At 41.8% G+C, this 114867-nt stretch overlaps 1 protein-coding gene across 1 annotated transcript; it reads right to left on the reverse strand.

The window, feature by feature from the left end:
* Positions 1–20134: 20134 nt before the first annotated feature.
* On the reverse strand, positions 20135–114556 carry MED27 (mediator complex subunit 27). The gene is made up of 8 exons (XM_032200591.1): positions 114335–114556; positions 111635–111779; positions 80129–80259; positions 50485–50578; positions 38876–38983; positions 31846–31887; positions 23196–23273; positions 20135–20640 (listed from the first exon to the last, which is right to left on the reverse strand). The coding sequence occupies exons 1-8, from the start codon at positions 114538–114540 to the stop codon at positions 20506–20508; spliced, it is 939 nt and encodes a 312-aa protein (XP_032056482.1). The 5' UTR covers positions 114541–114556; the 3' UTR covers positions 20135–20505.
* Between the last annotated feature and the right edge of the window lie 311 nt (positions 114557–114867).

Consider the following 114867-nt stretch of genomic DNA (forward strand, 5'->3'; position numbering starts at 1 on the left):
ACCAGTGCAGACCAGTGAGAGAGACGTGATGCAAACACGGTCCTGTTGCCTTGGGGCCAGACGTCTTGGGGTCCCCGAGACCCCTCTGCAGTGCTGGGGAGGGGATGCTGGGTCCCAAATCCCCGCAATCACAGCAGGGCTCTGCGTGCTGTGCTGGTGGCACTGGAGGTGGCAGGGCAGTGAGTCGGGAAGGACAACGAAACGCATGGGGACAGCACCCAAATGGGGCTCCTGAGCGTGCCACGCTCCCCGTTAATGAGGTTGGTGCATGTGAGAGGGTGAGAGCAGAAAACCCGTGGCATGCTCATCAAGCCCCGTGCCTCCGCTGACTGGAGGCGCCTGAGCTAATGAAGTCACCAGAGAGTTGGGATTCCTTCGGCAGGTTTGACATTGCTCTGCATAGCCCTTATTTTAATGCCGTCTGAGGAAAAAACAATAGGAACACAAAAGCGGCGCGCTGGTGCAAGCTGCCCCGGCGGCAGCTGATTTCCCCGCTCTGCCCAGTGGCTACAGCACTGGGAGGGTCAGGAAATGGGGGCGAAAAGGGGTCTGGATGCTTGGTTCAGCTTCAGAGACAGCCGGTCCCAGAGGAACGCCGTGCCCAGGGCTGGCAGGGGAGGGAGAGCAAAGGCACGGCGGGGACAGGGACAGGCAGACGGACACTGCCACCTCTGAGTCCAAAGCGCCCCAAAAACCCCATGTGCAGGCTCCATGAGGCTGGCAGAAAGCTGCCCTCGGAGGAAAGAGCTGGTGGTGACTTCACAGGCTGATGGCTGTTTGTGAACCCAATGGCTTTACATGTGTGGATCTATCGATACACACCCTAAACATGCTCATTTATTAATATAAATATCAACTAAAATAATACAAGTACACTATATACTATACTAATGCATACTGATGCACTAATACACCAGTTAACAGCCCTAAATGCACCCACCCCGCTGTGTTTAGCCCCCCACAAACCCCAGAAGCACAGAGATGTGTCTCTCCCCAAAAAGCTCCAGCACCAAGAGCGCTGCCACCAGCAGAGGCTGTGTTTGGAGGCCTCACCATTGCCACCAGGCACCCCTCACTCGCTCTCAGAGCCACGGTGCTCACACCATGTGTGCTCACCGACGGGGCCGGCTGGTCTCGTGGCCACCTCTGCAGACAGCATGCCTCGGGGGCGCGTGGTGCTGCTTCTTAATTAGAGCCTCTTCATTAAGTCTTATGTGCCCTTCTGCAGTCCCCCGTTTAATCCAGGGAGATTATTTTCTGGTGTCTTTAAAAAATAAAAAATAAAAGCCAACCCCCCCAGACCCTCCAGTCTTCTTTCAATTCTTTTCATTTCACCTCATTTAATTCCTCACCGGCTTAATGACTCTGTAGTAAAGAATAAGATGAAAATTAGGGCTTAATAAGTGTTAAGGAAAGACAGTTCTCACTGATGAAGGGAGCGCGCTGGTGGGAAAGCTGCACCTGGGGTGAGCACAGAGATAAGGCAGAGCTCAGCCCTTAGAGGGGTGATGCCATCTCCAGGCTGGAATCAGAGCAGTGCCGGGGCACAGCCGGGACTGGGGACACTCCAGTCCCAGGAGAAGGGTGCTGGGGGGAGAAGGATGGGATGGACACAAGCAGGGGCCGATATTGGTGCCCAGGGGTGTCCCCAAATGCTGGGGTGCACCCTCTGCCACAGAGCGTGGCTGCAATGGGATGGTCCCATCCATGGGTGTTACCTGCCAGGTCTAGGGACATCACAGCCATAAATCCAGCATGATTTGGGGATCAAAAACATTACAGCATCGCAGCACAAGGAAATGACCTGCTATCAGCCATCCTGCTGGACCTAATTTCTGCCTCCGTGCTGGCTTTGCACCAGGAATCAGCGTCCTTCCGCGGGTGACATCAAACTTCTGGGGCTGGAGCCTGCCCCCGCTGGCTCCTTGGTCAGCAGGGCCGGGGGCGAGGACATCAGGACCCGTAATCACATCAGCCCCGGCCTCTGCTGCTAATGACAGGCCAGCGGGGCACTCACATCGCATTAGCTGAACCTGGATGTGCGCTGCAATTAACAACAATATTGGGGCTGACAGGTAGATGGGGAAGGCGCTTAGGAATAACTGACCTGCCAGGAACAGCAGCCGGTGCCTCGACCCCACACACATCCAAATCTTTACTGCCTCTGGTACCACCCCGTGGCCTTGCCCAGCACCCAGCCTTGCCCAGGTGCAGGGGAGGCTTCGTGTGGCACATGGGGATGAGGAGGAGAGGATTTTGTGGTGCAAGGACTTGAGGTTGCTCAAGGGTTTTCCCCATGCAGGGGTGAGCCGAGCTGCCGAAATCCTCGCACAAGGGAGATGGAGGTGGAAAAAAAACACCTCACGTAGGTGCAAGAGGAGAGTGGGTGAGAAGCTGAAAGAGAGATGGGCGAACCACATCAAGCTCAGGAAATTCCCGGAGCCAAAAATAATCGACACTGAAATACAATCATAGGGCTGAGATAGAAAATATCAGAGGGGATCAAAGCCCCTGCCCTTTTCCCAGTGTTTCTTGTGCATCTGCTTACAGCTGCTAGAGAAGATGGGAGAAGAAAACCCCCCAAAAGTCACCGTTTTGTGGCAGGCACCTGAGCCAGCAGGGAGGAGAGTGGGAAGCCCAGGCTGGAGGAGCAGGAGGAGCAGGCACCACGCCGTGCCGTGCCATACTGTGCCGTGCCATGCCGTGCCATGCCGTGCCATGAGCTGCACTGTGCTGACAGGCGCCTGCTGCTGTGCTGGGCTGGGCAATGAAGGGGTGGGTGCATCTATTGCAAGGGGAGCGCGTCGTGCTGGGAAAATAACTTATTTAGATGGGGAAATTTATTCCCGCTGGCACTGTGTACTATAGATCCATAAATAATCAGCCCTTAAAAGCAATTGCCTCAACTAAATCAGAGAGGCATGTAAACATCCCAGAGCTGCATGACTAACGGGGGGAACTCGTACCGTAGGAGAGCTTCGCTGCCGCCTCCACGTCTGCGCCGCGGAGCCTCAACCATCGCTGCCGACGCAGCGGCGCGGGTGGCCGTGGTGTGAAAGCTCCCAAAAGGAGCTGCCGAAGGTGCCCGTGGCTCTGCTGGTGCAGGATGAGCCACGTCCCAGTGACCCTGGTGGTGACGTGACCCATGGCAGAGGATTTGGGATGTCTCCTGCCAGGGAGGTGCTGGGTGAGAAGCAGGAGCGGCTGGGGCAGATGCGAGGACGCCCAAGGGCACAGCACCAGCCCTGCAGGACCTCGCTGGTGGCACGAAACTGAGCAGGGGAAGCGGAGGGGAGAGAGATGCTGATGGGGTCTGGGGGTGCAGCATCCCCATCCCCTCCACCTGGCCCATGTGCCCCAAACCCCTGCTGCCAACGCGCTTTGACTCATTACCAGGCCAGAGAGCAGCACTTGGATTCAAAAGGATGCTCCAGTCACACACAAAAAGATAAATTAAATTTCTTTAATTATTATTTTTTAAATTATAAACCCTAATAAGTCTGGCCCCACCATCACAAGCCAGTTCAGAGACTCCCTCACTGTCAAAGGGGATGGATGCTCCCGCGCAGCCCGAAACCAGGAACACCGACAGTGGGGATTGATCACCTGGTTAAGGGGGCATTGATTGGCCCGGCCTCATTAACATATCGTTAGTGTCAAACCCTTGGCTGGCCCCACTCAAGCGGGCCATGACCTGGATGGATTGAAAAGCTCCGTGCATCGGGGAGGGATGGGAAATCAGTAACCAGGAGCCCCAGTCGATCGCATCCCCTCCTCAACCTGCCACGGCTCTCACTGGGAGCGGTCCCCACCCGGAGCATCCCCCAGGGGACCAGGGCCCGCGGGGAGGGTTTCTCTGGGAGCTGCCACCCCCTTTACCATCGCCTCCCGGGTTGTTTTTAGTGCAGTGAGTCAGTAGCCCCATATAGGATTTCCATCTGCGCTGCGTGAGGCCTCGCCAGACTGTGTTTTGGGCCTCCGTCCAACTGAAGCTGAGGAACTAGTTGGGTTTGGTTTGTTGGGTTTTGTTGTTTTTTGTCTTTTTTTTTTTTTTTCATAACTTTTGCACACACAAAAGAAGAGGGAGAGGAGCCAGGGCTCCTCCTGGGCCCCTTCCAGCCTGACACATCCCATGCCCCACCTCGTGAGCGATTTACCTGCGGGGTACAAGCAGCGTGCAGCGATGACCTGGACCCTGCTGGTCCCAAACCGGTGGTGGGTCACAACCTGGGGCTGGAGATCCCGGCTCCTGACTCTGCAGGAAAACCCACGTTTGTCCTGAAGGTGTGAGCTGCAGGGTGGAGAAGGGATCGTGGAAACGATGGGAGCTTGACCAGAGCCAAGCGCGAGTCTTGGGGAGGGCTGGAAGGAGCAGCTTCATCCAGCACCACGGGGCAGCTGCTGCCCAGCACCATGGGTGGTGTTTGCCCTGAGCTGTGCTCCTGGAGGCATCTCAGCCCCCTGGGGGCTTCCCGGCTGTTCTCGGGGCCGGTGCACGCAGGAGCCTCTCCGCATCCTCCGCGTTCAGGTGGAGAAGCGATTCCCAGCTCCCGGCCCCCGGGGGCGGCAGCAGCATTAGAAATGTAATCAAACATGCAGCACAAGCCCTAATATTTGATTGCAAGCTAATGAAATCCTGGCGTTGAGCAAGAGCAGACCGGGCGTCTTTCCAAGGCCACGTAAAGCGCTCGGGGCTGTTCACGAGCCAGCAGCAAGCCGGAGGCGCCCAGGCAGGACCAGAGCCCCAGAGAGGCCACAGCAACACGTGCAGGAACGGGGCTGTGGGCAAGGTCCCGTCTCAGGAGCCCTTTGAGCATCCAGCATCACTTCTCTACTGCTTTTTTTGTACTAAAAGTCAGATTCGTGGTGAGAGCTACAAAGAACAGGGGTGCTGGGGGACACAGCGGGCAGTGGGGGTGGCATCACACAGGGCAGGTGGCCCTGGGAGGTGGCACCGAGACCTGCACCCATCTTGGGCGACCATTTTGGGAGCCCTGAGCTGGGGAGGATGTGGGGATGCCCCCTTCACCACCACGCTGCAGGCGTCATTCACATTTATGATGGGTTTTCTAAGCAAAAACTGCTAAGGGCAAAGAAATTGTGGTTTCCCAAACCACCAGCACGGATTCAGAAAAAAAAAAAAAAAAAGTTAAAAAGTTTCTTTCTTGCCTTTTTGCTGGTGTTTCCTCCACGCTGACGCTGCCCATCCGCTCTCATCATGGTTCATTTCTGCATGGGGCAGGTTGGTGCGGGGCCTCCTCGGTGGCAGCCAGCGCTCAGCCCTTCGCTAGCACAGTTAGATGCTCTAACACGGCAAATTAATTAGCAGCGATGTGTTAAGTGCCCGGGAATCTCATAACTGTAATTGCAGCACGATGCTCCTGCGAGGAGCATTTGATCTCCCATCGATTAACGAAGCGGGTTTCCCCCTTTCACGAGATGTCTCGCTTCCCACTGGCTTTTCGTGCCAGTGGTTTTGCAGAGGGACGATGCCACCAGCAGAGCTGGGGGTGTGAAAATCGTGGCATCGCACGGCAACACCCACAGCACCTCTCGGCTCCTAGGGGTACCCCAGAAGACACGGGGCAGATGCTGTATGTCCCCAATCCTTGGTGGACGACCTCCCAAATTGCAGTACAACCCTGCTCCCTCCCTCGTGGTGGTTGGGGAGTCCCGAGGGGTCACCCCCTTGGTGTCCCAAGCAGATTTTTTGGAGCCTCGCCTTGCCAGGCTCGGCTGCATGGCTCCAGCCCTGGGAGAGGCACTCACTGCTGCCCTGCCTCCGACCCCACCACCTGGCTGAGGGGAAATTGGGATGGGTAAGAGGGATTCATCTGCATTGCAGCGACCCTGCCAACCCCAACACTTTACAGGAACGACTACACATTATTTTACGAATAAATTACGCCTCGCCACAGATTTCCACCTGTTCTGAGCATCTCCGTGTGATCTCTGCGGCTCTCAGAAAGGGAGCGGGAAACAGGACTCTGTTCTGCAGGCAGTGGAGATGTTTGAAGCCTCCTTCATTTCTCGTTTCAAGTGTTTATCCCGCTCTCCCCTCACAGCTGTGCCTCCGCTGTGGCAGGCGGCTGCGGCTGAGCGCGGCGAACCCTTGAAGGAAAGCTTCCACTGCCCAGCGTGGAGGAAGCGCTGTCACGAACATTATTCAGCCACCGAAGGGAGAAACAAAGCCCAGCTACACCGAGCTGGCATCTGGATGCTGGGACTGATTGCTGCCTTTTAATTAGGGGCCGAGCTGGCTGCCTGCTTGGGGCAGCAGCTGCTGCGTGGTGGTGAGCGGGGCAGGAGGGCTCCAAGGGTTTCTGCCATGGTGCTGGAGGCAGAGGGGTGCTCGTGCACACAGCAAGGTGCAGGTGAACTTTGTTCTCCCAGTCCCTCCCTCCTCCACATAACGGGCAAAGAATTGAATAGCAAGAATTGCTCTGCTGTCCCCTGCCTCCAGACCCCAGGTGTGTCCTGGAAGGAGCCTCACCAGACACTGCCAGGCCCCTATGAAATGTTTCTTGTGCAAGGAGTGTCCGTAGTTCCTCTCCGGAGCTGTGTGAGTGGGTGGCTCTTCACATTACTTGACCACCTAGCAAAAGAAAGGCAATTGTAAAGCCTGCCCCAGCCTTCTGAAAACCAAACCAAAACAAGAATCCCCCCCTCCAGCTTCCTGCAGGCATCCTCTCCCTCCTCTCCAGCTGGAGCCCACTGGCCCCAGGGTGCAGGGACCTGCAGGATGCGATGGGAAGGGTCCCAAAGCCCCTGCTCTGGGAGGAACGAGCAGAAGGCTTCACCCCATCTATGGACGGGATGGAAAAATAAGAAACTGTACAAGCCAGGTAAAGTGATACAAAAAATCCCAGGACACCGTCATCCCCTGTTACCCGGAAATATTCCAATTAATGTTTTGTGTTGGCTTTGCTGTTCTGGCACACAAGAACTTTTTGGAGTGATGGAGCCAAGCTCAGCCTGTGGAAGAAGCCACAAAACAAAGGCACAGGAGCCCCGGCTGGTGGCAGAGCTGTTTTCAGAGGAGGGGGAACCAGTCACAGCCCTGTCACGGTGCTGAGCAAGGGGCAGATCCCCTTCTGCCCCCACATTGCCAAGATGAACCCACCTGCAAACCAATGCAGAACCCAGAGCTACAGCTCTGGGCTGACTTACAGCAGGGTAGTTTTGCTGTTGGTTTTCCCTTACGATGCTTTTTGAACCATGTTTCCCTTCCTGGTGGGCTGTGGGCTCCCCGGGATCACCTGGAGTTGCTGCATGGGATTTCGGCGCAGTTTTACAGCACTGGGCTTCACAGGGCATTCAGCAGCCACATTGGGCCAGGAGCTCTTCTCACGTTGTTTGCAGCTTTGGACACTTGATTTTAAGGAGCTGGTGAAGCCATGGGTCCCAGCTAACCAACATCATGAGATAACCTGCTAAAAACACGTCATTTAAAGCATCTGAACATCGCTGCAGCAGCATTCAGTTACACCAGGGGCAGTTTTCTGGGGGACCCCATGGTTTCCATCCTTGTCCCAGCCCAGGACAAGCAGATATCCCTGCAGGGCCTGCAGCCAGCTCTTCTCCCAGCACAGCCCCCTACCCCAAGCCCAAAAGCACAGCAAAGGTCACAAAAATCGCAGCCCCCACGGAGCCTCCCCAGAACCCATCACCTCTCCCACCCACTTCACCACGCAGACAGATGCCCTGGCGCTTGTTTCCCAAAGCAGAAGCCGTGCTGTGTCCCTCCGGGGGTGCATCTTTTTGGGCAGGGGGGTTCCTGCACCCCGTGCCCAGCACCGTGTGGGCACCAGGGCTGGGGTGCTTCGGCACAGCCATGTGCGGGGGCCAGATGAGCCGAACGGGCCTCGGGAGGGGAAAAAACAGGGAAGGTGACAAAGAGAAAGGAGATTAAAGATTATAAACGGCAACAGACAACAACAACAACAAAAATATACAGCTTTCTCCTCAAACTGTTCCTTTAGTCCCAACAGCGTCTGCTCTGCAGAGCTCGCGCTTCAAAATTCACAGCTGCTCAAGGAAAAAAAAAAAAAAAAAGAAAGAAAAAAAAAAAAGGGAAGGCTCATGAATTATGTATCCCTGCTCAGATCAATCCTTCAGCGCGCTGTCAGCGAGGAATCAAAGCCCGAGCGAGGCAGCGGCGCTCAGCCCCCCGCGTGCTGCCCCCCGCGCGCCGGCCCCGGCCCCGCTCTGCCAGCGGCTGATGGACGCGATCCCGCTCCCCGGCTCCTTCCAAGATCCTGTGTGTTAATAATTGATGCCAAAAGCTTATTTTAAGGCAAGTCACCTTGTTCCCAGAGAGGTCCCTCTCCCTTTTCACCCCCCAGATCCAGACTATGATGGCACTAATGTGTGGGGTGTGCTCGGCCCCGGCTGTGACCCCTCTCTAATGGGGGCCCTGCAGCCCCTCAGCCAGGCCCGCAGCCTCTGCCCTCTGCGAAGTGATGGGGAAGTTGGGAAAGAGCAATAAAGGAAGGAAAGGGCCCTCTCCCACCTCTCGGTGGTGCTCTGCAGGCGTCTTTCGCAGAGCTGCAGATGCAGAAGAGAGCGGGGCACGAAGGGGGACTGGCACAATTCCACTTTCACCCCCTGCCCCACAGAAATAGGGTCAGAGGTAGATTGGAGTGAGAGGAAGCACTAAAATGTCTTTTCTCCTTGCTTTTTGGAGAAGTCTGTCCCTGCAGGGCACGACGTGCTGCCCCTGCACACAAGGGACCCTCTGGGCTTTGACTGCCACAGGTGGCAGCCGGGAGCCAGCACCGGGCCGGGCTCTCCCCCAGCACACCCTGGCAGGGGACACGGGGAGAGGCACCCGGTGACACCGCTGGGGGGCACGTTGGCAGAGCCACCCACCAAGACCACAGCCCAAAGTGTCCCACAAGGTCCCCAAAACAGCCCTATTTCACCCGGGAGCCCCCGAGACCCTCCTAATCCCAAGGCGGGTGCTGTCACCAGGAGCCTCCATCACCTCCATGCCGTGTCAGGCCTCAGAGGGCCTCCCGGGGCAGTCACAGCACTGCTCAGCACCTCACTGCAGGCCCTACGGGGCCAGTCTGGAGCCTGCTTCACGATGCCCCCACACCTCCACTTCCAGAAAGCTGCTGGCATCCCCCAGCCCTGCCCGTACCCACCATTGAGGGGCAGCGGGTGCTGAGGAGAGCCGGGCTCTGCCCCAAAACTCTCCAGCAGAGCACCCAGCGCCGCACTGAGCCCTCACAGCCTGTGGCCAGGCCATTTATCACCGCACACAAACAGCTCCCTCGCTAAAGGCCACGCCGTGACACAACGCCGATGGGTGTATTTACATTCAATACGTCCCGCTAATCTGGCCTTCGGAAAGCGTCTGCTGAACATGTCCTTTCGTTCCCGGGTATCACCTCTTTAATCAGCCTCTCGTTACCGATCACAGATTGATTTCGTTTCCAGTAGCCAATAGGTTTTCCTTTTAATTTTCGGCATCACGTTTAATTAAAGCAAGGTGGGTCCGACCCCATCAAATCATATCAAAGCCTGCCTGAGCCCCAGGTGAGTGAAAACACCAGAATAAATTATTGATTAATCTTTGCTCAGATTAATCTATCACTGCCTCCCTGGGCAGCACGGGGCTGGAGCTCCCAAGGCATTTCTCTCGTGGCAGCCGTGCCGTGGGTGCCGGGGACAGCTCTGTGCTTTCAGCCGGGGGTGCTGGGCTGGAAAACAGCTCTGGAGGAGCCCCAAATCCCCCTGAGTCCCTCACTCCCTCGTGCCAACGAGCCCCAGCCCAGCAGCTGCTCGCTGCACCTGGGGAGATGCTGCTAAACATGCAGAGCTCGTGAGCCTGTGGAGCAGGATGCAAGCTGCAGTGAGAAGTGAGATTTTATTTTATTTATTTTTACAAAAATTCCCATGACCGGCAAGTGGTGGCCACAACGGGGAGGGAAAATGGGGCAGGCAGACAAAGAGGTGCCTGCTGCCACACAAGCTGGTACCTCTGAGGTTTGCCCTGGGAAAGGACTGCGGGCTCAGGAGGGTTATTGTGGGCTGGGTGAGAGGCTGAGCACAGAAAATGACCCCAAATGCCAAAAATCGTCAGGGCCTGAAAGCAATGGGAAGGGCCCCTGCGGCTCAGCCAGAGCTGGCTCTGGCAGCACTGCAGCAGCCAGGCTGTGAAGAGCAAACACTGCTCCGGATTATGAATAAAGATCGAGTGCCCGTCTTCCTCCCGCTGCCGCCGGCAGTGGCTGGCCCGCCGGAATACTAATGTCTGCTCAAAGCCGAGGCCACTTAGAAGGAGATCAGGGGCCAGGCTCTGGAAGAGGCGATGATGGATTTGCACCGTTCGGGGAAAACAGGTGGCTTCGCTGGATCCAGAAAACTTCTGTTCTTGGAATAAACTTTGGATGCTGCCAAAAGCTGAGCGGGGTGAAGGGCTGGGTGGAAGTAGATGGAGGCTGGGGAGGGATTGCCAGCAGCATCAGATCAGCCCGTGAGTCAGCAGCATTAGCTCTCACCTCAACAAGCAATCTGCAAATTGTGCAAATCTGCTTTTCACAGTTCACCTAACCCGCTAAATTGCCTCAGATTTACAGCTTGGGTGTTCACGCTCAAAAACGACTGAGTTAATGAAGAAAGGGAAGAGAGGGGGGAATTAAAACAAACACACAATAGTTTGGATTTTGTTCAGGAGATTGCTGCAGGGGCCCCGTGCGATGCCTGACCGAGCTCATTTGGTGATCCCACCCCAGAAACACCCGAGGCACTTCCCCACCACGGGGGGACCTGCAGGGAGCGGGCACCCCTCCTGCTTCCCCATTTTTCCACCCGCCTGCTCCTGCTGCAGCTCCCGGCTGAAGCCCTCGCTGGGCAGGAGGAGGCTTTGATCAGGTAAAGATTTCCGATCCTGCCGGATTAAAATCCTCCAGTCATCAAACACAAAACCAACACCGGGATCACTCCACCAGAGGGGAAGATGAAAGGTGCCGTGTGTTTCCCCTCCCTTCACAAAGTGGCGAGATCAATACCAAGTTTCCTCTGGGAGAAAAGGGCTCTTCTGTGGGGGAAATTGCCTGGGCAGGAGGAGAAGGCACCGGTGAAGAGAGCCACTCCAGGGCTTACCTTCAAAGTATTTTTAGCACCGAGCTTGGGAGAAAACGCTGCAACCGAACGGTTCAAAGCAGGACACGCAGAGGACATCCACGTGTCGCTTGTGCAAAGGTCCTCAAAAGCAGAGCTCGGAAACAAGGGGGGAGCTAAGGAGGAGAGAGAAGGTTGCAGCGAGCTTGGCTTTTGCTGGCATTGCTCTTCCTGAAAGCGCGTGAAGGAAGGATGGTGGCTTTAAAGTGTCCCCTGGGGTCTCACCCCTTGGCTTTTAGATCTTTAAAAGAAAATCTATCAGCTCTTCACACAGGGCTGTGTGCGAAGGCGCCTGTGAGTCCCACGTCTGTGCAGTCTCCTGGTCCACAAACCCTTGGGTGATGGGCTTGAGTCTTCAGCATTTCATGGGGCTGTGTCACACGTGGCCCCTCGATGCCATCCCTCCCAAAGCAGGGCACAAACCCTGGCACTTTGCTGCATTTAACACCCACCTGAGCTCAGGCTGGAGGCAGGAGCTCTCCCACAAGCAGCCACCTTCTCCCACCGAACCTAGGAACGTCGATCCCATTACAATCCCCAATTCAAACAGCATTTGCTCTTTTTTGAGATAATGTCATCTTAATGCTCTTGAAGCAGCTACTATTAATCTCACGCCAAAGACGGACAGATCATTACAAATGGGGGGAGCGGGGGGATCCGTAGCACAGATTGATCAAGCGCATTACCAAAAGGCAAAGTGATTTATGTCTACATTACACCGCATATTAGGATATTTCTTTAAGATGGTCCCTGAGCAAATACCAATACATGCAACACGCACAACAGCATTTTCGTTTGCACAGCTAGTTAAAGAAATGACATGGAGAAATTTAATGGGACATAATTCGATCCTGTTGGGAGAAGCACGCCTCGAACAGAGGGCTGAATGGAGGGAGAGAAGAGAGCCTGGGACAGCCCCACGCTCCTCCAGCCTGTGCTGGGGGCCTGGTACCCTCCCTGCCTTGGTGCTGTGCATGGATCGAACCCCGACCCCTTCTCTTAAGGCCTGAACCTGACTCTATTTTTTCTCCCTCAGCATCACCAGGCTTCAACCCCTGCTCTGGCACGGTGAGGCCGTGAAATGAGCCTCCAGTGTTCAGCACTGCTTGCCCGGTGCTCCCAGCCCACACGGACGCCCCTCGGAGCACATCACCGCCTTTCCCCATGGGCCTGTGTCACACCAAAAGTCCTGGGCACACACACACACAGAGCCTTGGCTCTCCTGCACATCCCACCTTCACACAGAGGACGTGGCTGACATCCTTGGAGGCGTTATTAGAAGCGACAGTGGGATCCAGGCTCTTTGCCCAGAGCCGTCTCCGACCTCGTACTGTTTCGGGGGTTCACAGATGCCTACCTCTATTTTATTCAGGCTGATAAAGCGTCTCCTCTTGTCCAAGAGCATCACCTCACGAGGCTTAGCAGCTGCTGCGTTCCCTCCCAGGGATCGTTGCATTGCTGCACCCTGGGACCTGGCCAAGATCTATTGAAGCCGATGGAAAACTCCCATTGACATCAATCAATCCAAGATTAAAACGGGTTTGTAAAACCTGCGAGACCTCGGGGATGAATGATAAAATATAACCATTCTCAAAATTTACATTTTAAAGAAATTCAATTTTCCATGGCCAATAAAACCCAGCGCTGTTATGAAATACACCTCCCCTGTCCTCTGCTCGCTGCAGGGCAGGGCCCTGCGTCAGGAAATCCTCCTCGTCCTACAAGCACCAAGCACAGGGGGGGAGCTGCTGAAACCTAAGCACAAACCTGGAGGACAGACGGGAGCACAGGTGCCAAAACCCACCTCTGAACTGACATCGGAGCATGCTGCAAGCCAGGGGACTTCACCTTCAGGCACAATAGGAAAGGTTAGGAAATAAAGCCCAATTTTTGCAGCTTCTTCAAAAGGAAGAGGCCAAAATGCCAGGCATCTATCTAAATGCGTGGAGTTACTTTTTTTGAATCGCAATCTAAGGATGAACAGCTTTTACTTAAAGCTGGTAAAACAACAGAATGGAAACGGCAATAAAACAGACCAGGATGTTTTTCTTTGTTAACAGTCTTTCAAGGGAAAGCTTTGGTTGGCAGCACCAACTTAAAATGCAGCCTACAAATCAGGGTCTCTGAGTTTTTTTCTATTTATTTTTTAATACTTTGCCTTCTGAATGCTCTGTAGAAGCTTTCCTTTCTCCTCGCTGTGTCTCCATCAAACAGAACTTCACACCCTACTCGCACCGAGCTCTTCAGGCACTGCACTTGGAAAAAAAAAATGAAGCAAATACACTTTTAATCTCAATGGCTGAAGGTGTTACTTTTTGTTTACATCACCACTATTTAATGATGAATATTTTCAGTACTTCTGATAACTTGGGTAAGGGTGTATTGATTTTTCTTCCATGGGCTATAAGTTGGGTTGTATTAAAAAAGAGAGAGCTCAGCTCTTTCCTAGTTCAGATCGTGCAAGGAAAAGGCACGTATTTGCTTTTCAAATGGTGGTGAATCATGTCCTTTCCCCCCCAACCCCAAGAAAACCCTTTACAAATGTGCTTAGATTAAAAATAAATATTAATCTTTTCACTGAATTTTGTAACAGTCCATTAACAGAGGACAGCCGAGAAGGGGATTATTAACAGCCCAAGCAAATTGGTTCAGAAACAGAGATGTCAAATGTGGGCACACCATAGGATTATACCCAAGGATTAGAGCTAAACACAATCAGAGTTACAGTTTTATAACCTCTGGAACAAGCATGGAAGAGTTTTGCAGAAGGCAACACCCCCTGGACACTTGCAGACCCTAATATCAGCCCCAGTAATGAAAGGGAGCACGCCTCCAATTTCCCAATGCGATTGACACAAGTGAATTTTGAACATGAACATTTTTTAGCGATCACCGCCTGCTCCTTTAAGAATGTAAAAATATAATATCACAGTATTCTGTTTCAATTTCATGGATGTCTAATTATGTGAGGTGAACAGTAAAAACAAAAAAAAATCTGAAGTGCTTAGCAGCTTTGCTTCTTGGCATGTCTCGTTAGATACTCTTGGTTTAACTTCCATATGTTTTTCAGTAGGAGAAAAAATATTTAATATAAGAATCTAATTTTACTGTAATCTTTCATGGCTGTTGCCTCACAGCGTGTGCAGTGGTGGCAGTGGGACTGTGTGGGAGGGAGGAGCGCGAGCACATCGCACACCAGCACCAGCCCTTTCCCCTCTGCAGCAACAAACGGGGGATTGGCGTTCAAAACTCAGGGAACTCACCCCGTGCGTGAGCAGAACAGATCTTTAAGTGACGTGCTGGTAAGTTTTCTCTCCCTCCCTTTACCTGGCTGCAATCTGAGTCAGAAAACCAAACAGATTTGGGAAATTTAGGAGCAAGTGTTTTGGGAGCGCGTCAGCATTGTGCAGGAACAGTCACCTCTTGGCTCAGGAGGAACGCAGCACAAGAATGGGGTTTATAAAAGAGTGAGCTAGCTTGGATAGAAACTCAGTGAGAGAACAAAACGTAACCCAGCCTCCTGGACACGAAGGTCCTGCTTCAGCAGTTCTTGCCCAAGCCCAGCATCCCGGGACCTGACCTGGCTGCAGCCCCCAGACACTGGCAGAGCCTTTTGCTGTGAGTGAAGCCCGCTCCTCCAGCAGGACTCACACAATTCTCAGCCCCAGACCAGAGGCTGCAGGGTTTGCCTTCCTCCGCTGACATTTCACTCACCTTCAGGTCCCCCCTGTGGGCTCTGGCCTCTGCAGCTGTAAGCAGAGCTGACTGCCCGGCTGCTTTGTCTCGAGGAAAAGGAATGGGGCCTGCAGGTTGCCTCTTCCCGGAGCTGCTGCTGGATTGTTTGGAGCTCAGGGGAGGCTGCCGTTCATTGTCATCCTCAAGCCCCGGCCGATGGGATGCCAGCTCCTTTAAAAAGAGAAGCCTCTTGCTTTCTTCTCAGCATTTTAAAGGGGATTGTCAATGGTAGACAGGCTGTAAGGAAAGAAAAAGAGCTAAAAATACCTTAACAAAACCCAAACGCACGCAGGATGTGCAGATGGCGAGAGGCAAGGGCATGGCAGCACCGTACAAGCACAGGCTTCTTCTCCCCGCTATCAATTTTATTTTTATACCGAGGCCATGGTGATATTTCCTGCTAATAATTCTTCACCTGTGGATTCCAAATGAGCAGCTTGTTGTGAGAACTCGAGAGCTGAAACGTGGGTGCCAGAGGTTAATTGTACCCGAATACACAGCTCCCAGCCTGCGCCACTGCTTCACGAGTGCAACTGTTACAATCATGTTCCCGATGCAGATATTTGTTCTCATGAATTTGAAATTATCTTGCTAATAATAATTTCACTTTTTTGTTGTTTTACGGGAAATATTCCTAAGTTCACTTGCAGGAACTCATCTTAGACGCTGAACAAAGGCAGACCCAAGCACGGTGCAAGCAGCCACGTTTAAAACCCAACACAAGCAACCCCAGAATCTGAGTAACAAACCCTCCTCATCCTTGATCCCAGCCCTCTGCTTTTCAGAGCAACTTTTTGATCAGCACAAAACCCTCTAGTGCCAACTACAAGGACTCTCAGTTTGAATTAGTCTCCTTATTGACATAAACAAGTAAATAAAATGAGGAATGCTCAGCTGTCCCTGCCTTCTTACAACTCAGCGCATAACAAAAGACCGTTTATACTCCCATGCCGTACCTCAGTTTTTTCTCTCCTTTCATTTTTACCATATAAAACTGATAATCAGGTATTAGTACCACCGTTGAGCTTTACAGATGACAAATGCCAAATTAAAAAACAAACAAAAAATGCTGGTTCTGGAGCAGGAACACGCCACTGACCTTCCAGTGGGTTCGCTGCTCTCCTTGTGTTAACAAGACGCCTTTTGTTTTTATCACTTGATTTCAAAAGGGAAGGGAAAAGACAACCTCAGAAATTCTAACAAGTTCACAACACACGTTTTTGCAGGAACTATCTGATACTCAAACCAGATTCAGAGCTCCTCAGAACAAGAGGTGACACAGCCCCAGTACCCCCAAGTCGTGTTCCTGCTGCCCCAGGGCTACCACCGCAGAGCAGCGTGCTTCTGGTGCAACCAAATCCCCCCAGGCAGTCGCTTTCCCCATTTACTTGCAGAAAATCTCCTCTTCTGAAGGACACCCGGTGAGGTTAAAGAACAAAAGCCCTGCCTCATAGCACATTAGTGATAAAGCAGGGGAATGAGAGGCTTCCGTGTGGCCTGGTTGGTCTGAGCCCGACTCAGGAGCCAGGCCCTACGCTGAGCTCAGGGAAGGAGCCCAGGAAGCAGATTAAGGTGCTAAATTCACGGATAAAACCTGCATTAGGAGGCAGCTTTGAGGCTGATCTGTCGCCCTGTTGCATGTACTTGAACTAAATCTATGACACGCACCTCCAATAAGGTCACACACAGCAACAGGGAGCCAGTACCTGCCCTGCGGCCTCCACAAAATTTACCACCAGGCTACTAGGAAAGACCAAAGAGAAGAGGCCAGCACCACAAACATCCTTTTAGTCCTTCCCCAAGCGCTTGGAGAAATGATTCTGGCTTTGAATCAGTACCTCGCGCTTCCCGTTCTCTCTTTTTACACTTTTTGGGTTAGTATTTTAATGGGGATTGCTATTGGTAGTGCGCAGCTCCCAATTAACCCAGGGACTAATTTAAAAAACGCATTTGTTTCCAAGGAGGCATTTAAAACTTCATAAGAAGGTAACAAATATACAAGAAAGGGAAGAGAACTAAAAGGCTTTGGTTCGAAAATTAAAGTTGTTTGCCACGGCTTGATGGCTTAATCAGTCGATCAATATTGTTCACAGGGCAGGCAGGGAGGGAGCCACGAGCTGTGATGAAAAATGCATGAGGGGACAAGGGAGACCTGGGAGTAGAAAATTAAAAAGTCAGCCTGTTACATTTGTCCAATATTGGCAGAGAAATTAAAGTGGTTTGGGGAGGGGTGCTGGGAGGGAAGCGGGGAGCTGGCTGCAATACACACTGCATAGCTGCCGAGGGTTCCCTTCATGGGAGAAACACTTTCACATTAATTAAGTTGCTTTCTTAGAGAAAAGATGGATTTTGTAACCTTTAGCACTTGCAAGCTCTACAAAGAACAGTAGGCGGGGTTTACACATGGAAAAATAAAAAGGGATTTCTTCCCATCAGGGTGCAATAGAAGTGCATGCTCTGATTAGGGCAGGGCACGCCAAGCTGACACTGGGCAGGGTGAGGCGATGCATTTTTCTAGGAATTGGCTGACTTTAATGTATCATTGCCCTATAAAAAATGTCGGAACAATGCAGCTCGATAGAATACAACCCATTACCCGAGCCACTAAAAGCAGCAAAGTTGTTTCAGCACATGACTTAATTTCATTTTCTCTGTTAGATTCGGCTGCTGCTGGCTGTGCAATGCCCTAAGAAATGCAGGTCTAGAACATGCAGAAGTGAGAGCCAACTGCTCTTTAGGGATCATGGTCTTTGCTGTTTGCCTTAAGATGTGAGTGATTTTAAAAGCTGCAACAAACTCCAATGAAAAAAATAAAGCGTAAGTTGCTCATCATGTAACTCAACTGCTTTTTGCCTCCCGTCCCTTTTACCCAAGGGTGGGAAATATTAAGTGTCCAGTACCCACGCTGCAGAGCTGGGGAAGAACAGCAATGTGCTGTACTGTGAGAAGGGCTTTTCAGTTCAAACCCATCTCCCAGCTTCTATTCCTTGCATTCAAAACTCGAAGAGAGCTTTTGCTTGGCTTGGAAACTGGCATCTCAATCAGGCACTCACCACCAAGCATTCCAAGTTCCAGGACAATGAGCAGAGACAAGCACGTACCGCATCCAAACTGCTGAAATTTAGAAGCTTATATTAATTTAGATGGTTAAATTCCACTCCCTGAAACGGAAATATTCCAACCTGTTGCACTTCAAAAGATTACAGGGATAGGAAGTGCTGTTCCTTCTCAAGGCGTGCGATGGGAGCAGACTCCCTCCAACTGCAGTTTCTGAGGGGAAGAAACACAAACAGGTTTGAGTCGCGTTTCTGTAAGACAATTATCTTTGTACTTGGGTACCTACAGTGATTTTTATGACTCTCCATCAGACTTGCCAATTACAGGTTTAAAATTTCAGGCTCAATTAACACGGTCTGCCTGATGCTGTTTTCTAAAACTAATTATCTCCAAGTGCCAATAGCCGATTCCATATATAATACTTCTGTGAACTTTGGAATTTGCTTTCTACACCATTATTTAAGTATAAACAAAATGGAGCAGACAGCAGTGCCTAAAGCAGGTTGGATACCACATTATGACCTTTTTATTAACGAAAGAAATGCTTACACCGTCAGAAACCCAGGCCTTCTAATTAGTACAGTAGCGGGACACAGGGCTGCTTATTTACAAGGCTCTCTCTCATCCAAGATGCACACGTTATTCTGTCTTGGGTGATCTTTGTACCCAGAAGGCTGCTTGGGTCAAATAGCAGCACAAGTTTTCATTAGGTAGTTCAGCTGCAGCTGGATTTAAAAAGCCATTATCTCCCTCCTGGGGCAACTTCTCTTTGGTGCCTGGAGGGGGGAGTTTAAAAAAAAGAATCGAATGTCACCTACCAACATCCTCAAACAAATATACGCTCATTGTTCATACACAGTGTTGTGCCTCCACAGGAAGTCATAAACATGTATTCTCTTTCAAGTACCTCTGTCTTTAATAACAGCCAGTCTCGCCCGAGTCCTGCAGCTAGGAAGCTGAAACTCCTGCACCACTCAGTCCGCACGACAAGAAGCTGTCTGTGGAAGCTCGGTCCTTTGTGTTAGCAGCAAACACAGCTCAGCCAGCACCATACAGGTACAGGGTGATGCTCAATTTTCTTCACTTTTCAGGTTCCACAGCTATTAAATGCATTGTCTCGTGAATGCTGTTGGTTCAAATAAAATGAGATGAGTGCTTTGAGGTCTCTGAACACCCGATTTCACTCCACTACAAACAAAGGGATGCCTCCCCTTCCTGTTCTTTCCCCTCAGCCCCCTTTCAGACAATGTGGTTAACTTTAAGCAACATTCATTGCTAAAATGAAATCAAACCTTGCCACCACTAAAGCCTCTGATAGGGATATCTGTTCTTTCTGCACCAGAAGCTTTTCACACAAGCAGAAGGCACCTGAAAATCCTCCTGCAGCACAATACTTCATTGTCAACTTATTTTAAAAATCAGCCAGGTGACAATGCGTCACCTCTTTACTGGCTCCCCAAAGCAAGCTTAACACTAAAACCTTCGTGGCTTGTAAAGGAAAGGAGGGTGCACCAGCAGGAAGGACAGGTGGCACAGCCAAATTAGCTATCAAGAGGTGACAGATGAAACAGAGTTCTCAAGAAAATACCAAAGAAGACACTGAAACCACAACAGTCCCAGGCCAGCAAACGTTCAGCCAGGACAGGACCAGAGACTTCCTGGTCTATGGGTGATGGAAAATTGGCTGGGGTTCGTAGCAGATGAACACTTCCACCCATTCCAAGTGGAACGATGGCTGGGTGGGCTCTTACCCTTCAGTGGCACGTTGCATGCAAGTTTTAAATCATTTAGGAAACATGTCATACATATCTGTGCTGAAGGGCTGAGTTATTTTCCTACTTTCAGTTCTAAAACAGGACAAATGAATTATACACAGTGTCACTGCTCATCACACATTTCTAACCACTTAATACATGCAAATTTTGTTAACATTTTTCCTTACAATTTTAGTAAAGGGAAACATCTGTTTCCCCCCGCCTCAGAAAGTACATTGCATCTTCCAAGCTGCCACATGCCTTTGAAATTCCATGTTTAATCAACACCATCATCTCATCCAGAAAAAGACCAGCACAGATAAGCAGCCTTGCAACAACAACAAAACCCTATCATATCAGCATTCATGTTTTAATGTTTCCAGTTTGTCTTCAGCTTTAAAAACTTCACACCAGACCCAAGGATTCTGCTAATCAAATAATGAAATAAATAGCACAAGTTCTGGAATACAAAATTTATTTCAAGCTTACAAAAGATTTCAACATCGTAAATTCTGTTTCAAAACACGAACTGTACATGGATATTTTCCTTAACATTTAGGATAAAGATCATTACTATCAGATCACAGATTCATTTCAGCTGAGAAGCATCAAGAAATCACATATAGATCTTTACCATCTTCTCCAAAATACATCAGACTCACATCTGCCTTGCCGTGCGAGGACTTTTAAATAGTAAAATGTATTAGTGCAACCCCAGTATTTAGTACAGGATGAAAGGGCCAGAAATAGAACCAGCAATTAAACCAGCAGCTCTCTTTCCAGCCATGACATAGTTCTCTCCCCACATGCCAACTGCTGGGCTGTGCTACTATTGCCTGCAAGTGTCATGAAAGGCTTCAAGTGTTCGGAAATCCCTCCACGTGGGCGGCAGGCCATCCTGCAGAAACTTCCCGCAGCGCTGGCATGGAGCCTGGAACAGCTTTATGTAACTTCTTAACCAGGTCTAAAAGGAAAAAGGGAGAGAAATTAAGAAAACTGGATGTGGACATTCCCCTATGTCATCATTCTTGTCAAGCAGTGATCCCAAGGACAGAGAAAGTGCTTTGGCAAGGCCCCAGTGAGGTACACAGTGATTTTATAAACAGAAATATGCAGAAGAGTACAAGGTCACCATATAGCTGAATTCTCACTTATTAAATATTTTGCCTTTTTAGTCACTTAAGCAAATTTGCTAACAGCAATTCACACACTCTGAGCAGGAGGTTTTTGCAGCTAGAGTATCTTTGCAGAAGGCAAATGTTCTCCTGCTCCTCATATTTCTACTGGAATTTAATTGTTCTTGATGGGTACCTTCTTCAACTGAATATTGGTTTGTCTCTTCCTATGAGCATCTATCACACCCCCACTGCAAACGTTCTGCAACAGTCTGAACTCTTAATAGCTGAAGATACAAGCACTTTCACAGCAAGCTAACTAACTTCCTCCCTAATGCAATTTTAAGATCAATACTCACTGGTCATAAAAATACTCAATGATTTTAAATCTGATTATGCTGATATATATATATATATATATATATTCAGTGATATAAATATATACACAGAAAAAGGCAACTGCTGAACTACAAACAGCAAGTACAGGTGTTCTAGGTAAAGCTCTTGCCTCTCAAGTGTTTTTTCCCATTGTCATACATAACAATAAGCATTACATAACTCAATTCCAAACTCAAGGAGATACGCAACTAAAAAATACCTAGACCAGCAGATTTATACTGTGAAGGATGCACATGAATCTTGTCATTTAAAGTCCTATTGAATTACATCGATAAGAGAAAATTGTTCCCTGAAGAAGAGGTCAGCTGAGTTTATTGAAACAAATCCTTCCATCTTCATCAGAGCCTTCTCTATAGCAACCAAACCTTTGGCCGTCAATAACTCTCCTCCAGAAGAACTGGGTCTTCCATGGGTTTAGCAGTAAATATGGGGACAAGGGCAACAGAACACTACAAGTAAATTGCTGTTATTTACTTCAGCTTGGATGGACTCTGCTTGCACAACAGAGATATTGAATTTTCTGAACTGCGACACAAAAATAGGTAAATGAAGTTGAATTGTGCGCTTAAGACATCTGTTGAAAGAAAAAAAAAAATTCTTCTCCATTGCCATTGGAAAATCAGGGCTTCACTACATCCTGTCATGTGGATTGCTCAACTGACAGCTGAAAGGACTAATTTATTGACACTTTGGTTGTACATCTGGTTTTGCTTTGTTAAAATTTTTAGTACTGTTTTATCAAATCAATAAGGCAGGCTCATGGCTTAAACAAACGTGCTACCCATTCTATTAAACATTAATTTTCAGACACATGTTGGAACATGAATTTGACCAGTAAGAGTTGTTTTCACCTTTCAAAACCCATTTTAAGATGCACTCTAAGAGAAAAGACTTTCGTGATCTCTCATCTTCGTGGCCTTTTTATTAAATAAACAAAGAAACAAGCACAGCAGGTAAGCGAATCTGACCTGAAATCACACATTGGAAATGAAAGACATAAAAGAACCGATGCTATCTTACACACCTACAGATTGTGAATGGCAAAATTAGATGTTTGTTTTTACAAAGTCTCAATTACATTGCTCCAAGTGAAGGGGTAATGCAATAGCTGAACTAAAAAGTCTGAAGAGCAGAAAAAGTCTCTCCTCAAAGCCTCCTTTGCAGTGGAGACTGCAGTGGAGAGAACAGCAACAGCGTTCATTGCCAAAATTCTGAAGGAATTCCAAATCATAAACCCTTGTTCTCACCCTCTAACAGGACTGCTTGTACACAAGTTTATTTCACAAATAAAAACCTAAATACAAGCAGAATTAAAGTGATAAACTTAAAACTGCATGTGAAAGTAGAGTAGTTTTCATTAATTTTATTCAGTAAGGAAAGAGCGGAGTACCTCAGTGAGCATTTCCTCAATTCCAAAAACCACCTGCTGCAGCACCGAGCAAGTCCCTCGCAATTCCTTATGAAACTAGGTTTGGGCTGAAGGTGGATGCAGCAAAATGGTCTCTTCCTGATGACATTCCTGCCCCTGCCTCCCCACAAGCCATACTGGCACACTGACAAGCAGGCTGGCTCAGCTGGAGTACACTAAACGGGAGTTTGCTCTTATTGAGGAGCTTGCATTGAAGCTGACTTCTCACATCCAGAAATCGACTCCTCGCACAGAAAGAGCAGTGTGAAAGAGCTGGTCCATAACAAAGAGTTTGGCTGAGAAGGATTTTTTCTGCTATCTTTAGAGATGACCCAGAGTAGCTTTGTAAATAGGAACCACTTAGCAAATACTGAGAGCTATGATAAGAATATCTGTATAAAGCTCAACCTTCACAATTACCCCATGGTATTGAGATTTTCCATCCTTGTCCAGGTATGAGATAAAGAATTACAGTCAATCTCTACTGTCTAGCTTACTTAAACAGGTGAAATTATAAATGCATCACAACTGCCTCGTGCCATTCACTGCCAGCAAGCTGCAGCCTGTTTGGCAGTATGTTTCTTCAACCACACTTACCATGAAAGACCTGACTACCACGTCGGGCATCTGAGGCAGCTGGTAGTGCAGCAGAGCAGTGGTCGCGTGATCCGTCACCTGTACCAGACAAAAGGAGAAGAGGCCTTATTTATTCTGCATTGCTGACAAATTAAGTGCTAATGTGAAGAAAAAGCAGCATAAATTCCATGGGGAGGCAGCAAACCAGGGACTGACTACGTGACTGTGAAGACATTCTTAGAGTAATTTTGGATAGCTTTCTCCAGCTAGCTTCCATTCCTGCAGCCAACTTCATACAAGAATCAGCTAAAGCAATCTAGATAACTAACTTCATATGCACACAGCAAGATCAGAACACCTGTGGAAATTCAAAAACATGACAAAACCTAATAGTGTCTCTATTGCTGTTAAAAGGACAGACTTGTCAAGAAGAGAACCTGTTCCATGTTAAAAGCATCTATTCATCTAACTTACAAATGCCTATAGCATAAGAGCAGAACCTATACCTTTGTGATTGAAATCCCACGTATTCTGTGAAATCATAAACAAGCAAAGTCACTAAACACACAGTATCAGTGGAAAGCACTTTGCTTTTCTATGTTCTCATTTTTCACTTCAACAATATTGCTTCAACATATGTTGAACTGCTCAACAAAACAACAACAAAAAAATGACAATAATGAAGCTAAATTAGATAGTTCTGGCAGAGGTCAAGACTTCCGAAAAAAAAAAAAAAAGTTTTGGGGTTGGACTTCTTTATTGGAGGGGAAAAAAAAAAGGAAAAGAGAAGAGAAAAAAAGAAAAGGATGAGGAAAACAAAGTAAAATAACCTCACTTGAAACTGCATTTTAATGAAAGAGTGAGGATACTCCTCTTCAATTTCATGAGAACACTTGAAAGATTTAAATCTTGTAGTTCTATTTCAGGTTGCTTACGCTGAACAAATAGGAATCGAGCTCTCATTTCCTCTGAAAACAGGAATCAATTAATATGATTATGGCTCATAACTACTTGCATTAGTAAAAGATTCCTGATAGAAAGCTTTTTAATCTACCAGACAGAGCCGTAACAAGATCTTACATCTGGGAATTACAGCTAGACAGAATACAAATAAAATGTAAATTTGTAACTACAACAATAATTAAAAAAAAAAAAAACAAAAACAGTAGAACTAACCAATTGTTCAATAGTTTGGTTTTTCCTTTTTTTTTTTTTTTTTTTTTTTTTTTTTTAAATCACTACCATTTACTAATGATTCTGAAGGGGGGCAGTTTCTGAACAGCTCTGATATAAATTCACCAGCAGTGCCCCGCCTGCCAGCTGTACTTTTAGAGCTTCCCAAAATATTATCACACTCAACAGCTTGCTTCTTCACAGAAGTTACCAGCTTCAGGCAGAAATTATTGGCAAAATTCTTTGGGCTGCACCTACAAAGATCTCAGACAACACGACCCCAGTAGCTCTTTCTCATGTCGTAACTTGTAAATCTATTTATGGTCCTCATCAGTAATTAATAAAGAGACGAGGTGTTCTTCTCAGGTGTTGTCGTTCTATTTTCCAGGGCACATCTGCATAGTACAGTAAATTCTGAGTAAGAAAGTGTGAATTGAAATTACATTTGCTGTTCCCAAGTAACTCCACTTGTTCCTAATTTGTATTTAGTCTAATTCAGCAAAGCGAATTGTGCTGAAGCGCTGAAAATTTCATTGTAGAGAGGCTCACGCATGAATCTATTCAGGGAGGTGAATCTGTAAAAGATATATTCCTGAAAATCCCCATACAGACAGGCTCTAACCATACAAACTTCCTCCGCGGAACACGAGATGAACATAGTCTATCCTGCAGTTTTAAGTTACACTGCAATTTTAGAAACAGATTCTGCTCCCCAGCATTCACACACACGCCTCACTCCTAAGGCAGCTCCAGCAAGTGCAAGGACAGCTGATTCTGGCATTTGCAAGGTAAAACTTCTGGGAAAACGTTCACAAAATGGACCTCAACCTGCTGAAGCTCTTTATATGCCAAACACACACACACACACAAACCCAGAAATAACACGATTAACTACATTAATAGTACAGCGTAACACAAACCAGTCATTTCTTTCAAACATCTCAAGTCCTACTAGTTATGTGATTTTTTTTTTCTTTTAAGATGCTGTTTTTATAGGATAACACCAGACATGTCAAAGAATAGAAAGTTCTGAGGATATTTATGAGCAGCCGCTCTCCTTCTGCTCTATTTCTACTTCTAACAAACTGTATTTTTTTTCCCCTGAACAACAAAGTTGTTTTCTCTTGGCATTGAAGATGTGGAAAGTTGCTAAAAAAAAATACTGTTATTAACAAATTTAAACGGAATGGCCACTTTGGCAATGTTGCACATATGCTGTTCCCATTGTAATGTAAAGCTAATGAGATTCCACAGGGAGATAAAAGCCACACCAGCATTGCTAGAACACTAATCATGTTTTCTGAACAAAAAGGAGGGATTTCTACCATAAGCAACTGCTTATACAGTGCTTCTGAAACGGATCAAAGTGGGTGTCAAATCTGAGGAAGAGGAGTAGGGAAACGAACCCCCCCCCCCAGTGAAAGCAGCACACAACGTGATGGCAAAGAGAAGAGAAAAGAGAAATGACAAAACTGGACAGTGCTTGGCAGGGAAGGAAGAATTAAAACCTCTGTCCCCCAAGATTACAGAGATGATGAGAGAAAGCATAAATCGTCCAACATTTTTTTTTAAAATAATAAAATAATTCTTAAAAAAAAAAAAAAAATCGATCCTGAGTTCTAGTAATGAGAATATGATTTCACACCAAAGCAAAGCAAAACAAACTGCATACGCGCCAGCTCAGTTAAGGGACACATTTTTTCTTCCAGCCAAGCTGGAATCACAAACGAATTTATTCTGGGTGTAGGATGACATCTTGTGCATTTCAGGACTTTATTTTATTAACCTCACTTTCATTGCTATATCCTACCTACTGCTATCTAAACTATCAGTCACTTTTTAATTCTACCTCTCTCTATAGAGGAGTATATTCAGAAAAGTACAAATTGATTAGGATAGCTGTTGCTCTGGACCTTGAAATAGATTTTCAAGTGATGCTGCAGAAAAACTCAATATCTCACAATTCATATATTGAAAAGCACCTGACATTTTTGCTAAAAGAAAAAAAAAAAGAAAAAAGGCAATCTACTGAAGCCACAATTTTGCTAAATAAAATAGCTGTTGCTTAACTAAGCACGCTCCCGCTCTCAGATAGAGGAAAAAACTTCATTTACAAGAAAAAAAAAATTCGGTCTTCACCTCTAAACAAACCTAAGCTGTTTTGGGCTGTATGAAGTGGTTCTGCTTTAGCGAGGCACAGTCTTGCTTTCAGTTGGAACAAGGAATTGTTCTTTCCTAATAGTCAGGAGATATTTTTCTCATTTTTGTTTCCAAGCCGATTAGAATCGTGCATTCCTTAAGCCCATCTCTACTCCCTCATCTAGAGGGAATACAAAGCAGGCTGATACCCAATCTTATTGTGACTTTGTTCAAACGCCATCTCCCCTGCTCGCCCCCCCTGCACTTGCTGCGAGATGCTCCCCGTGGAGGTGGCGGTGGTGAAGCCGCGTGCTCCTGCCCTGCTCGTGCAGCCGGCTGCTGGGCTTGCTCGCTCCCCAGGTTATAAATAGCTCGGGAGAGCAGCACACAGCAGTGGGCAGCAAGCGAAATCCCCATTATTTGTCTCAACCGAGCCCACGCCAGACGTTTCTATAGCATTTCCCTGCCCGCTTGCTAGCGGAGCTGTGCTGCAACGAGCTGTCCAAAAATGGCATTATTGGGCCTTGACAAATGCTGTTAGTCATACATCTCCAACGGGGAAAATTCATTCAAGAATATCCTACAATTCACAGGCTGGGAAAGCTGAACAAGTGCTTCCTCTAATTGCCTTAAGAGGCACAAAATCAAGGACCTGGGGTACGGCATTTCTCCTCCGTAGATTAGGCGAGTTCCACAGACGTATGAAGCTAGAGCTGGCCGAAAAACTAAAACAGAAAAGTAAGAATCACATCATCACATGGCTAAACTAAAGAAGCTGTCTCTGTTCTAATACTTTCTCATTGCTATTGGCTCTGCTTTTGCAAGAGGAGGTGCAAAACTTCCTCTAAGAGGCACAACTTTCCTCGCAACTTACTTATTGGTTTATTTCCTCCAGTACCGCACTGAGGACTCAATCTAATATAAAGGGATTCTCTAAATCCCCAGAAAGTTTTTTTTAAATTTTTTTTGTAAACCCTGCTAGGTTCATGACCTTAACGTCAGCCTATGGCAATGAGTTCTAGGGGATAATCAGAGCACTAAAAGAATAAAAAACCATACTATTTTATTACTGTTTAGACCTTTTATACTGTGGAAAACTGCACAAGTGCCTTTGTTCATTTCCAAGGATTCCCATTATTCAATCTTCTCTCCAGGAACACGTTTTAGTCTCTCTGGAGGGAATCAGGAGAGCACAAAACCCACTCAGTGCCTCGGAGGCACTCTGGAAGGATGATAAATGGTCCCTCCACAAACGAGCACTGACGAACGCCACAAAAATCCTTTACACACCTTTCCCCGCTCCTAATTCAGTAAAACACTACCAGGCTTTTCTGAAGCAATGGATTTCTTAGCTGTTTTCAGAGCTCCCAGTGTTTAAGTTTTTATTTTGCTTGTTCTGCTTATTTGGACTGGAGCAGAGATGATTTTTTTCCACCTAAGCAGGTCTTTGAACAGAGCCAAACTGCGATCATGCGAAGGAGCAGTCCCGCAGGTGACCCTGGACCAGCCCATCTCCTCTCCTTGAGCAGACGTATCAATAGCCCGATAGCTGTCTCATGCATGCATTCATCCCGCATGTGATTTTATTCTGAGATTATTGACAAGAATACATCTTCATACATTACAATACTTATATGCCCTTGCAGTGGTGGAAATTGTGCTCTGAGTTTGGGATTGCACGTCTCACAAAGAGCTGGGGAGGCACAAAACTGCTCAAAGTTTAGGTTAAAATGTGACTTGGGAAGAGGAGTGTCAGTCCCAACAGAGAGCAGTCGGTGGCACGCTAAAATGAGAAACCACTTAGGTGAAATTAAGAAAGGGACTCGAGATCAGCAAGAAACAGACGTATGTATATGACTCAAGCAGCCCAACTGATTGTACTGCATAGCAAGAAACACTGTGCTGCTCTTCCTGAGCAGCTTGACAAACAGAACAATTAATGCTTGACTCCGTTTCCCCAGTTACACAGCTTTGATCCATTCAGAGCAGTTCCACTATTCTACATTTATTTTTTTTTGAATGCAAATTCACAAGTAGTGCACCTTTCTCCACACTCCATATATATATATATTTAAGCTTTCTGCACAATGACTGGAATCGTGCAGTCCTCACAAACATTTTTCCTCCCACTAAGATTTAAGCCCCCAAATACTTCCCAATTTCCTATTTGTTCCTCCTCTTGTGCCAGTGGACCAAGACATGCAAGGTGCTAAAATAAGGAGGTTTAAGATGAAAACAGTTGCTATTCCTGCAGAGTTTAAATGTCAGACAAACATGGCAGTCTGAAAACCTTTTCATTGCTCCTTGTGCTTTTGCCCTTTCAGCCTCCCCTCTCTTATTTCTCAGCTCCATTCTCTGAATCTAACCCTGCTGGTGGATTCAATAGCTACGAAGCTTACTCACCCCGCGACCAGACTCAAGAAGACTCCAGGGAACGCGGAAAATGACCGTACGCTAACAGTAATGGGCCCTCTGGGAGCTGTCCCCCATCAAATTATACACACCCGGGTATCCTGACTAATAAGGAGCGAGAGAAAAGGCTTGCTGACACAGCCAACGTTTGCAAACAAAAGTCAGGACAAATTTAGCATCGTTTGACAGGGTTGGATTGAAGATCAGAGGTCTCTAGTCCTTAACCTAGAAAGTCATCCTGCAGCCCTGGGAGATTTTGACAGGCTCGCAGCTACCACAGACAGGTATCTTGTGAGCTCCAGATGTTGTTGCATTATCATTGAAGACAGAGTTTGAGAACTTGGTGTGGCTTTTAAAGAGAAACGTCCCTGCCCTTCAGAGTGATGATTGATTTTGCAGCATTTAAAGGCGGCGGAGCTGAAAGGGCTGCCCGGGCTGCTCGGTGGCAAGAGCAACTCATCCATATCCTTCCTTCTGGGCACAGTGCTCCCACGTAGCGTTATCCACAAAGCCGTACTGCTGACTGGCACCAGAAAAACAGCTCAGGAATGTTCAGCTATACTCTGATACAGCTACTGATGATTTTTAGTGGCATGAAAACATTTGTTCTGAAGATCCGTCAGTACTACAATGCTAACAGAATATAAGATTTTCTCTGTTTTAACCATTTCCTCTATTTTGCTACCACTAAACTGCTACTCCAGGGCTGTATAAACGGACACAAGTGCCGCTTCAGAGGATAAAGAGAAAATCAAACGAAACCCAACACCACAGAGAGGAACTTACTATGCTGGACCACGGCGTTTTCTGTTTGAAAACTTGTCTTCAGCCCTAGCTTTAACTTATTTAACTATCAGCTCAATAGTGCCGAATCTATTGATTAGAAAGTACCATCACCTTGCATTTTTATCCCATTTTTCATGCGAGGATCTGAGAGCACAGTGCAACTAATTCAGCACTAGCTCCTGTGAAGTCAGCAAGTATTACCCCAACTGAAGGGATGCAGAAATCCGATCCGAAGAGAGGTGAAGTTGCCCAAGGTAACACAATGACAGAGCCGGGAACACAAGCTGTAAAAGCACAGGCAGCTCCTGCACCTGTTAAAGGCAACCTTTTCTCCTGCAGTTTCTTTTCTTTTTTTTCAGGGGGGTGATGGAAATATTAATGTATTTGGTATTATTTAGCAAGAGAGAACTGGAAAACAGGAACTTATACTCAGGTCACCTTATTTTAGAGAATTAGGAACAGAACAGCCACTTATTTTATATACTTAGAGATGTGTACACAGACCATAATTAAAATGCATCTTCGCTTGATATATTTTTAAGTTGCCATCCAAAGCATTTTATTGAAATTAGTGTTTTAAATACAACTAGAGAATAAATTCATATGTATCCAAAAAGCAGCCATACAGGCAGCAGTAACAGAAGCATTTCACATTTTCTCATTGACCTCTCTCAGTTTTGATCTGAAGACCCTTGCCTGAAGCCGAAGAAGAAATTACTCTATGTACTTATGCTCCCTGAGTCCTTAACTTGGGCTCATAAGCAAACCTGTACATTTACGCTACACTTATTTTTTGTATGGACAAAGTTATGCAATCAAAACCTTCAAGATTTATTATCACTTATCTCAAATCCAAGTTATTCAAAACTAAAACATCCAGGAAGACAATCTTAAACCCAAATGAAACTATAACCTAAAACACACATGGGGAAATTGAGATGATGCACTTAATTACAGAGTCTTAAATTTATTCTATTGCAAAAATTACTTAAAAGCATACTGATAAACAATTTACTAAGATTTACGCTGTTTTACTTCCCTCTGGATTACCCTACTTGACAAAATATTTTTGAGGAAAAAAAAAAAAAAAAAAAGAATATTTAATCCACTAATCTCTGGAGTAAAGAATCAACTACAGCAAAATTCTGCTTTAATGCTAGGCAGAGAGGAAGAGCAACCACCTTCCCCAAAAGCTGTCCTTTGATCTCTAGCACGCTAATACCATAGGTCAAACATCTTCACTTCTGACTGAATCTGAAGTCTTGGGAGAAAGATGCACAAATGCAGTCAATATACCATACTTTTGACCCCTGCTTTTATGCCCTTTAGAGTCCCTGACCCATATTTGTTACATAAACTACAAAAGTAGATGAAAGGAAGCCAGCGTGCTGACTGGAGACTCAGGAGCCTTGAACTGTGGCTTGAAGGTAAGGAAATTGGAATTTAACCCCGGATCAATCTGAACTTACAGCATTCTGACAAGAGGCCTTCAAAGAGAAATCTTCTCCTACCTGCCTGGAAAATAGCAAGATACAGATCTATCCAAAAAACATCTTTGCCTTCTTAGTAGTTTCATATTTATTGCTCCTACTCTCAGTCTTTCCTTACTAAAGAGAATGCTGTTCCATAAAGTAAGTCATTCCTTTTGCTTAAACCATCATGAGAAGAGAAATAGTCAAAACAGCACAGTGTAAAAAATTTACAAACTTGTTTTGGAATGTGAGTTTACAAATTTATTAAAATCAAGTCCCCAGGAGAGAAGGGTAACTACAGAGAATGAAAGCAAAAAAATAAAATTCAAAACAACCCGATCCTCCCACTCCACAGAAGATTTAAACTGAAAAGGAGTACTTGAAAAATTCACCTGAAATTTTCAAGTTACAGAAGGAAAGTCTCCAACTTCCTATTCCAAGCCACGGGCTGAATTGTGATGGGAAATAAATCCAAACGAAACAACAGCAGAAGTGGTCTCCTTGTTTCCTGCTTGCCGTTTTCCATGATTACCGATTACAGTCTCTTATTTGCAAGTTATGATAAGAGTTATAGAACAAACGACAACGGAATAAATTCTGAATTCTTTTCCATAAGGCCCTAGATATTTAAAATAAACTCCACCTGCCTTCTATATGCATTATATAGAGAGAGGTGACGAGGGACTTACCTTCTGAAAAACCTGATAGTTGGATTTGGACCATATGTCAAGCTATAATAGGAGAAAAAGAAAAAGAGTTACATATTACCACATGCAATTACTGAGGAAAAAATATTTAAGTAGCTGTTCAAATTCAAAGAGAGGGCAAGGAGAGTTATGGAGCCTTATTTCTCGGTTCACTAGTTTGACCCATCATCTTTACCTGTTGCAATCTGAGAAATAATTACAAGATTTCATTTGTTTTGCAACAAAAAAAATGAACACAGTTCACCACAGTTTCATTAAAAAAAAAATCTCTATATACACAAGACCTGATGAATTACTGTGCTCTCTTTAAAAACAGCAAAATCTTCATCTGTCTGGGGCCGTGGCTAATCTATGCAAATAATCATCAGTTTCAGTTTGTTTCTAAAATGAGGGCATTTTTATCAAGTTGATGCTTGTCTTGTGTCTGAATAAGTGATTCAGTTACAAATGACACAAAGAACATTTAGCTGCATTAAACCAAAGCACCGGTCTACTGGGACTAAATAAAACATCCCTTAGGAAACCGCATTTACATTTGCAGACAAAAATCACACTAACAGAGATTTAAGACTGCAAATAACTGCACACATCCATGGCTTAAATGCGTGCTCAACTGCATATGAACTCAAAGAACAAAATTGTAATAAATGTTATTGACCCCAGAAACCAGAAGGTAAGGCTGCTCTTGTTAAACAACCAAAGGGATCACACTTTACAAAAATTCAGCTGATGTGCTAGTGCTCTTTTAGCCCAGCCTTGTGGAGGATCTTGTACGCTGTCAAAGAAAAGCAGGGGGAGGAAACAAGAATTTCCTTCAATCCCTGACTTGCAAATCACTTTTGTCTGCAGATTCCACTATACTCAACATTTTCGCGTGCACAAAACTTCCCCCAGGAAAGGTGTTTGCTACAGCATTAACCTTAGGAACCTTAACCTAGATGAAAGAAAAATTGAGTTCATTTATGAAGCAGGTACAGCTCCTCTAGTACTGGATTATGCTGTTTGACACATGCTTTCCCACAAGGGGAACATTCGTATCTCCCTCTCATGGTCAGCCACTTGGAAGAATATAAACCAGAAATAATAAATTTGTATGAAGATGCACAAGAGGTCCAAATATTACGTGCAAAAAGTACAACCGCATAAACCTGACAAAGCTGACGAAAAATTAATTTGTTCTTTTACCATTCATGATTGGGAAATACATCTTTGTAGTGTGGCGATCTAAAACACCCATCTTTAAAAAAATAAAAATAAAGTCCAAGAACAGTACCACTAAGAGAGAGGCATGGAAAATGACAGGCTTCATTCATGGCTGCTGGGTTACTTCCAAAGCACAGAAAACCCCCTCTGGACCACACGACATGTTCCCAGTTGCAAATTCATCTTTAATCATTGAGAAATACACACATGTAGTGGTTCTAGCTTTCTTGGAGAAACACACTTAAATAGATATGTAAAACCTGCATTTACAATTAATGGAATGACAGAATAACATATTACATTTCCATCAGCTGTATTTAAATTTTTGTATTTAAATTTGTATTAAATATAAATAAGAGAAATCAAGCTAACTGTAAAACTCTGAGAATAAATAGGGTACGGTATGTTCCGCTAAGTTTATACCTTAAAAGAAATTGATTTAAAAGAAGAGACACTTTGTTGGACTCATCTCCTTTACAATAAAGTGCAGCTAATTATTTTAATTCCAATTTTTGACAGTGAGCATAAGTGCTAGCTGAAATTACAACTCTTCTAAAAGGCACAAAGGTTAGAGCCTGAAATGAAAGAAATGAGTGAAATACACTAGAGGGAGAAGGATGGTGAACCCAAGTAATTAATTCACACAGCTAAAAAGGTTGAGAACGCTAGAAGATCCCACTCCTTTAAGAGTACCAGTGTTACGTGGCTCCCTTCTGAATACTGGTACAGAAGTGACTCTCGAGTCCCCAGACCTCAGTCTGGACAGGAGGTAATGTTAAAGACTTTAAACATCACTTCGGTGTAGATGTTTCATGGCTTAGTACCACTGACCTTGCCGTGAGACAAAAGGCAGCTGATGTCTCGATGCCTTTTCCAGGCTAGCTGAAGACAAAAGTACCCTAAGGCATGTACCTTCAGCACTCTGCATTTACTTTACATTTACTGCCTCTTAAGGTGGGTTCAAGAACCTGCCTGAATACCAACACCACTCATACTCTGGGTCCCACAGCCAGGACTTGGACCCGAGCTTGATTTACAGTTGTAATGCACCTGTGCCTATAGGGAAGGCAGCATCTCGTTTCCCTATTACAAAAATCTACATTTGCAAACAAAAAAAAATAACGCAGATATTTTTTAAACTGTTTTCATGTAATTTCAGGCTTGCTTTAACTGCAGACAGAGTTGCTATAATTGGAATGTATATATGGTTTTGCTAATCTCTAGTAATCAAACCAAGTGTGTGATCCTCTCCAGTTAGACTCAAGACCAAAAAAAAAGGAAAAAAAAAGAAAAAGGCCACTTCAGATGCTGCATTAAGATGAGCCCAACAGGTTCTGAATGTTCATTAGTTGACAAGGAGATTGAAAAGCTGAGAAAGTAATGAATAGGCATGAGTAATGAATAGTTCTTATAGGCATGATGTTATCCAAGTTTAAAGAAAGAAAAAAAAGAGCCACAAGCCCTCTCCCCAAACCACATGCAGACATCCTAAATGACTGCCCACCTTTTCCCCTGAAACAGAGGATTAAGGCAGAGGCGGATTAAAGAATGCATCGTTACAGGTCTATTATTCTTCAACTTTTCACTTTCAATCAAGACACACATTTGTAACTAAAAAACTGCTGAAAGCACAATTTCAGGGCATCCTCTGCATGTGAATTAAACTGGGGCTTTCTTTCCCAGCGCCCCACTCTCCCCACCCACCCCCAGCATAAGTAACAAGAGGCCATTTTCTGAAGGTCGTCTGAACGATTTCAAAGGCGATAACAAATCAGAATGTTCCCTGCATCTAATATCAAACAGGTCCGGTGCCAACACTTATTAGAGAAATCGGATTCAGCCCCCCCTTCACCCAAACACACACACATCCAGCTTTGAAGTGGAAAGAATGTGGGGATCAGAAATTACCCGAGAGACAGCTCTGGCTGTCTTTGAAGCTTTCCTTTGATACTACTATTTCTTTTCCTCTCTTACGCTAGGAGGCTAAAAGCTGCCTTTTCTTATTGATATGGGGTAATTAATGAAGCCATAGCATTAACATAACCCAAGTTCCTTAACGTGATAATTCAACAGAGGCACTTCTGTTTCTTCAATCTAACGGATGCAAAAATAGGAATTTGGCTAGACAGTGAAGTTAGGTACTCACTCCGAATACACCCCGTCACGGTGGTTCTTGGGATAGGGATCCAAAGAAAAGCAGGGAATTATCATGCAAAAAAAAATCCCAATGCATTTTTCTTTTTATTGGCAGATGAGGGATACTAACAGATCAGCTGACGATCTGCCTGCTGTGCAAGAGTGAGCCGCATAGCTTCATTTATTCAGGAATCAGGACTTCAGTAATTAATTACTATCCACGGTTAAATTCCATGGCACAATGAGTATGTCAAAGTTTGAAATTAAGGGTGGCACAGTGCCACTGCTGAAGCTACAGGGCTAATTAAAATGCATCAGTATGTGGTGGATGCAACGGGTTAGTAGGGTAAGCAAGGAAGCCTGCAGAACAGTCAGCGTGCAGAGCCGACTACATGACAGAGGCTGCCAGATCTCACCTATTGTTTTTGCAAAGTGTCACCAAAATTGTCTAAGTTATGCAGCTGGCAACCTGGCAAAGACATATTCTGCAGGGTTTGTGAATAATTCACGAGAGAAGTATATGAAGCACTTAAGAAACACCCTGATGCTTTGTCTGTATAAGCAGAGCTTGAAAATAAAATACCAGAATACAGTATCTTGTTTTACTCGTTGCAAGCTTAACACTGCCTTTTATTTTTTCACCTTTGTTTTAAAAATTATGTAAATCTGAAAGAGAGAGTAACCAATTTAACTAGACTTCAGTACTGCAGAAACCGTGTGAAGCCTCCACATAAGTACCTGTCAGCACAGACAGCACAACGCACGAGCACAGCACAACCTAAAGCACCCTGGATAATGCAACGTCAGCTTCCTGCGCAGCCGCTAGCTGTGCCTCAGGATGCCACCATGAACAGTTCCCCAACTACCAGAAGCTCCCACGTTTTAATTCAATTTGCCTACCTAATGCACCAGAGGCCATCAATATCTCTGCTATTTGGACTCCTCTTTCCCCTTCTCTTCCCAGTAAAGCGAAATTAGCTAAAATGGCTGTATTTTCAGAGATAAATGATGACCTCCCTAGCTCACAAGCACACAGATGGCCTCTTCTGTGCTTTGCAGTGCTTTTCTCACTTATTGTTTGTGATCATTGCGTCTCCCAGTGATGGCCATTTCTTCTTTGGTTGAATATTGCTGAACATACAGCACTGCCCCAAGCCCCGCTTCACTCTTGAGAAATCCTCCCAGTGAATTTCACCCTTCTTACCCAATGGACCTTTGGACTTGTGGACTTAGGGGGATTACTCAAAAGACCATCATTAAGTTAAGTGTAGAGAAGTACAATGATGCTAGGACTTACTCCAGCGTCCCTTCTTCAACGTGGCTTACAGGAAAGACTGGAGATTCAGAATTGCCATATTGTACGATGCCTCCTAGTTAATCTCATTTCTGCTGTTTACAACTATTAAATGCTCCCTAGAAATACATAAGCAAACCCCCAAATCAGCAATTAGTGTATAACTGCTCCCAGGAAAAACAATCCTCTCCTATTGTGATGCTGACAGCTCTCTGTATTTTTATTATTTAAAGCAGATACTTGCTGATCTCCTTTTTCATATCCTTCTGTCTCTCTCTCTCAATGCTACTGCTTCCTCCCCAACATCAGGCTGGGAACAGAGAAGCTAGAGTAGTGTGGTGAAGCCTCACAGGAGTACTTTCCCAGCAGCATCTGTTGTGACAGAGAAGGAATTGGAATGGACTATGTTTGCAATTGACTGTAATCGCTCATTCCCAGCAGGCACAATAAAGTAAAGCGAATCATTGCAAGAGCACAATCTTATTCTTATACTCCAATTACCAGTGTAGTTAATTAGCGGAAAAAAGGGAGCCCACTGTTTGTCAATATGTGTTCCAGTTGGCAAAACTAGCAAGCTACGCATTTATTCACTCTTCCAAGCCAAATTTACTCATGATTTAAGTGGCTGCAGCTCCAGATCTACTTAAGTCAGAAGAAATGTTCCTATTTATACCTAAAATGCAGACCTTCAGGTTTGCTAAAGCCTTGAGACGGCCCAGTGGAATAGCAAACTGCCACTGAACAGACACAGCTTCACTCAGCCTCTGGGGAGCAGTCACGTAGCCTAGCGTTGGACACTGAAAGCTGAATCGGTAGAAAACAGCCTCTCTGCAGCCTGGCTTAAAGCAAGAAAACAAGCCAGATGTTAGCACGGATGCTCAGGAGAAGCTAACTGCTCCCCGGTGACAACAGACAAAGGTTAGTGCCCTGTGCCCAAAGTTAGCCTTGGTGAGCACTGCTCTCGAATGACGGCAGAGAAAAGGTGTACAGCTCTCCTGAGAGTTAACCTTGAGCTGAACAGAAGCCTAACGCCAGATGCTGAGTTTTGCAAAGGAACTCTTTTACTCAGCTTTTCAGCATATATAGCATTATTATATTTCAAGAGAGCTTCGAAGGAAACTGGATTCATCAGAGAAAAGGAGCACATCCAAATGAAATGTGACACGGGAATCCATCAAGCACTGTCAGTGCTTTTTAGGCAGACTATCATTTCACTTCTGAACAGAACTTTGGGTAGAGGGGCTGGTGCTGTAACTCTGCATTTCTATGCTAATGCACAGGGAGTGTGCTGCAACTGCTGCTGCAAAACGGTATTTAAACCTGTATATTTGAATAATGCAAATCAAAACCAGGCAATTTTTATTTTACTACTTCCTAGGTCAATCCCCTGCCCTTCGAGTGAGGATCTCTCATCTGGGAAACACAGCTGTGCTATATTCTTCAGTAGATCAGCTCCTGGCCTTTTCTGGGGAACAGAGATTCAGACTCAGAGCTGCTGAACTCTGGGTCAGTACATAACGTGCGTCTGTGTGCTAAAACACAGTTATCACTTCTGAAAGGAAAAAAAGTCTCACCTCATTATAACATGGCCTATGGGTGCCAAGTACTCATCTTGATATAATGAACTTTGTATTTTAATAGGCTTCATAATCAGAAAAGAAAGCTCCAGAGAGAAAATGTGCAACATGGAGGCGTTTAGTACTGTTACTGGCAAAGAAGCGTCCTGGCGGATGTCTCCGTAAGAGACTATTCCACCCTGAAAAGAGAAACAAACTGAGCTGAAGGCCGTCAGGTCCCATTAACATCTTCTGATGCGCTAAAGAGAGCCATATGGAGCGTGTGCAGTCGGAAGAAATTTGTGGGTTCAAGCAGGGCGAATTGTTCATGAAACAAAACACTTGTGGAAACAGGCAACGCTTGCTTTTAACAGCTGCTGCTCAAGATGAGCTATTACTGACAAGCAAACTGAGGACTACCTACCAATGATTCTCATAGCTGAGCTTATCAACTTGAACATAAAGCTAGCCCAAGATTTCCCAATGGCTCTCAAAAGAGGATTCTGAACCTTGGGCTATTGATGTGTTGGTACACTGGAAAAATGTTTTCTCAGTAGACACTATTAATGAGGCAACTGGGGTCTAAGGTGATATATTAGAAATTCAAGCAAGGGCATCAGAGCTTAGAAAAAAGTCAGACATTTGGGTATGAAAAAATCCAAGCAGAGCATGATAAATTTAAACCTGAGCACTTTGCAAAACATCCGCAAAGTCTTTTGACAGTTTTATGTTTCTAGCACACTTGTGATGGGTTTCCTTTTCTCTGTCATTTAAATACCAAGTAAAAATAAAATTTAACGTTGCTGGACGTACAATAACCTACCTTGCCATCTTCGGTGTAGACGTTTTCATTGTAGCCTTTTACTATTGTCCGGTCAATGAAGAGGCTCCGCATCACCACTATCACTTTTAGCACTTTTCCTAAGGTAACCTGTCAAGAACAAGAGAAGGACAAAAACAAGCTGAAGGAGAGCTAATGGTGTCTGACTTCACAAGACCATCAAGTTAACAGCTTAAGTTGATGCAATTTCGGTTTTCAATATTTTATAGACAGAACAAAATAAAAGATCTAAAAACACTGTGCACATTATGAGGAAGAGAGACGATAAAGTGCAGAACAAACATTCATTTGCAACCAAAAATGTATGAATTCACAGAATTCCCTTGTGTAGACATGACACTGCCAAGAAACTCTCTCCATTTTATTAACAACACAACTCAATAACTTGTCAAAAACAATGAGAAAATGTGATTAGTTTCAATGTATTTTATATTCTCCAATGTAAGTCCATTTAGAAAAAAACAAGTTTGAAAGAAGAATCAGACTCTCCTAATGCTAGCTTTTAAAGGAATGCCACTAGCTAAATGTAAAACACTTTAGGTCTGATAAAAATGTAAAATTAGTTCCCAGAAAACTGAGTGGGACGGGGGCAATTGCAGCTACAATAGTAAAAATCTTACATTTTCAAAGGTTTAATTTTTTTCTCCAGAAGTGGCAAAATGCAAAGAATAAAGCTAGTATCATGGAAAACATGTGATCTGTCAGTATATAACAGAAATAAGCCTGAATTATAGTATTGACAAAAATACAATAATGAAGGCATTTTAATCTAAAAATCAATTTACAATTCAAAGATGAACCTGTACTTCAATATTGTTAAGATGTGTCTAATAAGAATTTTGTCTTTGTGTTTTGCTACACAGACATTATTACAGAGTTTTCACTTACCCTCAAAAGCACAAAACTAAGATCAGAAAAATATTTAAGCTTATTTTAATGTTTCCCATCTAGCACTGGCCCGTTTTCTACTGTCCATGTTCAATTTTTTCATCCAGTTTACATTAACACATGAGGTAACAATCATCTTTTTCCTGCTAACCTCAGCAGACAAATCCACGCCCCAAGAAATCACTCAATCTGCATCTTTATCGATTTGTCGCGTGTTTTTCCCTTTTAATTTCTGCTAATGACTCCTACCTCCTGCCTTCAACAGGAGTAACCTCAACCCGATGCTGACTACATCTAACGAGCAAATCAGCTCTGACGTGCCGAGGTGCTTTTCCCCAAAGCAAGAGGATGGGAAATTTGGTACAAAGACCCCAGGAGCAAGCGGAGGCAGGGGAAACGGTGCTAGGAAGGGGGTGAGAACACAGGACTTTGCAGAACAGCTACCCAAGCCACTGTAAATATTGCTTTTCCACCTTGATGAACTATATAGCAGGACAGGGTTACAGATCCTGAAAAGAAAAGCTGACATCCCTTTGGTACGGGATGTGGAGAAAGCAGCTCCAGGGCAGAAGACTAAGCAACAGGCAAAAACGAGCTGACAGAAACAGACAGGACATGGAAAGGAGAAAGGGAAAAGAAGTCAGCGTCAGACTTCAAGAAGACAGGCTGCTAGGCATGATTTTGCAAGAACATGAAGAAGAAAAGCAGGTCAGAAGAACTGGTAAATTTTTGAAGAAAGATGTTACAGGCTGAAGTAGGGTAACTGGCACCAAGGCCTGAGCTAAGCCGACAGCATGGAGAGTTTACTCTGATCCCTTTCTTCTTGCAGATTGGGATTTTACGAACACATAGGAACTACCTGGGGTTCTCAGGCAACCCTATCATGCTATCAAGTGCTGTGAAGTTAGATCTAAATGTAGAATCTTGCTGGGATACTCTGCAATAAGACCTAGCTGGCCTGCAAGTCAAGGAAAGGAGCAGAGTTATTTTGGCACCTAACACTGCATCAACTAAGTTAAAAATACAAAGTCGTGACCCAGATGTGCCTGATCTATAATGCTGATCATCTGCCAGAATCAGAAAGACAGTTTTGTTATAGCGGCGTAATTAATTAGGTGTAGGATGAGGAAATGGCGACACTTTGAAAAAAAGTTGTCAGCACATTTAGAGTTAACTTTTTTTTTTCCCCTACCTTAGTAAGCCTGGCAGCTCTCTAGGATATATCCCTACTGAGAGAACTGACTCTGGGCAATCATACACAGTAAAATTAAAAGGAGGAAAAAGAAAAAAAGACATTTTAAACAAAAAAAGAAATTTTCTTAATGAGGAGCAAAAAGGCAGTCCTAAAAAATCCAGACCCAGCTTTATATGTAATATTTTCTATTTTCATTGCCTTCACACACTTCAGTGGATGCTCATTTTTTTCCTCTTCCCTTACGTTTTGCATTTATGATATCTCACATTGCTGCCAGGCAGGGAAAAAAAAATATTGGATGAAGTTGCTCTGAAGCCTGTGTGGGATGTTCCTGAAAATCCTCAGCATTAGTAGTCACACGTAACAAACCAAAGAGTCCCATGCTTGGCACTCCAGCTTGCTTGAATATACTTACTGCTGGCCTCAAACCTCCTCAACAAGACTTACCTGCACAAATCCTTTCCAAATGCTCCTGTATTAGCTCATTGCCTTTTTACATGTCATCTGTTTCCACATCTTCCTGTGATTCCCTTTTGGGAAGTGTCACAGGTACCCAGCTCCCAGCTCCCACCCATCACACAGCAATGTTTAACAAAGTTTAACAAGGCCAAGTGCCGGGTCCTGCACCTGGGGCGCAATAACCCCAAGCAGAGCTACAGGCTGGGAGAGGAATGGTTGGAAAGCTGCCAGGCAGAGAAGGACCTGGGAGTGATGGTGGACAGTCGGCTGAATATGAGCCAGCAGTGTGCTCAGGTGGCCAAGAAGGCCAACGGCATCCTGGCTTGTATTAGGAACAGCGTGACCAGCAGGGCTAGGGAGGTGATCGTCCCCCTGTACTCAGCTCTGGTGAGGCCGCACCTCGAGTACTGTGTTCAGTTTTGGGCCCCTCGCTACAAGAAGGACATCGAGGTGCTTGAGCGGGTGCAGAGAAGGGCGACGAAGCTGGTGAGGGGCCTGGAGAACAAGTCCTACGAGGAGCGGCTGAGGGAGCTGGGCTTGTTCAGCCTGGAGAAAAGGAGGCTCAGGGGTGACCTTATCGCTCTTTTTAGGTACCTCAAGGGAGGCTGTAGCGAGGTGGGGGTTGGCCTGTTCTCCCACGTGCCTGGTGACAGGACGAGGGGGAATGGGTTTAAGTTGAGCCAGGGGAGTTTTAGGCTAGATGTTAGGAAGAACTTCTTCACTGAAAGGGTTGTGAGGCATTGGAACAGGCTGCCCAGGGAAGTGGTGGAGTCACCATCCTTGGAAGTCTTCAAAAGACGTTTAGATGTAGAGCTTAGGGATATGGTTTAGTGGAGGGCTGTTAGCGTTAGGTTGGAGGTTGGACTCGATGACCTTGAGGTCTCTTCCAACCTAGAAAATTCTGTGATTCTGTGATTCTGTGATTCTGTAATGAGAGGTCCAATTCTGCAAATGGTCTGGGACAACTGGGGATCCCCCAACTTGTTTGAATGGCAAATAAGCAGGGTTACGTTGCCTTCCCCTGTCCCTCACATCTGGAGGGAGCAGTGTGAAACCATCCTTCTATGTCCACTTAAAATGTGGGCTCCCTGAGGAAGGCACCGGGTTGGAATCACTACTTACACAATGGTTTGTGCAACGGGGTCCTTCACTGGGAGTAGGGGCACCCAGACATCGTGGTAATACAAACAACAGAATACTTTGCAACTTCAACCAGGTCAGCACCAGGCTGTGTGAATGAGCTCTGGTATTAGCAGACCTAATTAGCATTGAATTAGCAGTCTGGTATTGAAATAAAAAACCTCTCTGTTTTATGTTGCTGCCGTGTCGGTATGGGGGTTGTACAGATTTTATAGTGGCTGGGAGATGAAGACTTTCAGACAAACGTTGCAGGACTGTATCAAAAGGAGTATTAGTACGTGAGTTAAGTCTGCCAGAAAAAGCAATTTTGAAAAAGCAAGCATCACTCAGAGAAATTAGAGTTCATCAATTTAACAGCACTGAAAGAACGAGGCAAGTAGTACAGAGAACGAACACTGGCACTGGCCTGGAGGATGCAGTCAGATATTGAAGCCAAAAGGATGCTCCACAGCTTTCTTCTGGGTAAAGCACGTTCTGTGCCTACAGTAAACGAGGTACCTTTTGTCTTTTCCTCTGATAATCGAGGCTCGTAACTGTTTTGAGGACTCAACACTTTTGTTCATCTCGAACCATCTTTTACACATCACGTTTTCCAGCAAACAATTTTCTTTCAGTGCCTGCTGAACATGGCTAACCACAGTCTGTGTTCAAAAGAGATCTACGTATGGAATATAATTTACACCTTCAGTCATACAACTGTGTCCCTATGGATCACCTGAAAGAAGGCAATAAAAAACTAATGGCTCTGATAAAAAAGTAATCGGATAGTTTGACTCTGAGCTCCCGTAGCGCAGGTCTCTGCTTCTGGGGGTCAAGGCTCACCCGACTGATCCCTTCTTAATGGGCACTAAAATGCCCCTGCACTTCCACAGATACCAACTGCAAGGAGCTTCTTTCATTATACAGAAAAGATACCTTTCAATTGTGACAAAAAGGCAACAATTTCCTTTCTAAGCCAACTTTTCCCCATTAAATTTCAACTTCTCCTGTCGATACCCTGTTAAGACAGCACTTGGCTTTTTAATATTTCGCCTGTAGGATATATGCCAACATGTCCTTGATGTAGAAAATTTTAATTCAAATCAATACGTGTACAAGGTCACTTTAAAATTCAATTAATATGAATGAAAAAATATGCCCCACAGTTCTGTGAGCTGAAAACGGAACAGTTGCAAGTTAAATACCTCTGTAGCTTCTGTTTTGGTCTGCGTAATAACAATGCACATCTGACTTGCTTTTAACTCAAGTGTACTAAATTCAGACAGTTAAGTTATTCATAATGCCCCTGCTTCCTAAAACAGCAGGCTCCAGAAGAAGGTAGGACAGGCAGCTGATTGAAATCTGCAATATTATGCAGCTTTTCTGACAAAAATATATAAAATAAAAATCCTGAAATATCCCAGTTTTAAAAATATTTTGTCTATCACCAAGATAACTCTCAAAGAGCATATGACAGGCAGTGCATGCCAAGGATGGGGGAGGGAACCAGAATCATCAGGGAAAATGCTTTAGATAATTTCTGGTAAGACTGCTAAAAAAGTTCCCAGTTAACATCACTTACTGACTGGAAAAGCAGCGAGCACCTTTCCAAATAAGTCAGTACCGGGGCCAAAATTAATTTACAAAATGAAAAGCATCAGAATTTATTTACCCTGCCAGAATTCTGCCTGGAGGAAATAGCTTGAAACAGCCCCCCCTTAATTTTGCCCTCTCATTGAAACTGATAGCAAATGAAAAGCGCTTTTATAACCGATTTTAAAAATGCATTAACATTCTTCCTTCCGATTTATTTAAGTTTGCTATTAGGAGAAAGCGTGCTAACACCACCGAGCTCCAACACTTGTGGCAAAAGGTTCCCACAGCTCCAGATTTCCTCTCGGCATCCCAGGGAATTTGCTGCTGATCTGAGCTGCAGATGCTCTGCATTGCAGAGCTAAAAAAGAAAACATGATTTTCAGTTAACATGGGTACCTCCCTGCTAGTAGGAAAAGGAGGATGACTTTGTACGTAGCTTTTATTCACCTTAGCAAACAAGGCAACGTCGAACCAGGGATATAACCAAGCTGTACATGTTACTAGCAGAAGGCCAGACACCTGCTCCTTGTGATACCGTCAGCCATAAGCTTTTCCTCCCACTTCTACATTTATCTTACTAATCACTAGAATGGTTGGAGATCCTATTTATATAGACTGAAAAATAAGGTTTTGTATTAAAAGAAAAAAATAATTAAAATCCACCATCCGGGTCTTCAACTAGTTTGTTGGTTTTTTCCCCGTGTCTCATCTGCTGCTGGTGTGAATGCTGCGCCTTCCCTCACATGCTCATTATTCTTTAATGATGCCTATTTGTAAATAGCAAGATAAGATGCAATTAAGCCATTAGAGTCTAAATAAACAAACATACTAATTAGGTTCTTTACAAGGATTTTTTAAATTATTTTTTATTTTTTATGTTAGGGCTGGAATTTACCTTTCATTAATCTAACCTAATTGCAAGAGTGCACGATAAAACGTCAGCATAAATGAAGGACTTGAAATGATTTTGGCATACCAAGGATGAGCTGGTGATCCTCTCCCTCAGTACCATGGCACATTCTGCTGATAAAGCGAACAAACTGCATTGTTCAAAGGTTAAACGCTGGATTTTGCCAATGGCCAGCCTCGCTTATGGATCAGTCACACTAATCCAGCACCGCTATGGATGGCAAAACGGATTCTGCCTCTTCTTGTGCTCTGTGTGACAGCACAGCAGGAATTTTACAGGGATTTTACAGAATATAAAACTGTAAGAACACCAACACAGACCCACGAATTGTTGGGGCTGGTCGGCAACCCTGGTGTGCATTAAACCTGTGGGAGAGAGCAAAGCTGAGGACATTGCTGTCTGGTCTTTCTCTACTTTTTCCTACTTTTGTTCACTTTCCCATCCAAAAAAAACCATTCCCCATTTTCCTGGTTCTTGCACTGGACAAGTGGAAAACTATTTATAGCTTGATTCCCACCCCCTGCTCACATTGAAGACTTTCTTCCTCCACATACATGACCTCAAATGCTGTTTTAAAATGCTTGCTAAATGCTGGTCCTCAATCTTAAAGAAACAAACTGTGGAGCTACAGCAGTCCCAACAGTCTCCCTACCGGTTCAGAAGAGATTCCTCAAGACCCAGTTACATAAAGCATCCTTGAACATCCCAGCAGCTTTGTTAAAACCTAGCTAGCGTCTCCAAGAGAGTAAATCCCTAAATGAAGACTCACCACATGTGCCTGAAATGAGGTGCCTAATCCAGCAGAAGTGGCTACATTCCCATCATAAACCTGCCTACCTTTCATCCCCGCTAGCATTAAGCATGCAGGATATCCATGATTTCTGGAGTTACCAATTCCCCAGTGCCAACAGCCTCTGGTGCCCTGCAGGGACGAGACATCTGACTTCCAGAAGTAACACTCTACTGGAAACCCCTGGAGATTTAACCACTAACACGTGAGAAGTTTGCTGTCATCACTAATTGGAATGCAGATGTCACAAAGGTCAGTTTAATTAGAAAACGATACTAACCACAGTCATCTTACAACTTGTAACTTCAGGTCACCAGAGGGATGCACAGGCACCAGCCCACTAGGAGCAGATGCTCCACATGCATCCGAATGCTGCCTCCAAGAAAGAAACGGAGGAGCTCTGCAAGTCCTAAGGCAATACTAGCTTCCTAATGAACCACCGCAACGATAAAGGGAAACGCTTACACTGCTGAGCAGTTTGGTGAAAAGAGCGAGTGTGTGTCTTAGGAACAGCGTTAATTGTTCCTAGTCGAGTATGACATTAATACTAATTTCATATCAATTAGCATTCTTCTTCCCCCTGGTTTTTCAGCTTCTTGACCAAGAATCAGCTTGGTGGCCCTTTTTATTGGGCAAATAGTAAGTTTCAGAATCCATTTTCCCAGAGAAAATCATCCTGACTTTATGTAAAACACTCATAAACAAATTTCAGACAGAAGAAATTATTCAGATTTAGCGAACAGATGTCAAGCCTATTTGCAATTAATACAGCCCACTTCCATACAATCAGACTGTTTAAAATGCTTGCAACAAGGCTTGAAAGTTGAAATGCAAATGTGTCTGGTTTTACCAAGAATTAATAGAATTTGTAGAAGAACGTTTCATATTTTTATAGGAAAGATCTAAAAATCTAGGCATCTGTACAATTGTATGAATAGAATTTATCATCGGAAAGTTTTCAAGATAGCATGAAAACAAGAACTCGTGATTTCTGAAATGAGCTTTGGTTTGGCAGAAACAGTTTTTCAAGTTGAGTTAGTTATACATATCATTATGCTTTAGAAACAGCTTAAAATACAGAAAACTATTCATTATTTGTAAAAATATTTACCCAATGTTCCTAACTTGTACAGCACTGCTTTCATATAGCTTTACAAACACTGGGGAGACAGAGGATCCTTAAAGACCAAGACAAGAGAATAAGTTTCTGTGTCCGACTAGGACTTGCTAGCTACGTGACCCTAAAGAAGTCATATCTGTCATTGAAAAAATAGGGCTAATATTTGCTGTTCTGTAAAATATGTAAAATATGTCAAACAAATGAATTGTATTCAGAAATTGGTAGCTTCACACTGAAAAAGTATTCTAAAATTCGGTAGCAGAAACAAGGTATGTGAAACAATCATACATTATCTTACTAGAAAAAATAAGGTATTATCTAAGAATACACCTATACAACTAACCATTTAATACAAGCAAAAATCAAGGTATTTTTAGGTATTTTTCATTAATTAAAATCGATTTATGTTTACTTAACATATGAAATGAGGTTCATCTACTTATATAGATCCTGGCATTTGACCAACAAAATCTCACAAAAACCTTAAGGAGTCCTCAGTTCCCTCTGCTGCTGCTGGAAATTAATTTTGCATAACACTTATTAATGCTGATATAATTCCATGTTTAGTCTTTTTTATGCATAGTGTGATTAAAAGATAAATTGAAAAATCACTAGTGAAGATTGGGATTAAACAGCACCTTGAAATGATAAACTGCTTTTAAAATCAGTTGAGGATTTCACACAGCTCTGAAAGATTTCAATTATTTATGTGTTTGGTCTGTGTAGCATAAATCCAGACTAATGAGGTACAATTGCTGTGTATAAATCTAAAACATAAAAAACTCCTTATTGTCTGGAGAAAACAGTAATCTCAAAGGACTAGGAGGCAGCAACCTTTCAAGGCACAGCATTTGCGCTGCCGGGAATAGTTTTTTCTTTTTTTTTTTTTTTTTCTTTTTTCTTTGCTTAAAGTTCTCAGCTAATGTGAAGCTGCACCCTGTCTAGGGAGAGCCCAGCTTAATACAAAGGTTACTAGCCATAAGACTTAGACCAGCAGCTCACACCACTGATAATTATTCCTCTTGAAACACTGGATGAATCGAAGACTCTTAAAGTCACAGCTCTACAGATAAGGACATAAATTGATTTCCATGTGTACATAAAGTTGTACCTCAATCAGTTTGGGGCTGAAACTTTCCTTATTAGATCTTTTTTTCCTAAAGATAATTTGTTTGGCAATGCCTCCAGTTATTCTTAAGTTGCAAAGAATCTCAAAAGCACACCGCTCTTCCTCCCCACCTCCTTCCAATAATTTGCACATTCTTAAAATATGCACGCTGTTTACCACGCCTTTGACAATGACTACATGTGTTTCTCATAAACTGAATGACTGCATTTAAAGACATCTTGGCATAACAAATAGATAACCTCTACATCCAAGATCTTTACAAGCAATGGCAGGTATGATATGAACAGTCCAAGAATGAAACTGGTTGAGATCACAGAGTTACTTAATTAACTCTGAGCAAACACTACGGTTGTGAAATACTCTTCAACAAAACAAGCATTATCTGAATCCTTTGGTGTTGTGGTAAACCGCTCTGCTGTAAGGGAGTAACTCCAAATCTAACTTGGGATGAGTTCAGAGTGAGAAATCACAAGTACTGAAGAAACCTCCCTTCTTCTGGGGGAGGTACTCTTCACACTGCCCATCCTGCAGCACCTTTCGCTGAATGATTTGTGGCTGAAAACAGCAAAAGCTTTTGTAGCAGTCAGGGCCAGATGGAAAGAGCCATATTGGCAGCATCAACTGAGACAGATGGGAGAGAGGGAAAACCTGCCTAAAAGAAAAAACGATAAACCCATCACACAATCACATGCAAAAATACTTTAAAAACAGTCTTTCTGATCTCTGATCCAAGGAAAATATGCATGCCACTGGTTCAATACAGGGCTGCTGTCTTGTAGCAACAATAGTGTCCTTGATTTAGATACCAACTGTAACATGGAATTCAGCAAGTCATTACTGATTGCAAATGGTGCTTCTTTCACAGCACCCTTCCAACACACCTTGTTCCTAACCAGTTATATCCAAGAAGATTTACATAATTTCCTAATCGTGCCCAAATCTTGAGAAGTATCACATATTTTCTGACCTCAAAAAGCCATCAGAATTGGAAGGCACTCGCTAGGTGCAAAGAGGAACCTGAGAAAATGCAAATGGTTTCCAAGCAAGGAAGTAAAAACCAAGCATCTTTCTACAGTGAAATAGTTAAATATAAAGTCAGCTTAGCAGCAAATGCAAAAGCTTCCATGACTTAGAGCTTCTTAAGACTGCACTGATGAATTCAATTCTTTTATGGAATATGTTGTTCCACTTGGTGAATCCAACAATTGCAGATTAAATGTTTTAATTCCAGTGGAAGCCAGCTGTTTGTTTTAACCTCTGACTCAGTTAATCTCTTGCAAATTTTGGGCTGTTCAAAGAAAGTTAATAATGGAATGTTAGAGAGTTGATTAATAAGAACAACAAAACCACAGTTATACTTACTATAGAAAAGTGAACAAAAACCTTGAAAAATACAGGCAACATCTAAAAATAATAGGGCATTCAAATTAACAAACTCTATAAATAGTATAAAATCTATTGACTCAACAAATCCGTTTTGGCAGAATATCTGAGTTTTAGATTCATGTTACCATTTAATTGGAAACAAGAACTATACTTACATACACATTATACCCAAGCCTTCTGTAATAGCCTGGATGAAAAAAGGAAAATGTAAGAGGAAGTGCCATGAAAAATCTGAGATGGAAAAGACTGATTTGGTCCCAATTCTTAACAGGGATATAGAATATTTTCTATTTTTATTTAAAAGTTTGCAAAAGATGAGACTTCTGCCTGTCATCTTACTAGAGGAGAATCAGCTTCTAACTGCCATGCTATTAAGACCTCAACAGACTCTACTTCTGTGATGATGTCCTAGAGTAAAGAACTTTAAAGACTCCTTTCTAGCTATAAGCACAACAGCTGCCCATGAAAATTGATGTGAACAATAGGCTCTTCTGGAATGAAATCTTGCTTGGTCAGGCAGAAATAAGTCGAATGTATTGGACTTGTTTATCTATAATCCGGCCTTTACTGCTCATTTACTTCAAAGGCAAATTCTTGACTTCATCATAAAACAGAAATTCACTGAACCAATATCAATTTGAACAAATTTAAATCATATTGGTTTCCTTTTTCTTTCTCTTCCTCCCACTTTTTTTCTTCTTAATTATCATGATTAAGACAGTCATTGTCAAGACTGCTGAAAAACACAGCACATATTTGAGTTTGCGTTCGTATTTCTACAATCATATTTAACAATAAAATGTAATAGATCTGATGTTTAAATGCAAAATTCTTTTTGTCATCTATTTGCCTAAGAGAAAAGAAAAGTCTTATGCTGCTGGCACAAATGAAGAACAGTGTTTTTCTGGGAAAAAAATAATCTTTAATAACCTGCATTTTAGAAACACTAATTAAATCCCTTAAGAAATCCATTTTAAGAGATTAAATGATCCAACTTACCAGAAGCATTGCAGAGGTCCCATTTGGCCGGGATAGCTGGATAGTCATTTCAGGGAACATCCTATCAATGCGATTGATCACATCATCGACGTATCTACCAAACAAAGCAACACAACATAATTAACACACACAAGCTCCTGGGCACAGACCCACAGATTATTACTCCTTTTTAATAATGTCCACAGGACTTCAAATTATTTCTCTTTGATACATATGTATTTTTTTAAAAAGCAATTAAAAGACTTACTGATAAAAGGAAGCACACCAGAGCCCGATGTTGTTTTGAAAATTAATTACTCTGCCTTTAAAAACATGTGTTTGCTTGATTTTTGTCCAAATCTGTCAGCCTTAAATTCCTGCTATCATATTCCTATACTTTTGCTTCAGGGGGGCGTCAGAGGATACATTATCAATATTAATCTTTCAGCATAGAAATTCATAGGTTATTACCTCCTTACCCCCTCCTTGAGTCTTCTAACTATTCTTAGTGGTTTGTTTCCTGAATCTTTCCAATTACAGTTTATTATTACAATTCATTTTCCAATTCACTTATACAGCACTGGTGACTGAAATTGGCTGGCACGTTCTGGGGGTGACCACATGCAGGGGCACGATGACATCCCTTCTGCAGGGCATAAACCCTCTGCCTCTGTTCGGGCAGGCCCGGCCTAGTGCCCACAAATCTGCCTTGGGTACCCGGTGCTGCGAGCAGACCCCACACCCACTGACGGTGAAAGCTTCCTTGCAGACTCCTCATTTCCCAGGCCACAGCATCCCATCTTATGTGAATGTCTCATGTCCTTTAGCCATTCCTTTGGACATGTTGAAATGCATACTACCTGCCTCAGCAAAGTTTACCACACAGTCAATACCGTGCTGTAAGCTGATCTGTCCTCCTTTACCACTTCCAGTTCCCCTTGCCCTTGCATCGCCTACATGATGTATCAGGGATGTTTCTCTGCTTCCTCTTTGGCCACTAATAGAAACACTCAAGAGTGCAGGGCTGAGTGCTGCTCTCTGCCACCTTCAGAGACTGTCCCACATTTCCAGACAGGTGAGGGAACAACGTGCCATCCTCTGGAAACCAGCATGGGAGTCAGAACTGAGAACCAAAACGTGAAGCAGCAAACGGCAGGGACAGGAGGAGGCACCCACGAGGCCTACCGAGATGTCAGCTCTTTACAAAATGATCTCCGAGAGGCTGCAGACCCTGCAGTGCTCGATCCAGTACTGACCATGAGAGCTGCCCACCACAGACCAGACAAAAACACCTCTACAGAGAAGGGAAATGGCCCTGACGGCTCCACTGTAAAGCAGCTGTAATGTGACATGGGAAGAGCTGGAGCGGGGCTCTGTCAGTACATGGGAGAAGGGAAGATGGCAAAATACATACAAAATGAAATACTGTATGAGGGAAAAACAAGGTATCTTGCCTGACCTTAGATACAGATGAACTACGAGCATAGGTGGATGCTGCACATACATATTCAAACAAAAATACACAGCATTTTAAACAGCGTGAGTCTGGATATTTAAATATGTGTTTTTGCTTAAAAGAAAAGTATTTCTGCAAAACATTCTTAAACTGAGCCAAATATCCTTTACTATGCAACAGGTGAGTCTGCAAATGTTTGGAACAGAACACCTGGCAGTATTTGTCAGGGAAACTCCCTATGGGATTTTTTCCCCATCAAAGTTACAGGACACCAAGATCAAGGGTTTGTAGATGAGCTTACTCACAGGAGTCACTGAAGGATAAAACCCAACAAGAAACTGCCATTCTGAAACCTGAAAAGTTCTCACACCTTTTCAAAACAGGGAGATGCCACACTTCCCAGCTCTGTAAGAGATCAGTCAGGAGGGGCACTACTGACACTAACATCTTGTGTATTTACCAACTCTGCCGCTTGATCACAGAACAGTGAATGCATTTATTTACAAACTACTTTCATGCTAGCTCACATATGTGTTCTGATAAAAGACTTTGGAAAATTAGTTGCCCTAGTTAAATCCACAATAAAACTGAAAAATCTATTTCCCTTTAACCTGCTTAGATGAAGGCAAAAAATCTTGAATTGTTGCTCTTCAAAGTTACCCAGGTCTGATGTTAGTTCCTGGGGAAAAAAAAAAAAGTCCCCTGTCCCCCCAAGCCCCTCAGTCAGGTGCTACCATCTGTTTATCTGTTTGTTATTTTGCAAGGGATTAAAAATCACCACCAAGAAAATACATATATGTATATATATAAATATACATACACACATGTATAATGTATCAGTCAAGAAAGTTATACATACACAGCTGGTAAAATCAGTCCATTTTTAAAATATAACAAAAGAGTGGAATTAGTTACGCCAATTTTGCATAAAAACCTTAATCCGCCTTTCCAGTTGTGCAGAAAAAAGTTTCCCTGTTCATTTGAATGACTCATTAACAGCTTGCTTGCTAGTAAGCCTTCAAAATATCCATAAGCCAAGAACTGCCATAGCATGGTGAAAGAGGAGGCATGTAAATGCTTCAGAATGAATAATCTACACATCAACAGCACACACCTATTTTTAAACATTACTGAATCCCATACTTTTTTTTTTTTTAATGCACTATGAGAGTTTATGCTACTTTGTAAATGCAATTACTGCAGGCTTAGCAAATAAATTAAGCTAGCACTTGTGTGTGAATAGAGATGAGTGACTGAGAAGCAGGCAAAAAGAAATACTGCATTTCTTAATTAGTATATGGTTAGAAATGTGCCTCATAGCCTGGGACAGTCTAACTCAAATTACTGCATAATTTACATTTTCTAATTTTCTGAGGTTAGGGTGATAATAAGTTAAACACAAAGAAAATACAAAAAGTTGTACATCATAAAACAAGGGCTCTTTGCACGCTGACAAAGACGATACACATTAAGGAAGAAAAATTCAAGTAATTTTAAATTGTATAAACAGTTGGATTTGGGCATTTAATCTGCTTGCGTCTTTTTGAAAAAAAAAACAAACAGTGGACATGCACATTTATCCTTTGAAAATGTGATCCAGGCTGGTTGGAGGTAAGCAATTCTTCAACTCTTAGACCTGATTATTTTTAAATGTAAAACTTCTCTTGACTGCGTGCATTAAAACTTGACTCAAACTCAACAATCATCTTGTGCTACCTGAGCAGCAGAAGAAAAAGCCATCATTTTTCTTTCAGAAATGAGTGGTGTAAGGCAGAACAGGGAATTAATTCCATGCTTGTGAAAAGTCCTAACTAAAATCAGGCATAAAGCTAACCACTTGTGGAAAACCTAGAAGATCTAGAAATCTTCTGAAGACTGCTGTTTGTGTTAATTCCATGTTAAGGTTTTCCAAAAGCTGGTTAGTAACATACTTTGCATTTAGAAGCCTGTTAATTTTGTAATACTCTTCATAGGTCAGTTGACACCCTCCCCTAAACCCCAACCCTCCAAAAAAAAAAAAAAAAACCACAAGCAAACAACCAAAAAAAAAAAAGACATCAGGGCTTCCTGAGGACTCATCAGAACAGAAGGATTCTTCAGAGGTTCACATAAAATTACTAAATTAGCCTGACTACATGACGGCCTCAAATATAAAATGACAAACAACCTAATCTAAAGCAAAATTCTTCTAGAGAGATGCCCTTCAGAGAGGACATCTGGTAAAACATCTTGTGAAAGGATGGGTATGATAAGTCAGATGCAGCACAGCAACATAGCAGCATAGCTGGTGACGATCTTAGGGAAAACTGAAGAACATATGACAAAGACAAGATAAAGAGCACTCCTGAGGCTGTCTGGAAAAAGGGTCAGAGAAAAAGCTGCTGTCTGGAACTTATTTTGCAGAGCTGAAATACATTAATTTCGTGCCAAAATAAGCAAGTCGCAATTTACACATCTCAATCCAGTATGTTACAGCTCAAAAATACAATGGCTCCTATTTATGTTATAGGATTTCTTATATAGTATCAGGAAGCATACCACTTAAGGATGGAGAAAAGTGTCGTTTTACTTCTGCAGTAAGCACCTTTAACTTTTAATGTATTTACCGTGTCTCATTTTTCTCCTGCTTCAATAGATGCTGGTTGGAATGAGCATTTCAAGACACAGAAATAGTAACACAAAGCAGGGGAAAGCCAATGGAAATAAATTTGCTGTAATATTAGGCATATATGCATCTGAAGAAAAAAAAAAACACGCGGAACTTTTAGAATTAAAAATGAACTGAAATTATAAGGCAATAATTTCCTCTTCTGCCCTCAAACAAGCATTGTTCCACCTACAAAGGATTGAAAAGAGAGTCTGGAGAGACAATGGAGAGACAAACCCCTTCCCACAGCTTCTCTATCATGCAAAGGACGCTCCAACAGGTCTGAAGACAGACTGCAAAAGACCATGTGCAGGAGTTCATGCATTCAATTACAGCACAGTATTTTAATTCTTTATAGACCCAATTTCATCTTGCTTATTCCTTGAGGCCTCAAAAAACCTAACTTTAAGACCCTCGGTTAGTCCCATTCTATTCAAAAGAGCTTCAAGCAACTTGAGCAGTAACTGTGCCCTAATCCAGATGGCGACACAGCCCAGTCCGTAAGGAACAGCAGACAAGACCAACGAGACTTCCGATCATTAAATCGTATCAAATACTAAACCAATTTTGTTAATGTAATTTTACAAGTCAGAGGGAGGATTTTTAAAGAAGCTTTAATAGCTGCCTTGTAACAACTTCCCTCTCCCATTTTTTCATCCTTCTCTCCCTCATGCCACAGATTCATGACTTTTAAAGAGGTTTCAAAATTATATTTTTGACAGAAAATCTTTATTTTAAAAATGATAAATAGTAACACTCGGGGGTACGCATCTGAATGTGCAACAGAACCTGTCCAGTAAGATCAGACATAACATCAGATGCTCTCCAAGGCTGTCAAAGCTACAAATCGTTATTTTCATTTTCATGTAGTAGGATACTGTTTGGTACAAACGTGCTACGGTAACACTGCAAAAGTCAAATCTAACAATCTACTTCACAAACACCAGAAAGACTAGAATTAATTCAAAATGCTGTACTCCAAATGCATTTGTTTTTGTTACGAACATGCAGACAAACAACACTATCATAAAGCAACAGAGATACTCTGAAAATTTCTCAGCAGTTTTGCCAATAAGGACGCATATGAACCCTTTAGTCCATATTACAAGAATAATGCCTGGAAAAACTGGAAGAAACTTTGGAAGCCAGCTATAAAATACCGACTAAAATGGAGTAATTAGTTATGCAAAACGCTAAGCAAGATGTTTCATACAGAAACATCAGGCTGACAACACAGAAATAATTCAGGAACCATCTTTGTAGATAAACACTCTTTGATTCCCTCCTAGAACTTCCGTAAGACAATAATACAAAAAACTAATTCATTATAAATACCTTTCAGTTCTATACTGGACAGATGGCTTAGTTCTCTAATGTGACCTCCTTCTCTCTCCTTTTTATTTTTTTCTTTATTTTCATTTTTACTGGATTAGATCCAGTGATCCAACGTTAGCGTGACGTTTAGCAGCTTCGGCAAGATTTAAATAGCATTTATCCCACACAGTGTTTCACTTGCATGCTGTTCATTTTTTTTTTCACTCAACAGTACAGTTAAAAAAAAATAGAAATATAGGTATTAATAATTTTTGGAGGAGGTCTTCCAGAAAAAAAGAAAATTTTGTTAAATTATTTTAGATAGAGATAGAAACAGATGTTTGTAATACTTTGGAGCTTAATCTTTCCTTATACAGTCAGTGAAAACCCACACATGAAATGAAGAGATGCTCCAATTCTGTTGAATCTGTGATTCATGGTATTCTGGACAGCAAAAGGGGAAACTCTCCACACATTCTCTCTCTTACTAGCACAGTATTTACTTGCTCCCAGATTCTGGGGAGGGCTTTTAGTTACTATTTTCATCACAGCTAATAGCTTCTTTTTATATAACTGATTTTTCAGAAATATGGGCTGGTGCTGCAAGCTTTTGCTAGTGTATGTAGTGTTCACTAATAAAGACTTTGGTGCAAAGAGCCTGCTTCCACTCCGCTACGACCAATGGCACAACTATTTTTTTCAGAACTAGGCTGAATAATCAACTGAAAGCTTTTAACAGTGGCAGGATTTTAAATATCCGAGGTTTTATAGAGAGAATAAATAGCTTTCAGAAAATCTGATTAGAGAAATATTATATTTTAAAACATACTGTCACAGTTCTAGCGTGATTTATTAACCACAGAATTAAAGTTTTAATTTGATTCAGCTACCTGCTGAGCCAATCTCTGCAGGTAGCAAATTCAAGTTGATGGAAGGCTTTTGAGCAGCATCAATTAACAATAGTTATTAAAACAGTGACCTCTGCCAGCTTTTGTGAAATGACACTTCCTGCTTGGATAGGCAATGAAGAGCATGAAAAGAAATTCAACAACTCTCACGCTGAGAAAGCACCTTCAAGTCTCAAGACATTAGATTAGACAGCTGTCACAAGCTGTAATATCTGTACATCAAACTTGGAAGTCTCTGCTTCTTTCCCCAAATTCCACAGTTTTGTCGATTTGTTGTTATTTCGGGCCATTGCTCTTCTGTATAGAACCTCTTTAAAAATGCTCGTGTTTCCTGACCTCAGTACTAAAGTCATTTGCCTGTTTTGACCAACTTCTCCCCCAGCTATAAACTTCCTTGCCAGGCTGTCTTGTCTTACAGCCGTACCACTGCCCTCCTGACCTTTCTGAACAAACTGCTGCAGTGGTTTCCTCTTTCTTCTCTCATCCAAATTCAAAGTTTCTGTTGGTGGAAGACTTCAGCCAGGCTCCTCACAACAGCTCATGGTGCTTCCTTCTGTTCCTTTGTCATCTGCGCACTAACTCATTCTTCTGCTTCTCCTTTAATGCCTCCGTTCCTGCTGTGAAATCTTTATTCATGATACGCCGTAAAGCAAAAATATTACCTTATTCAACTAACAAACTTCGAAGTACCACGAGGTAGACTGAGGGCAGAAGAGGCAAACTTGGAACTCAAGTTGCATACAGCTCCTCAGGCTGGGGGCTACAACATACAGCAAGCACGAGGGAGTTCTGGCACCGGAACGTCTTGGTAGTGTGACTCCACGGGTGTGGGAAGAAGCAAGCCAGAATGTGCGGATTGGAAGGAGCAAATTTGCTAAGATATCCTGGACCACAATTCATCCCCAGCCCAGCATGGAGAAGTGAGACAACATGCATCTGAAATCTGAAAGATTCAGCTCCAAACCCCAGAGAAGGCAGCTTTCCACTTATTCCAGCAAGATAGTTTGTTTTCCACTTTGCTAGCAGTCTTATTTTGGTCATAAAGGAATTACGTTTCATTATTGAGTGGATGCAAAAGATTAACTTCTGTGCCTAAATAGTCTAAAAGTGTTTACATATAAACACAGGGTGGTCTGCTTCAAAAGCATATGCACGTATAGCTGTACCAAACACTTAGCCATCTGCACTTCTCACTCACAAAAGGCCAAACTGGTACAGCACTTAAGAACGCATGCTGAGTAGTTTGGACAGTTCTCTAGAAGCCGAGACAGAGTGTTTAAGGGTTGGACTCACAAAGGCATTTAGAAACCTGAGGCTGTGATTCAACAACCTTCAGTCTTCAGCACCAATAGTGACATAAGGCACTGACACATCCCAGCCCCCTCAGTTGTGCTGGGAGAGCTGGATCAGAGAGCTGATCTGGCTTAAAAAATAGATAAAATAAAATAAATGTATTAAACGTAAACCAGTTTCATGATTCAACTCACTATGTGGCTGTGCACACCGTGTGCCAGCACAATCCCTGCAAGGACCAAACCTCATGGGACAGGAATGCTGTGCATTGGTGTCATTCTATTACAGCAATGAAATATTGTTTTACGGTAAAATGCGTTATTTATACTACATTGTTTATTCAACAAACACAGTTCTGCATTCTTCAGTACCACTGTGAATCCACTGATAGGTGACATGGTGCAAACACGTAAGGAACTTCCTCAAAGGTATGAGTTGACAGTGATACTACAAATGCACACGAGTTCTCATGCTGAATGCTTATGAAATGCAAACCTGCCCTTACATCAGTCTCCAGACATCTACATGCTTAATAAGAAAAAGTGTGTTTTCAGATTGCGGTAATCAGTGCATAGGTTTTTTTTTTTTTTTTTTTTTTTTTTTTTTTTTAAGACAGAGCAAAAAGAGTTCTCTTCGCAACATCAAATTCCAGTATACCATCTTAAATAGCATAACTTTAATTTGGAAAGCCTCAAGTTACAAATCGAGACCTTGCAGTCAAATTCCCATAGACATTTCTCTACGCAGTTAAAATAGCTTTCTTGGTGCTTATATGGAACATTCTTCAAAATGCCTTAAATTCACAGTAGTAATCATGAGATGAATATGGATATTACAATGTGTGAATGCTGGTTAACAAAATAAGCATGCATCTACTTTACAGTCATCATCAGAATCTTGTCTGAGCTTGTTACTAGACCGTATGCTTTATGAAAAACATCATTAACTCCTTTATATGTACCTCTAGAGGAAAAACAGCCCTCCCTAACTATGCAACATCAGTAATAATAGAATTGCAGAAGCAATACTTCACAGCATACATATATTGTTTTTATTTCCACTTGTTTGAGAAACTAGATGTTGCTCAACAACCAACACTAAATGCCAACAACAGTAATTTTCAGAGGCCTGGATTAGAATCAGGATCGCTATATAAGCATTTATCTACAAAAATGGTTCTTATGTTATTTCTAACTTGTTAAGCAATTTGTGCCCCACCTAATAAGCTAAATTTGAGCATGCACACGCAAGTTTCCATACAGTAAAGCCATGCCAAATGTCCTCAGGAGAAATTCAGAGAAACGACCCTTCCTGCACTGGCATGTCAATCAGGCAGTGAGGGAGAGAGAAACACGAGTAGGTTGAGACATGCTGATGTAAAACCAGTAAACACCAGGCAGTGCTTTGACAAAATCTTCAAAGTAATGCATCATGTTCAGTCCTGTTCAGGACTGCTCAGGATCCTAAACAAAGTAAATGGGGCTCCCTGCAGATGGCAAAGGTCCAGTTGTTTGGGCTGTGTGATGGGATCCTGATATTCTATGCTGTCATTCCTCTTCCAAAGCTGGAATTCAGAGTTTTATAACACATTATTTTCAGCTCTGCTATTGAAGAATTATTTCAACAGCAATTTCTTCGCACTTTTCGTGCTTTATTTCTCCCTCAACAGAGTAGAAATCACAGTACTTACCTCCTTTTATTTAAGGCAACAGATAATGCATGATACCTATTATGTATTCTATACATATCAAAACTAGTGAGATTTTACTTTTGGGTTGAGAGATTGGTGAATAAGAAACATGATATGTTTTACAAAATTAGACCTTTTTTTTTGCCCTGTATTTGACCATACACGAGCACTACTGGAAGAAGGAGATCTTACTGATCATTTGTTAGGTGCACCCAGTCCCAGAACTTACCGAAGGCAACAAAGATTGCACAGGGTAAGAGGAAGGGAAGATCAAGGATATAAACCTCCGGGAAATGTCTAACAGTATCAAAACATGATCAAAAGCACTCTCCTTTCCTAAGACAGGTTTTGTTTATATCACTTTAGTTACCAAAGCCCTGACATTTTCTGCTTTAAACGAAGTATCCCCTACTTAAATCCCATTCTGACCTTATGCAGGCAGTACCACGTGGTTTTAAAACAGGCTTTACATTCAGAATGGCTCAGTGCTCTGAAAATCTGTCTCGGTAGAATTTCTCTTCCTTACCATATGTTTTTCTTTTAGTTTTGGCTAAAAACAGAGCCGTTTATTGTCTCTGCCATGTCAGCATCTAATGCAGGCAGCAGCACGTGTATCAGAGCTTCAGCCTTCATTTATGAATGCATGTAGGGTGGGCTGTGTGGTTATCCACCCCACCATACCTAACGTATGTTTCATGACTTGATAGAAGCTATCAGAACAAAGATATTCAGCTTTTTCATAGAAAAGTTTTATTCTAGTGCTATTACCTTAAAAACTGTACTGGACTCTAGCTGTATCATGGAAGCAGATTTCTAAAGCTTGTAAACGTGCTAACATCTACGGATACAAAGATAAACAGAAGTGCCTGAAGGAGCATATTCGTCAAGAGGAAAAGCACAACCCCCCCCCCCCCCAAAAAAAAAAAAAAAAAAACACCAAAAACGTTACAGACATGAAGGCATTAAAAATATGGCTTCTGCAATCTCACTGAAGTCGTGACACACTGCATTGCTAGTTCCTGTAGGATTATATAATTCCTACAGAACAGGGTTTGGGAATACATAATGGGAGCACCAGGAAGCAAAGACTCAAATTTTAGGCCTCACCAACAGACTCCAATCAGACACAGCAGACTGTCCACTTCAAGATCTTTGCGCTTTATTAAAATGATACACTATGGCAAAAAAAAAAAAAAAAAAAAAAAAAAAAAAAAAAAAAAAAGCCAAATCCTAATAGCACTATTTCTAAGAGTACTTAGGATACTTGATATCAGCCTTTGAGGACACTTGAGATTCTTCTCTAATTACACAGGCAATTGAAGGTGAAAAATAAACAATAAGAAATCACACTACACATCAGAATAATGAATCACAAATGGCACTGCAACATGCAGTGTGATGTTACTTAGATTATCAGTAACTCAGATTCCATTTTCATGATGACTTCTCAAAAACTAGTAAACAATTTTGAAGAATGCATTATCGATAGGCAGCCACAAACCATTCAGTCATATTAACTGTACCCAACAACTTTGTCTGAGCCTGTGAGGCCATGAAGTCTCCCATTTTTTAAAAGGTCACACACAGACATATTTGTGTCTCACATACACAACACCTCACATACTTAACTGTTCATACTTATTCAAACAAACAAAAATTTAAAAAAAAAGTCAAAAAAGCAACAACAGGAAAAAGCCTTGGGAGGTGAAAGGTACAAACAGAAAACCTGTTGCTTCTTCAAATGCCAAGCTAAATATGAGAAGTCCTTGAATACAGAGGCATTAAAAGCTTTAAAAAAAATACCCATGTTTGGTGGCTCATAAACAGTTCTCCATCAGCTGTGTTGATCAGCATTACAAATGCTTGCACACAAATCCAAGGACGCTAACCCCTTGTCTTATTTCCTGCAAATAAACTTGATGAGCGAGCCCTTCCCCAAGCACTTCGGAGTGCAGGATTTTTCAAATTTCAATCTCATGTCAGCACACTCAGTCTGAGACAGCAAGAATAATTACAGACAGCACAGAGGCACTTCCATTATTGTAAGACGCTGAGTTTTTCTGAAGGCAGGGAACTGAGCATGTTAAAAACGAGCTGGGATGCTCGGCGCACCTGAACTAACACAGCCTCCGAAGCCAAGCAGAGCAGCTGAGTCCCCATCTTCAGCTTGTTTGTTAACATTACCCTCACCCAAACTTTGGACAGCCCAAATTGTTTAACGGGCAGAATGTTACCTGTGATAGCCATAAAACAGCATCTCCAGCAGTGCTCGCCATGAAGCCACAGTCAACCAGACTCACAGCCACCTTTGGAAACCAAGGACCAAATGGATGCACAACTGCAACCCTCTCATTCCTGCCTGTTGGGAACTGACCGGTCATCTGTTTCCCAAATATCATCACCTTCCACCTTTTACAAACACAACAGACAGCCAAACTCCAACTGATTTTCTATAGAGGGGTTAAAAAAAAAAAAAAAAGATTAAATACTATAACAAACGATGACTTGTGCAACACAGTGCAATCAATTTATCAAAAACCTTTACCAAAAACCTCTTTTAAGTTTTATGATCATGTACTTTTTAAGTTTTCTTAAGGCATTTTCATAATTAATCCTGATTTTTCACTTCAGGATTATGCTTTGACCAAGTATTTCAATCTTCCTCCAGTACTACAGAGATGAAAAATCTCTTAAAACTCAGAGGTTTATCCAAAGTCTCCTTCAAGGTCATCTCTGCACCCCTCTAGCACAAAAGCTGCATATAACAAGTACAATTAGGTATTTATTAATTCAAGACTCTCTTGTACAAACATTTGGAGGAGAGAAGCCCTTCAAAACATTGTTTTCCAGAAGACATGCCTCTCATCACCTTTTCCTCCGTGACTTTTTAAACAAGCTGTTCTCATTCCACAGCAAGTTTCCTTCAGTTGGGATTTTTACAGGGGACATGGAAATGAATTGCATCGCTTCCACTGAAAGTCAGCGGGGTGGAGGATTAATTCCCTTAAGTACTCTGGAAAACGAAATTCTCTTTCAACTCCACCACCACCAGCACAAGTAAACAATGGAGTCTGCTAAAGGAAAGTGCTTATCATGCCAGTAACCCTTGGGCTTGCCAAACGCAGTCCAGACACCTCAGCGAAGCGACTCTCCAGAATTTCACTGCACCTTCTTGGCTACCTTCCCACTCTTGTAATCAGGTTCTCTCTCATCTGATGTTATTTCCCCTCACACACAAGGATCAGTGTGCAACCACAGCGGAGATCAGAAAGGATTTATGTTCGCTGTGGCTTTTTAAATGCTGGAGTCTGTGCTCTGCCTGTGCTGCTCCACTGTGCTCACCAGGCAGGGCAGAGCTTGAAGTACTTCGTGGGGCTGAAGTCCAGATGGAAGCCAAAAATTACTATGGGAAGCAAACACTGCTCTATTCACAAGTATGTTCTTTTACCTGCACCTCTTTACCTCACCTGCACAGCTTAAAGAGGAAAACACAACCCAGCTTTCCCGCCCAAAACTTCTGAGGTAAAAGAACTCCTTTAGGACGGTTCTCTCCAGTGCTAGCAGGGAGACATTTTCAGCCCATTAAAAAAAAAAATATACCTATTTATGTAAGTATACTAAGAGAGAAAACTGCCTAAGTAAAAAAATAAGGAATGACAATCTCCTTAGGAAAATAAAAACATGAGTATTAAAATTGCTTAGCTTCAAGAACATGGAGCTTGAAAGAGTGTAACATGTAAGGAACGTCAAGGTGCTTACCACAGCAAAGAAATTCTGAGATGCTACATAGTTTTTTTTACAGTAAATAGGTAGTGATTACAAAAAAAAGAGCAGTCTCTGTGCATTGAGGGTCCCTATTAAACAGGCTGCCCACCGTGATGTGAGTGACTGGCCCAACGCGAGCCGGTGCTGGCCGGGATCCCGGCCGGCCCCACGCCAGGCCGCAGGCTGCCAAGTGGCATTTCTGAAGTTGTGCCGCAGAAGGGCCAATAAAGGATTTTGGGCAGGCTCGGAAGACAATACGAGCCTGATCAACCTTTTCTAATCAGCAGCCAAAGCGTCTCGCTTGCCTGTCAATGACAGTGTCTCTCAGCAGGGAGTGGTTTATTATTCTAATATGATGCTCCAGTAAAGAGGGGGTCAGCCATGAATCGCTACCATGAGAAGATTTAATTAGATTTTTACACTGACTAACGACACTTCCTGCACACAGACAAAATTTTAAATATGGAGATAAATGATAATGTATTTTAAGGCAAGGTTACGTTTTGTTTTCTTGTGTTTTAAACATAGTGTTTCTGTTTTGCCTTTTCTGGAGATGGCTGTTCAAATGATACAGTTGTGCTGTCAAGTTTGCATGTTTATTGTGAAAAAAAGTTCAATAATTTAATTATAAACTCCCTAGGCAAATCTTCTAGAGTAGTCCACCTAACAGAGAGCTCTATATTTTCCTACGAAAAGTCTTAAGATGCCACAAACAAAAAGAACACCCAATTAAAAACAAACTGCTTCATCACACAGCAAAAGCTACATAGTAGTTTAATATTAAAGACAGGCATAACATATATCAATATATTACTTTACTGTGGTGTTTTATATATTATTTATATTATTTAATATATATACACTGCATAAAGAAGCCAGTGCAGCTCAGTTATATTAATAAATACAGCTGAAAACTATCTGTATTAGCAGGCAGAACTTCCAGTAAGAGCAACCTGCTATTTTCTGAAAACTGGAGGAAAGCTGAAGACAACCATGTGGGCCAGGGTTGTTATTGCTATTTCAATCATTAGGAAACCATTATCTCAAATTCATGCTGCTACCAGAACACAAGTTCACCTAGTAACATGGCAGCAAATTACAAGATTAATTAGCTAACATGTAGCTACTGAGAGTCAACCAGTTGAAGCTGATGCCCTGCAGAAGCAGATGAAATATTACCAAATGGCATCTATCACCTCAAAGATCGTCCTGCAGTTAGGTTTCTGAACATCAGTAAATTTGCAGATAGTTTCAAATAGCTCTCCATTCATATCCAACTGGCATTCACTACTCACTGAACTGATATGCGTTTCTGTATTTGGCATTTGTTTAAACATTTAATTATTCTTCATTTTTTGCCTACTTACAATCACGTTTTCTGTAAATTCCAAATACAAAAAAAAACTACTGATCTAATAAATCAATCACGTTCTTAATAGCACTTCATAGTTGTTTTGTTGTTGTTGTTGGTTTTTTTTTTGTTTTGTTTTTTTAAGAAAAAAATATACAATGTAATGCAATCAATGGCTTACATAACTACTTGGCAAAAGACACAATGAGACAAACATTGCACAACATCTCTGAAAAGGAAGCATGAAGATGGTAAAGCTGAAAAAGAAAGCTTGACTGAAAACAAGTCAAATGTAGTTATAGTTACATCCTCAGCTGCACTACTCAAAGGTTTGCTGCTTTGACTGTCTGTCTGCAACCCATCCCATTATACAGAAAATAGGCTTCTTTGTAAACTGCTGCTAGTAAGAAGCACATAACAGCAAAAGACGGAAAATAAGGGCAAACAAAACAGAGTGCTCATTTTACTCTTTCCAAGGGCTTAAAAAAATCCGTAAAACATTAACTGTACTTTCAATGCGTGTGTATATTGCACAGTATCACAAGGCAGCAAAGGAGCACGTTCCATCCTCGCATGCCACACTGCATCAGTGCTAACTGACAGCTCTCGAGAGGCTCTATACTCAAATCAGAGCTAAAGTTTTCCCAATATATCCTGTCCTTCACATTCAGGAGATGGAAATGAAATACTTACTTAGGATTTGAAAGCGAAGGAAGTCAACTGTTTGGACAGGCTGTGTGAGAGAGAGAACCTCTTTATTGAAATGCTTTGAACCAACCAACCAGAACAAGTTAAGATATGAGCAAACATTTCAAACAACCTGAAAACTAAAAACCATCCTACAACCAGCTTCTCTTAAAGTAGCTTATTTACACCAGCATTTTAAGACGTGGAAACGAACTTCAGCAGAAGTGTCTGAGAGATCTGCAAAATGTAGATCTTTAAGATACAGCATACACTGACACTTCAGCAAAACAATTAACAGCAAAAGCAAACAGTAGCTCAGTTGTGTTAGAGCTTACTGGTGGAGAGTGATGCCTAAAGCATGATAAAAATTAAGTGGGTATATAAACAGATGATTCAAACATGGTACTGTACCAGCAGAAAGATGCAGAAACACAGGTATTCCTGTGAAATGAGATGAGAAAAACAGGTATTACACCACAGAGGCTTCACTATTGGAATTTCTATCTCCATCGATGCGTTAAAATAACAATAATAAAAAAAAAAAAAACAAAAAACAACAACACACACAGGGAAGACAGCAGTTGTAGAACAACAAAAAGAAATTAGTAGCAGCAGGTAGTATTTTAGCTGTACTAGCAAAAATTATAATTGATTTTCTGTCTGCACTGTTGAAGTTGCTATCTGTGCACTGAAAATAAATTTTCATTTTCAAAGCATAATCACATGTTAAAATAGTCCTACCTGGCATTTTCTGTCAACAAGCTCATTTTACAGGTGCCATACAAAACCCACCATTGTTGTGACACATCAAGAAATTAGTTTCACTTTCTCAGAAATACCTAAGACTAGATAGCATTAGATTTGCTAACCAACTATTATGCTGTAAAAAATAAAAAAATAAAAAAATGTGTTGAAGTAGCCTTTTGTCTAAATGAAGAAAAATTTTTGAAGTAGAGAGGATCATGCAAGCGTGCAACCTGGTGGCTGATCTGGTCCAGCCACTCCAGACCAATCTCTACCTGGAAATCAAGCTGCAACCAAGAGCTGGGAACATGGAGCACCCACTGCCACAGCCAACATTTTCACTGCCATCAACTGGACTAGAAAATGCAATAGGTAGAGGGTTAACAGATGTGGTACCTGAATAATCACTGCACATGAGAACAGAGGAAATGCAAGCTGGGATTCTGCTCAGCGCAGGCAGTGGAAGGATCACACTTCAGGAAATGAAACACCAGACCAATGATTACCAAACAGGCATTATTTCCTAAACTTTCAAATATGCTGGTTATTTGCTAACGACACAGCTCACTGACATTTGTCTAACCAGCCTAATGCCCTCTTTTCTTTTTTAAACTAAAAAGCAGAGAATGTTCAAACTACCTTTATTATAAACTGCAACAAGAAGTACTAATAGCTGTAACTGTGATTCTTCAAACTCTGAGACTGCCATGTAGCTGATGAGCCCCAAATTCAGATCCACATTTGATTTGTACTTCAGTCCTTCACAAAGGGCTCTTTTCATAAGACCTGTCTACAAGGCACATACAGATTTGTCATGAGCAAAAGCATCATCTGTCAAAATACAAAAGCCAAAATGAAATAGAAGGATCTGCATGTAAAAGACAAGTAGAAAAGCCGGGTTTTGGCTTGAGGGGAGCTCAGTTTTATAGTTCTATTTTGGACAGAACTGTTAAACTTTGACTTAAAATACATCAAAACAGTAAGGTATTTTTTTTGCAACTTCTGGAGCGTATTTGATTTTAACACCAAACATTAAATGTAACAATCAGCAAAAGAGCACAACAATTTTGAGATTCAAGACGTCTAGGGAGCTTGACACAGACTGACAGGCTCCAGCCAGGCTTGCTGTGTAATTATTTCATGTGTCTGCACTTTGTCTTCCATCACTGAAATGAACACCTAAAGGCAAGAACACAAAAGATACAGAATAATACATCACCATCCATTTATCAAAATGAATACTGACAGTGGATAGTGAGAGCTTCCTATTGGGTCTCACAGGTAGGAATGATACAGCCATTCATTCTTCTCATGTCACTCCCGGACTTTTTTTGTTTAAAAAAAATTAACTGGGCTTGAACAACTGATAATAAGACAAAATTCCAGACTCCTGACCTATGTGAAAGTATCTGCCTTACAGTTAATGCTTTCTCTTATCCCAGCTTTGTACAAGTATTACTCGAGTAGCTCTCAGCCCTCGCACACAATTCCCAGCTGATGCAATTCATACAGCTCAAGTGGGGAAACCGAGGCACACAGCAACTCAAAAAAATAGCAATTTGCTCTGCAATAACTTAGTCAGGAAACTCTGCATCTTTAAGTGCTTTTAAACATAGGTTGGTGAAAATGAAAAGGCCGATCTCTATTCCACAATTATATTTTGTGAGGGATGGAAACAAAGTACCATGGGCAGTAATGGAGCATGATGATCATACATAGAATGTAAACTTTATTTTGTTTCATTTGAGGTATGCAGATAAACACTGCAAAAGTTAAATGACTGATTCACTATTTTATCATGATCTCTGCACCAATGTATTACCTTCCTTCCCAAAATAAGATTTGTATAATCTTATCATACAAATAAATGAAGCCACAGAAAAAAAAAAAAAAGAAGTCAGAACAGTCTGCTAATGTTAATAAGGTCTCCCTCATCCAGCATTTTACTCCCCATGCAAAAATCAGAATCAGGGAAATCAGCTAGAACACTGAGGCAAATGTATTTATGTCCACTTAGAAATGTACGTTACACTATCACAATTGTTTTCAAAATGACATACACATACTAGTGAATAATATTAATGAAGTTATTACAAAAACAGTGCTAAGATTTTATTAGGTGAAAATCTATAGAGCAAAGACAAAGAGCTCTGCAAAAATAAACTGTTAGGAATGCAAGCAACAGTAGAGCAACTTCTAAATGAAACCAAATAACTTCACCTAGTGAAATTTCAAATAGTTGCATTTTATTTTTTCATACTGGCAATTGGGACAAGCAAATACTTGTACCAAAATTCTTAAAATCATTAGAAATGAAGATAACGTTTAGAGGAAAACTCTGAAGCGATCAGCTAGAGCCTGCTCCCCAAGCCTTTTTCATTTAACCCATCCATAGGGTTCCTTGTAAACACATGAATACCCAGCCAATGCCCTGAAGTGAAATAAAAAAGTAATAACAGTTATTTTTAACATCAAGTAAAGAAAGCACAGCAAAGCAGTTCTCCTACTGTGTATCCTTTCCAGTTAGGGCATTTCCCTGTCTTGCTCCAACTCCGACCGGGTCAGTTGGCCAGCACGAACACAGCCGCCCCGAGGCAGCGCTGCTGTGCCCATGACGCACGCAGTGGTCCTCAGGGATGGGAACAGCCACTTTAGTCCCCACATAATTCCCACTTTAGCCCCCCAGTAAATCCCCTTCTGCAGTTTATTGCTTATGAAACCTCTCCCTTTTTATTGAGTTATTGTCAAAGATACAGATGACTCTCTAATTGTCTTTATTTTTAGGTAAGATTTGTCAAAGTTTTCTTACTGTGAGCCATCCAGAGCTTCCTTCTTAACATCACTTTTCACATTTGAAAGTACTTTTATTCCTGTCACAGTACGGCTGTTTAGCTTTTCCCTTAAATAGCTAAAGGTTACTTGGAATCGCATGGAAGTGCAGAAATGACATCATTAATAAATACATTCACAATGCTCACACGGCATCGTATTACACAACGTTATGCAATAACGCTGGTTTTGCTAAAGCATCAAAATACAGAGACCTTCTCCCCCACCTTATTAGGGCTCTGCTCTTTTTGCTTGTCATCTCTGACAATGGAGTACACAAGCAGTGAATATGGAAACACTTGCTGTAATGCATTTCTGACTTTGGCAGGCAGCAGGTTTAATTTATTCTTTTCAGATTGATCGCCTGCCGCAGCAAAGCAGCCGCTAGTCCCCCTCCACACCGAACAGTCGAGCTAAAAAGAGGGGGTTAAAGCAATCATATGATAAAAGTCACAGCTTTAGCAACAGCTTTGATATCATTATTAAGTTCATAAAATTTCCTCTTATCTAGCTTGTTCTTCACTAATTAGCCCAACCACTAGTAGCCTGTTCCTTTTTTTTTTTTTTGTTTTTTGTTTTTTGACATAGAAACAAGCACTTAAACTAGTATTTGTAGCCTTTAATTACACATTAAAATCTTCATCCTTAACTTTCCTTTTTCTGAAGGTACAGGGATTCCCTACAGTGCAATACTGGTGTTCTGCTGTAAAGGCTGCAAGGGCACCTTCTAACGGCTGGGGCTGCGGAACAACTTTTAATTAATTGCCACCGTTTAATGGCACAATTCTCACCCAAACATTACCTCTAAGGCAAGCATACATCAAAGAGTCAGAACTTTGCTGTTTTACAACAGAACTGCAATTCTCAGTAACTCTAATGTTCACTAAGGGCTACGCACTGCTTTGGATCCGTGAACATCCTGGAAAATGAACGCGCAGAGCTAAGATGGTGCATGGCCCCCAGATTCCAGTGAGATATGGCTTTTTCATCTCCCAGCTGTGAAGTGCTCCAGCTAATCTTTGGCAAAGTAGATGGGAATTATTTCAAATCGCTGGGCTCAGTCACACAAGGCTGTGCATCACACCCAGAGCAATCCTATTTGCGGGATTAGTTTGTGGAGTATGACACCAAAACATGAACAACAATCAGCTCAAGGCCTCTTTTAGCTAATGCCTCCAAGAAAGACGTGTTCATGGAGCTATTCGCTACAAGGACACACAAGCCAAGGCTATCAGGCCAGAACAGCTCACAGCAAACTGGTAAGAGAAGCTCTTTATGCTGTAAAGAAATGATGAAATCTTAATTACCTGCACTCTTTCCACAGTGGTTGATTAGAATCCTTGCTGAAAAGCAAATGAATAGTACAGATTTTCCTTGTGTTAAAACACACTGCAAAATTTTACACCGCTAATGAAAACCTCGGTAATTTACTGGGGCTGAAGCAACATCCACGACCTCTGTCTCTTGTACTGGCACGAATAGAAATTATTATCCTGTTAATGAATATCGCAAGGAACATTTGGTTTTAGTCAAATTCTTTTATTTGGACAATCTGTGTTGATCAATGCCTGCTGGTTTTTCGTAATTACTTTGTAAGAAAATACGCAGCTGTATAGCACTAATCAGAATGAAATGAATTTCTGCATATGACTACAGCCAAAAAAAAAAAAAAAAAAAGAAAAAAGGCTGTTGATCAGGTATAACAAAATAAAAAGGATTATTACAAACCCCCCTGCTGTCAGATATATCTACATATTAGGAGATTAGATCAAGATTAAAGTTTTTTGAAGGGATCATATTTCTGAAGTTGCATAGAACACCGAGCTATTGACTCAGTAGGTACCAAGCACCACCAAGAAGACACAAGAATGACCGCTGGTAAAAAACAAAAACCTCTGCATGAAGTCCTGTCGTACCCGAGCACCAGCCTGGGGAGCCTACTCAGCTGTTTGCTAGACCTCTGGCAGCACTGGGGAGCTTCCCCAGCAGTCACTCCATGGCCCATCTGCTGCACAAGTGGCCAAGCTGGGCAGCGCCTCCTTCATGGAGCACGTCCTGGGACCCAACTTGGGGCCCAAATAAACCTAAACGCCAATCCCCTATATATTCCACTGTCAGAGGGTTTCTCCCACGGACTGAATGTTGGTTTAGTAACGTTGGATCGCATTTATAGAGCAAGAGAACATCAGATTTAGATTGCATTACAATATGCCGTACAAACACTTAGAAGTCTGAGATGCACGAGTGTGCTCTGAGTCCCAGCAGATACCTGCTGTAGGATCGAGCACTACAGTACACTTACCTCCTTTTTTTCCCCTCAGATTTCAGATGCTAATTAAATCTGTGCTGGTCCACTACTGAAAACTGCTCCTTACTGGAAAAGCCACATACATCCTTAACGAAGCACAGAAAAGGACAAACAACTGACCTTAAGACCCCACAGAGCAAACAGGGAAGGAATGAAAAATAAAGCTGTATCATCTTCCTTCCTTCCTTCCGTGTCTCTGCTACCTTAACACATGGCAAAGCACATTCATGGTTTCAAAGCTAAACACGACAGATAACCCTAGTGACAGCAGGGATTACAAAGAAGAGAAAGCAAATTAACAACTCTATTTACCTCTTACACCAAAATCGAAAGTTCACTTGGACTACCCTTTTCTCCCTTTTTTGGAGTGCAGCTCAGTAAAGTATCTTTGGCTACGAGCAGTAAGATGACTGATCAATGTAAAAGCCCCAGTAAGCTATCAGATTTGACCTTACTGGAGTTGTCCAACACAATCCTTCATAACCTAAGCAATACTTTTGTGTTTTTTTCTTCCCAGTTAAATTATACTGAGTGCTGAGCAGTAAATACTACATAACTGAAAGTGACAGAGTGCTATTACATTTAATAGCACAGTGCTTTTTTCTCCAGTATTTAAATAAAATGCACAAAACGAAAGACAATACGGCTTTGGCAGGCTCATCACCCCTCTGTGTCTGGGAACAGCAGGCTGCTGAGCTCTGCGAACCAGTCCTCACTGCTGTTGACATGGACATTTAGGAAAAAAACTTCTGAAAAGCTTCGACTCATCTCTGAGCTAACCAGTCCTTATCACTTGGATGTCTTATACCACATCTGAAAACCAGAATTATCAGCTTGACACCTATACACACAGCTGTTCTCTAGGTAAAACTCAGTTCAATACAATTTAATGATGTGTTATGACCTAGGAATTTTCACTCATAATCTGTTATACAATACAGGCTCAATCATGGCAGTTGCTTCCCCAGCTCTGGGATCTGAACGTCCCACCTACTGAATCTGAGAAGAACCTGATCAGTTTACACCTGTTAAAAATTGCCATTTAGTTTAAGGGTAACTTAAATCACAATTTCTAATACTGTGGTGGCAACATACATTACAATAATCCTGACAATAATTCTGAATACAAATTTAATACTTACTGAATTTGACAAAACCAGAATTACCCAAAGGTTTTGCTCTAACTAAAATGAAGGTGTACTAGTTCCTTAGAAGATCCTGTCCCATTTCCCTAAAACAATCTGTCTCAAATCAATTGTTGTCATCTCTGTTTGGTACGCAGAGGAGAAATGTGAAAAAAAAATCAAAACAAAACATGGCTGTATTTTAAAATAACTTGAAACTATCGTATTTTCAATAGCTGCTGAAATTCATTATGATCTGAATTTCTCAGCACTTATCTTCCTGTAACAAAGCTGTCAAAATAGTACTTTCCTGTTTGCTTGTTACGCCTTATAATATTCTACATGATTTGAAAACAAACACTTAGGGACTTTGCTGTTCTCTGAAGCAGTGTTGTAGGTGGCAGTTTGAGCAAGTTCATGCTATTCGGTAGTTCTCCGTTGAAGAAACTTAATGCTATATAAGCACTATCTGCACTTTGAATGACTGGACATGAACACATAACCTGCAAGAGCATCATCACATCCTGTCTCTCCAGCACTATATTTAAAAAAGAATGGACACTAGGTCCCCCCCGCCTGTAAGCAATGGCATGGCTTTGAGAATTTGTAATGGATTTTCATCTAGCTAATATAGCTCACAAAAACACCCACAGAATGAGCACAATCCTTTACAGCAGAGGTCACCAAGGACTAACACTTCACCTAGCTAGATTAGTTGTGGTAGTGAAATATCAATATCTAGGGGGGACAAAAGCACCAGTATTTTGCATTTTCTGTCCAAAACTAAGGAAATCATTAAAAAGTACTTAACAAACACTATCAAGGTACAACAGAAACTTACATGCATGCAGAGGAAAAAAAGACAAAGAACAGATGGGTTAGAATTCTTTAAGAGGCAGTAAGATTTATTTAACAAGTTGATGAAGTACGATACAGAAAGTTTTAGAGAGACTTTGTATTTATTCTGACCAAGTGAAATATTGGAGGCTCTGTTAACAAGAAGTCCTGCAAGATGTGCAAGTGAACTCTGAACACACTAAATCAGTATAAGATTAAATGCAATCTCACTGCATGACAGTATGCTGCAACTCACACTAAAACAGCCTCAGAAAACCTGTGCAGAACAGGCATTCATCAAATTACCAAAAAGAAAACAATACAAATGTGATCTAAATTGTTCACAAGATACCGAATGCTAAAATTCATGTTTGATCTACATAGTACATGGCTACAAAGTAATTAAACCTATTCATGTAAATACTATTGTCTACATGGTAAGGAACTAATTTTTAATCTTTTTCCCTCATATAAAAAGGGAGTAATTTGCAGAGCAAAAGGGTCACACATTGTAGCAACATGTTCTTTTACAGTTCCTGTTGCACTGTCTTGCTAAAAGTCAAGCTAACGGAATAGCAGGAGAAACTTAAACATGAACAGGGATATTAAGTGAGCTCCAAGTATTCGAAGTTATTGGAAACTGATCTCCTCCTTATTAATACAATTCCCCATCATGTACAAAAAGATATCTCCATGTTCCAGAATGCAAACAGAGTTTTAATCTTTAATTATATTCTCAACCTCAACTCTTCTGGAGAGAAGTAGGGATGTGGGCCCGAGGATTATTTCTTTATTACATTATCATCTCGGTGGTATTTAATGAATATTGATACTTAATACGGCTTTGCCAGTAGGGGGAAAGAAGAATTTTAGAACTGCACAAAGAACTTCTGATGACTTTTCTCAAAAAAGGAAAAAAGGCAGCCACACATTTTGCTCTTTCACTCTCGAATACTTTTAAGAACAGGCCCACATGTTAAGATTCCAGCTCCCACTGCTCAATGAGATTGCTGTACCAACATTTGCATGTTAAACAACCCCATTTCCCACAGCTTACATACTGGTGTCATGCTTAACTGGTGCTTCAGACTCCTGGTTTCAGAGTATGAATTCCAGGCTGGGATTTCAGACCTCTAACACAGCAAGGTCAGACAAGATAAATGTAATTTAAACATGCGGTCTTAAAAACAGACTTTAAACATATGGTCTTAAGAACAACAATGACGACAAGCATCTCTTGGCTTAAGCAAGCTCTGCCATTATCCGTAGTGTGATCTGCCTCTTTCATAATGAAATTCCTGAACCTAGGAAGTAATTAGATGCTGTTTATAAAACAAAGTACTGCAAAAAACCTTTTCCTTCAAAAATTCTTGGCAAAGGGCTCATCTGGATTTTTCTTAATGTAGAAATGATAATTTACACAAGTTGAGTTCCAAATAATTTATTTTGGCACATCTAATGACTGAGTATATAGTTCATATACATATACACAAATACCTTGCAGTTAACCGTTTAAGTCAGGCATTTCTTTGACTACTACATTACTATTTTTAGTTACATATCTTCCTCAAGACTCACCTGATGTGTCTTGAAGAAGGCTCTTAACAAATAAAACAGATTCTTGTAATGACACTTGTATGGCAGAATTATTGAATCTGATAGGGCATTAATAGTATGAAAAATCAACGCTTCTGACAATGCTAGTATTGAACCAAGCTACAATAAACAGAGCTTGGTGTATTTGTAAGTTTATTTTCTACATCCAGATGAACACGTATCTGCTGAGCCTGTAAATAAGCTCCTAAAGGAGACTGCTCACTGAAGAGCATCTTCTGGTAAAGTAGCTCCAAAGCAAGTATGAACTTCTTTTGAATATACCCATCTTCTCTAGAAAAAGAAAGGGAATGGAAGCCATCAAAAGATGATGGCATGGGTACAATAAATTGTGGAAGCAATCTTGACAGAAGATTTCTTATTAATCCAGCCACTTACACAACCAGAAAGATGGAAGAAGTCAGTGCTTAAGACTCTGCATTCTGTGGATACATGATGTGGGAACAGAATTTTGTTATATGGCACCTTGAGACTATACAAAACTGGTATTACACCACTAAAAAACCAGCCCTCCTGAGTCCCTACCCAGCACTCTATCCTCAAGTCCTTATTCCCTTCTAAAAGAAAAATTATCTTCATGGCTTTTTGTTGCTCATTTATCTACAACAGCATTATCGGCAGCATGTCTTTTTTTTTTTAAAAAAAAAAAGGAAAAGTAATTTTGTTGGTCTGCTTCTAGCAATACAGTTTAAATTCACAAAGATTTTTACTCAATCTATTAAAATGTTTTCACTGTCAAGTTAGGAAATCCATCAGAGCACACGAGATTTACAAGACAAGTTGAAGTGTCCTAAAACAAAAAATTGGACTCATTTTTACTCAAGCCTCTCTATCCACTGAGCTTGAAGTTGTCAAACAAGCAGCAGACTTGCAATTGTTTATTGTTTATAGTGTCCTTATTTCTGCAAAACTACAAATGTCACAACAAATGACCCTAGAAGGCACCATAAAGGGCAAGAGTCTCAGTACTTATAGTGGTGAGCAAGTTCTTCTTCTGGCAATTTCCTTCCAGGCAGGGAAGGCAGATGATTAATTTGGGAACACCGCAAATACCCCATGCCACAGAGCTATCAGAGTCCCAGGGTTTTCAGCTGAGACCCCTAAAAATTCCCATTAATACTAACTGACTCTCCTGTGTGTGTGCCAACAAATACAACTGCAAGAGCACAAAGCCAACGTCCTGCGCTTCCTCTTTTCTCTCCTCCTCCTCACCTCGCAGTGGTTTGCTGCTGTCATTTCTCAGCAGCACGGTGCCACAGCCGAGCCTGCCAGGCTCTCAGCAGGGTGGCAGCTGGCAGGGACACGTGCTGGCAGGGACCTGTGTGGGCTCGCTGCTCCTGGCCCTCCTGGAATGCTTAGGGCACAGTGCTCAGCTCCTGCAGTGCTCGGGGAGCCGACATCACCAGCAGGAATTTGCTTTTCAGACACTTGCTGTAGAATAATACAAGATTAATTACCCGCATCAATGAATATATTTCAAGGGGGATAAAAACAAACAAACAAACAAATAAAATAAACCTAAGAATCTTTTTTTTTTTTTTTAATAAATAAAATAAAGCAAACCCACTCCACCCCCAGCTCAGACCCCCCAAAAATAAGCCATGCTGGCTTCCCGAAGTGTTGCATGTATACGCTTCCCTAGTCACTTGGAAGGAGCTGACAGCTTTCAGCACTTCAGCACACGCTGCTCCGCGATTCTGTACCAGAAGGAAGGAAGCAGCAGCCAGATGAGAAGCATGTGAGGGAACGCATCTATTAGCAAGTACAGGGAGATGTCTTGTTAATAGAAGACAGAAGGAGGGACAAAGCAAGAAGAGAAAGCAGCCAGCAGTTAGTCACTTTCTCATACAGATACACTTGGCTAGAAACGCGATACACAGCAAGCCAGTATTCTGCACTTTCAGAGCCAGTGGAAACCAATACTGAAAAGCAAACAGGAGCACCAAAAGGCCTCTTTTCAAAACTGAGATGCAGCAAAATCAGGTGAGAGATGCCACCTGATGTGCTAAGCTGCCTGTTTCAATCCAGCACCCTCAGAAGCCCTCAGATTACAAAAAGAGTGAGAAAATGGAAATTTTACTGAGAGCAGTCACATAGGACAGAGACCTTCCATTTTAAAAAGTATCTTATTCAAAATTGCTGCTGCTGTTACAGATATCTACTACTGATAACGTAGAGCTTCTCACTCCCAAACCAGAGTATATCAAAAGATGGCCTAAGACTGACATGGGACAAACGAGCAGGACTACTGAGCATCAGTTTGGCCACTAGCAAAACCCCTTCTCTAGCTCCTTCTGCAAGCAGAAGGTAGGAAGAAATTGCTTAGCATGTAAGACAGGCTGAAGTTTTTTTATTTTATATACATTTTCTTAATAGGTATTTTGCAGAGGAAAGGAGAAAAAAAAAAAAAAAAGATCAAGGAGAAAAACCAAGGCCTCAAGTGAATAATGAGTTGAAACAAGACAAAAGTCAAGTTTTGCATCCCCACTCTTCCAAGACATACCACTTGGCAATAGTCAGCATGGGGGATAAAACTCAAGTCTCACCATAACAATGGAGACCAAAGATAGGGTTAGCAAGATAACTGCTCAGATTGCACCACCATTTAGGATACAGCAGGTATGAATACCAATAGCAAAAGTTACCTACACAGTTTCTTCAAGAAACAGGAAAATAAATAAAAACTTCAGTAGCATGCTCTCTGATGTGACTAAAATAAAGCCATTAGATATCAAAGCATACGTATCCAGAATCAGCATCGAAATAAAGAGGTTTTTGAAGATACTTTGTCCAAATCATTGTTACCTCCTGAGCAAGAGTGTTTCCTGCATTTCTTTACTGACTGAAAAGGATTACTGCAGTGCTGCTATTTCCTCCAATCCTAAAATGACGTCTTGGTACATAGCCAGTTTTCTCTACTTATGTTTAAGAAAAGCTCTAGGTAATATAGTTGTTCTGAACAACATTTAATATATGCTTGACTCATAGCACATTGTTACTCAGCCTGAAGACTTGTCACTGAACTTTATTTTATTAGCATAAATCAAAGCAAAAAGTGACAAAAAATAGTTACCCCTTTCCTGCCTAATCAATAAAGCTTTAAAAAATAAAATAAAATTCCTGAATTGCCATGGGAAAATTTGCATTGAAGTCAGAAAAGTCCACCTTTTTCCCTAAGATGCCCTTTCAAGGAGATACGTAGTTCTGTACCTGAATGTTTTCTTCCTTTGCATTTTAAAGAGAATGAATAAAAGAATATCAGAGAATTATTCATCATTATTTGCATGAAACTATAGCAAAATCAAGATGTTAAAATCCCATTTGCCATACCTTTTTTTTTTTCCAGAACACTTTTTCATAAGTCTATTTTCATAAGTCTTTTCATAATCTGCCTCTGCCTTGTGTTAGAGACATGGTATTGAGCTCAACAGCTATATGATTTGACTTAATATAACTATTTTTCTCTTTTAGGACACACAGTGATAGCAAATAAGAACAAAAACAGAAAGGTCAAAGAAGTCAGAGAACAAGAAACCAGGGATAGATAAAGGGCTCAGCTCAGTACAAACATATTTTCACTGTGAATAATGCTGGAAATGGTGATAATATACTAAAATATAATTCAAAGACTAGCCAAATTTTAGTTACTGTGTTCAAATTTAATTCTATCTCCAAATTGCAGATAAAGGCAGCATTGAATGAAAAGCAAAAATCACCTGCAGATAAAAAGACGTACAATACTTTTAAATTTGTATACCGCACACCCCACCTTAAGATTTATGCAGCTGAAACTCTTCAGTGTTTTTTTGTTGTTGTTTGTTCATGACATAGAATATACAGGTACAGACTTTTATGTGCAAAAGTGTAAGCCAGCTCTTTCTCACTCGTTATTAGTACCGCTAGTAATTGGGGAAGCCATGATAAATATGGTTTTATTTTAAGGCCTCTGAATAAAGCCCGTGACAACTGGTATCACAGTGCTCTAGTTTGCAGACTTCAATCAGAGAAATTTTAACCTCAAAACTCGACACCCCAACAAAGAAAACAATTATTGAACCAAAGTTTGTCACAATCCCCCACTGTTCTTTCACAAACGTAACAGAAAAAGCATCTGTTTTGCAAACCTGTGGTTCTGCTACAGCTGCCCTTCTAACCTTTCCTGTTCCATTGATGTACCAGTAAAGCGACAGAACATTTTATGGATTCCTGAATTAGCAACCCTTTAAAGTTAATATACAAGGGGAGAGTTCTGTTTACTGGGATCTGTTATCATTTCATATAAAGAAAAGAAAATCTACCCTCCTTTTGATTCCTTCATCAACTTCGCCCTGTGGACTCCAGTGACAACAAGGACTTTCATCATTATGACCAAGTTTTTAGTAGCACAGTGTTTAGACATCAGTGACTCCTGTTCTGTGAAAAAACACGCAGCTTCCACACACTACAAATATGCTCAGTACGATGAATAATTGCTTAGCACTTCATTTTCTACATAATAATCATTTTCTTATATGCAACTAAATATTTCAAGCAGTTTATTAATTTTTAAAGTTTAGTTGTGGACAGCTCTGTGTTGTTGGCATCAGTACACAGACCGCCTAAAGTGTTGATACTCTATGTCCTCAAACAGTTTCTAAGTGTCCTCATAATTGCTTGTCACCTGTAAAAGAGGTTTAGATCCAATGCAAAATTAACATATGGTGAACAGATGGACTCAGAACAGACATTTGTCAAGAAAGTACTCACACCAAAGACTTTTTGGCTTCAGCCTTTTAGGACCTTCAGAAAAGTGCTACTTGAAGCTCCAAGTCATACTAATCAAGGGAACATCATTCCTCAATGACAATCTCGTGTTGTAAAAACTTATATGCCCTGTTATGAAGAAGAATCCTTGCAACTTTTCTGTTATCAAAGTGCCTCCGAAAGTAGAAGAAACAAAATATTGCTTCCATAGGGTACCCCACCCACCCAACAGGAAACAAAAATGCAAGCACAATGTTTTCATTATTATGGATTTTTTAATAAAAATGATTACAGTAAAAAGTCAAAAATAACCCCACCCCACCATGCAAGCTCTTCAAAATAGTCCATTACTTACTGAGGGGGTAAGACGAGAGTCGTTGGCTGGGCTTTGGGTCTGCGTTTTGCAGATACTCCCATCTGGTTGGCTGACCGCTTCAAAGACTGCTGATTCAAAAGGCCAGATGCTAGCCCTGCATGGTACTGCAACTGGATAATAATAAAAAAAAAAAAAAAAAAAAAATATTAAAATATACACCAATGCAGCACTCTGTGTCAGACCTCTACAACCTGCACCACTTTATTAAAATTACAGCCGGCAAGCTTATGTATGCTATTTCATGTATTGCTTGGATAGAAGATGACATGAAGAAAAGCATATAAAAACAGCCTGTTGTAAAATAGATATTACAAGGAAATTATGCCACAGGGAAAATAAGATGATGAATCAAAGACTTTATCAAGTCCTAACTCTCCTGAAGCTTGGACTTGCTTTTAAACGTTAAGACAGCTCCTCCTCTAAAGGGATCAAGCATCCAAACTATCTAAAGGAAGGTAAGAGGAAGAAAGGTTTGACCCTTTCACTGTATAAACATTTTTTTAAAATAACATTCTTTTTTTTTTTCTTCAACAAAAATACGCAACATTCACAAAGAAGTTTCTGCCCTCTAAAGCAAAACCTGGCCTTTGAAATACCTACTCACACATTTCACTAGCATCGCAGAAGAAAGATTCACATTCAGTAGCTTTCTCCTCTAACCTTTTATTTTAATTGCCAATAAAAAAAACAAATTTATGAAGGACATACGTGAATTTACAAGTTTTGGAGCACATTCTCACTGCTTAGATCTAAAAACAGCCAAAACGCTGTGTCTGTCCTGCAACCAGCTTCAAGTGCAACAAGTTTCAAGTTCACCTCTGCACGCTTTCAGCTCCCCGTTTGGAGCAGGAAGGTGGGCGCAGAAGCTCACGATGCAGTGTCAGACAAATGCAGTCCCTTCTATCACCCCACAGATTTGTTCTGAAGAAGGTGACCTGTTTAACAGTACTAACACCGATCCCATGATCCTCGTTAGATAGGAAACTGGGACTTACAAATGTTCAGAAAACGAAGTGGTCTTGGGCAAAGCTGTTCTGGGGGGTACTGACTGAAAACGAAGGAAACAGCTTGGTAAAGCCATCTACCTGAAAAAGGGGATTAAAATGAGCAAAGCTATCCAGTGAGTCAATCTGTCCCAAACACCAATATTTAGGGCAACCCAAAGGCTTTCTTTCTACCAGTCCCCTGGCTTAGACGGCTGCTTTGCTATTTGATCTCAGCCGTGGCAGGGCACAAGGATGCACAGCGTGGCTAACGGGAAGAGAACGGCACTCAGCCACCGAGGGGAGGGCTGGTTTATTGCCCCAACAGCTCATCTTAGGCCAATGAATTTTGCTTGAATTTGTTTTTCTCCTACAGATTTCTGGAACGCAGAAAATCGATGAGAGCAATGGACAGCACACGTTTGAAAGGCGATGTTTCAAAGTGTCAAGGGCTTAGTTTTCAATCTTCACCACCGGAATGTGCAGCGAGAGCAATACACGGGGAGATAAAGGGAAAGACAGCTCTGGCAGAAGGCCCCTCTGACTCCAGCATTGTGCCCTTCCCTTTATTTCTTGCATCTCGTTACAGCAGTGCTCCTTCAGCCATCTCGTGCTGGTGACACCACCCCGTTACGTCCTCTGCTCAGAACGACATTGACAGGTACTCCAAGCAAATAACATCGTGTGGTCACTCGCTCAAAGACAGACGTAATCACAGGTGCTAATCATAGATGAATTTTAAATGTAACCTTTGGAAAACATTTCCTAACCTCCTGGCTAGCCTGACATTTCGCGGTCAGGCACGAGAAAAATAGGAATTAAAAATAAATATATTCTAAAAAACAATCCTGTCCTTGAAGGCTGACTCCTAGTGATTAAGCCATTTTTATTAATTATAAGTATTTATACATAATCTACCTCTGCTTCCAAGAATGCAGATCCGACTGTCAAAATCTATAAGGGCCCATTAAATATTTACCGAACCAGCCTTATAATGGGAGAAAAGGTCAAAGTTAATAAAACTGACAGGCAGCTTCTGTCCAGCTTGATTTATACATTATTAAAGCATCACAAGCTGTACTGCACTGAACACACTCCTTTTTGGGGGCAGAAGGGTGTTAACTGAAAAGACTGGGAAATTCTTTATTAATCGTTTGTTCTGATGAGCAGAAACAAGGCTGAAAGTAGTGCCAAAGCAGCACTGGTAGCATCAAAAACCTCACCAGGAGATTCAATGGTACATGAAATGAAAGTCCCATTCTGTGCATTTTTCCTCCTGCAAAATAAATACCCTTTTCTGCCAGCATTGCCCACGACAGTAAATCTTAGCTAAAATCGTAACGGTCCCCTCAAAATATTTGCTTACAGACAAGAGAATGCTATTTCCAAACAAACTATCTTTGCTCAGGGAACCCACACAAAACATACTGTCAGAAGATATTATGGGTACCAAAAAGCTCACGTGGATACAAGGGAAGCCAAGATGAGCTCAAACCCTTTGAGGTTACCCAACACCTGCTTTTGACTTTTCCAACCTCAATGATTCTATGACTACTTTGCCCATTTAAACCATCAGACTGGTAAACAGCAATAGTTTTATCCATAAAATAGCTAAATATACACTGAACTCCGGTACTGGTGCAGCACTAGGTGTAGGTGTATTGTCAATTGTTTCTTTATCAGCCACTGAAGAAGCCCCAGCATTCAGAGGCAGGCATCCACATCCTTCAGCCCGGGGGAATTCCAAGTGGTTTACACAACGCTGAACTCTTTACTTCCTTATGAAATACTCCTCTAAAATTTCACCAAGATTGATCCTTTTTTTCCCCCCAACACATGCAGATGAAGCATAAAATCTATTTCAGAAGACTAAGAAATAAAACAACAACAAAAAAATCAATTTATATCAGTTAGCAGCTAAGATATACACCAGTGCCAACTTGTACAGTTTCATGATAGCTGATATTTTTCTTTCAACCGTGGTTTCAGGGATGTGTGAATTCCACATTTTAAAAATCAAAAGAGACTCTCATTCTTAACAACATCAAAAAACTACTGAAAATAATACTTTAATATATACAAAAGCTTTACCTGAAGGTAAATAAAACAGAACTTGGATTATTTTTCATTATTTTTGAGATTCACACTTTTTTTCTTAAATGGCAACATGGCCTATATTTTCAGAAAGAAAACATTGCCACTAATGTTTTACAGGTGCCATAAGTCACATTTTCACAGTGTCTGAGTATATGAAAACTCCATTCGTATATTAATGGTGCTCGATCTTCCTCACAAAGTCAAATATATCATAACAAAGCACTCAGGAGACACTTTTCTCGCAGTTGAAATGCTAGGAGGGCAATTTCTTCGTTCACGTAACATGTCTTTGGCTTTAACATGAACTACTTTAAAAAAAAAAAAAAAAAAAAAAAGCTTATTAGAGAATTACAGACTGGGTTTACTTCCAAAAGTGTATTTTTCAAAAGTTAATCGCATAGGATCTTCTACCTATTCTATCCTGGTGATTTTTTCCTTACCAGAATCAAGGCCATTCACCCCCTAAAACCACCAAAACAAAGAAGAACGTCCTCCTTCCCCCAGAAGATCCCACTACCTTGCACAGATCATCTTTACAGTCTGGAGTAGACGGAATTCTGCTAAGCCTACCTGCCAAGGGGCTCAAACCACAACACATTTGGGTCCCTTCATTCAACGTATACGTACATCATCTGGACAGATTATTACCCTACAGTGTATGTCATGAAGCTACATACATGTACACAGTGCTAACTCAAAGCTTTTTAAATTAAAGCTTCATTATTAGAATTATGCTTGGTCTAAAGGTCTTTTGCTTACATAATTTATGGGTTGGAGATTTTGCCTGCGCTGACTGCTGACCAAACAAGTCATTACACTCCACTTACTTACAAGGCCACGTAAAGCTGCAGAAATTAGGGCGTGGGTTGGGGAAATAATCACTTGGAGCATTTACAATTGATCATCTCAATTCTCAGTTGCACATTAAATTTACATATTACCATTATTCAAAGCTTTTTAAGCACCAGTTGGTTTGCTTAAAAAAAAGTGAAATCAGAAGGATGACTTTTGTTTGTGATCACAGCACCCCGCAGTGACATGTTTTCCAAAGATCCTTATCTAAATATGTACAGACCACACATGTAAACAGAAAGGCATTTTCTCAAATATAAGTAATATTAAAAAGAAATTATTTGCACTTGGAGAAATGGAATTTTACAGAAGTGGCCGACATACTGATTCATCATGGAATTTTCTGAGCTCACTGCAATACTGCCAAATGCATGCACATTTGCTTCCTTTTAAGCTGCACAGTTCTTTGCCCCCCATCATTATATTATTTCTCCCTCGTGGCTAACGAGGGATTTGTCTATCATGATAAAACTCTGGTGGTTCTTTTGAAAAGAGCAATAAGCAAGCAAGCAGGACACTCCCACAGTTTCATCTCTGCAAACTAAAGTAGGCAAGTGAGAAATTACACTACCCTAATTGATATTTTTTAAGCTTGTCTCAGATAATGAGGCTGGTTTGGAAATTCTTTTTTTTCCAAACAATGTTTGATCATTTTCGGATGGCTGAATTCTTAACTTGGCCAGAACAGCATCAATAAACCAAAAGAACAGAGTCTCCAATTTATTTACGCGTTGCTTTTCCTCTTGTTGAACTGGGCTGCAGGCTTTTCAATTAATAGGAAAGCTAGACATTGTGCTTTTGCTCTAGTTTACAACTTAATTAGGATACTTTGTTCTATTTCATTATTTTTTAAAACATTTATTCCCCCAAACGCTTTCTAGTTTACACGATTATTTTAACAAATACCGATCATCCATGATGGGAACAAAGGCTACCCCCATTTTGTGCTTTCTTATATCCCTATACAGAAGTTATTCCCTCTTTTCCTGAATTCCCTGATCCAACTAAACTGTGAAACTAACGAGCTCGCACTTCTGTTAAAAGCCTCTTGCATGCAACTGCTCTTATTTGCATTGCAGGGAGATGCACGGTGCCAGTGCCTCCTCTGGCCGGTAACGCAGCGGACGTGGAGCATTCTGTGGACATCTACCTACCTACACGTGCCCCTGCACGAGCAAGCTTGCTTCCCCCTTAGGTCTCTCCACCTGAGGCTCCGGAATTGAAAAAGAAGTTGTGACATGCATATACATGATGCAATAGTAGGAAAAGCATCAATACGTTTCTCCGTTTTAATGCCTTGTCTTCCCTGTATCTTTTATTTCATTGTCTTTGGATTCATACTTTTGCTAACAGCACTGTTTTAATTAGTGTCAGATTTCAGCCTTAAACTGTGTTCATCCCGTACTGTTCTTCCAAAAACATTGAAGTTCTGCTGATGAATGACTGCATCAATGTTCCCTCATTCCAATACTGCTTGCAAGTCTTTGGCTTTTTACCATGCCGAGAGCGCAAATTTGGCACTTCCTTCTAGAAATTGGTCAAAACTTCAGCATCTGCATCCTTGCTGCCAATAAAATCAGCTGCACTGTTCCAAGTCTCTGCAAAAGCCACTCCTCCTCCTCAGGTTTGATTTTTTTAAGAAGTGTTTTGGAATACATTTAATACCCCCACCAGTGACATATTCATGCTTTTTGAATAACGTCAACACAAAAGGACACTGCACAGCCAAAGGCTCTGAGGTTCAAAGGGATTTTGTATTTAAAATGGATACTGTCAGAGTAATCATAATTTAGGGCTACATACAACATTTACCTCTTCAGAAGAATTATTTTAAGCTTAAGATGCTTATAAACAAGTACAGGTGTTCTGAAGGCTTTGAAAATAACTATTTCCTGAAATGTAACTACATGGAAATAAACTGGCATTTCACTGGATATGTAACTACAACCCAGACATGTAAGAGCATCACAGAAAGCAGAATAAAATTATTCTACTGCATTCTGCCTGTAAATGACGATAAAAACTCATGCATCATCAAACAGTACTTGCAGGTAGCCCCGAGTTCAAGGACAGTAACTGGTACAGTGGTGGTCAAACCCACTAGTGCAGACATGGTGTCACTCTGTATGGCACACACCTACTCACACCTGTGTGTTCACTTCATGGATTTCACTGAAGTCTAAAGACCCAAGAAGTGCGCTTGACCAATATTCAACAGAAAACCTAAATTCTTCTTTGACAACAAGACTATCTTTGCTTAGGACAAATAATCTGCAGCAGGGAAAAGCCAACATTAAAACTCGGGACTGAACAAGGACACGATTTGTATCTTCCCCAGTGCTGCTGTGATCCCTTAAAAAGCCACCAGAACTCTGGACTGAAGACACTGCTCTGATGCTAAACTTATTATCTTCTAAAGCCCCAGACTAAATTTTTGGTGTCAGGGGCTCAGGTGGCAGCTATGTCAGTATACAGCTTATGCAAATCCAACCAGCCCAAAGCGCGCAATGAGGCAAAAGGAAGGGAGTCCAAGAACAGAAGAGGAACATCTGTTAGTAGATGGAGCAAGGCAGCAGAAATGACCCTACACTAGCACCACTCATGTGTTCTCACCTAATACATTGAATTTAATTATTTTAACTTCTGCTAAGTGCCTTTCCTTAGCTTTGGTCATTCGCACAATAATTAAGATGCACAATTTATTTAAGTCTTGCAAACCCCCATACTGAGTATCCTACAGCTGTCAGCCTAGCCACTGTTTGTTCTTCCAGCAGGCTGAAACCTGGCTTCATGCAGTCTCTCGTGGCCTTCCTGAGGAAGTTGTGCTCGAAGAGCTGAACTCCAGCTTATAGTTCATCCTGACACAGGTATGCCACAGGCAGATGGATGCGCTCTGCAAAGCTGCGCCAGATGTTACCGCTCACTTCTACAGCGGATTATCACACTTCCACAGCAGCAGAAGGGGTTGTGTGAATACTCTTTAAGCTGTTCTGGCTGAACTTGCCAAAGCAGGAGGTAATTCTTGCTTAAATGGTTACTTTTGCTAATACATAAAAGTAGAAAAGGAGAGAAGAAAAAAGCTGCCTCTCCTCTTGATTTTTTTTACTCAGTTTTCTCATTCATACTTAGCACGCCAAACACGAACCTGTCTTTCTTTACATCTTGTAGGCATCACGACGCAACGTTGCTGGGAAAGCCAATTTCCTGCCAGCTAGCAAGGACAACTAATAAAAGTTTTAAGCAACAGTTAAGATTTAGAACAGCGTACGGAGCCTATTTCCCTATATGAACACTTCTGCAATAGCTTCAGAGTATTTGTGACCAGTTTAACTTATACTCCTTTCAAGACAGCATAAGCTAACCCACAGAAAGCATTCAGACAAAAGAACAACCAGTCCAGGTCAGTTATATGCAATTAAAGATAACTGAGATTCCAACCCCATCCCTACTAACACCACGGATTTTCACACAGGAAACCTCACAATCACCATAGGCAGGTGCAAGCCTTGGGTCTGCTGCATTCCAGAGGATCAATGTTGAAAAGAAATGGCACATTTTGCCCCTTTATAGCATCACACTCAACCCAGAATGGACACATCTAGAATCTTCCTGGAGATGACCACAACTAAGGCACTCACAAGCAGACTGTTGAAATGTAATGGCCAACAATCTGAAACTGTTTTGGTTTTGCCGTGGAGTAATTAAAATGAGTTTTTCTGTCCTTACTCCATTTTTGAACACAGAAAACTGAACAACACAGATTTGAATCCTGGTTTTCAACCTTACATTGACTTCTGTCTGGGTGATGCAGCAATTCCAGTGATCACCAGCAGCAGAGTGCTCCTCCTCCTGGAGAGTCTGACTGAAAGTCTTCTCCAGCTAAAACAGTATCACCATCAGCTAGTACTTGTAACCTTCCTTTAATTCTTCACAGTAGCCATTTGTGGCTTACAATATGGACTTTCAGGAATTTTATCTGAACTAAAACACCAGACTTGAGCAAAATTAACATTCTGCATTTAATTAAACACTGACACAAGAAGCTGGATAACCATAAACCTGCAGTCCTCATCATTTGTACACATGGTAAGGAAATCTTACTCCTTAGCACTAGGCATCAAAATAGATTTTACTACATCAATTTGTGCAATGTGCTATTAAAAATATTGAAATATGACCAAACTTTTTTTTTAAAAAAAAAATCAAACTCCCCATCTTCAGTGATTTTTGAATGTCTCTACTTTTAGATGATCAGACTGTACTACATGTAAAATTCCACTTTTGAAAAATCAGTTTAAAAGAAATTCCAAGCTGAGCATTGAAAAACTAGGTGCTTAGAAAAATCTCAGTCAAATTACTTCTTTAGACTTCAAAGAGTTAAGTTATGGTTTTAGGACTGAAAACAGAAACTATCAGGTTTGATTGATAAAAGTGTAGCTTTTAACTAAGACTGAAAAAACTGAAGACTGGCAACATTTTCTCCAGAATAATATGCTTCCTCTGCTTTTTTTTTTGCACAGTGCACATAAATCAAAGAAATGTTAAAGAGGCTCATACATCACTGGCTGGCATTTCTAAACTATTTACAAAATCTGTAATAGTCAAGAGGATGGAATATATAGAAGTGTGACCAGAAAAGTTACTGAAAGAAAAAAGGCGGTTCTTCTACCCTAGCAGGGTTAATTAAGGTTGGAAATGACTCCTGATGGCAGAATTCAAAATACAAAACCAAACCAATCCTGATAACGCAGGGTTACACGAAGCAAACAAGACCATAGGTTAGCCAAAACGGGGAGAAAGTGGATTTGAATAACGTGCTTGTTCCACAATTAAGCACAGGGTTCTGAAAATAGATAAAGCAAATGATCCATAATGCTTGAAGTACATGCAAAGGCAGGGCTGACTTTGCAGCAGCAGAAAGAGCCCCAAAAATATCAATAACTCTAGTGCTTAGCTGCGGATCCATCCAATTTTCACACCCTGACATCTGAGCATACAACAGACTTATACAGATGAGGTTTTCCTCAACAACTTTTACAAATGAGAATCTCATCTCCTCTTCTGAAAGGAAAGGCATGGATTATGGAAAGTTTATCTGTCCATCTGTTGAAGATGTCACACTCTGACTAGAGAGTGCAAAAAGCAGAGAGTTGTTTTACAACCAAATCCAAAACTTACTGCAGTCTGAACTAGTGTAAAAGCCATATGCTTTGCAAAAACACCTCTTTTGCTACACTTTTTTTTTTTTTTTTTCCCCAAACCGCAGCACAAAGAGTAACAGTTCAAAAGCTGCTGTAATCTTTATTTCTGAAAATAGATCACATTCTCATCTTCCACACTCAGGTAAGCTAAGGGACCAGAAATCAGAAAAACAAGGAAATACTACAGTGTGCAATGCAAACTAAAGGAGACAAGCTCCAGTGCAGAAGTTACCCACAGTTTGCAGGTACAGCAGCAGCTTGGAAAGCCCCGGAATGGGAACAGGATGGATGATGCACTGAGCAGAAACATTTGGTGGAATGCAACAGAAAGTGGTTTTACAGTTTTCTCTGTCAGCGTAGAAGATTTCAGTAGGAGTATTTCAGATGAAGCTCGTGGAACCTCACAAAGATCTTTAGGATTAAAACAAATGGAATACACTTTGTATTATTTTCATGGGAGCTTATAATGATATTGTAATTAACTCAATCATACCACAAGATTAATAGCCTTTAAAATGCTCCTAGTCATTCATTACAGGCCTAATTAAAACCCTCTTGGTGCTGAGCCAGCAAGAAATATAAAACCACTTGCTAACTACCCCTACATAAGTATACATGGTATTATCTATTATCTCTAGCATGCTATTTGTTTCCATGTTTATTGTTCAGTGAGCGGTTTTTCTTTTTAAAAAGAAGTAAAATATATCAAAGACAGCAATAAAAATGGTCAGGACACCACTTCAGAGGCGGCTTCAACACCTGCAACAGCATACCAGCTCACTACAGCTAACCAGTTTATTTCTAGTTTCACTGCAATAGTTCAGGGCTTCTACAATAGCAGATGCCTTTCCTCCCACACATCAATTAATTTGCAAATGCACTCAGGTTGTAGAAATAATGAAGTGCCGAATGCTTTTCTATTGGCAAGTGTTGCTGTCAGGAGGTGGATGCTGTAGGCGAGGTGCTAAAATGCGCTGCTGCTATATGCATGCCAAAGGAAAGACATGCCACACGAAACTTGGTTGACAGCTAACAGGGCATGTCAATTATTTTATTTACCCCTCTCTCTCACTGGCACCAAAAGGAAGAAACCCCCTCCAGAAAGGTTTTTATTGTATTTATCTAGGCATTTACAGCACACCCTTTATAGTGGGATCTGAGCTTTTGTGCTGACCCAAGAAACGTTTCATATTTAAAGGCTAACATACAGGAAGAGAGAAGTGATTTTTCATGCATTGTTATATATGCTAAGAACGTTACATTCAAAATCATTACGGTTCCAAATGAAGCATTCAATAACTAGGAAATGCTTGACTTGATATCGCCCATACAATCCAAATCAGTCTGCTTCTGGTGAGGATTCAGACTGATGACACATTTTTTTCCAAAGGACCTCAAGTTACCACTGCCTGCAGGATTGCATGGGTGAAACAGGCAGTTATTCAGCACCCGTTTTCATGCACAAAATGTTATTTACAGTATTCCTCACAGTGCCCACACTTATCTTCTCAGATGTCTTCTGTATGTTTTCCTGCTTTATCTTATTTTATAAATATTGTTAAATTTGCCTTCAGAATTCTTACTCCACTCACACTGGGAGTAAAGTGGTGTAGGGTTCCTACAGACAACAGCAGCGGGCAGGTGCTCAGCAATTCTTTCTTCAAAGCAGCCCAAAGAGTCTTTATGTTGGGTCGTGAGCAAGACTGGAATCTTTACATCCCTTCTACCACTTGAAATAAAGGAGTGGTCAGCAGCATTTCACCATTACTTTATGTCTCAGCTAGCCATTAATCAGCATTGAAGCAGATCTTGCTACCTATACACTGAAAATATGTTAAAAATTTGTAAAGTCCAGAATCTCAGTTAAGTTCTATGCTTTGGAGGACAGCATGTTCTCATGGATACTGACCCTTCACGTTTTAAGTCCTCAAATCAGAAGGCATATAGTTAGTGAGCCCAGCAGGGACAAGAATGAACTGCACTACGGGTCAGATCCTGGACAGTTGGAGTCGACTCTGGCACAAGTTTCCGAGGAAATATTAAGTCAATCCAAAAGAACCTTTGTGAACATTTAGTCTTGCTTCTTACCTAACTTAAGCTACTTCTGTCTTTAGAATTTAGCTAACATAGCTAGAAAAAAAGATGTGCTCACCACTGAAGTCCTCCAAGGAAGGCAAAACTCGTACTATCTCTCTCCAGTGCTTCATTACCATGAGCGTTTACACCAAGCACCTCATCACTGCAGTCTGAATAAACTTCCATTTTCAAATATGAAACAAATATATATCAAATATATACATTCAAATATATATCACATTTCCTTGCTAAAATGAAGAAGCCTGTTACCTCCATCCCGATCCTGTAAAGATGCTGGTACAAAACAAGCGACTCATCCGTTACCTTTTCTTTTGTGAGAGGTATAAATTGAACTTGTTTGATCATACAGAGAGAGCACATGAACCCAAATGCTTTTAATCAGTTCTCATGTCTCTCAACCAGAGAGCACAGATTTAACAGGCACCTGAACAAATGGTAACCAAATAGTTGTACAATTAAAATAAGGCTTAAAACCATTTTCAAGGTTTAAAAACTGAAAGTGTTATTAGAAAAGGTACTAACAGGTAAGAAAATTTATTGTTAAAAATAGATGATTTTCTGCTTTTAAAATATGCAATTTTCAGGCTGACCTTGTCGCCTTTAAATTTTTATAGCATCTTCAGTTCCAATTTAAGATTTTCATACTCTGTAGGCAAGGCTTCTTATGTTGTATATTAAATTCAAGACACCTCCTTGGCATGATCTGCAATATTAATAATATAACAGTACCAATTTCAGGAACAGCAATGTAGCATCAACACATGCATACCTACATGAATGGAAATTTAACCGTGTGCATCATGGAAATCTTTCATACATCACAGAAAAAAAGCAGGCCTGAGATAGCTCAAAGATAATTTGAGATTTCCGCTTTTGCCATACAAACGCCTGACCTTGTCATGCTTCACAAGGTAACACCAATGTATCTGATGCAAGAAAGCATATGCTTCTCTTTACTGGATGCAAAATAGGAAAAGAGGAGGGAGAGACGATGATACTCGGGGCCAACCCCAAGTTTCTGAAGAGCAGACTCGCAGCTGCTACTATTCAGCACAAGCGCCCCCCCTCCAAGCCCTAGGATATTCACAGAACTAATTGCCACGGGAGAATTGAAACGTTGCACTTTGGAAACAATAAACACTACAAATTCCTTGTTTAGCTAGGAATTTGCACTGGTGTTATCAAAAGAGCTTTAACTTGGAGACTGAGCCGTTTTGAAGTTGCTGTGGGACTGAGTTAAAACCACAGGAAAAGCTAAATGATTAATTTTTATGGATTTCAAAAGAGTTTGGCATACATTTGACTCTTCATGCCTCAGCTGTCCTGCAGGCACTCTTCAATAACACCATTACCCCTTACCTGTCAACCATCTAACCCGCAGACATTTCAGCTCCATCTATATCTGGACATACCTTCTTTCTGTATCCTCCTGCTAATCACTAAGCAAATCTCCAAGGGTCACAAAACAACAGCTCCTCCGCACCCCTGTTTAAGGCAGCAAGCAAACAGCCCTCTCGCTGCTCTGTGGGCTTCATTATTAATGAAATAAAAATTGCGAACATTAATGTATTGCTTCAGGCGATCATCGTAAAAAAAGGAATAGAAATTTAGCATGGCTGGCCACGGTGGCTTACTTGGAGTATTTACTGGAAGGTAAATTAGGGGTGCTAATTACCGCAGTACTATACACTAAATAATAAGATGGGATTGGAATAGGTAATCTTCTATACACCTTCACCTGTCTGAGCCTTGCGTTTCCTCCGTCAAACCATACGACCAACTTCTGTGATCATTTCAACTACTGCTCCCTTTTCTACTGAAGGCACAACTGCCTACAAGCTGTGATGGTATCTTGCTCAGAACAAACAGACATGGCTGGTCTTTTTCTCATTTTTATGATTTTTTTTTCCCCATTACCGGTGTGGAGGGGAGGGGGTGAAATCGAGATTAAAAAAATTATTTGAATTACTTGGTCTCTTGACAAAAGCCTGACCCCTGCAGAAGGGCAGCAGCCCTGTGCCCCACTCCCATACCTCGTGCACTGACTCAAACAGCAGCAGCAGCTCAGGAGGTGTCGGATGCTCCAGGGACCCAAAGGTCTCGCAGCTGTCGGGCACTGGATCCGAAACACACAGAGGGAAGAAATGTCCTCCTTGCTGTTCAATTCATTGTGTGGTTTATTATCAGAACTGGCCCTCTATCCTGGGATGGAAAGCTCTGAAGCATCCCGCTGGTTTAGGAGACTTGGCAGAAGCAAAAATCCCACTTTCTGATTTTTGTTAAACAAAAAAAACAAACAAAACAACAAAAAGTCCACAGGATGTTTTAACATGTTTCTATTAGTCTCGCTACAAAGACTTTTGTAAATGAGGACACTACCTACATACCTCCCAAAGTTTATTTTATCACGGCCAATGATTTAGGGATACAAACAATGAACAATTCATTCAACTGCAGGTTTTTGCCTGAGGCACTAAAAAAAAATAAATAAAAGAGCAAGTAAAACTTATAAATGATGCTGAAAGAGCCAAAGACTCGCTCCTGGCACACTAAGCAAGCGGGAACAATCAAAAGGCACGGAGCAGTTAGTAATTTATACTACTGAGCCTAATGCTTGGACAGTAAGGGAAACAGATGGCTCTGCAATATGGAGATGGCTCAGGGAAAGCAATCGGCACCAGGACACTGCAAGAACGTAGCAGCAATGGTTTGTCTGGTTGTGGCAACAGCCACAGCAAACGGAACCGCAGCATTTCTGGGCATAAAAAAAAAAAAAAAAAAAAAAAAAAAAAAAAAAAAAAAAAAAAAAAGCAAGTAAAACAGAACAGAACTTCTCACTTCAGCAAGCTTGTATTCCTTGGTTTAATTCATGTTTTTTTTTTTAGACTAAGTTGCACAGCTCTGGGCAAGTAAAGGAGCACAAACTGCCCGGCACTAGCAGCCTGCCTCTTCCTGTCCCGTCCTTCCCAGTAATCCTGCATCACACAGCACGGCCGGGAACGTCAGCTATTCAGTTCTACTTTTAGCTCTGCTTTAAATAAAAGTGTGCTGAGTGAGAGCTGCATAATGAAGGCTCAAAACCATGGAGATGGTACAGACTGCGATGGGGCAGCATTACCAGCGGGTGGGGGCTGTATCTTTTGGTTTTCCTTCTGGAAAACTTATTAAATTGGGCAGAACAAGACCAACACTTGGCAAGGGACATTTGCAACTGCAGGCTGGAGCAGACGAGCAGCCAACTGATTTCACACAAAGTCCCACTTCAGACCTGGGGACATGCAGCACACGTATACACCAAGATCAGGAAAGGATTTGGTGAGTTAACTCAGTTCAGTTTTCTTAAAGTATTACATTTCAAAGCCATCGTGCCTAAGAGATGCACCAGTCGTGGAAGGACTTCTATGAAGCTAGAAGTTTAGCCTGTGACTTTTCAGAAAGACCAAAGCACTTTGTGCTCTGACCACAGGAATCTCTTACAACCTGCCTGCAGTGAAGTCAGAGGATAAAAGTGTAACAACGGGGGGCCCTGAGCAGCCATAAAGCCAGCGGGGTTAATTTCTATCAGAGGAGAAAGGTAAGTCGTCAATAAGAGAAGTACTTTCCTCACTAAACTTCCCATGGCTCAGGAATGGGATCACAGGTACCGTTTCCGCAGTACCGTTACCTCTCCGTGTTCTCCAAAATCTGAACTTTTCCTGTGACGCTGCGACAACTTTTAGAAGACAACTTCCAAGATAAATCCTGTTGCAGATGAGAAAAGCCAGCAAGTGAATACACCGATGTGACACAGAGAGTAACAGACAGACAACTGGGGACAAGCGGAGTTTAAAAAAACGCAGAATAAATGGGCTGCAGCATTTCCAAAGCCCAGTGACAGGGCAGAGCTCTGCAACAAGTCAGCGCTCGAACACAGCTGACAGCCCCTCTCTTTAGCTCGTACAGGCATGAAGGCACAACTTTGTTATTGCACTCAGTAAACAACCAAGCACTACCGCTCCCTAAAGCGATAATCAAGACAGGCATTACAATAAACTCATTTTAGGGAATATGCTTTCAGAATGCATTTCTTTACTTCTGGATTTAAGCCTGATTGTACATCGTGGAACAAGAATTGGAACAAAACCTGCAAAATAATTACCAGCGAGTATATTCACGGTGCTTGCCTTCCATGACAGCTGCCACCAGTATTGCTCCTCTCAAGAAAACAAATGATTAAGATTGATTAAATACCTACTTTCCCTAAATACTCTTGACAATACAGAGATTTTTCTTTCCTTTTTCCAATAGGCATTTTATGTCAGCAACTTATGGATCCTGTATTAAAATGTTTTCATTCACAACAGCAATCTGCCATTAGGACAACCGAACTCAAGACAGAGCCCTGTGATTTGAAGGGAAAGCAAGAGGAGGAAAAAAACAAAGCCAGCACTGCAGTGTAACATCCCTGCTGGGGCAGGGAGGGGGCTTTTTTTTTTTTAAAGAAAAAAAAAAACAAAACTTGGAAACTTTTCTTCACACAGAAACAATCGCTTATAACCTGATGCTTCCCTGAAATCTGGAAGCTTCATGACCATACGATATATTCCTGGTTTTAAGCTCTTTGAAGAGCCCTCAGGTGTTGTTCTCATCTATTGATCAGGAGGACATGCAACTGCAGGCGCGAAAACAACAATCACAGCTCCAGCAGTCTACGCACACCTCTTCTGTGCTTTAAAAAATTCGTTGCCTAGGTATCCTCTTATTGAGGACAGACACCACCAAGGGTTAAGAAATAAACAGATTTAAGCAACTCACAAGAAAACAAAACCCAAGCCAGTCAGTCATGGCACTGCTTGACTTCATCAGCTACTGGGAGAGTCACAGAGGATTTGCTGCTACTCTGATTTGATCATGCAAGCCTCCGAAAATTTTGCCTGGTCCATTACTTATTTAGAAAATATTCTTTCCGTATTTACCACAAGCGTAGCGAACATGAGACATTAGCTTCCCCGATCTCACGTTGTGGCTGACAAAGCAAAACGTACACCCAGTTAGAAGGCCATCAGAGCACTGCAAGCCTCAGAAAGAGGCCACCCTCAATAAATGCACAATAAATGTCTTCTCAGTCCACTCAAGCACATTCCTCAACTAGCGCTGTCTGTCAGTGTCTTTTAAAAGCAGGATGCTTACAGAAAAGCTCCAAACCCTCAATTTCTATGCATTTGGGAATTAGTGCATTTTGCAAGTTAGCACATAGGAAAATGCACTAAGGACAGTGCTTTGGGAGGTAATTTGGACTCCTGGAGTCCTGCTACCAATAACATCTGTATAATGTAACTTACACATTCCCTACAGCAGGCATGTTTGGGAAGTAACTCTAAGGGTCATCCTTCTGTGTACTGTTAACCCTACAAAGCCCTTGCTATGGCGTGACCACTGGCACGCTCTGATCAAATACACGCAAACCACACCAGAGCAGCACAAAGTTACTTGGCAGTTTGCTTGAAGGTTAGCTAAAGCATTTGCAACGCAGCAGCCTCCAGTGCAGGAGCAGTTCCCTGCCATTTAAGTCAATTCCATGTTAAACACTTTTTCTCTTCTGTTGCTGTGAAAGACCCATACAGAAGAACAGTAAAGTTATCTGTACAAAACCAGAACATAACAAAATTGTCACGAAGGAAAAGTCTCTAAGAATCATAAACATGTTCTGGTTTATCAGCTTAAACTAAAACTCCTTTTTCTCCACCAATCCCTTTGGCATTCCAGGATTCCTTTTGCTTTGTTATAGGAAAAATGAATTACACCCAAGCCCCTGGATGCCCTGTGTCCCTGCCTCTAGTTCACACAGTGTGCTGTGGCAAGCAGCTGGCTCATTCAGGATGTTGCAAAAATTACCAAGGAATTTATTCACATCTGCACGCAGATACGGTTGTCTACTACATGGAAATGTGATTTTGAAACACCACGTTTACAAAACCGCTTTGTTTCTATGAACTACAGAACACCAAGCTGTCACATAAAACACTAGTGATGAGATTTCCTTTTGATTCCCCACTATCAAAGGTGTCCACCCCGTCAGAGGGCTGTGAAGCGTCTCCCTTCCATCTGTGCCACTTTCTGAAGGGACACTGCCTTCTCTTGGATGCGTTAACTCTGGCAGCTGAGCAACATCTGACACGCCAGCTCTGCTGCAGATCTCCCCACAGAAAAAGAGATTCGTCTCCTCCATCTCTGTAGGCTGTAGGGGTGTCCTTCCAGCCGCCTCGCATCCCCCAGAGGGAAGGTGTTGGCTTGGAGGACGTCCATCTGCCCAGCTCCCTCCTCGACAGGAACAAGCAGGCACATTGACTCGCGCCCTTTATGTATCGATGCTCCAGCTGAGTAAATTAAGATGTACAGGGGAAAAGCAAAGAGCATCAGATGAGGGTATACAACCCAGAAAAGCGTAGTAGCAATTTTATATCTTCTTCAATCTTGCCAAAATGTGATTACAGTTGACCTTTAAATCTAGGGGATCAACCAATCAATTCTGCTGGAACAACCCTGTACGTGTGATCTAAGAGCACATCCATACTTAAAAAAAGAAACTTTCAATGGCTGCCTGGCACAGTCGTTTTATTTTGCTGTAAAAGTTACTAAGATTTGTCTCAATTGATTTTACTTGCAAGAAAAACACAACATCAGAACTGCAGCATCAGCAGACACTAAAGGTCTCAGCTTCTCGCAGGATGAATGCGATATCAATAGTTATTAGGATGTATTCATACAAGGTACTCAAGAGGGATGGAGAGAAGATGCTAGTAATCTCACTTAATCCTAACACAACCCCAAGTCAGGTTCCTTGGACTGTGGGAAAAAAAAGATTCAGGGAAAATGATAAACGCTCCGCAGTATTTGCCAGGCAAAACATTGAATTTGGAAGCGAACACATATTTAACAGCTCTTTAAGTAGTAAAGCTTTTGTGTCATGTTCGATGTCAGGTTTTATTTCAGCTGATAAAATGTGCCTTAACAAATAACCCTGGAGAGGTTTCAGGATGGTATTAGCCCATAGCGGGCTCAGAAGCAGGATCAGCACTGCCAGCAATCCCGCTCGTCGCACGCTGCCTCGCTCAGGTTTCTCCAAGTACTCCTGCAGCACGGTCACTGTATAGGTGGGAAGACAAAGACATGCAGAACGGAATGAGTTGTGAAATTCAACCAGCAAGCTAAGGAGAGAGGAAAGAGGACGTTCAACTCCCAAGTCCTTCCCGTGCCATTAGGAACCTGGCAATCCTGCTACTCTTGAAGCCTTCCCCTTCCCTTCAGAAATGTTTTGAGATGTCCATGCACAGCACCATCACACGCTTGTGTTCACACAGTCAACCAGACAGCAAACTCTTTTCTGCAGCAAGTTACTAGCTTCACACCACACTACACGCTAGGGTTTCCACAAGACCCAGGAAATTGGAAAGGAATTTTACCTTTTGCTTCTCAGGCACAAGAGAGCTTAGAGATGGGATCAGCTCTGTGATCTGTGAAATTCCCACAAACAGCTCGGGAAGATGCACCCAGCAATGCAGCTGACGACCCCCCACCAAAAAAAAATGATGGCACTGAGCAAACTGAAAATGCTACATTGAAAATTCTGAAAATACGAGATCTGACTCCGGAGTAAAACTGAACCATGCGGCAAGCCAGAAAACTCGCTAAGTCTGAGTGCAGAGACAACTGCAGAGAAAACTCTAAATAGAACCCAACCGAAAGCATATGGGCAAGGCAGGGAACATGGGAATAAAAATCGCACTAATGGGAAAACACACAGGGATGTTTTCTTCTTAAAAGTCACGTAGGAAGAGAAACGTACATCCAGCCTCAATGAGAAAGGACTTCAGGGGGAGGGAAAAGCTATTATTCTTTGAATGCAGCTTATTTGATGTAAAAGTGGCTTTTTCTCTGAATGGAGAATTCTTTTAACATAACGAAAAGCCAACTTTGCAAGGAGAGAGAGCCCTGTAACGCTGCTGTAGTTGAGAATGTCATGATTTCCATCAAAAAACTGTTTTGCAGAGATTAGGAACAGCTGTTTCAAACCGAATTAGACTAAAACTGGAAACAAGCTGTCAAGACCCAAAAAATATATTTTATACATAAAAGAATGTATTTGATTCAGCTGTTTTATCATGGTGGTCAGCCAAAAGAGGGAAATAAAGTAACACTGTGAGATTCCAGACGCTGTCGCAAAGCCTCTTCTCATTTTTAAAAGTGAGTTGCTCTTTATGTAGATTTATTTCTTTGAGCGTTTGGAAGAGGAAAAATGTCAAACAGCTCATATCACAGATTCTTGAATATTTTCAAGCCATGGGCAGCTTAAAACAGTTTAAAAGACACCTGAGCACTTTTTCTGCTCTAGTCCCCATTCTCTTCGTTTTCTGTAGCAGTGACAGGATGTTTGCAACAAGGAAAATATACTCAATTGCTGTTGACGTGAAAAGATGAAAATAAGTCACTTTAACCCAACGCTTGCGAGTAACAGCACATGTATATGGCTCCTTTCAGTGCATGCCTGCAGATCCTAGGAGGCTTTTAGTATTTTCAATATCGATTTCCACAGGAATTGCAATTTCATGGAATGAGAAATAAACACATTTATTTTAGAACCGTAGAATGTCACATCTAGATATAATTCATTTGTGTCTAATATCCCACAGAATATATAGAGTACCTATAACACTACGTTGCTGCCAGTTATAAAAACTTACTTAGCAAATCCAAGCACAACAGGCAAATTAATCAGGCCTGGCAGTGGTTTTGAATACAGCTTTCTTCTGAAGGCTAAGTCTGAACATCAAAGACCACTGTGATTTTATTACGTATTTTAAGATGTAGCCGTTGTACTCCGCTCTCCAACCCAATCTAAAGTAATCTTGAAAATATTCTTAGCATTTCAACACGTTCATTACTTTTCATAACATAATGATATACACTAATTCTACCCAATAAGTATATTAGTTATTACTATCAGCTTGTCAGTGTGTGTGCCTTTGAAGAAATGTTATCTGGGAACAAGCCAATTCATGAGCATTAAAAAAAAAAAAAAAAAAGTAAGCTAAAAATGCATTCCCTGGAGTTTGCAAAGACACCAGGCAAGCATGCAACTACAGTCATGAGCCATTTCAGCTCTCAGATTACTCACACAGTCTAGCTTTAGGCGTTTAAGTCGAGCACTTCAGTTCTCAGCAAATTCAGCGAGCACCAGAGCGTGACTGCACGCTCCGCACTAAGCCAAGAACCTTGCAACAGAGCACAACAAGGTAACTGCTGCTCAAGGTACAAAACCTTTTGATCTTGCTGTGAAAAGATCAAAAATGTAAAAGACCAGCACCTAGTAGGATCAATCAGCTTTCACTACATCTTCTTCTATTAATCCAGAGGACATCTTTTCCTACATGTACTGTAACTGAACAAATGTCTGTGGCTAAAATACTTCATTCAGTTTTGTTTCTTGTGCAAGTGGAAGCTTTATATTCATGACATTTAAAACCAGATTAAATAAACTGCTCAGACTTGGGCTAACCTTAGATTGGCAGAGAAGCTGACAACACATACTGATAAGTCATCTTCAGCTGTAGCCTCCAGGACTGCCCAACTCTGCTTTAAATGCAAGCTGAAACCAACAAGAGGTACCAACCACAAGAGGAGTTAGCAGCAAAACTGCTCTGAGTGCAACACCCATATTCTCACCTATCCTCTGTTCTCCATCTCCCAGTCCCCCGACTGCCCCGTTGTAGCACTACTCAGACTTCTACATGGGGCTCTCAAGCAGCAGCTCTTTACAACAGAAGCGAAGTCAGCTCTGGGTTTTCTGCAGAAGAGTCATTCATTCATCAGGGTTCTTTCACAAAGCAGAACAGAAGCCTACTGCACAAAACTGAAGTATCCCTAAAACCTGGGTCAGATATCTGGCCAGATCTGAAGTAAAGTTCACCTGCAAAAATAAACAACGGCTCCCCACACGCACACACACCCAGGAGAATGTGAAATGACTGCATCTACAGCAGAGTGTGAACGTCCTAAGTGGCTTATCCAATGTCACGAGTGAAATCTCACACCTTTGAGAACAGACAACTTTCTTCAAATCATCACCCATTTCATTTTATTAACAGAAATATTTTGGAAGCATCAAATTCTCTCAAAGGCCATCTAAGACCAACTGCACATCCTCTGCACTACACCTTTGTATCACAACTAAAAAGCAGGCATCTGTGGGAACAGCACGGGTACCACTGTTGTGCTCTGGAATTTCTTCCTCCCATTCTGCAATTGTCACAGCATCAGAGCCACAAAATGACAATGCTACTGCAGGGTAGGGCATTTTTTTTTTTTTTTATCTGAGGAAAATCAGAAGCAGTACGCACTCAGGCACATGTATTGAGGTTAGAGATTTCAAGAATTGCCATGGACTTTCTGGGTTACACGTCTCCAATAGTCAAAGCTCAGAATTAACCACTCCTGAACATAAAATCCTTGTCACGTTTTTACTAAATGTAAATTTCCATGACACGGTATCCAAACTAGTTGTCTGAACTGCACTTTGATTACACACAGCTCCTTACCCAGACCATCTTCACATTTATTAGCTTTTAGGCAACTTCCATGTTTTGTAGCCCAGTTATTAGCAGAGCCTGATCAAGATACAACGGGGAGGAGCTGAGTATTGCTCATATGCAATTCAAACCATCAAGTCCCTCCACAAACTGAGGGGATCAGCTTTAGTAACTCCAAAAAAAGAAACACAAACGAGATTAGAGATGAGTGCACTTCTGCATAAAACCCAAATAACAGACACAGCGCAAGATCAGACAACAACAATAGCAGAGAGCATCAGGGTGACATCATTAAAATTTCCATTTTGTTTGATTTCCTTTAGAAGCTACAAAAAAAACCTTTTCCACAGAAAGAATACCAATAGGATGTTTATCGGCTTTATCAGTTATTTTATATTAGTGTTCATATTCCTTGAATACCCTTCATATGAAGGTCCCCAAACACTTTACAAGCATCTTTAATTCGCTTCAAAGAAAGCGAGACACAGCTTCCTTTGAGAGATGAGGACCCCAAAGCGGTTATCACTCCTACCTGCAGGCTGCAATGGGGAATGTCAGAAGCATCTTTGGTTTTCCCATACAATTAAAACCCTACAACCTAGTCTAGAAGAACTACAAATAACGGGCCAGACCTCAGGAAATTCTCTCAAGTGAAACCACAGGTACATCTTACTATTTTGGGTAAGATTCTGGTTTATGCCTTATGAGACAATTTAAGCCAGAAAAATAAAACAAAGTGTTTGGGCAACTATGTAAAGAGATGGGGGGAAAAAAGACAGAAATCTCCAAAATCACAGAACATTAGGAATTGGAAGGGACCTCGAAAAATCATCTAGTCCAATCCCCCATCTCACACATGATAAAATCGTCTGCTTGTTGGGATTTTTTGTGCAACCTTCCACACAGAAAGGAAACTAACATAAAGGTGGACCTTCTTTTCCTCTGGAAATGTTGCCATGTACATAAAAAATAATTTGAAAATAATACAGAAGGGCCCAGTCTTTATGTATCATAGACAAGTTTACAGACAACCACAGAATTCAGGAAGTTGTATTAATTTACCAGAGAGAATAAGGTTTTTATTCTGTCCAACGAAACAGAAGAAAGCTGTTTTCCACAGCTAACAATCCCTGCCTGGTTCTTACATGAGGATGAATAAACAACTCAAGTTTTTTAAGCACATACAGGCTTTACAATACCAAGCTCTTCGGATGACAATGAAGGTTTGGTGATGCTCTCCTTCTACTGCACTCTTTGCTGGGGCAATTAGAGGGACTGGAGTCTCTGACAAAATCCTCTGTGCTTTCATGGTGGCCACCACGCACTGGAAGACCAGAAGGCTTTCATCACCAGCAGCAAGTCAGGCTGAGCCCCTGGGAGGGCACATAAACCAAAACTTCAGAGGAGAGCTGGCTCTGAGGGTTAGTGACAACGCTCCTGTAGTTCTGCAGTCCCATTCTTCTATTCCATATTCTTCAACTAATCTCTAGACAGCACGTTGTATCGTTGCTGTATTGCTCAGCTTCTAAAAGTAAAGCATTTTATTCCAACCTAATGTCGGTACCATGACTTATTCATCTGCATACTGCAATTCTGTGTGTGTGCATGACTTAGCTTGATCCCAAGTCTGATATTAATATTATCAATGCAGTTTTAACCAATTTGGCCTGATGACAGCATGACACAGGTTAGAAGGGGACGTGATCACTGACTTACACATCACACAACTCGCCATCCGGCACCAACTGTTTGAAGAGTTCCTGCAGAGGAGAAAAGGCGTTAGGGGAGGAAGAACTGGGAGTGGGCAGAAGTGTTTTGGTTAAAATAGACCGACATCAATCAATTCCATCCTGAAATAGGCTAACAGCTAGAGCATTAATACTTAGCAAAGAAACAGGAGAAAAATACTCATTAGCCCATAGAGGTGTTGCACAGCATTAAACAATTCCCACCAGCTGACAAGGGGGCTGTGATTTATGACAGTGTGTATTGATGTATCACTTCCCATAATTAGGAAAAGTGAGACCAGTACTGCTTACAGCATTATTTGGATTGGAGCTTTACAAAATACTGTTGAAAAACAACAAACACCAGGCACCACAATAGCAAAACACCTTACCATCCTCTCAGGCTGTTTCAGATTTGAAATGAAGTACTCTAACACAACCCAGCAAGAAAGGCAAACTCCATTCGGACCCGTATAACCTCATCTCGCAATAACATCCTAGTGTGAATTATTACAATTATAACTCTGGGAAGATCACAGATATAAAACATCAAAACCACATAACAAGCCAGAATCAAAGGCTAATTATGTCTCTCTTTTTTTTTTTTAGTGACAAAGTACTGACTGTCACTCTCCTCTTCTTGAAGGAACAAACTAACCTCAGTCTACTAAAATGTCAATGAACCTCAACTGACCTGCCAAAGAATTAAGTGTAGCAAAATCTCACCTGCCGCAGCATCTTAGCAGTAATGCAAAGAAAAAAGAGGCTGGTAATTTTCATTTCCTTTTGTTCCGATTATTAGCTGTCAAAAACATTTTCACAGTTACAATAAACAAGGCAGGATAGCCCTGGGTTGGAGCTTTTTGTTCAGGAACGGCACAGTAATAAAAGGCAATGAAACTCGGGGCCCAAGAGCTGTAGATCTCAGGGACACCCAGCTGAGGAGGGAAGATGCACCCTCCCAAGAAGAAGATGGACACAGCTGCTGTTACCCACCTCTAATGCCCCGAGTGCTGCTTTGGGCAGGACTTCTAGGGGGAGTCAAAGCTACAAGCAGTTTTTTCCTTCCTCATAGCTTTTCCAGTGATTCTTCCACCACCACTGTAATATTAAGGATAATTTGCACACTACCTGCATTTTCCAACCCCATCTTTGCCGGTCACTAAAATCAACCCTGCAATAACAAAATTGAATACTCTCCATGCAGACAACTGACCAATAATTAATATCCATGGCAGCTGCAGGCAAAGTAGTAAGCACCTGTTGTCATTTAAAAAAAAATAATGAAAGGAATATTAATGTAATTCTGAATAACAAGGGCATTTCACCAAAACATTTGCCTAAAATCACACAAAATTAAAAGCCCATTAAAGGGCGTTCTTCCAGACTGCCAGGCAAACAACATTAGTCACTAACTATACAATACTTGGCATCTACAATGCATTTCCATCCAAAGAACCCAATGCACTTGGGACACATTTAGACCAGAAACTCTCCCGAGAAGTAGGTTAAGTATTATCCCACTTTATCCATAATAAAAATGAGGCACGGCGAAATCATGCATACTGCTCAAGGTTACAACAGAAATTAATAAGAAAGGCAAGAATAGAAACCAAGTGGCCCAGCTCCTATTTTGTGCTCTGTGTACAAGAAAACACAAGGACGTGTATCACTCATTTCTGTAGCAGCAGGAATATCAACTCCAATGGCTTATCTACTTAGGAAAGGAGTCCACCCCGGGTAATCCAGAAGAGACTTTGCAGCCCAGTCCCTCTTTGAGCACTGCTTCTGCTCCTACAAAGTAAATCGTGCTCTTCAGAGCACTACAGAAATATTCTTGGGGCAGAAACTCTGCTTGCAGCCATTTAGCTTCAATTCAATTCTTATTTTTTCCATTTGATCCCTTCTGTTATCAAACCAAAGGACTTAGCAACTTCAACTCTTTTCCCTAAGTAACTTCTTTAGAGCTCCTACTCACCACAAACCTTCCTCCTCCTACCCCAGCAAGCACAGGTGATCTTCCAAAGCAGCCTCCAGAAGCACTGGGCAAGAAGCTGATCCAGGTATGGGGACAGTCTGTCCTGATACTACACGTGTGTCACTGATGTGAGAGAACACAAACCCTTCCCCAGCTAGGGTGGAAGAAATCTCAGCAGAAAACAGCTGGATCTCCACACAGCAGTGTGCCAGGCTATCACAATGCTGCATTCTTACAGAATAAAGTCCTGAAAGGACAAAATCTTGGCCAGCTGCCTGCACTTCCAGACAACTGCCAGCACAATAATTCAGTTACACTGTCCATGCTACTGTAAAACTACATTAAATTCAAAATGTTTGAGCGCATCCAAAAATGAAAATTAATGTTGCTTGGAACGAGCACTTCATTTTACAATCAGGAAGAACAAGAAAAGATTGCTTTGACGGTCTTCCTCTACCATTATGGTTAACATTTAATGGCATTTATTGTCATTAAACTCAATATTTGTGTCTAATCAATATTAAGCTACCAAGGGCAGCCTAACAAGTCTGGACTTTCTCTACAGGCTCTATTGATTTTTTTTTATTAGTATTTTTTTTTGAGACCTACAACAAACAATTTACACAATTTATCAGGGAACACATCAAGATAATTTAATATACAAAAACTATGTATTCCTTTTTTAATTTTGTCATGTGACCGAAAATCATTTTAATTCATTAACGGTGATTATCTTAACAGTTCGATTTTAAATTCATGTGAAAAACAAGAGGAAGCTATGAGGTAATAAATTTAAATTGAAATATTTTTAATGTATTTCACTCTGCATATCAACAGGAATCTCTCTTTTAGGTTTGTATTTGCCAGTTAAACAAACTCATGACAGCAACTATCCACCTCTGTTCACTTGGTATGAGTACCACTCATACTGTAAAGCCTATGGAAGTTGCCATAGTCTTGTAACGGATGAGTAAATTAAATAATTTCACCTAAATCCTACTCACCCAGAGAGTCACAAAGTCTGAGAAGTTGATTTTTTTGCTTTCTGCTTGAAGTGGTAGCTAACAGCCTTCCCAAACACACCACTGCCACGTCTGTTAAATGCTATCTCACGACAACAAAAACAATACCACCACCACCAAACCTACACACGTTGATTCAAACTACAGAAAGGCTGGAATCTGAGAAAAGCAAACAGACAAACTCAGCACAAATTTATCCAGCTCACTGGAACATCCAGCACTGTGCTTCCATGAAGTTGAAGTCCAGGAAAAAAAAATAAGATAACATCACCTTTTCAGTACCAAAATTATTCTAAATTTCTCCCATCTGTGCTGCTGTTAATCGTATTCTTTGGAAGTCTGAAAATAAACTCTACCAAGACAAAAAAAAAGGGATGAGGGGAGAGAAGGCTTGTAGGCAACACGCTTGGGCAAGGAAACTGCTAATACTGCAGTCACTCAGCAGCTCAGTAAAGACTTGGTTTGCTGCTGTCCAACAAAGACAATGTTTTTTAAGCCTGGCAGAAAGAGTGATCCTATGGAATTTGGTAGTTGATTCACTGGGTGCATTCTCTTTAAATAAAATTAGAACACAAAAAAAAAAAAAAAAAAAAAAAAAAGACACACAAAAACCACCACAAAACAAATCAAAAAAACCAACACTCAAATAAGTAAAAAACCTCTACCAGAATCTATAGTGGTGATTAAAGCTCAAATGCTGGGCATGAAGTACTTGACAGCACCCCCTAAGAGAGGGGGAACCTGCCCTCCGAAAGCATTTGCCTAGCTCAGTGAACACACAATATGCTGCGTATTTTCTGTTCCACTGGAGTCAAAGGGAACACCTTAACAGACACTGCCTCGGGCATGCACGGGGCGAGGGTATACAAATGCTCTGCCAAGGGCAAAGAGGATGAACAAATATACACTACAGGCAATAAATAACCTCACTAAAGCAGCAGACAAAAAAAAAAATCCCTACTCAAAGAATGAGTTCAAATTTCTGGACTCCAAAAACCTGCATCTACCCTGGCTGCTACAGCTGGCTCAGGCAACCATACCAGCATAAGCTTATTAAATGCTTTATATATGAGATACCCATGTTATATTGCTTTAATCGCATCATCAATAATTACACTCCTGCCCACAAAACCCTTTGTTTCCCTTGTAGTTTTCCTCGCCTCCTAATACCACCAAGAAGTAGGCAGCAGGTGACAAGAAGCAAGGCAGCATCACCCTGCAGGTCGAGTGCTGAGGAACAGTCCCAGAACAGCACAGAAACTCTTCAGACATAAATCAACTACAGCTATTACACAGGGATGGTCTGCATCAAAAGGACTACATCTGATTTCTGCAAGCGCCCTAACTTGCAGGGAATACCTCGGCTGCATCGCATCACCCGCACGAATGATTGCTCATTTTTGTCTTATCTAATATCGTATCCTCAGTATTACATTAGAGGGCAGATAAGGATCCTTCTGGGAAACTGCACGTCAATCGTAACAAAGGAAACCTCTTTTCTTAAATAAAATTGAATAGGGGAAAATAAAATAACTATGAAGCCGGCCTAAATGCTGATCCAAAGCTACTGCATGCTGCTGTGCACCCACAGTCAAACTGTTGTACCTGTATGATTTCTACTGATTTATAAAAGAAGCCAGTTAGCAAAAGCAAAGACAAAACCACTTAGCTTTTGCTTGCAATAAGATCGATTTAAACTTCTCATGTTTATGTCAGCTCTAGCTTTTAAGCTCTGTTAAACACCTGGAAAAGTAAAGTTCCTTTACAGCTGCATGTGTGTGTAATTAATGCCTTTGACAAGCTGTTGAGTTCCCAAACAGCTGCTTCTATTATATGGACAACTTCAACCATCTGCAAAACTATTGGGTAAACTGCAGTAAGTAAATATCAGGATAGCAGATGCTAATAAATAACAAGAGCTGCCAAGATAACACAATCCTGTAAGGAAAAAGTCTGTGAGTATGAGTTTCACTACACTTCCCAGCACTTAACTCAAAAAACTTGTTTGGGCATCCATCACCAAACCAAGACTGGGTATTTGCTTGACCCAGCATCAAAAATAAAGCTGTTAATCTGAAGGAGTAACTACTCTAACAAGTTGATAGTACTACTGTGGTTTAAAGAGCTTCATGTGGCTTATGGTATTTGGTAGACTACTATCACTGCAGTCTCCAAAAACTGCCAGAGATTGATTCCAAAGCAGATATACTGATATAAATGGACCAAAAAATATATCTCAGCTTTTAACCGGACTATTATATAGGACGATTTTTGAAATTCTGATTTCTTTTTTAAAAGCATACCATTTCAGGCCTTTAATTGTTCTTTCAGCTTTAGATAAAAATAAATAATAATTAAGAAATGTATCAAAGCCATTTTTAAAAAACATACAGTACTTGGATATACCAAAAACCAATTTGCTTCTCATGAAATAGCCCAGCTATTATTACCGACCTGACTTATAACTGCCTTACAAGCTACTTTATTATCATGCTCCCCATGTTTTAGAAATAAACAGCATGCCTTGAAACATGCAACTGAAATTGTGTGTGCGTTCATTTCCCCTGTATTTTATGAATGTCCTTTCGGAATTGCACCATAAGCTCTGAAACTACTCCATCTATCCTCCCCTGGCAGCAGCGTGGCTATTCAGGCCATCAGTAATGCATGAACAATCAGAGAGAGGAAAATGCCCTTATCTCAGCTCATCAAAAATACAAGCAAGCAAGCCACAAAGGGGTCACAAATTAAAAATTAAATGTGAACAGGCATAAAGCGTATTGACAAATCACCACATCCAAATCCTCCCTTCCAAGCAACAGCAAACACCAGGCACACATAACGAAAACAAAAGGTGGCCAAAAGATGTAATGAAATAATACTTATCCCAGAAATGTATTTAGCAATGAAGAATTAAGCAGCAACCTACACAGGCACCACCAGGGTCTTTGGTGCTAATAGTAGTATCTATGCTCAGCACAGGTAACATCTGTTATTAGAAAGAGGGGCAACCTATTCATACCTGCTGGTCATTACAAACCCTAGAAAAGACTGTAGTAAAATTCTGAAGAACCACTAGGTAGAAAGCAATTTTTGAAATACAAATGAAATTGTATGTTTGACTTGTTTTACAGCTAAAAAAAAAATGATAACAAAGCTAGAAGAAAAAAAAAAAAAAAAAAACCTTCCTCCCCCCCTCTCTAGGAAAACTGAAATGTGAGTGCACAGGTAAACCTTTCTGCTTTCTGAAATCAGAAGCTAGTATTAAAAAACTGTTTTTCAAACCTCCGTTAGACTCTAAGTTAATAAAAAGCTTCATTATAATAACTCTTCCAGAACTATTTCATTATCATCAGAGTTTACTTTGATAATATCCTAAAGAAAGAATTAAATCACTGAAGACTTAAACTTCTAAACTTGTCATGCAGTTAAGTATAAATGGTAAGTGGCTTTGTCTGAAAGTAGCAAATTATTTCCTCTTCAGTGCCGATAATCACTTTGAATAACAGCAAGAAACACAAACAAACAAGAAAAATTTTCTCAACTGTCAAATTTCTACTTTAACATCTCTCCTGTCCCCCATTTTCCAACCATACCAAAATTTCTACTGATGCTGAATTCTATGGATTTTAGAAGACATAACACACATTTGCATTCTGAAAAGTGGCTGTATAAATATTATGGTGCTATTCATACAAAAATCATTGTAGTAGTCCATCTTAATTCCAAATAATGTTAAATCGGTTGGCTCAGTTTATAACAAGAATTTGCCTACCAAGTACTCGTGTAGCCAGAAAGTCTTCCTTGCTCATGTACTGCAATAAATAATTTAGAGTGGAATTGTCTTGCAATGCCCCAGCTATTTTCAGATTTATTATTCTTGCTTACTCCTGCTGTCTTGTACACAGTTGTTAAGAGCCACAACTCCAGAATCTCTCACTAACAGCAGTTCCAAAACAGAAATGAATCCATCCTCTACATTTTGCAACAGCTCACTAAACACTTCAAAAATAATCTTAAGAAAACTTTTAAATACTGATTCATTTCAGTATTTCTATAAAAAGTAATGTACATGTTCTAAAAATTCAGGATGGGAACAGGCAAACCGAAGCATAACAGTGCTCACACAGGGATTAATATTAATTGCAATAATGTAATGTTTACTTATTAAATAAAATCGGATGGGAAGAAAGGGGTATTTTTGATGTACCCACCATAAGTAGACTATGTCCAGGGCAAAGATACCTACCCAGCTTCCGTCCCTAAACATATTCAGCACACAAGATTATTGAGTTGATTTTCATCAGAAGTTTCTTACAACAAAAACAATTCATTCTTAAAAATACAAAAAAAAAAAAAGCAATAGTATTATCTGCATTTTCTTTTTGCATTACTTAAAATTCCATAACATATACAATGCAAAAAACATTAGCTATGTCAAAGATGTTTGATACAGAGTTAGCTCTGAAATCAGGCAGAAATGGTTTTAACAGGAGCAAATGATACAGAAAGCCATCAGCATTCCTGATGATGACAACTTCCCTCCGAGTTTTTCTACAAATAGTTTTAGAGGCAACATAACATAAGCTTATGATTCTCTGCTCTAATATCCCACCAATTTCTGCTACAATGATTACTGACAGGTGTGAGGACAGAATATACTTTTATTTAATATCTACATAAGACAAGATGCTAAACAGCTATTACAAAGAGAATTATTCCGTCTTGGAGTCAACGCTCCCTTAGAAAAACATGGAAACACTTAAATTGCAGGAAAGTTTCCTTTCAATTGAAATACCATTTTTCATCTCACTTGAAAGTAATTCCAGGTATGTATTATGCTCCCCACTTCATTAAAAAAATCAGCAATTTTGACAGCCTTTAATATTCAGAGGTTTGCTGTACCACAAATCAGTCCTTCTGGAGGAATACACAACTCTATTCCATCAATGTATTCTGTTACCTTATTTGACCATTTGTAGGCTTGCAGAAGTTGGCTGTAGAGAGGTGTTTTGTCCTGAACAGGATCTAGGCTCAACAGTCCGCTGTTGTGCAAGGGATGGTTCTCAGAGGGTTTACCAACCAGATTGCTCAGACGCTCCAGCTCACTGAAAGAAAATACAACAGCATTTTCTGGTCAGATCTGGAGATACGTGTACCTAAGATGTGCAGTCCTCCTCCAGAGACAGCAATCATGTTTACACTCTATTTTAGTATCTGTATGCTTTACTTATCTGCCCAATTTGATTAAAAAACAAACAGCTTAATCACTGCTCATTGCTTCTAAGTAGAGAAAAGTACAAGTCAAGAGTCTTTGTAAGACAGAAAGGAAAGAATCAAATTATGGTGTGTCCTGTTTACAAACATTTCCAGAACCTAAGTCATCTTCTGAGCAAAGCACACCCTCAGAAGCCACAAAATTCTGACTTGAAGCATTGGCTGCGATACTATGGACAACAGGAGAATTATGAAGCAGGCAGATGTCTTGTAATTTCCATAACGCACTAGAAATTAACACCGTCCTCATGTAAATATACATATGAACTGGCATTAGTCCTAATCCTGGAGGTGGTCCTCCGAAGACTGTGATTGTTCTAATGCATTCCAAGTTGTCAGGGCAAGGAAGCATCTTCTGTTTTCCATGAGCAACCTGTATATCTGTAGACGTGTACAAAATACCCAACTAAAGCTTAATAAGCACCATTTTTCCATGAAGAAACGATCAGTGTGAAAATGATCTATTATTACTTCATATCTCATTTGTCAAACGCTACATTTAATAATAACAAGAGTTAGGCAATGTTAAAAACTCGCATTAATCAGCTGGAGAAGAAAGACTGGCTACTTTGCACAGATATAAAATGCAGTTTTCCAAATGACATGACTAATCAGGTGCCTCTCCTCGTGACTCATGAACATCAAATCCTACTCTAATTGAACTTCAAACCTTGCACTAAATTAAGAACAGGATTCAGCCCCTTTAAAGCGTGACTTATGGAAATCTCTGTGAAGAAAAATCCCAAATACCTCTGTTTGCATTTAATGAAAGTTATGAAAATAAACATTAACAACCAAGGAACTAACCACTAAGTAACTTCTATGCTTTCCTACCGCAAAACTCTTTTCTATTAATCATTATTCCCGCAAGCTTCCATGGCCTACACTAAGTCTCTTGTGCTTTGACCACTCATGAGCATACTTAGCATTTGTTGACAGAACTATACAATAAACGTGAATAGACAAGATAATTAAGAATTTGCTGAACAAGGATTCCAGTAAATACTTTCATGACTCACGCCAAAGTCCACAGGTAGCATTAACTTCAATACACATTGGAGTGTTCACTTACTACTCAAAACCAATGCTTCCCAAAACCAAAACAGAATTATCTAATATTAAGATGTTATATAAATTACATTATTTTTGAGCAGTTACATTTTCAGAAAGACAAATTAAATTTATATCAAATTATCAAAAACATGATCTAGAGGTATCAAGAAAGAAATGGCATCGAGTACTGACCAACATATCCGTTAATGTTCTGGAAAACAGGGTGAAAAAGGAACTGGTAAAGCTTTATGATGAAGCTATTCTCATGTAGGGTGCTAGGGACAAGACTAACTGCAAAGAGTTGCTGAAGAACTTGACAGCACCCAAACAACGGATGATGAACTGCAACCTAAAGAAGCGTATCATAGCGCACATGAGAAAAGAGGTCAGAGGCTGTTGCTATCTGTTATCATTTGGAAACAAGACTTTTGGGTTATTCTACACTATAGAGTCCTTAAAAAAGCCATTGAGAAAACAAGAAGGATGACCAAAGCGATGGCACAGCTTCCACATTGGGAACAACAAAGCTTCATCAGCTTGGAAACCATAAAAACCAACGGGACACAACAGAGGTCTATAAAGCTGCGTACAGCATCATTCCCAAAAGTGATTATTTACCTTCTGTCCTAATAGAAAGCAACAAACAGGTAAGATATTCTATACATCATCAACTATTACAAACTACAAATCAGCAAAACCTATTAGCCAAAAAACACAGGGCTTCTCCTCCTGAAGACCCTGGACTGGACACCTCTGGAGGCCTGAGGATACCCTGGAAGGGGTCACCCTGTGCTGGGACACGTCCCTGACAGCACCGCGGGCTCCACCGGGATGCACCGGCCCCAGCACACCCGGGAGGACCAAGCAGGGCCGCAATTAGCAGCAGCCTCAACAGTTGTTTTGACCTCTGTGAAGTGCACCAGCCTGTACTAAATAATTACATTATTACATTTACACAAACCAACTTTCCAGCCTGTCAAGTTTTGGTAACACCCTTCAACCACTTGGATGCTGCTGATGATTCAGAGTCTAAAAAGCGATTATTATTTTCGAACAAAAAAAACTTCAGAAAAACAGAGAACAATCCCTCTGCCACCAAAACCACCCAGCCGGCCACAACAGTGCCTCAGCCACCTATCCACAAGCCAAACATCTGAGCGAGGCTCATCCCTCTGGAGCCTCCAGGAGGGCATGTCACGGGGAGGCAGCACCCAGGGAGGCACGGAGCGGGGCACTTTCACCTTTAGCCGCCCCAAACCTCCTCCGGGAGCCGAGGGGACCCGGGGACCCCTCTCCCCGCCCGGGTGCTGGGAGCGGAGGGCCGGCTGCTCACCCCAGGTCGCGGCTGACGGAGTGCAGGCTCTCCTGGAAGGCGGCCACGAAGCCCTTCTCGCGGCCTTCCAGCGTCTCCTTGTTCCGCATGCCATCCTTCAGGCAGTCGAAGACTCTCGTCACGCTGGAGCGCAGCGCCTGGATGGCGGCGATCGCCTGGGAGAAAGCCTCCAGGTTCACCCCGGGGCTCAGCACCCCGTCCGCCATCTTAGCCCGGGCCCGGCCTCCCTCCGCTCCGCAGCGTGCCGAGGCCGCGGCGGCACGGAGCAGCCTGGGAAATGTAGTCCGAGGGCCGTGCTGCCCTCAGGCGCCTCCCTCAGCATTTTTTTTATTTATTTAATTTATTTATTTTCGTCTCTTCGTAACGTCAGGGGTTTCTTCTGGAAGGGCGGGTTTGCTTCTCGCAAACCGCGCCCGCCCTGTGTGAAAGAAGAAACTGAGGAAATGTCTGCCCTGCCCTAGGGCAAAAAAAGTGAGCGCTGGTGTGTGTAGCTCCGACACACCTGTCTCCTTCCTCAAAATGTTATTTTTTTT

The sequence above is a fragment of the Aythya fuligula genome, chromosome 19, assembly GCF_009819795.1.
Source record: "Aythya fuligula isolate bAytFul2 chromosome 19, bAytFul2.pri, whole genome shotgun sequence".
In the NCBI taxonomy this organism is placed as follows: Eukaryota; Metazoa; Chordata; class Aves; order Anseriformes; family Anatidae; genus Aythya; species Aythya fuligula.

What these genes read in the sequence shown, in the direction of transcription:
- MED27 (XM_032200591.1), bottom strand. Translation starts at nt 114,540, where the DNA reads ATGGCGGACGGGGTGCTGAGCCCCGGGGTGAACCTGGAGGCTTTCTCC. An exon ending in TCCGTCAGCCGCGACCTGGG is followed by an intron (nt 111,780 to 114,334) that starts GTGAGCAGCCGG and finishes ATTTTCTTTCAG; the next exon opens with TGAGCTGGAGCGTCTGAGCA. An exon ending in CCTACAAATGGTCAAATAAG is followed by an intron (nt 80,260 to 111,634) that starts GTAACAGAATAC and finishes ATTATTATCCAG; the next exon opens with TTGCAGTACCATGCAGGGCT.